At 42.2% G+C, this 142985-nt stretch overlaps 8 protein-coding genes and 3 long non-coding RNA genes across 18 annotated transcripts in view; 4 read left to right on the forward strand and 7 right to left on the reverse strand.

The window, feature by feature from the left end:
- Positions 1-41736: 41736 nt before the first annotated feature.
- On the reverse strand, positions 41737-51729 carry LOC307032420 (transmembrane protein 272-like). Its single transcript, XM_079670388.1, has 5 exons — positions 51610-51729; positions 50086-50166; positions 49938-49988; positions 49629-49835; positions 41737-42840 (listed from the first exon to the last, which is right to left on the reverse strand). Exons 2-5 carry the CDS (start codon positions 50147-50149, stop codon positions 42632-42634), a joined length of 531 nt encoding a protein of 176 aa, XP_079526514.1. The 5' UTR covers positions 50150-50166; positions 51610-51729; the 3' UTR covers positions 41737-42631.
- Positions 51730-52644: 915 nt separating this feature from the next.
- Positions 52645-78814, reverse strand: LOC307033445 (calpain-5). Of its 4 annotated transcripts, XM_079671923.1 has the most exons (14): positions 78617-78812; positions 77704-77947; positions 75703-75886; positions 68494-68625; positions 68202-68413; positions 67040-67232; positions 66776-66957; positions 66324-66401; positions 65337-65748; positions 65144-65266; positions 64875-65071; positions 54961-55079; positions 53517-53653; positions 52645-53440 (listed from the first exon to the last, which is right to left on the reverse strand). In XM_079671923.1, exons 3-14 carry the CDS (start codon positions 75865-75867, stop codon positions 53264-53266), a joined length of 2127 nt encoding a protein of 708 aa, XP_079528049.1. In that variant the 5' UTR covers positions 75868-75886; positions 77704-77947; positions 78617-78812; the 3' UTR covers positions 52645-53263. The 4 variants fall into 4 exon arrangements, 3 of the variants coding, with proteins under 3 accessions (XP_079528049.1, XP_079528050.1, XP_079528051.1); XR_013806509.1 differs by lacking the exon at positions 54961-55079 and having other exon boundaries at positions 53301-53440; positions 78617-78813; XM_079671924.1 differs by lacking the exons at positions 75703-75886; positions 77704-77947; positions 78617-78812 and adding an exon at positions 68771-69108.
- LOC307033447 lies at positions 55075-62737 on the forward strand. The gene is made up of 2 exons (XR_013806511.1): positions 55075-56670; positions 56808-62737. It is a non-coding gene; the product is annotated as an uncharacterized lncRNA (long non-coding RNA).
- A 779-nt stretch (positions 78815-79593) lies between the features above and the next one.
- On the forward strand, positions 79594-82250 carry cnpy4 (canopy FGF signaling regulator 4). The gene is made up of 6 exons (XM_079672059.1): positions 79594-79786; positions 79947-80073; positions 80850-80946; positions 81110-81232; positions 81426-81543; positions 81728-82250. Exons 1-6 carry the CDS (start codon positions 79702-79704, stop codon positions 81838-81840), a joined length of 663 nt encoding a protein of 220 aa, XP_079528185.1. The 5' UTR covers positions 79594-79701; the 3' UTR covers positions 81841-82250.
- A 5137-nt stretch (positions 82251-87387) lies between these two features.
- On the forward strand, positions 87388-103936 carry ntn5 (netrin 5). 3 transcript variants are annotated; one of them, XM_079673285.1, is made up of 9 exons: positions 87388-87547; positions 88694-88812; positions 90364-90448; positions 94627-96089; positions 96609-96797; positions 98705-98854; positions 101883-101933; positions 102471-102551; positions 102790-103936. In XM_079673285.1, the coding sequence occupies exons 2-9, from the start codon at positions 88767-88769 to the stop codon at positions 103371-103373; spliced, it is 2649 nt and encodes an 882-aa protein (XP_079529411.1). In that variant the 5' UTR covers positions 87388-87547; positions 88694-88766; the 3' UTR covers positions 103374-103936. The 3 variants fall into 3 exon arrangements, with proteins under 3 accessions (XP_079529411.1, XP_079529412.1, XP_079529413.1); XM_079673286.1 differs by lacking the exon at positions 87388-87547 and having other exon boundaries at positions 88642-88812; XM_079673287.1 differs by lacking the exons at positions 87388-87547; positions 90364-90448 and having other exon boundaries at positions 88675-88812.
- Positions 103217-105629, reverse strand: LOC307034453. Its single transcript, XR_013806920.1, has 4 exons — positions 105076-105629; positions 104485-104598; positions 104264-104407; positions 103217-103353 (listed from the first exon to the last, which is right to left on the reverse strand). It is a non-coding gene; the product is annotated as an uncharacterized lncRNA (long non-coding RNA).
- A 418-nt stretch (positions 105630-106047) lies between these two features.
- LOC307034452 (active breakpoint cluster region-related protein) lies at positions 106048-118544 on the reverse strand. Of its 3 annotated transcripts, none has more exons than XM_079673290.1 (20): positions 118513-118544; positions 117949-118182; positions 115674-115781; positions 115531-115585; positions 115401-115453; positions 115120-115257; positions 114901-115022; positions 113997-114153; positions 113797-113913; positions 113632-113707; positions 112663-112758; positions 112366-112443; positions 112156-112253; positions 111753-111854; positions 111009-111172; positions 110652-110791; positions 109761-109895; positions 109205-109310; positions 108985-109126; positions 106048-108082 (listed from the first exon to the last, which is right to left on the reverse strand). In XM_079673290.1, exons 2-20 carry the CDS (start codon positions 118177-118179, stop codon positions 107981-107983), a joined length of 2220 nt encoding a protein of 739 aa, XP_079529416.1. In that variant the 5' UTR covers positions 118180-118182; positions 118513-118544; the 3' UTR covers positions 106048-107980. The 3 variants fall into 3 exon arrangements, with proteins under 3 accessions (XP_079529416.1, XP_079529414.1, XP_079529415.1); XM_079673288.1 differs by having other exon boundaries at positions 113797-113916; positions 118513-118543; XM_079673289.1 differs by having other exon boundaries at positions 112366-112440; positions 113797-113916; positions 118513-118542.
- Positions 118545-119564: 1020 nt separating this feature from the next.
- LOC307034454 lies at positions 119565-120894 on the reverse strand. The gene is made up of 3 exons (XR_013806921.1): positions 120763-120894; positions 120383-120495; positions 119565-119661 (listed from the first exon to the last, which is right to left on the reverse strand). It is a non-coding gene; the product is annotated as an uncharacterized lncRNA (long non-coding RNA).
- Positions 120895-125990: 5096 nt separating this feature from the next.
- On the reverse strand, positions 125991-130441 carry ponzr1 (plac8 onzin related protein 1). Its single transcript, XM_079672518.1, has 4 exons — positions 130283-130441; positions 128456-128566; positions 128171-128316; positions 125991-126448 (listed from the first exon to the last, which is right to left on the reverse strand). Exons 2-4 carry the CDS (start codon positions 128562-128564, stop codon positions 126311-126313), a joined length of 393 nt encoding a protein of 130 aa, XP_079528644.1. The 5' UTR covers positions 128565-128566; positions 130283-130441; the 3' UTR covers positions 125991-126310.
- A 3695-nt stretch (positions 130442-134136) lies between these two features.
- Positions 134137-136705, forward strand: LOC307033755 (olfactory receptor 14A16). The gene is made up of 2 exons (XM_079672337.1): positions 134137-135194; positions 136099-136705. The coding sequence occupies exons 1-2, from the start codon at positions 134257-134259 to the stop codon at positions 136235-136237; spliced, it is 1077 nt and encodes a 358-aa protein (XP_079528463.1). The 5' UTR covers positions 134137-134256; the 3' UTR covers positions 136238-136705.
- A 1421-nt stretch (positions 136706-138126) lies between these two features.
- acadvl (acyl-CoA dehydrogenase very long chain) overlaps positions 138127-142985 on the reverse strand; it is a 12830-nt gene continuing 7971 nt past the window's right edge. The window contains exons 14-20 of the mRNA XM_079672338.1: positions 142115-142216; positions 141390-141487; positions 140704-140776; positions 140516-140588; positions 139928-140000; positions 139718-139793; positions 138127-139453 (exon numbers count right to left, since the gene is read on the reverse strand). Of these exons, the coding sequence (XP_079528464.1) occupies positions 139316-139453; positions 139718-139793; positions 139928-140000; positions 140516-140588; positions 140704-140776; positions 141390-141487; positions 142115-142216 (633 nt within the window). The 3' untranslated portion in view covers positions 138127-139315. The remainder of the gene's footprint in view (positions 139454-139717; positions 139794-139927; positions 140001-140515; positions 140589-140703; positions 140777-141389; positions 141488-142114; positions 142217-142985) is intronic.

The raw sequence follows: 142985 nt of genomic DNA on the forward strand, positions 1-142985 counted from the left end.
ATCTGGCAGAAAAGGTGGGAGGAAGACCAGAAAGGCAAGGACTATCACAAAGTACAAAATACAATTACAATTAATATTCATAAAGAAAGAAACAGAAGGGAGGAAATCATGATGGCTAGACTCCGAATAAATCACACGGCTTTGAACAGTACGCTGTATATCATGGGGAAAAGTGACAGTAACAAGTGTGGGAACTGTGCAGTAAAAGAAGATATAGAACATATATTGTTACATTGTGACATCTATAAAGCGGAAAGAGAACAATTAAAGGCTAAAGTCTTAGAGGCAGAGAGGGAGAGGAGTGTGGTTGGTGTTTTGGGAACAAAAGGAGAGGGAGTAAAAGCTACCAGAAAGGCACTGTTTAAATTTTTGAGTGAAACTGGGGTAGGAAAAATAATTTAACATTAGGTAAGGAAAGAACATAGATTTGTTTTGTTTTGTTTTATTTATTTAATGGTTTTATTAATTAATTTTAATTTTATTTTCATTAGAACATAGGTTAATGAGTTGGAATGATGTGATGATGCATACTCATGTACAGTAGGTGGCGGTATGCACCTTTTAAGTTGTTTGCAATCCGCCAAAAGCCAGAGAAGAAGAAGAAACCGTCTGTATTACTTTACGCTTACCACGACATGGTGTCAGAACGTGGGCAGCGGTAATGAGCTAGGTTGGACTTGGAAAGAGAGTGGTGGAAAGTTAACGTCTGCAAGCGGCGAGATGTTAGACGACGACGGAGCTGCAGCCGCACCGGCTGCACAGCCTCCACAACCTCCCCAGCTACAGGCTAATGCTAACGCTCCTCCGAGCGCTACGTTCACCATCCAACCACCTGAAGCATTCGACTTTGCAAAGCCTCAGGACTGGGAGCGATGGATACGCAGGTTCGAGAGATAATTTCCTTGTCCAGCGGGAACTCACGACTGTACTGTCTACTCCTGACTGTACTATTCGTTCGGAATGTTTGAAGTGAACTAGACGAACACACGTTAAAGACTCGGGAGAGCTAGCTGCTGCTGTCTGCATCTTGGTTAGCCTGCTGTGAGGAGCATGAAGCAGCTAACAGCAGATAAGGACCCGGATTTAGAGGTGGAATTGTTCTAAAGCTCCTCTCGTCTCTTCTTCTCGTGAGAGAAACTGGTTATATTCTAATATATGACCACGCCGCATCAACCGCTACTGCCTATTGGCGCTGACGAGCCTTATGATGATACACCTACTCTTTGGAGGTGAACCGGGACACTGAAGATGGAGGGAATAACACCATCTCTGAGTCGGACAATCTGTCCTGTCCTGTCAAACTCGTCCTGCTTAAAATGCTCACTGCAAATCACGGATGACTCGCTTGCAGTGAACCCTTCCCTCCTCAAAGCAACTTCCCACTTCTTCCTCATATCTTGGTCTTTGGGAAACCTTCAAAAATAAAAACGGGAGATTTGAGAGAGTCAACACAAAAAATGTTTAAGAAGGAGGTCAAGCTTATTTTCTTCCTTCTTCTTCCTAGATAGATTAGATTAGATTTTACTTTATTCATCCCACAACAGGGAAATTCACTTGTTACAGCAGCATATGATTTATAAAGTCTCACTTGGCCATAAACATAATGTTTGCTGGCTACGATTTCGCTTGCGGACATCAATACAGTACAATAATATTCTATTTACAAAATACAACCAATAATAATGTTTAATCTTACTTGGGAAAAGTAATCCCCCGACCCCTGTTCGCAATCGTCCGCCGATTTGCACAGCAATACGCCGCACAGTGCTCTGGCATCTTGAAACCTCTGCTGTCTATGGGTATAATGTCTGTACAATATGGGTAGGATCAGGGTAGGATGACCGTTCCAAGATGGCGGCCGTATTTCTTGCGCCCCAGCAGCCAATGCGGCGTCTACTCTATATGTCTATGTATATGACAGTTATATATTAATGAGAGCTGATAGACTCCAACTGATGGAAGCTTTACAGCAACTGGATCCTGCCTGAGAGCATGGTCGAGAGCCCGGATGTGGGCCCCACAAAGCATGCGCAGTAGAGTTTTCCCTTAAGCCCTGCCTCCCATCTCCTGTTAGGCTTGTTTGAGACAAGCGAGACCTGCGCAGACCTGCGCAATTTCGATCAACGTCTTGCTCTTGCGTTGCATGATGGTTAGTCAGTAGGCTTGTTTGAGACAAGCGAGACCTGCGCAATTTCGATCAACGTCTTGCTAGTGCGTTGCATGATTGTTAGTAATTTTGTCCGACTTGCTCTGGAGGCTCGCTCACATGAGACGTTGAAATCTCGCGGGACAAAGACGCCCGCAGCCTTGAAAGCAAGGCGCGGCGAGGCGGCGCAGTTCCTCTCCACGGGCTGCGGAAGCGAAATGCTTGATGGGAAACGACTCGCTGGTATCTCGAGCTGAGCGCTCATTGGTGGTTTTTACCACGTGCTGCTGATGAAACATTCCAATTTTCTGACTTCTGACTGCTTTGGATATATAATTACACCACAATAAGGTTTTACTATCACAGTGCACTGAGATTTGTGACAAACTGTAAAGCACTTACGCATCACTGTAAAGTGTAAACCAGGCCTATTCAACTGGCGGCCCGCGGGCCAGATGCGGCCCAGAACCAACTCCTGAGTGGCCCAGCCTCCCGTAGCCAAATTCCTACACTAGTACAGACCATGAACGCAACACTCCGCGTTGCATAGAAACCACCAAACCACAACGCAGCACGTTTTTTTAAAGTGCATCTAGTGGTGCTAGTAACGGTGGTACTATGATAGCAACTCTAAAACATGTCTCTCTCAACTCTGAAGCGTAAACAGAGACAAAACGGTCATTGATCTTGTGGAGCAGATCCAAGTCAAGCTGGACCTTTTCGCGACCGACTTGAGCACGGGTCGGACACTGCATTTTCCTACGCTCCCCAAACACATCACATCTCCGGCACAAATCACGGATGTAATGACAGATTTCATTGCGAGGTTGAAAGAGAACTTTGCCGGTCGATTGGATGGACTTGCTCTGCCCACAGAGGTGATGATGGCTTTGCCAGAGACCCCTTCACTGTTGCAATAGAGGGGGACGTATCAACCAGACCAAAGGAAGTGGTCCCCTGCATCGACAATGGGAAATATACACTGGAACTTATTGACATGCAGCGCACTAACGGGCCAGCTAAGTTTTGGAGTGATGTCAAAAAACAGCAGTTCCCTAACGTTCAGAAAGTAGCGATCTGTGTGCTCAGTATGTTTGGATCAACATACACATGTGAATCAAGCTTTTCACACATGAACTCAATCAAAAGTAGCACTCGCTGCTCCCTGACTGACAGCACTCTTCACCATTGTCTTAGGATTGCATTGACATCCTATGAGCCAAAAATTACTGCTCTTGTTCAAAACAAAAAATGTCCCTTCTCCCATTGAGAAAGTCAGCGATGACAAATCACAAATGAGGTGATAGTAAGCACCTAGTTTACTATAGTAGACGCAGGGCCGGCCCTTCCCACTGGCGAACTAGGCGGTCGCCTAGGGCGCCAGATCTGGAGGGGCGCTGCCGCGCTGCGCTGGGAGAAAAAAAAAATTAATAAAAAAAAATAAAAATTATTTTTATTCTGCCTAATTTTCTTCCCTTGATGTAATACATTTACAATAATTGAACAAAGTAAACACCCTTTGCACCCCGGGCCGGCGGCAACATTTTGCATTTGCCCTGTACGATGGGCGCTGTAACTGTAAGTGATGAAAGGGGGGGATGGTCGCTTATTATCAGGCACCCACAGGCCGTGGCTCACAGCCAAAGTGACGCGGCAGCTCCTGCTGAAAGTGTCGGAGATCGCAACGATCGCAACAGCAAGAGGCAAAACATTAGCATTATGAAAAGGTCCAAGCCTTCTGGGGCAACGGGAAGGAAACGGAAAAAAGAACAGGAGGAATCGAAAGTCAAAGACAGAGGTAAGTCGGCTTGTGTAAAAAAAAAATTCAGTATGTACTGTACCGTTAGACATTTGATTTTAAGCTAGCTAGCTAGCTAAGGAGGTAGCCATGATACAGCTTTGATGCCATGCTAGCAGCGAGCCTCTGATACAGAATGATAGATACAAATGATTTTAAGTTTTTATTTATGTGTTATTATTCCTATATAATCTTTTTGTAAATAATATCCTACTTTTATATTGTGATAGCTGTAAATTGATCCTCCAATAGTGTTTAATTTGTCAGATAGTTTATTTTCACGGTCAACTTGTGTGTATATATACAGGACTGTCTCAGAAAATTAGAATATTGTGATAAAGTTCTTTATTTTCTGTAATGCAATTAAAAAAACAAAAATGTCATACATTCTGGATTCATTACAAATCAACTGAAATATTGCAAGCCTTTTATTATTTTAATATTGCTGATTATGGCATACAGCTTAAGAAAACTCAAATATCCTATCTCTAAATATTAGAATATCATGAAAAAGTATACTAGTAGGGTGTTCAACGAATCACTTGAATCGTCTAATTAACTCGAAACACCTGCAAGGGTTTCCTGAGCCTTGAAAAACACTCAGCTTGGTTCAGTAAACTAAATCACAAGTATGGGGAAGACTGCTGATCTGACTGCTGTCCAGAGGACCTTCATTGACACCCTCCATCAGGAGGGTAAGACACAAAAAGAAATTTCTCAAAGAGCAAGCTGTTCACAGAGTGCAGTTTCAAAGCACATCCACAAAAAGTCTGTTGGAAGGGGGAAATGTGGCAGGAAACGCTGCACAACCAAGAGAGATGACCGCAGCCTTAACAGCATTGTGAAGAAGAGTCGCTTCCAGAATTTGGGGGAGCTTCAAAGACAGTGGACTGAAGCTGGAGTCCAGGTATCAAAAGTCACTGTTCACAGACGTGTCCGGGAAATGGGCTACAATAGCCGTATTCCCATGGTCAAGCCACTTCTGAACTCAAGACAACGGAAGAGGCGTCTGACTTGGGCTAAGGAAAAGAAGCACTGGACAGTTGCACAGTGGTCCAAAGTCCTCTTTTCAGACGAAAGCAAGTTTTGTATTTCATTTGGAAGTCAAGGCGCCAGAGTCTGGAGAAAGGCTGGAGAGGAGCAAAATCCAAGTTGCTTGAAATCCAGTGTGAAGTTCCCACAGTCAGCGATGGTTTGGGGAGCCATGTCAGCTGCTGGTGTTGGTCCACTGTGTTTCATCAAGCCCAGAGTAAATGCAGCTGTGTACCAAGAGATTTTAGAGCACTACATGCTTCCGTCTGCTGAAAAGCTCTATGGAGATGAGGAATTCATTTTCCAGCATGATCTGGCACCTGCCCACAGTGCCAAAACCACCAGTAACTGGTGTACTGACCATGGCATTACTGTCCTCGATTGGCCTGCAAATTCCCCTGACCTGAACCCCATAGAGAATATGTGGGGTATTGTGAAGAAGAAGCTGAAAGACACCAGACCCAACAATGCTAATGAGCTAAAGGCCACTATTGAAGCATCCTGGGCATCCATAACACCTCAGCAATGCCACAGGCTGATTGCCTCCATGCCACGCCGCATTGATGCAGTAATCCGTGCAAAAGGATTCCCAACCAAGTACTGAGTGCATTAATGGACATTTTCAAATGTTTCATTGTGTTTTGCTGTTATAAATCTTTTTTTTTTACTTGGTCTGAGGAACTATTCTAATTTTTTGAGATAGGATTTTTGAGTTTTCTTAAGCTGTATGCCATAATCAGCAATATTAAAATAATAAAAGGCTTGCAATATTTCAGTTGATTTGTAATGAATCCAGAATGTATGACATTTTTGTTTTTTTAATTGCATTACAGAAAATAAAGAACTTTATCACAATATTCTAATTTTCTGAGACAGTCCTGTATATATTTATTTTTCTGTTTATTTTCTATTATATATTTTTTATTTTCTGCACTTTTTAATGTCTAATTATTGTGCAATGCTTTGTTTTATATGCTGATGTAACGAAATAATGTTAATGTTAGCCAGAAGAAAGCTATCTGGATAACTGCTCCTTTGTATAAAGTGAGGCTGACCAACCAATATGGGCATGTGTTATTATTTAGTTGTTACTTATGTTTGCAAATGATCTCCTGGGGCAGCAGAACCTCACTTTTATATAGGCCAGTTGTGAACTTGCATACAGCTGAGGCAGATTGCAGCAGTTATTTTTGCCTGACTGTATATAAATGTTTTTGCTTGTAATGTGCTAATATCTACCCTATAAATGTCCAGCTGCACTTGAGAAATACCTCAAAAAGCCCCCAGTTGCTGGAGAAGGAACATCTGATCTCCCATGTACATCACACTCTGAAGAATGTAAGTTTTGCCAAACATTTATGGTCTCTGTGTAATCGTTCATACACTACTTTTTTGTCATTATTATTATTGTTATTTTTATGATAAATAATGAAAACTGAAGCATGAATAACTTCTTTGCATGTTTGGATTGCCTGCCTGCAGGTGAAGGAATAACGAGCATAGTATGTGAGTCCACCATTGCAGCCCCCTCAGATCCTGCTGACTACCCAGGCCCATCTGAGTCCACCATTGCAGTCCCCTCAGATCCTGCTGACTGCCCAGGCCCATCTGCAGTCCCCTCAGATCCTGCTGACTGCCCAGGCCCATCTGAGTCCACCATTGCAGTCCCCTCAGATCCTGCTGACTGCCCAGGCCCACCTGAGTCCACCATTGCAGTCCCCTCAGATCCTGCTGACTGCCCAGGCCCACCTGAGTCCACCATTGCAGTCCCCTCAGATCCTGCTGACTGGCCAGCACTGAGTGATACAGTGAGGATGGAGTTAGTCAGACGTGGGCCATATCATTTAAAATCCGACTTCACTTTTCCTAAAAAGGAGGGAGGGAGAAGTTGCCATCATCACTACTTTTACAGAAGATTAGTGAATGGAGAGACAATCAAGAGGAGCTGGGTTGTGTATTCCAAGAAAAACAAAAGTATTTACTGCTTTTGCTGCAAGCTGTTCTCCCAAAAAGAGTACCAACTAATCAGCAGTGGACTAAATGACTGGAAAAATTGCACTGACAAACTAAAAACACATGAGAACAGCCCAGAACACTCTAGGCACATGACGTTGTGGAAGGAACTGGAGACTCGACTTGAAAAGGGCCTAACTATAGACAAGGTAGAAATGGCACTTATGGAGGCTGAAAAGAGGAAGTGGCGTGAAGTCCTGACCAGGTTGGTGGCAATAATTCAGTCGTTGGCAGAGCGAAATATTGCCTTTAGAGGGACGACAGAAACACTTAACCAGCCAAATAATAGCAACTTCCTGAAGGAGGTAGAGCTCATGGCGAAGTTCGACCCAGTCCTCAAACAGCATGTTGCTGAGGTCCAAAGAGGAACCACCAATATTTCCTATTTGGGAAAAAGAATTCAAAATGAACTGATAGATTGCATCAGTGGGAAGATTGGGGACCATATGGTCAAGGAAATCAAACAATCCAAATACTTTTCAATTATTTTGGATTGCACCCCAGATTTGAGCCATACAGAGCAACTATCAGTCATTATTCGACTAGTTACAACCCAGGACACGCCCCAAATAAAAGAACATTTTATGGGGTTCCTTGAGGTAGAACAGTCCACTGGAGAAAGCCTTTCAACCCTGATTCTAAAGAGATTAGAACAGCTTGATATCCCTTTTGAAGACTGTAGAGGGCAGTCTTATGACAACGGTGCAAATATGAAAGGAAAGAGGAAAGGAGTCCAAGCCAGACTTGTTCAAATCAATCCAAGGGCTTTATTTGTGCCATGCGGAGCACATACATTGAACCTGGTGGTAGCTGATGCAGCAAAAAGCTCTGCAGAAGCCACTAGCTACTTTGGCTACCTGCAGAAGCTTTTCACACTCTTCTCTGCCTCCACTCAGAGATGGTCCATCCTAAAAAGCCATGTGAACATCACATTGAAATCATGGTCTGATACCAGATGGGAGAGTCGGATCAACAGCATAGAGGCTGTAAGGTATCAGGCTGCAGAAGTCAGAGATGCACTTCTAGAGGTGAGGGATAAAGCCACAGATGGAGTCGTAAAAATTGAGGCACAATCTTTGGCTGAAGAGGTTGGATCATACCGCTTTGCAATATGCACTGTGGTATGGTATGACATCCTGACCAACATCAAACATGTCAGCAAAATGTTGCAATCAGTGTCAATGCAGCTGGATATTGCTGTTGACCTCCTGAGAAAAACAGAAGTTTCTTTGGTCAGCTACAGAGGCAATGGATTTGCTTCTGCCCAAGCATCTGCCAAAGACATCTGTGGCCAAATGAATGTGGAAGCTGTTCTCAAGCAGAAGAGGCTGAGATCAACCAAGAGACAGTTCTCCTATGAGTCCCAGGAGGAGCAAGTGAGTGATGCACTAAAGAAACTTGAAGTTTCTTTTTTCAATATGGTGGTGGATGTTTCCATTGCATCACTGCAGGAGCGATTCAAGGCCTTAGGTGAAGTAGAGAAAAAGTTTGGGGTGCTACTCAACTTCCCTGACTTGCCAAAGGAAGATCTGACGAAGCAGTGTGAAACACTCAGCAACACCCTGAGCTGGGGTGGGCAGTCAGACCTGGATAAGAGGGAACTTGCACTGGAGATGCAGAATTTCCCAGCTTTGCCAAAAGCCAACATGACTACCCTGGAACTTCTGACTTTCCTACAGGAGAAGAAAATGAACGAAGTGTATCCAAATATGTGGGTGGCCCTCAGGATCGCTGTCACTATTCCAGTGACAGTTGCTGCTGGGGAGAGGAGCTTCTCCAAATTGAAGCTCATTAAAACATACCTGAGGTCGTCAAAGGCTCAAGAACGCCTCAATGGATTAGCTTTAATAAGCATCAATCGCAAGGTTTCGGGGCAAATATCATTTGACGACACAATAAATGAATTTGCAGCAAGGAAGTCCAGACGTGTCCGACTTTAAGGATGTGGACTGATTAAAGGACACAATAACATAGCAGAGACTTGTTGTTCTGATTGCCTGTTTCATTTGATTTATAGTGTGTGTAATGTTGTTCATTATCTTAATTTATTTGCAATAACCTCAGTTGTAAAAGCTCCGTTGGCTATATTTTTGTCCACGTTTGCACTTTCTTTTCTTGAAGTTTTAAGAGAAGCTACTTTTGTTTGATGAGTGATTTTCATTTAATAACTACAATAATAATAATAAGGATAAAATAAATAAAAAATATGTTACATTTATTTGTTATTGGCTGTGGGTTATTGGTTATGTTCACATACTTATTTGGTTATTAAAATGTAAACCGATCTTTTTCATATGGGTGTTTAGAGTTGTACCCCTAGATCTAGTCTCTAGTAATTCTGCTCAAAGTGCACCAGATTGAAGCATTTTACTTTAAAATGTTAAAACAAATCTTTCCGAAGGGGGCATACCCCCGGACCCCCCTAGAGGATGTGACATCCACCCCCCAATTAAAACATGTTCATACAATAATGAATACATTTGAAACCTTCTTTATGTATATTACCTATGTCAATAAGTTTCAGTTTTTGTAGTGTATTGGTCTTTTGTAGAGATTTTTCATTTATTCTTTATATATTCTATTGTGTATTGCTTGGAGGCGGGGGGGGCACCAAATCATAATCTCGCCTAGGGCACCAAAATGTCTAGGGCCGGCCCTGAGTAGACGTGTAGTGTGGTATTCATTCATATGTTACCCGTATCCCTTGTTATGGGTTTGTGCACTGAAGGGTTTGACAGTTCTTTCTGTATTCATTTAAATGCACTTTGTAATGTGTCTGGGTCAAATGTGACCAAAACGTATGATTTTTTTTGTTATTACTTGAAAAGTGAAAAAATAGTATTGCTATACTACCTCTTTGTGTTGCATTGGAGCTCTTTAGCTGTGTTTTTTGTATGTGAGGACATTTATTAAGACTGCTATTATTGTATTCAGTAAATGCACTTTGTGATGTGCCTGGTTAAAAAAACATAACCTGAATATTTGACTTCTAAAACAAAAAAATGTAATGCTACAACTGTGCACTTTTTTTTCAGATTCTGTTAAATTAATGCTAATTTGTTGTGTTTTTATGCACTTTTTGACCTACCTTTGTTAGATGAACAATGAATAAAAATTGCATGTTTTTCATCGCAGTAATATGTGTTGGTTTAAAATCTGTCACTACCCGCTTTTTACAGGCCGCTGAATGTCTGGCCCAGCTGAATTTTGTAGTTATAAAATATGGCCCAACTAAATGTGTAGTTGAATGGCCCTGGTGTAAACCAAGGCGGTTTTGCCATCACTTACTGTACTGAGGCTCATTCACTGGTACATTTTCATTTACAAAGCCATGTTGGATAAAGTACCATCTTATATCTGCTCCCTGATCTCTCTGCAAATTGAAAGTACTTATTGCCTGAGATCTCATGCTGTGGTTTTATTAAATGTGCCAAGTGCTAGGACTGTCTTAGGGAAGAAAGCTTTTAGATGTGCAGCTCCACTAACTTGGAACAGTCTGCAAAAAGAATGTAAAATTACCAAGCTGGTACCACTACATGTTTTTAAAGCTCGGTTGGATGCTCCACAGTCAGATGCTGTTGGTACCTGTACATGTGGATAGATATGTCAATTGTAATCCCTGTAATTTTTGCTGTATGATGTCCTTTTGTTGTTCTGTTTATGTTTTTATGTCTTCATGTGGAACCTACTGCTGCAGGTCTCCCTTGAAAAATAGATCATTGATCTCAATGGGATTTTACCTGGATAAATAAAGGTTTTGAATTGAATGTCGAGCATTAACTGCAAGTCACTCAAATGCATAAACTGGAGAATAATTATGTTACAAGTGTTACAGAAAACATATCCAAGTGTAACAAACATCCAGTATTAACCTTACTGTTTTTTACTAACAGTAACCAACTAATAATTTTCATAATTTGCATATTTATTCCAAACTCACAAGATATATATGTATATATGTGTATATGTGTATATATATATGTGTATATATATATATATGTATATATGTGTATATATGTGTGTATATATGTATATATATGTGTATATATGTATATACATGTATGTATGTGTATATATATATATGTATATGTATATATATATGTATATATATGTATATATGTATGTATGTGTATATATATATGTATGTATGTATGTGTATATATATATGTATATATGTATGTGTATATATGTATGTATGTGTATGTATATACAGGACTGTCTCAGAAAATTTGAATATTGTGATAAAGTTCTTTATTTTCTGTAATGCAATTAAAAAAACAAAAAAGTCATACATTCTGGATTCATTACAAATCAACTGAAATATTGCAAGCCTTTTATTATTTTAATATTGCTGATTATGGCATACAGCTTAAGAAAACTCAAAAATCCTATCTCAAAAATGTAGAATAGTTCCTCAGACCAAGTAAAAAAAAAAGATTTATAACAGCAAAACACAATCAAACATTTGAAAATGTCCATTAATGCACTCAGTACTTGGTTGGGAATCCTTTTGCACGGATTACTGCATCAATGCGGCGTGGCATGGAGGCAATCAGCCTGTGGCATTGCTGAGGTGTTATGGATGCCCAGGATGCTTCAATAGCGGCCTTTAGCTCATTAGCATTGTTGGGTCTGGTGTCTTTCAGCTTCTTCTTCACAATACCCCACATATTCTCTATGGGGTTCAGGTCAGGGGAATTTGCAGGCCAATCGAGGACAGTAATGCCATGGTCAGTACACCAGTTACTGGTGGTTTTGGCACTGTGGGCAGGTGCCAGATCATGCTGGAAAATGAATTCCTCATCTCCATAGAGCTTTTCAGCAGACGGAAGCATGTAGTGCTCTAAAATCTCTTGGTACACAGCTGCATTTACTCTGGGCTTGATGAAACACAGTGGACCAACACCAGCAGCTGACATGGCTCCCCAAACCATCGCTGACTGTGGGAACTTCACACTGGATTTCAAGCAACTTGGATTTTGCTCCTCTCCAGCCTTTCTCCAGACTCTGGCGCCTTGACTTCCAAATGAAATACAAAACTTGCTTTCGTCTGAAAAGAGGACTTTGGACCACTGTGCAACTGTCCAGTGCTTCTTTTCCTTAGCCCAAGTCAGACGCCTCTTCCGTTGTCTTGAGTTCAGAAGTGGCTTGACCATGGGAATACGGCTATTGTAGCCCATTTCCCGGACACGTCTGTGAACAGTGACTTTTGATACCTGGACTCCAGCTTCAGTCCACTGTCTTTGAAGCTCCCCCAAATTCTGGAAGCGACTCTTCTTCACAATGCTGTTAAGGCTGCGGTCATCTCTCTTGGTTGTGCAGCGTTTCCTGCCACATTTCCCCCTTCCAACAGACTTTTTGTGGATGTGCTTTGAAACTGCACTCTGTGAACAGCTTGCTCTTTGAGAAATTTCTTTTTGTGTCTTACCCTCCTGATGGAGGGTGTCAATGACGGTCCTCTGGACAGCAGTCAGATCAGCAGTCTTCCCCATACTTGGGATTTAGTTTACTGAACCAAGCTGAGTGTTTTTCAAGGCTCAGGAAACCCTTGCAGGTGTTTCGAGTTAATTAGACGATTCAAGTGATTCGTTGAACACCCTACTAGTATACTTTTTCATGATATTCTAATATTTAGAGATAGGATATTTGAGTTTTCTTAAGCTGTATGCCATAATCAGCAATATTAAAATAATAAAAGGCTTGCAATATTTCAGTTGATTTGTAATGAATCCAGAATGTATGACATTTTTGTTTTTTTAATTGCATTACAGAAAATAAAGAACTTTATCACAATATTCTAATTTTCTGAGACAGTCCTGTCTATGTATGTCTATATATATATGTATGTATATATATGTATGTATATATATATGTATGTATATATATATATATGTGTGTATATATATATACACATATACATACATATATGTGTATGTATATATATATATATATATATGTATGTATGTATATATATGTATGTATATATATGTGTGTATATATATATACACATATACATACATATATGTGTATGTATATATATATATGTATGTATGTATGTATGTATGTATATATATATATATATATATATATATATATATATATATATATATATATATATATATATATATATATATATATATATATATATATATGTATTTACAGATTTACTTTGTCTTTATGGATTCGATTGTGGACTTGATTGTGATTGCTGCACATTATCCCTTACTTAATAAATACTTTTTTTGATAATCTATTATATAGAAAAGTATATCATATTGATATATAATATATGATTTATTGATAATATATCATATAATCAAATATAACAATCAAAACGAGATAAGTAGTATTAAGTATTAGGGCTAAGAAAATATTGTACATGTGAAATTGTTGCATGTATTGATTTAAATTGACATGCATACGCTAAGAAAAATAGTCCGTTGTTACTGTTTGAACGAGAAGCCCCTCACTGCAGTGCGCAGTACCACACGCCCCTCCTTCTCAACCTCAAGATCGCCCCTCCTTCTCAACCTTTGAGACACGTGACGGGACGGCCCCTCCTTCTCAACCTCTGAGGCACGTGACGAGCTTCACTGATGACGCGTTGCATCCTGTTTCCGGGGTAGCAGTTCTCTTCCCTCCCTTCAATCTAACCCTTCCCTTCCCCCCATCCTAATCCTAACCACTCCCTACCTTTTTACCTAATCCTAATCTTCCTTCCTCCCTCCCAAACCTAAACCCCAAAACCTCTCCTACTGTAAGAAATTAAAATCAATGTTGATATGACGTAATTTAAATTAAATACAGGATTTTAATATAAAGCAGTTTTATTCTGAAAAAACCGGAAGTTCACACTAACTATTAATTTAACACTTTTATTCTGAAAATTCTTCATTTCCGGTTAGCATTAGCATGTGGCTAACGTTTTGAAAACCGTGAATTGAAGGTGAAATGACATGTGATGTTGCACACTAAACACACTGGGATTAACACTCATTTATTGACGCTGAAATAACGTTTATCAGGGAATGTTTAAATAACGACAGACATCAGAATTATATATATATTAATAATTAGGGCCGGGACTCGATTAAAAAAATGTATCTAATTAATTACAGGTTTTGTAATTAATTAATCGAAATTAATCGCATTTTTAATCACATATAAATATTTGACCTGAGAACAGTGAGAAGCAATTTTTTTCAAATGGATTTTAGTATACCATTGAATAATGACTGAATACATAAGCTTAAGCAACAAAACATTGTTTATTTTTTTCAAGGTGGTACTTAACCAGGACCAACAGAAAAGTGCAATTTTTGCCATAAAGTGTAGCAATAGCATATTTAGGAATATAGTACATTTCAGAGATTCAGGTAGCCTATAGGTAGGTAGACCTTCTGTAAACTATAACACTTTGTTTTTTTAAGTAAAACACAATACTTTCAAGTACATTCAGAACATTGGAAACCCTGACTATTAGAAAGCATCTCTCTGATGCTTCAGAGGCCATAACAGACTTTGTTGATTTACCAACAGTTGATTTAAAAATGGGTGTGGGTCCTTGTACTCCGAGTCGGGCTAACGTCCACGCTAGCTTCCACGCTAGCTGCTATATGTTTTGCATTGAGGTGATACTTGAGGCTTGATGTGCTGCGGTGATATGCGAATTCCTTTTTGCATAATTTGCAAACAACCGTGCTCTTATTGATGCTTCCATCCGTCCGTTTTTTAAAACAAAATATCCCATCCACGGGGCCAACCAAAGCGGTCTCATCAGCTTCTTCGTTCACGTTTGACTATTGTTCACTGTGGTTTGTTGTTGTCTGAAGTCATGAACGTTAGTTGGTGCTCCAGTATAATCGGTACCCCTGAAACTCATCCAGTGAGAAACGTTCCGCGGTGCAAAAATAAGTGCGATTAAAATGCGTTAATTTTTGTGTAATTAATTAATCTTAATTAACGCGTTAAAGTAACGGCCCTATTAATAATATAAGATATAATATGTTACTTTTGTGACTTGGTAAGTACACAACACGGGAGTCGGGACGTCACTTGCCTCCAAAGGTGCTCAAAGGTTGAGAAGGGGGGGCGATCTTAAGGTTGAGAAGGAGGGGCCTTTGGTGCTGCGCACTGCAGTGAGGGGTACTACGTTTGAACTAACGTACCAACGGCACTGAACATATTACATATTACCTACCATATTACGTTATATACTTCTTACCTTCGATTTCTCTTGTTCTTCTCCTCATTCGTCTTTGTTTTTCTTCAAGTTTTATTGTATTTCTTCAAGTTTTTATCTTGTTGGTCGAATGCACTTAAGCGTCAGCTAAATGCAATGTAATATAATGATCAAAAAACCCCTCTATACTCTAGACAGCGTGGGTAAATTCCCGTACAGCCAATCACAATGCGTGACGTCATTGACGTCATTACGTTGTGACGTCACTGGTAAGAGACGGACCCCGAACACATATGGTACCCCGAACACATCTGGTACCGACACCGGGACTACTCAGTGCCGGGAACTCTTTTGGCCAATTTCAGTCCCTGCTAGAGAGGTGGTACGAACCTGGTGATAAAAGAGTGCCAATTTCTATTCTATTTCTATTGGCTGGGTGAATTGCAAACCACGCCCCGTTAGACTCTGAATTTTTTTTGTTAGGCAGCCATTTATTTCCTCGCTACAAAACCACATCCACAGTAGTTTTTTTGTACTTTAAAGAAGTTATGACCACACGTACTACAACACCGGAGTGGTGGAATGATGAGGAAGTGTCGGCGCTTCTGGCAATTTACTCTGAGGACGGGATGCAGCAGCTTCTACAGAAAGCAGTTCCCAACTCCAAATGTTTTGAGCGATGTTCGCAAAAGCTACTTGAGCGGCTTGATGCCGTTATTGTTATGTCTTGACTGTGCAATAAAACAAACAAACTGGCGAAGCTTTATTTATTGTGTCCCACCCCAAATTTGCAGAATAGAAGAATGTGAGAGCAGACAGGTGTTGGTGGTTGAATTTATCTACAATGTTGCAACCTTGTGCAGCAATGGCAGGGGCAGAAACACAAGTCTTACACACATAAACACAAGTAATTTATCATGTCATTTGTTTTAGATAAATAAGGGAAAAACAGCAAACAACGGTTAATGTCCTTTTCCAAAATCAGCCTGAGGGGGTATATATAATAAATACATAGAGATAAAGTCCATTGTTATAATGGGGTATTTTATTTGTAAATTACCCTTATAACCCAGCCTCATGGTGCACATGATTCTTTGCTTGGACATTTTGTTGGTTTGAGTCATTTGAGCTCGGATTCTAGTAGGGACATAAAGTAACACGTATCTTAGGAAGATATGAACTTCATCTTGGTGAAGTTGATGCTGAATTCACTATTTAGTAGATAATCATGTGACACTTTATCTTTGCACTACGGTCTGTCTGCTGAGCCTACCTATTAATATATATATATATATATATATATATATATATATATATATATATATATCAGTGGCGGGCCGTGCATTTCACACCTAGGCCTTCAGTGATGTCCTACACAGTCCTACCTGAATTATTCCACCTCTTAATACCATCATTATGACGCCATGGCTCTAGAAACTATACATTTAGACAGAAACGCAGTATAACCGGGCGTTGCATCACCTTAACATAGTCAAGTACAACAGAGTTATATTAATATTTCCGAAGCATTTATAATCAATATATCCGCATTTACAATTAAGAGTGTTAAACTACCAGCTTTAAGATCGCTTGGATACGGTCAAAACTTAAAAATAAAAGGGGCTTTTAAGGCATTAGTCTACAAAGTTTTATTAAGTCCACCAAACCAAGTTTGTTCACTAAACAGCGCATTGTCGCACCCAAAGCAGTTTCATTTAAGAAACGTGACGATAAAGACACAAACTATTCACTGAAAATAAAAGAAAACAAACAAATAATTTGCATTTGTTCATGAGGATATATTTGCGACAGTGGTGTAAGTGTATTCCTAGCACTGAATGTCCACTTTGATAAAGGTTAAACCAAAACAATTCAACAAGTCTCCTTGAGTACTTTTACTGCACAGCTGAGCCAGTGCGCCACACACATCTCTATATCTCTTGCAGAAGCATCAAACATTTATTTTTTATATATTTGTCATTTTAATTACATATATATTAATTCGTTAATATTGATTTAATATTAACGACATAAAATGACAAAAATATATTAAAATAAAATAAAAAATAAAATGCTTTGTACTCACCAAAACAACTGATTATTTGAATACAAAATCCATCCTCCTTTCTTTCCTCAAGAAGACTTCAATGACTCTGTTGTACAGTTTATCTGTGCGTTTCAGTTCCACCAATAAGTCATTTTCTATAGACATGAAGGCTAATGATGAAAGCCTAGTCTGTCCAGTAGAATTTCTGGCATAAGTTTTAATTCGCTTTAAGGCCGAGAATGACCGCTCGACAGAAGCAGTGGACACAGGGTTAGTCACTGCCACACATGCCAATGTGTAAAGCTGCCCCATGCTCTCACTCAGATTTTTCTGCTTAAGGAAATCAAGGAGATCAATGGGACTTTTCCCTTCAAAATCAGTCATGGCATACATTACAGTCAGTTCTGTTTTTAGCCGGGACAGATCGAACAGTGTTCCGTGACTCTGTGTTAATTTGGCTAAGGCTGTATGCGGGAATTTTTTCCGGTAGGTCTGAAAGTGCTGGGGGTCCAGGAGGGAGAGAAACATTAATTTTTCGTGGTCTTGAAACCTACTCCGTATCTGGCAAAGAATGTTGTCCAGAATATTGCTGTGGAGTTGTTGGTAGTATGCGCAAAGGTCTCCTTGTGCTGTACGTGGGCCTCTGCGTGCGCTCGGACCACTTGAGATGCGCGCTGTTTCCTCGTAGATCTGACGAAACTGGCACCTCTCTCGCTCAATTGTGTCACAAAACTCGTTCACCCTTGTCAGACAGAATTGTACATCCAATGTTTGTTTCTGTAGTATTCCAAAGAGCACATCTGAATGCTTAAAAATCCCATTGAATGTTTCAAGCAAAAAACAAAACTCAAAATCATCCAGACGTGCATTAAATCCATCAGCGCTAAGCATAGTATCCCCATCATACTCCTCATGATGTTCCAGTATGTGGTCAAACACCTCCTTTAGGGAAACTCTCTTCTCAAAGACTGCATTGACCAATCTCGATGTATATTGCCACCGCGTTGGTGCAACATTAGGAAGACGACGCTTGCAAATGTCATCCAGCAGTTGCGTGCGCTTAGGGGATCTGGAGAAAAATGCTGCAAGGCCATTGAGGCTGGCAAAAAAGACCTTGCATTCTTTAAGCTTTGAGGCCCCTTGAGTCAGTACTAAATTTAGTCGATGTGCATAGCAGTGAATGAATAAGGCCATAGGTGCCCTCTCCTTAACTTTAGCCTGCACCCCGTTTAGTCCAGATGCCATGACCGCTGCGCCATCATAACACTGTGCCACAACTTTATCCAGACTACATTCATATTCCTCCATGAAACGGAAAATAAGAGCGGCAATGTCATCAGCTCGCTTGCCGCTTGTAACATCTTCAAATCTGACAAACCGCTCCTTGACACCTGTGTCCGTCACATAACGCAGGACAAGTGCCAGTTGTGCTACATTACGCACGTCTGTCGTTTCGTCCACCATAACAGCGACAAAGGGTGCTTTTTTAATCTCCATTTTGATCTCTTCTCCCATCACTTCAGCAATAGCATAAATCAGGTCGTTTTGTATTTTGCCTGACGTCCCAGTAAACACTTTGTTTGTGGACAGGTGGTAATGCAAGTCTGTGTTGTTCTCAGCAAGCAAAGAAAGAAGCTCCACGTAGTTTCCTCTGTTTCTGGACTCGGCGCTTTCATCGTGTCCCCTAAATGAAAGTTCCTGTTTACCCAAAAACAGGACACAATCAATCAGTCTTTTCAATATTTCCCTATTTTTGTTCACACTTTCGTTGTGGAGCTCCGTTTCCCGGCGCACTCGTTCGTTGAGCTGTAGATCCACTCGGGTGTCCCCAAAGGTTTTCAAAAGCACCATTGCTTGTAAGTGCCCAGCCGTGCTTTGGTGTCTCGTTGCTGCCTTGGTTAGACAACTCAAGTTTGCAAATCCAGTGGGGCTCCAAACACCAAATCGATCAGTTGCAAATAGCAGGCATTCCCAGCAGTACAATTTGCAGTGCCTCTCGGAGGCTGTGAGCCAGGGGTACCGCTCGTAGTTAGTGATTTGAAAGTGGCGGACAAACCCTTTCCCCCGCTGTGATAGGCTCGCTAGCGTCGGGGTTGGCCGTTCTCTTCTCACGATGTCTAGCTTTTCTTGAAAAGTTCGTCTTGAAAATGGCGTTGTAATTATATCTGCAACCAAATTGATCTCTTCTCCTCCTTCAGCCATTGTGGGTTGAAAAAAAACAGCTTGTAGAAATCTACACAAATTAGCTCGTTCAAATTCAAGTTCAGTTTGCTAGCTCTACATAGCTCTGCCTCTCAATAGTGCGTATCCAATCAAAAGACGTGCACGTGCTAACGTCATCGTACGCCTGCTAGCTGGCCCGTTGTCGCCAACTCAAAATCTGATTGGTTAACGCCACAGTTTTGTTTCCGTTCACTTTAATCTACAGGCGCCCGCACTGTTGATTCTGAAGGCCTAAGGGCAGATTTATTGGACCCTGGCAACACATTATGGCTGAAATATGATTGGATAAAAGCTCTAACATAAAGGCCAACCCTCCAAATCTCGTTCTGAGGCTGGAAGCAGCGCAACCAAGAGGAAAGCTATGAAATGAAGAGAATAGACTACAGGGAATAATTTAATACATATTTGTGGAAAAAATATATCAACATTTAATTTATATTCTGATGATGTTTAGGCCAGCAGAGAAGGCCTTGCTGGCCCTGACGGCCCACCACTGATATATATATATATCGTGTACAGGGGGTGGGCTTTATATCCCCCTGCCCCGTGTAGTTCTTCTTCTCTCGTTTTCTTTTGTACTCGCCGTGAAGTGGTTTTGCGGCCTGCCAGTAAACCCAGAGAAGAAGAAGACGAAGTGACGTCAGCGTAATCTTGCCTCAGGGAAAGTACTGCGGTGTGAATGCGATTGGCACTAGCCCCCTGGCGGATTCAGTGCCGTGGTACTTTAGTGCCGGCATTAAAGTACGGCAAGTCCTGCAGTGTGAAAGTGGCCAATGAGCGCTCAGCTCGAGATACCAGCGAGTCGTTTCCCATCAAGCATTTCGCTTCCGCAGCCCGTGGAGAGCAACTGCGCCGCCTCGCCGCGCCTCGCTCTCAAGGCTGCGGGCGTCTTTGTCCCGCGAGATTTCAACGTCTCATGTAGGCGAGCCTCCAGAGCAAGTCGGACAAAATGACTAACCATCATGCAACGCACTAGCAAGACGTTGATCGAAATTACGCAGGTCTGCGCAGGTCTCGCTTGTCTCAAACAAGCCTAGTCTGTCATCAATTCTGCTGTCTACTCCTCAGAATCACGTAAACTACCTATTTTGGATTCAAAACGGCGAATTTCGCCGAAAGGTGACAAGTTTGCATCCCTGTATACACCTGAACATCAGCAAGAGAGGACTCTTTGAAGTAGAGACACTATACTGATATACGCCTGAACATCAGCAGGAGAGGACTCTTTAAAGTAGAGACACTACATACGGATATACACCTATATCTAAATATAAGAGTCTGTAAAATAAAACCCACAATGTTCAAGGTTCTTTATCCTAAAACAAAAGTACAGGTTTAAAGTCCTTAAATAACACAAATGTCAGCTCGGTTTCGAGGTGTTTCTGTTTCTGCTCGAGATACCAGCGAGTTGTTTCCCATCATGCATTAAAGGGAAACTGCGCCGCCTCGCTCTCAAGTCTGCGGGCGTCTTTGTCCCGCGAGATTTCAACGTCTCATGTAGGCGAGCCTCCAGAGTCGGACAAAATGACTAACCATCATGCAATGCACTAGCAAGACGGCGATCGCAATTGCGCAGGTCTGCGTCGGTCTCGCTCGTCTCAAACAAGTCTACTGGCTGTGTGAGGCTGTGTCACAGGCATATTGCATACCTGCCAACCCTACCGATTTGGGCGGAAGTCTACCGCTTTTGACATGTTTCTACCACCTACCGACTTAGCTGGCTTTCCCTACCGATTTTCAATCTTCCCAAACTATAACAAATAAAAATGACACTCCATCAGGGGCAGACTGGCCATCGGGATGTTCGGGATGAATCCCGATGGGCCGGTACTGAAGTGGGCCGGTCGGACAATTTGGGCCGGCCGGTAACCACCAGGGCTCGACATTATAAATGGCCCGCTGGCCCGGAAGCACTATTTAGACACCCCGGGCCAGCATAACGTAGGCTACTTTCCACTTGCCCGCTCGGGCCACTAAAAATATTGCTTTTTTAGATTGTCCTGTGGTATTGGTGTAATATCTTGGATATTAACAGACAACGGAACAGTTGGTTATTTAACAGCACGCTTTATTGCCTCCTCCGGTGGTTCATCAATCCCAACCTAGACTACCTCTCGCGCCACTCCCACTTACTGTAACTGTCGTAAACATGCCGTAACGTATATGACAACTCCCCTTGTAGTCAGTTAACAATACTATGACATCTCCCTTTTTCCTTTTAACAATATCAACACATATCAATAACTTAGATATATTTTCTTTAACAATTCAACACATATCAATAACTTAGATATATTTTCTTTAACAATATCAACACATCAATAACTATGACATATCCCCTTTTTCCCTCTTTTTTTTTCAATATCAACACCCTTTTTTTTTTTTATTGAACTGTCCCCTCATAGGTCAAGTCTCTGGACAGGTTTAACAGGTCTACCAGTCCTGGTTTGGATCAGTCCATCAGTGTTCCTTGTTGGACTAGGCGAGCCATGTTCTGGGCTCATCTGAATGTCTGGTGTGTTATTCCTGGGATTTGTGTCGTCGTTCGCTGGAGGCCCCGCTACGGGCACCGCTTGGAGATGTCGACGGTTACGTCTGTACAGAGCACCCTGCTCTGTCTCGATGAGATAAGACCTCTGTGTAACACTCTCACCTGCCACTACTGCAGGTGTGGACCAGGTCTTTTGATTGTCCAGTCTGGTGAGAACATGGTCTCCTCGCTTCAGTGGTGTGAGCTCTCTCACGCCATGGCGCTTGTTATAGTAGAAGGCCTGTTTGCTCTTCTCCGCACCATCTCGAGCTCTGATGTGATGTCTGCTCGACCACCTTGGTTGCAGGTTCTTGGCCAGAGTGGGCAGGGTCGTCCTGATTTTCCTGCCCATTAGGAGCTCTGCCGGACTGACACCCGTACTGCTGTGTGGAGAAGAACGGTAAACCAATAAAGCAAGTAGGGGGTCCTTTTGTCTCAGAATGCCCTTTGCCGTTTGAACTGCACGTTCAGCATAACCGTTTCCTTGTGGGTTGTGGGGACTAGAGGTTGTGTGCTTAAAGTCCATGTCACAGGCAAAGCCTCTGAAGACATCGCTGCTGAACTGCGTTCCGTTGTCACTGACAACCTCCTCCGGTATTCCGTGCCGGGCAAACGTGGCTCTCAGCTTCAAGATCACATGTGCACTAGTCGTGGTATGCATGTGGAGTATCTCCAGGTATCTAGAGTAGTAGTCAGCTATGACTAGGTAACTCTCTCTCTCATGTTCACATAAATCTATGCCAATTCTCTTCCAGGGCCTGTCTGGGAGAGGTGTTGACAGGAGAGGCTCTCTGTTCTGTGCTCTCCTCTGCTCACGACAGTACATGCAGTTCTCGACTTTGTGTGTGATCTGTGTGGCTATGCCAGGCCACCATACCGAAGTGTTGGCCCTGTCTTTTCACTTGTTAAGACCTTGATGGCCCTCATGTATGCGTTCTAGTATCTCTGACCTCAATCTCCCTGGTATCACTATTCTACTCCCTCTGGTCACTACCCCATCATGCATAGACAGTTCGTTCCTAACGGGAAAGTACTCCCTAACACAGGTGTTTATGTGTGCTAGGTGTTCAGGTCACCCGTCTTGTATGTACCTGATCACTTCTTGGAGCTGCTCGTCCGCTGCCGTCTCCGCGCGGATGCTGTCTATCTTTTTCGGCGATGCTGGAATGCTGCTCATCATAGCTGCTACGTAACACTCCACGTCTGTGTCTCTACTGAGCCCCTTGTCTTCCTGTGGGCTCCTGGACAGTGTGTCTTCCACCACCAGGGTTTTCCCCGGCGCATACTCAGCCTCTGGGTTGAACCTCATCAACCGCATCAGGAGTCGCTGGCAGCGGAGTGGCACATTGTCGAGATCCCTGGAGTTTATCAGTGGAATGAGGGGTTTGTGATCCGTAATCAGTTTGAATGCTGGTAGGCCGTAGAGATACATCTGAAACCTCTCACACGCCCACACGCTCGCCAGGCACTCCTTCTCTATCTGAGCGTACCTGGTTCCAGCGTCGCTCAGTCGCCTTGAGCAGTATGCTACCGGTCTCCAGTCCTCGCCATGGAGCTGCAGCAGGACACCGCCTATCCCATAACTGCTTGCGTCTGCTGAGACCACTGTGCTCCTGTTAACATCATAGTACACCAGGGTAGGTGACGTTGTGAGGAACATGCATATAGTGGCTGGCCCACTGTGGCGAGGTCTGGAATATATTTCCCCAGGTAGTTGATCATGCCGAGTGCTCTCTTTAGTTCCTGCACGTTTTCTGGTGGTTCAAGTTTGCTGAATGCAGACACTTTGGTTGGGTCGGGTCTTTGTTGATCACCTGACCCAGGAAGTGCAGCTCCTCCTTTCTCAGCACACACTTCTCATTGTTCAGCTTCAGGCCTGCAGACTCCAGCCGATCCAGAACCTTCTGCAGCCGCTCATCATGTTCGCTGGTGTTGCTGCCATGGATGATGATGTCGTCCATGTAGACGGCAACGCCATCCAGCCCTTCCAGCGTATCCACCATCTTCCTCTGAAATATTTCAGGTGCGCTGCTTATCCCAAAGGGAAGACATTTAAAACAGTACCTTCCGTACGGCGTGATGAAGGTGGTCAACCTCTGGCTGTTTTTGTCCAGTGGGATCTGCCAGAACCCTGACGCTGCGTCAAGTGATGAGAAGACTGTGGAGCCGCTGAGCTGAGCTATCATCCCCTCTGATGTCGGCAAGATGAATCTCTCCCTTTTTACAGCCTTATTAAGCTTCTTTAAGTCCACACAGATGCGTGCTTTTCCAGACTTTTTCTGGACTGGCAGCATGGGTGCGTACCACTCTGTTGGGTCAGTCACGGCTTCAATGATGTCGTTGGCTTCCATCCTCTCCAACTCTTCTTTCACTGCACCCAGGAGCGGTATGGGGACCCGGCGTGCTGTGCATACTGCATAGGGCTGGGTATTGTCCTTTAGAGCTATCTTCACAGGCTGTGTTTTCAGTAGGCCAAATTCCTGTTCACTGGTGTTGACCTCGCCCACTCGCTTTACTAAACCCATAGCTACAGCTACTGGCCTGCTGAGTAGGTTATTCACACTCTGCCCTCTAATGACATAGAGCCTGCATGTGTATGTTTTTCCCTTGTAGCTGGTCTGAGTTATAAACTGCCCTAAACAGTTCAATCCACCCCCGGGACCACTCAGCACCTTCTTTGGCCTCTGTAGAACCCTTTTTGGCTCCAGTGTTTTGTACACAGTTTCGCTTATGATACTACAATCGGCTCCGGTATCTATTTTAAATTCTACAGGTGAGCTGCCAATCTCTAATGTGACTGTCCATTCATTATCATTGTGAGGCATGCTATTAACTGAGCCCAGATAATAATACTGTCCATCTTCTGATCCCTCACCCTCAGTCACTTCTCTCACCTGCTTGCTCTTGCACACCCTTTCCCAGTGTCCACTTTTCCCACAATTATTGCAAGTAGACCTCCTTGCTGGGCAGTCCTCCTGCTGGCTGTGTGGCATTTTGCCGCACCGCCAGCACTTCCTGTGGTCATTCTCACTCTCTCTCTCCTGGCGCCTCTCTCTCTGTGGGTGCCGCCACTTCTGTGTTGCACCTCTGCTATGCCGTTGTGCTACTTCCTGCACGGCGTAAGCCCGCTCCCCTTGCTGGTTAACTTGAGCTTTTACCTCCTCTGATTGACGCGCCTCTTGTACCGTCATCTCCAGAGTGAGGTTAGGGATCAGCTGTAGCCTTTGAGACAGATCCTTGTCTAGAATTCCCACCACGATTCTGTCTCTTATATTTTCCTCACGAGCCGTTCCGAAGTTGCAATGTTCCGACAGCTCATATAGTGCGCGGATGAATGTCTCTTCGCGCTCTCCCGCGCGTTGCATTCTCTGGTTGAAACAGGCCCGTTCATGTATAACGTTGCGTCTCGGAATGAAATATGCGTCAAATTTCGCCAGTACAACATCATACTGCGACTAATTTTCCTCTTCCCCGTAGGTAAAAGAGCTGAGAATGTTCTCTGCTTCCTTCCCGAGCGCATACACCAGCGTGCTTACTTGAACTGGACCTTCTTCTTTGTCCAACTTAGTAGCTGTCCTGTACCGTGTAAACCGTTTCTTCCAGTCTGACCATTCGGCGGGTTTCTCGAAACAAAAACTCTCTGGTGGTTGAAACTTTGCCATCCCGACCACTTCTGACACCATGTAATATCTTGGATATTAACAGACAACGGAACAGTTGGTTATTTAACAGCACGCTTTATTGCCTCCTCCGGTGGTTCATCAATCCCAACCTAGACTACCTCTCCCGCCACTCCCACTTACTGTAACTGTCGTAAACATGCCGTAACGTATATATGACAACTCCCCTTGTAGTCAGTTAACAATACTATGACAATTGGTATTTTGACTAGCAATTAGGGCTGCAACGATTAGTCGACATAATCGACGACGTCGATCATAAAAATTCGTCGACGCGGAATTTTAGTGTCGACGCGTCGTATAAAAACAATCAGAGAGCCGGTAACGTTAATTCAAAACTGCGCAAATGTTCATTTGTAACTGCAATGCACTACAGGGAGTGCTGGGGGCAGTATACTCTCCATTGTCTGCCATGACTGCATTCTGTACTAACAACAAAGAAGAAAGAATACGAACGATGGCGGAAAGGAGAGAGAATGAGGGTGATGAAGAGCTCAAAAAAGCGAGACCGAGAGTTTCGAAAGTGTGGGAGTATTTCACAGACGACAAGCCAAAGAAGTCAGTGAAATGCAGAATTTGTAAAGGGGAATTGGCATTCCACGGCAGCACTACAGTGATGCACGAGCATTTAAAACGCAAGCACCCTGGAACCGTGAGGACTGCTACTTTGGATCATGGGTAAGTTTGAGCAAGTTAGCCATAGTCATGTGTACGTTAGCTTACATGTTGGAAAACAGAACGTCTCATGGTTAATGCTTGCTAAGCAAACGCTATTTCAGTTATGTTGAGGCTGCGTGTCCACCAACGAGCTGCTAAACAGCGCCAAGCTTACAGCGTAGTAGAGCACACTAGAGCTTTATGGACGCTGTAATTAATTCCAAACTTAAAATAATAATTAACAAGGGTCTGCGAAATGACAAGAATAAAATGCGATTGAATTTGTATTATTTATTTTGTTTTCATTATGATTTTTTTGTATTTATGTTATTCAAATACATTTGATTAAACAAGTTCAAAGTTCAAATTCAAATGTTTCATGAGTCATTATTTTAATTTTCTATGGGATCATGTTATGTTAAGGCAGAGGGACTGGACAACAGGGTGACATTCACAGGTGTGCAGACTTGAGGTAAAACATGCACTGGAGCCCGGAAAAGGAGCCGTGCCCACAGGAAGCAGAGATGGAGGGTGTGACAGAAATAATCGTTAGATTAGTCGACTAATCGAAAAAATAATCGACCGATTAGTCGACTACCAAAATAATCGTTAGTTGCAGCCCTACTAGCAATTTAGTTAAATTGTTTCGTTTATTAACGCTACAACTAGCGTTCCGTGAGTCGGTTGTCGTTGTTGGGTGAAAAGCAAACAGCTGTTTGCTGCGGAGCGCGAGCAGGCTCTCGTGAACCGGAGGGCGCTCCTTCACTACAGACTATCGCGCCACCTAAGCATTCGCCAAAATGTTTTTAATACTAGCGGTAACCGGCCCATCGCCGGGCAAAAAACAATCTTCAAATAAAAGAAAGTCACCGGAGGAGTTAAAGGAGCGTGACAGGGAGCATGAGAAAAAGAGGGAGAGAAAGTTTCAGCCAGCTTGATCGATGGAGTTGGCTTCCAGTGGTGCAGTGACGCGTCCTAAAACCCTTTTATAATCTATCGATTAGATTTATGATTCGAAAATGATAAAAGTAGGGTAGACATGTGGAGATTATCCGGCTGAACAAAACATGCATTTATCAAACAGGTTCGTTTTTTCCACAGACCTTATTTCCAGCTATGTTCCAAAACCCTGTGGAGAGATCCCATTGCTTTTTGTCGAGGGAACCAGCAGCTTACTTCCTGGTTTTGGGACGCGTCACTGCACCTCTCAATATGATGCCAATATAAACAAGGTCTTCTGTCGGCTCTGTACATAAATGCCGACCTATGCTGACAAGTAAGTGAAGAGTAGAAAATATAAAGGTATTGGCAAAATGTCCCAGCAGTTTAGGATAATGAAGGTTCTAATCAAATCAATTACATAGCCATTACATCTCTAACTCCTAATGACAGGAAGGCAGAAAGTGCATTATATAATAGCTGATTTTTTTTAACAATGACCACAATATCATTATTTTAACAAACCAAATATGAACAATTGAGGAAAATTAGGAAGAACTGATGATTCAAATGTTGTAGTACAAGTAGTAATGTAGTGAATAAATTACTATTGCAACAAATGTGTTAATTTTCTTCATGTTAGTCGACAATTTACTAGCGGTATTTACTTGCGGTACCGCGGTGGGCCGGCGGTACCGAAGTGGGCCGGTCGAGAGTCCCGGGCTGATTTGTAGTCCCAGTCCACCCCTGCACTCCATAGACACTGGACTTGACTTTTGGTGGACACCGTTTGCAGCGTTTTTTGATCGCATCATACAAACAGTCCTCTGTTTCTGAAAGAGAAACAACGTGCAGACCGGGGGTAACGCTGCGGGAAAGGCAGCGTTACCCCCGACGAGGCATGAGTCCTGCAGGATTTCCCCGTTAATATCAGTGTCTCGAAAAACACATGTTGGCGACTGAAAGACATCCAGTGTTTGGTCTTTTCCGGAAGCATCCTACAGTGTCTCAACTGAAAGAGGACCACAAACACACACAAAATATAATACAATTTTGAGATTTGGGGATATTTATCTCCCGTTCTTTCATTTTTTCTGACATTTTCAACACTAAACATGTCGTTAATGTCTCTGTTTAGTGAACTACAGCAATCTGAAAGCCTGTACATTATTTATATCACACTTTATCAGTAGAAAAATGCAGGAAATGACTTTTTTAATGCAGTATTTTCTGATATATCGCGCAACACAAAGATACTTCGCTCTGTGCAAACCTTTGACTCTAATATATCAACAACATGAAACAAGAATATGAACCTGGCTTTATCCAATGTTCACACAAATGTTCTACATCCTGACACATCCTTCATCTACACTGTCTCAACTGAAAGAGGACCAGAAACACATAAAAAAAAAAAAAAAATGTGGAGACTTTGGGATATTTATCTCCCATTCTTTTACTTTTCAGACATTTTACAGACCAGACATGTCGTTGATACCAAACTACCACTTTTTCTGAAAAATGCACAAAATGATGCAATTAAATACAATATATACATAAATACATATATATATATATATATATATATATATATATATATATATACATATAAATACATGATTTATACATGTAATTACTGGGGTTCCATTTATTCTGATTACCTAATTTGGGCGTGCACATTTGTCGTGCCTAAACCTACCTCTTTTGGATTTGGAAAGGTTGGCATGTATGCATATGTCTCCTCTGGGTTGGATCCCCCGGAGAACATCAGTGCGCACTCCACCAGGGGAATTTCCTCCTCCACGGCTTTGCACGGAGGAATGTCAGTGGAAGACATTTGCACTGCTGCATCTTGGTCTTCCCCCTGTTCATTTATTCAAATGTATTTGAGGGATGTCTCCCATTCCTCTCTGACACACCCTATACTGAGTGTCTTGTCAGAGTGAGTGAAGCCACAAGGCTTAAAAGCAAACGGGATGGTACACTCAAAAAAACATTATGAGTTCTCATTCAGTTTGAAAGAACCTTACCTAAGGCAGTACAAATGGGATATTTGAACTTCATTGTTAGGGAGTACATTCCCAAACCTCTCAGGTGCTACGCATGTCAACGAATGGGGCACACAGCGCAGCCGTAAAGGACAGCTAAGGTGTGCGAGATGCGGAGGACAACATGAGTATGGAAAATGTGAAAAGGATGCAAAGGTTAAATGTTGTATCTGCGGAGGAGATCACAGTGCTGCGTTTGGAGGATGTGAAGTGCAGAGAGAGGCCAGAGAGGTGCAGAGAGTTAAGATTACAAACAAAGTTTCATACGCAGAAGCAATACATAAAGTAAGGGGAACAGTCACAATCAATAAGAACCCTAGTGGAATGGAGCAGAGCATTACAATACAAAATGGCAGGAACACATAAAAAAGTAATCTTCAAATCCAACCCCACAGCGCCACCAAGAGTAAAGAGGATGATGATGTTCTAGGAGTGAAAAAGGTGAATTTTATGGTATTCACATGCCATACTGTTAATGTTGCATTACAGTTAAAAAAGAAAAGTGATAGAATCAAAGCCATTGTGGAGGCAGCTGGAAAATTCCTTGACATGAAAGATATTAAAGCAGATCAGATACATGCAATGCTAGCTCTAAATGGAGCTTGGGAAAATGAAAATCAGGATGAGGGTTAGATCCTTAATCATGGTTCTGCACATACTACAGTGGAACACAAGAAGCCTCATAGCTAATGGTCAAGAATTCAAGAAATATATATATGAGCTAGAGGTGGTCCCTGAGGTAATATGTGTGCAAGAAACCTGGTTACGACCTCAATTAGACTTTGTCATTCCTGGATTTAGCTGTATAAGGCATGATAGAGATAATAATCAAAATGGTGGAGGGTGTGCCACGTTTCTCAAAGATGGTGTGGCATATAGGGAGGTGCAATCTCCTATATTATAGTGGAAATCTGCAACCCTAACAAGATAGCATTAGGATAATCAATGTATACAACCCATGTAAAAATCTGATATATTTAAAGAAATAGCAGGCAATAAACATAGGAAGGAAGTTTGGTGTGGTGATTTCAATGCAGACAACAGTCTATGGGGCAGCAACCATACAGACAGTAATGGAAATATAGTGGAAGAAATGCTGGAGGAAAGAACACTAGTATGCCTTAATGATGGACATGGAACAAGAGTAAATGTACACAGGGGGAAAGTCTCATGCCTGGATCTGACATTAGTGTCAAACTGTTTGGTGCATACATGCGAATGGTTTGTTTTGAATAGCTCCACTGTAGGAAGTGACCATTATCCAGTGCTTACTAAAATGAATACTAATGTATATATGCAGGAAGGAGGTGCTTTGCTAAAGCTGATTGGGGGAAATTTTGTGAGGAGTCGGTACACCTGCTAACATCAGAGGGAAGCATAGAGGTCATTACAAGCCAAATAACGCAACATATACTAAATGCAGCAGAGAACAGTATATCCAAAACAACAACCAAGGGTAGGAAGAAAGTGGTGCCATGGTGGAATGAGGAATGCAGCAGGGCTATTAAAGAGCGAAATAGTGCATTTTGAGAATTAAAGAAAAACGTGACACAAAATAATGTTATAGAGTATCAAAGGAAAAGGGCAGCTGCTCGAAGGACAATAAAATATACAAAAAAGAGAACATGGAGAGAATTTTGTTCTATCATTGGCAGAGGAGTTAAATTAGGTGATATCTGGTCCATGTTTAAGCGGATGAGTGGGAAAAGGAAATCCATTAAAATTCCAGCTTTGGTTGATGGGGAGAGGCTGGCAGTGATAGATAAAGAGAAGACAGATATGTTAGGAAGGACACTTGCAGCAGTACATAGTGGGGAGCGTCTCAGTGATATTCATAGGCAACAAAAACAGCAGTTACTAGCAGAGAATGAAAACGTGAAGGAGAAGAGACAGGATAATAGGTCAGCTCTTGATGTGGAATTTACAATGTCAAAACTAAAAATAGCCTTACAAGGTACAGGATATACAGCCCCAAGACAAGACCACACTGTAAAAATATTCACCGTGAATTCACAATAAATACCTGGCCAAATTTTGCATGACTTTCACAGTAAGATTCACAGCAAATTACTGTGAATGTCTTCACAGTAATGTATTATAATTTCACACCCGTGATATTACAATACATTGTTGTAAAGGTAAAACTGTATACTGTAACTTCACAGCTTCAATGACTAAGGAATTACTGTGATATTACAGTATGTTACTGGGGAATTACATCATTTTGAGGGCCTGTACTTTGACATTTCTATTGTGAAAGCAATGTAGGAGTTGCCAGTAATTTACTGTGAATTTACAATGTGTACTGTGAAAGTAATGCAAAAGAGTTACCAGTAATTTACTGTGAATTTACAATGATAGATGTGCATAACTGTAGTCCCCAGCTCCGGTACTTCCTGGAGGAAGCTCATACAATGGTTTGCTGTCAAATACTATTGGATGATGTGACTAATCACGTCATCCACATACAGCAAGCAAAAATGCACAAAAAGCATTACACCCGTGAGTCCAGTTGGGTCAAATTAAATAGTATACACTGTAAAAAATAAAACTCGTAAAAAAACGGTCAAAGTACTGGCAGCAGCGGCTGCCAAACAAAAACCCTTAAATTAAAGTAAAATACTTTCACTGAAATAAAGTGCAAAAGCAATTAATAAACAGGAATTGTCCTTAAAGATTTTACAGGAAAACACTGTAGTGTTACAGATGTTTCCTCTCTTTTCAAAATCCATTGTCTTAAAATTTTACATTCAAATACCTTAAATAAAGTTCTGATGAGAAAAACTATTTTTTACATTTTTTTTTATTAGATTTTTATGATCAAACAGAAAAATAAATACAGAACCTAAAGTTCTACAGGTAGAATACTGTTATTTTACAGCTTTTTTCAAACATTTTCCAATCAAAGACATTAAATAAAAAGACAGCACAAAATGTTCTGTAGGGAACAATTACTATAAAAATGTTAAAACTTAAAATATAAAAATATTTGTAGAATTATACAACCATTAATGAATGAATTAATCTACTTATAAACAGTATAAACAAAAAGTAAGTTTAATTTTTTAAGATTACTTTGAAACATTCTCAACTGAAAATAACAGAAATTACAAAATGGCGACACATGTTCACATTGTCAATTTGAAGGAGCAGTGTGCAGGATTTAGTACGTCTAACAATGGTAGGTTCCAAACTAGATATAATAGATAACTTGTTCACTCACCCTCCTATCCCAAGTTTGTAGGAGAATGTATTGGCTGCAAAAAACTTGAGGCCCAATCATGTTTCCTCTGTCCATTCTGTGCTACTGTAGATCTGGCAGTGCAACCTAGAGGACAAAAAGACAACAATTAGTAAACCATAAGGATGAATGTTATTATCAGCAGCTGCCAATAGATCCCCCATCTTGTATGAAGGACCTTTGAAGCACGGTTGGAAACGTAAACACACTATTGATTGTAAAACAGCTCTTGATAGCATCCCAAGGGAATTGATCCTATGCTAAACCCCTTCCAGAAAAAACAACTTTCTAATACCTTAGAAACTACAACTAGGCGCTGGCACGAATGCAATGCTTCAGTTTGCTACAACTTTAAAGCTGTGTGGATGTGGCCAGGGCTGCCAACACTCACGCATTGAGCGTGAGAGTCACGCAATTAACCCATATCTCACGCACTCACGCCACACTTGCCTTTCCTCACGCTAAGTTGTCGTCCAAAATAAATGTATATAAATATACAAATAAAGTGAAGGAACAGCAAAACGAGCGGTCTACGAAATGAGAAATGAGGTCTTCTGGCTTAGTTCAGTAAAGTTTGAACGATATTGGGAGATTCTGATTTCACGGATCAATAACTCATGAACAAAACGTTATTCAGACACAAATGACGTCTCCTAATTACCGCGGTAAGGTTGACAACGAACTATAATCATATTTGGATAAAAAAAAGCCAATACGGGCCGTCCTCCGAGCTGGACACATTACATTGGTCTCTATCCGCAGCCGGAGAAGAAACGAGTGCCCAGGGACCGTCTGCAAAGTGCAAATCCGAAAAAAGAGAATACAATAATATTCAATCCCTATTATACAGCTTATTACTACCAAACTCACTACACACATCAATAGTCTCCTGTGTGTCATACTACAGCAAGGAGTTTGGAAGAATATGCTTTTGAATAATTTTGGGGAATATTTATAATGTAAAACTTTACTATTATACAGTACATTTCTACCAAACTCACTATTTGCATTGTTGTTGTTAGCATCTGGTTAGCTAGCTGCGCTAACGGATAGAAGCTGTTTCTAAAACAAGGAAAGGGAGAGCTCTGTCCTGTCAGACTGAGAGAACTACAGCTCAGTGAGGTAAGGGACTCTCTGTTTAGATAGTTAACTTTAGTCTAGTTATCTCAGTGGGTCTCAAACGTTTTGGTCACCATTTATGGGAGTAAATGAAAAACAGTTATACTATATGACAGTAAAACAAGAATACAGTTTAAAAGGTGAGTAATTTATTTGTAAAATATCCATAAAGAAAAAGAAAATCTGTTTACAGTTCTGTTTCATATGGTTGTTGAGAGATGTATGCTTAAATTCATGTTGCTCTCAAAGTGCAACAGGTTAATACATTTAACCTCAATATTTAAAAAAAAATCTTCTCGGAGGAGCATGCCCCCGGACCCCCTATTTTCGGTTCACCAAAAAAAATCTCACTCCAAGCTGAACTCAAATGTTGGCAGCCCTGATGTGGCTCTATGAAGAGTTGTTCATATTTTTCGCATTAATTTCATAAGTTTACAGTTGCAGGACTCACCAGATCTCAAGTCTTCTGTTCTTTGTTGACGTCCCGATGCTTATATTTAATGTGTAGATGGAAAATGATCCCGATATTAATCCATAAACTCCTGCAGTAGACATACAGACAGCTGTAGCTCCGCAGGAGAAGACCCGCTCAAACTGACGTAGATGTTCCAAATTTGAACGACAGGCGCGGACAGTTCTCATTGGCAGGTTTCTTCGATGACGTTTAACCAATCAGGAGTGTTGTGGACTCATTCCAAACATGCCTGACTTGTCTGCCGTGTTATGGCTGAATTCTATTTCAAGTGCTGTAGCTCTGGCTGTCGGCCAGAATCCGAAAACCATACATTATACTGCATGTAAGACTATAAGGCTTATTACTGTGTATTAACGAATGGGGGGAAAAAAACACAGCAGCAGAACACATAAATAAAACAAGAATAACTGTGACTTATTGACTAAATAACAGTGTTTTTTTTAAACCTTGGTCCTCCCTGCAGAGATTTCTCCACTTTCTATGATTTTTTTTTTTTTTATGATATTGTCAACTGTAGATGTTTACAATATAGTAAGTTAGGAACACATATTTATTTACTTTAGTTTCAACATTGGATATTTTGTGTTTGCGGTGGATTCAATCGAATATTGAGAAAATGATTTATGTAAAAATGTTTCACTCACATTCTTTTTTATTTGACGCTTTTTTTACAGTTTTGTTTACCTTAAAATTACAAAGAAGTATCTTAAAGTCTTATAATAGTCATACACTTTTATATTACGAGTTACATATTTAATTCCAGGTAATGCTTTTTATTTTACGTATATCTGCATGTATTTTCTGAAAGTGCAAAAATACTGTAAATATTATATAGTACATTTACTGTAAAAATGAAATAAACGTTATTTATTGTTATTGTCAAAATACTTAAAATAATGTTTTGGGTTTTTAACTTATAGTTAATATCTGTCATTTTACAGGATTTTGCAAGTTATTTAAAAAAACATGGAAATGACTATAAAAATGTACAGTTATTTCCTGTAAAATGTTGATCTTTTTTTACAGTGTATGCTATCTTAATAATTGGCAAACAAGTTATACATGTGGAACTCATGTGGTAGTTTGAGCTGCATTAAGATAAATCATAGTAGAAATTCTGATGGAAAGGTTGTGATTAGATTAGCTTGCACTGCAGGATACCACAGAATATAGCAGCTGAAGCATGGTGTATTTCCCCAATACTGGGTTTACAAGATAAATCAAATCAAATCAAAATGTATCAAGCCCCAAATCACAAGAAATGCCTCAAAGGGCTGTACAAAGCAAACAAAAGCAAAGACAAAAACAAAATACAAAAGTAATAGCATAACAATTATAAAAACATTGTACAAAATTATACCTCAACATTCGTATTGCCATGGGATAAGAGCAAGTGATTGAAGTGATGTAAGTGTGACCAAATATTTATCTACCTATTATCTGTATGTGTGAAGACAATATGGATCAAACCAGAAAACATCCTTACCAATCAAAAGTCACGTTGTAGATATTTTGGGTGACTTGCTGTCTATTCTACGGGAAGACGTTAAGTGGAATATGCCATTATGTAAAACAAAGTGCCAACATAAATGCTGGTTCCCCCTGAAAACAAACCACTGCATGAGGAAACTTAAAGTATTTAGTGTAGGCTTAGTTACTAACTGTAATAAAGAACTGAGGTTACCTACTGTAACCCCAGCTTCTATGAGTAAATGGCGCAGCCCTCTAAGGCTATCGCTATTGGGTAATCCCCCTGCGCCCCCGCGCAGCACTGAAACACTTGTAGTCCACGCCCACCCGCAAGGTGGGCCCCACCCTCGGGCCTCCTTCCGGTATAAATAGGAAGGTGGCCCGGCAATCTGCTCCCATACAACATAACTTTTCTTCAGCTATTCGTAGAGCCAGTGGGGCCCCGCACTTAGAGGGCTGCGCCATTTACTCATAGAAGCTGGGGTTACAGTAGGTAACCTCAGTTCTATTTCGTATATGGCTTCGCCCTCTAAGGCTATCGCTATTGGGTTAAGGGCGAAGCATGATGTAGTCTGCGCCCCACTGGGTCCGCCCGGCACTAGAAGCACAGACATACCTGCTCAATAACACCCCCCTGCCTGATGTGCCATGCGTAATGGCTCATCACCGTACCTGGAACATAGCAAACATGCCTATCTTCCCGACGGGGTGAAGGCTGGGAACAATACATACCGGCCGCTGTGAGAAAGTAGAGACGAAAGTCCCACCTCGTCCTGCGATCGTAGTGGGGGAACAGCAGCTCTCTGCGTGCAGACAGGCAGGAGAGCGCACAGCTGGATCCCTGATGTCACTCACTCTGACCAGGCACTCCGTACAAAGTGTGTTAGAGGAAAAAGGAACATCCCTCAGGGGAAATGGGCCGCTCTCCGCGTGCCAAAAGGCAGGACAGAGAGAGGCGCACAGCCGGCTCCCTGACATCACTCACCCCGACAGGACACCCAGTACAGGGTGTGTCGGAGAGGAATGGGAGACATCCCTCAAATAAAAATGAATAAATGAACAGGGGGAAGACCAAGATGCAGCCGTGCAAATATCTTCCACTGACATTCCTCCGTGCAAAGCCGTGGAGGAGGAAATTCCTCTGGTGGAGTGCGCCTTGATGTTCTCCGGGGGCTCCACCTCAGAGGAGACATATGCCTGTGACACAGCCTCACACAGCCAGTGTGACAGCCGTTGTGCAGACAGAGGTTGCCCGATTGAGCGCTCTCTATAGTGCACGAACAGGCGCTGAGAACGGCGCCAGGCCGCCGTGCGCGCCACATAGCAGGACAGCGCGCGCACCGGGCAGAGGAGATGAGATGTGGCTTCTTCCTCCGATTTATGAGGAGGCAGAAAAAACCCATCCAGGGTGATCACTCTTGACCTAAAAGTGCTTGTGATGACCTTTGGCATAAAGGCTGGGTTAGGCCGTAGCACAGCCGAACTGCCATCTCCTTGGATCCGGAGGCATGACGGGGCCACCGAGAGAGCGGATAGATCACTCACCCTTTTTGCTGATGTTAGAGCCAAAAGCAGTACTACTTTGGCTGATAACATTTTAAGGGGAACCTGCTCTAACGGTTCAAATGGGGCTTTGCTTAGTGCTCGTAACACCAAAGCCAGATCCCACTGAGGCGCCAGTGCGCGTGACACCGGTCTGAGTCTTCGTACCCCTTGCAGAAAGCGTTTCATCAGGGGGTGACTGAACAACGTCCCGGCTCCGAAACCCACGTGACAAGATGATATGGCAGCCGCATATACCTTGATTGTGCTGAAAGCCAAATTCCTGTCCAACAACAGCTGGAGGAATGACAGCACGTGAGGCAGGGGGCACGTAGTGGGGTCCAGGCTTCTTTCTACACACCAGCGCTGGAACGCTGCCCACTTGGCTGTGTAGGTCGCTCTGGTAGACGCGGCCCTGGCGCCCTGAATGGTGCGTACAACATCTTGAGAGAGACCCAACCTCTCTAAGTGTCCCCGTTCAGGGGCCATGCCCATAGGCGCTGGCCTATCACTGGGTGACTGTAAATCGCTCCCTCCACCTGCGAGAGAGCGTCCCCGCGCCACGGAATTTCCCACGGTCTGCCTGACAGCGTACGCTGTAGGCATGGAAACCAGGAAGCGCCCGTGCGCGCCGGGGCAATCAGGATCACTGACAGCCCCTCCTCCTGCACTCGGTCCAGAAACCGGGGAATCAGCGGGACTGGGGGGAAGGCGTACAGCAGTCCCCTGGGCCATGGACGATGTGCGAACGCGTCCACCCCTAGGGGGGGAAGGTCCCGCGCTGACAGGGAGAACCAGAGGGCGCATTGCGCGTTCCCGCGTGCGGCGAACAGATCCGCCTCCGCCCTCACGAACCGGCTCCAAACCTGGGCGATCAGCTCGGGGTGTAGGCTCCAGTCCTCCTGGCGAGGGCCTCCTCTGGACATGAGGTCTGCCCCTTTGTTCAACTCGCCGCGCACATACAGTGCTCTGATGGAGAGTAGGTGCGCGCGCGCCCAGATCAACAGCCGTCTGGCTGTGTTCAGAAGCTGCGCTGAGCGTACCCCGCCCTGGCGATTGATGTAGGCTGCCGCGGCTCTGTTGTCTGTGCGAATCAATACATGTTGATTCTGCAGCAGCGAGGCAAAATGCTGAATTACTCTCCGTACGGAGATCAATTCCAGCACGTTTATGTGGAAGGACATGTGAGCCGGCCACTGTCCCCCCACTGCCTGCGACATGCACGTTCCTCCCCACCCTGAGAGAGATGCGTCTGTGAACACCGAGATGTGTGACGTAACTCTGCCCAGGGCCACACCCTCTGACAGGACGTGGGGACTTTTCCAATAGGTTAAGTCTGAACCCACGGACAGAGGGATGACCACCATGCGCCTCCTCTGTCGCACGGGGTCGATGCGTAGGCGAATAAACCACCTCTGGAGTCTTCTCATGTGAAGGAGACCCAGGGGAATCACCCCGTGGTCGGCTGCCATCATGCCGAGCAGCCGCATCACGGAGAGGGCTGTCACCACGCTGCCGGGTGTGACGCGTCGAAGGAGAGCTGTCAGCGTCTCCACTCTCTGCCGTGAGAGTCGCGCTCTCATGCGGGCTGAGTTCAATTCCACACCCAGGTAAACAATACTCTGGGAGGGAAGAGGACAGCTCTTTTTCCAGTTTATCATGAAACCCAGCTTTGACAGATGCGATATGAGCTGTACCGTCTGTAAAGCCACTTCCTCCCTGGAGCGAGCCATCAGCAGCAGGTCGTCCAGGTAAAATAGTACTCTCATCCCTCCTCTGTGTAGCGGCTGCAATGCCGTCTCTACACACTTCGAAAAGGTGCGAGGAGCCAGGGAATAACCGAACGGCAGACGGTTGTACTGGTACGATACTCCCTGGAATGAAAACCGCAGGACTTTCCTGTGTTGTGGGATGATGGGTACGTGGAAGTATGCATCCTTTAGGTCTATAGAGGTGAACCAGTCTCCCTGGTGAACACACTCTAGCACCCTTTTGACCGTCAGCATGTGAAACGGCCTTTTCATTATTGCCTCGTTGAACGCTGACAGGTCGAGGATGGGTCTCATTCCCCCCGTCTTTTTCGGGATAAGGAAGTAGCGGGAGTAATATCCCTGATTTTCTTCCCCTCGGGGAACCCTGGAAATAGCCTCTTTCAACAGGAGTTCCCGTAGCTCTGCTTGGAGCGCCCGACACTGTTCCCGGGATGACAGGCGTGTCTCCTTTATCCCGTTGAACTGTGGGGGGGGGGAGGCGAACTGCAGGGTGTACCCTCTGCTGATCAGCCTGCTCATCCATCTGTCCATCAGACACACGCGCTGCCACTCCGAGAAACACTCTGAGAGCGGGCGCACATGCTCGAGATGTGTTGTGGTTGTCATGACGACGAGCCACGCCAGAGCCCTCGCCGCCGCTGCCCGTGAGGCAACCCAAGGTGGGCCTAGAGCGAAAGGGCTGTGAGGGGGCCTCCACACGCTGCGTTTCACTCCGACTCTCATCGTGAGGCGCGTACACGCTCAGAGGATGAGTAGAGGTGTGTGCAGTAATATCCACATGAGGCGTTACCACGGCGCTCATGGGCTTATTGTGACCTTGTGTAGGTGGCAGATCTCGGACAGAGGAATGCCGCGCGGTCTGTGGTTTAATAACCAAAAAGTTATAACCATCAGGCCCCCGCAGCGAACCCCGCTGCCTACTAATCAACAGATTGGAGGCAGCTGGCGTAGTTACTGCGCTCTGTAACTTATTAACCGATAGATTAAAATGTGCAGGCTTTTGTAACGAACCCTGCTGGCTATTAACCGATAGGTCATAGGCAGCTGGTTCACCCAGAGTGGGGGATATGTGAAACCCATTTGAAACTGACGACAAAAGGTTGGAAATTAAGCTTCTTTTATTTCCTTCACACTCCCCCCCCAAACCGTCAGGGCCGGCTCTGCTTCCTCGGCGGCTCTCGTGGAGCAGACGACGAACGGGAGTACTTTTCTTTTTTATTTTCTGGTGGGGGGGCGGAGGCTCGGGACGGTGCCCCTGCCGCCGCCGACGGGCGAGTCTGCCGCCTCGGCTGTCTCTCTGCCTGCCGCTGTGGCCGGGTTGGCCGCTGCTGCTGCTGCTGCTGCCGCTGGTGCCGCTGCGGCTTCGCCACAGGCTGGAGCCAGCCAACGTGCTGGCGGATATCATCCGCCTGCTCCGCTGCCGCTTTCATGGCCTCTACCATGGCCAAAAACTGGGGTCCGAACAGCCCTTCCGAGCTGATCGGAGCGTCCAGCAAGACCTTCCTGGCCGGCTCTGTAACAGCCGCCTGTTGCAGCCAGAGGTGGCGCTGGATCTGCGTCATCCACGCTTCGATCCTCGCCTGGGAGACAGCCACGGACGCGCACAGCGTGAGCGCCGTGCTGGCCGCCTTGCCGATCTCCTCCGCCTCCTCTGGAGCCACGGTGGTGGACCGCTCCACCAGCGTAACCACCGAGTTTGCCAGCAACGCGATGTTGTTCGCCGCCGCAGACGCCTGAACCGCACACTGGTGCGCCCGGTCAGCCTGGCGGGCGACATACTGATCCTTGGGGGAGGCCAACACAGGGCGCCGTCCGGCGACCAAGTTGGCCTGCTTAACCCCAAAGAACGCTGTCAAGTTCTGCTCCAGAGCGGGGGTGGTTGCGAAACCCTCGTCAGTGAATCCCTCCACCTTAGTGAAGGGAACAAAGGTGGCCACCGGAGCCCTCAGGGTCCTCGGGTTTGCCGCAGCCCCCTCCTGGTACCTCCTAATGGCTGGGAAGCGCGGCCAGATCGGGTCACTCCTGCCCGTCTGAACGCGGGAAAAAACTCCGGCCATGTCATCCAGAGCTACCTTTTCCCGTCCTAGGGGAACGAGGAGACCCTTGCAGGCTGCCGCCTTGCCGATGATCTCCGGCAGCTCCAGCATGATGCCCCCCAACGCCGGCAGTGCCGTGGCAACGGAGAAGGGGACCGCGTGCTCGGCCGCCATACCCTTACCTCGCTCCGACCCCGTTTCCCCCGTCCGGGGGAGAGGGGGGAGGGGAGAGCCGCATGGCGAGCCATGGAGGGAAACGGGGTAGGAGTCGTCCGACTCCTGCCCACCACTCGGCTCCAGAAACAGGCTGTCGTCCCTGTGCTCCTGGACTGGCCAGACGTCCTCCTCAGCCGCGGCAGCTAGAGCGTCCGCTCTTCGCTGCCTGTCGGCTGATGGGAGACGGGCACAATGCGAACACGCGACCTGCTGGTTGAGAGCCGCGTACGCGTGCTCTGGCCCCAGACAGGATTCGCATATCGCGTGTAGATCATAGCTCATGATGTACCCCGTTTTACATGAGGGACAATCACGTATACAATTGTTGCTCATGACTCTAATTCCTTTCCTGTGCTTCAGTACTCTGACGGTTGCTGAAGAAAAGAGGGAGCAGATTGCCGGGCCACCCTCCTATTTATACCGGAAGGAGGCCCGAGGGTGGGGCCCACCTTGCGGGTGGGCGTGGACTACAAGTGTTTCAGTGCTGCGCGGGGGCGCAGGGGGATTACCCAATAGCGATAGCCTTAGAGGGCGAAGCCATATACGAAATAGAACCAGATGAGGAAGATATAGAGTATTGGTTATCCAGGTTTTATTGAGGGCCTTCTTGCCACAAATGATCAACAAACACAAGCTTTATAGTACAAAAAATCAACTCAAAGATCCGACATTTTATCTTATTATCCTGGACAGTTTAAGCCCAGTTTCTGGATCAACGTGTAAAAAAAAGCATCTCAGTTATACTTCAAACAGCATGTGAGTAAAGATTCCTAGAAAGCAGAATCAGCCCTAAGTAGAAAAAGCTCAGCATAGAGAAAACACTTACAGGCATTATTAGTGATCAGTGATCAAATCGACAGCATCTCAGATTTAAGAATGTATAATATGGTTGTCAAAACAAAGGCTGTGCCACTGAGACAGAGAGAAGTGCAGGGCTGAACATTCCTGTGGGATGTTGTCATTGGATTCTCGTGAATTGTAGAAAATGTACTCCCTGGCAAACATGAAGCTTACCCATTTTTTAAGAAGCATAATAAGTGATATCGTTAGTCTTAAACAAACTAGACCGCTGTCACATGACTTCATGTCACAAAAAACAAGCTATAGACGGGCTCTGGTGTGATGACGTTTGGTAGTTCAGTTAGCCACACTGCTGATTTTAAGACACAAGCTGAAGCCCGTTTGACTGGGGTATTTACTGATATATATTTGAACAAAATTATCAAATCTATTACGCTTGTCATAACCACAGTATTACTTCAGGTATCTAACAAAAAACCTTTGAACAAAAACCTAATGAATTTGAGACGAGGGAACCAAAAGTGTAAAAATGCAAACCAATTTCCGGGTTTTAAGACTCATTCCTGCACCGCTCTACTGGTCTCTTGTTGCAATGTATGATTTGTTAACGTTAATAGAGTCAGCAGCAAAATCTCCTCCTGTCTCCTTATTGGTTGGTTTGTCTCTAGGGATTGTCATCTGCGTCTGCATGGCCACACAGGGACAGACAGATGCAGACAAAGCAGCCGCCCAACATGAACACCCCCAGGAGGATGTAGACTAGGGTGGTGGTCCAGAAAGCAAACAGGTACAGTGTCCTGTCGCAGTACGGATCCACATCTGTTGAATTCTTGTTGTAGTTTGGCTGATAAATAGAGTATATCCACACATTACCTAGAGAAAGAAAAAGGATAAGTAAAATGTATATAACTATTAACCTTTGTATTGTCTTTCTGGTCACTGTGCACATTTAGTCCTCCCAGTTTACCTGTATTAACTGTTGTAAGAAGAGCATTAAACGTAATAGGCACTCTCACTATCTAGCAGCATCAACACACATGTAGGGAGTGGTTAAGTAGTAAAGCCCGCCTCTCGCTTGATGCAATTGCCTACTTCTGCCAAGTGTGAATTTCAAAGCTGTATGACTTTGAACCTTACGCTAAAAAGTTGTAAATATCAAACTATATATACAATTGTATGCATGTGGAAAACCCTCTGTGGGTCTTACTTTTTAGTTTCAACTTTTAGCAATTTTAGTTTTTAAGAAGAGTAGTGTAATTTATTTAATGTAAGGTAGAAAGTAAAGTGAATATCAGACCATAATATGTAACATAAGCATACTCAACCTCAGCTGACTGGCTACCTAAACTGTGACATTAAGGACTGTAGGACAATAGGCTGAACCTGTTTGCATGTGCAATTTAAAAAAGGGAGGGGATATCTGCGACATCTAGTGGCCAATATATGTTACTACAGCAGGTGCAACTAAGGAGAATTTAGACAGGCGAACCTCAAAGTAGCAGGAGATAATGGCAACTAGTCAAAGAAAAAATGAGGCTGTGTGAAAAGCCATGTATATTGTTTTAAAGTTAGATGAGCTTAACCAGAGATACTTAACATAACAAGTTGTAGTGCAATGGTTACCTGCAGTTTTATACATCGTTTTTATTAGGTACACATATCCACTTGTCCAGCAACCCCTGGGGTTAAGGCTAAGGCTGTCAGTAAGCCGCGAGCAGTTGCTCTCTTTTTGTAGTAACTAGGATTTAGATTGTGGTTGCTTTTAGTAGTGAATTATGCATTTCATTTTTTTTTATTAACGTAATTTGTTGTGTTTGCATTGTTGTATGGAATGTTTGTAACCTGAAATTCAATTATGTAAAAGTAGCATATTCACCCGGCATCGTTTAAGCTTGTTTTCCTGGAGCCTACTTAGCTATTTGTTGTTGTTTGGTTGGGTCAAATTCATTAGCTCAGCTATGAACATCCAGCCCTCTGTCACACCCCATGTACAAAAAGGATGCTGAGCTCATCGAGAAAATACAGAGAAGGGCAACGAAGCTGGTCCCAGAACTAAAAGACCTACCATATCAAGAACAACTGCAAAGTCTTAAGATCCCGAGTATGTATTGTAGAAGGGCGAGGGGAGATATGATCGAAGTTTTCAAATATCTCCACAACATCTTCAAAACATCATGCCCACTACAACGGGATTATAACACCAGGACTCGTGGACACTGCCTCAAGTTGAAGAAACAGTACTCAAGACTCATGATATATTCTTAGAAACTCTTCAGTTCCCTTTTAATATAATAAGGCTGCTTGATGCTGAACAACCACAGATCCATGTATGGCTGAGAAGAACATATTTTATTTTATTTTATTTACTCTGGTTTCTACACGGACCACTATTGCGGTAAGCATGTTGTAACTTCCGGTTGTTGTTGTCATCTCCGGGTATCCCGTGTGCCTGTTCTGTTGCTGATAGCTTATTATCTTAACTTAATCGATCGTTTTAAAACTCTTGATCACGGCAACTGCCTGATGTTGTAATCACACGTTACTACAGCTTAAGCACTCACAAACTCTCCTTCTCTTAGCGACTATAACTCCACAGTTGCCTACACTCTTTTCGGGTTTGCTAACGGTAGCTACTTTAGCTTGATAGCTAGCCATGGCTCTTTCCCCACCCTCGGGTGCTATTTCCTGCTCTAACTGTCTCATGTTTGGTTACTCCCCTACCTCCTTTACTGGTACCGATACATGTGTTAAATGTAGTATAGTTGTTAGGTTGGAGGCGGGAATCATAGCCATAGAAGCCCGGCTCCGCATCTTAGAAAATAACTCAGCTACAGTAAAGCCCATGTTAGCCGGTGCGGACCGGCAAAAGGTAGCTCCTCTTAGCCGTCCCCCGGCAACTCCCGAGCAGCAGGGAGAATGGGTGACTGTTCAGAAGGGGCATAACGCGAAACCCGCAGGTCCCCACCAACCCGTTCACGTATCTAACAGATATTCCCCACTCAGCGAGACACCCGCTGAGAAACCAACTCTGGTTATTGGTAGCTCTATTATGAGACACGTGAATTTAGAGACCGAAGCGTCCACAGTCACATGCATTCCGGGGGCCAGAGCGGGCGACGTTGAGGCGCATCTTAAACTGCTGGCTAAAAATAAACGTAAATACAGTAGGATTGTTATTCACGTCGGTGGTAATGATGTTCGTTTACGCCAATCAGAATGCACCAAACTTAATGTGGCGTCGGTGTGTAGTTATGCTAAAACAATGTCGGACACCGTAATCTTCTCTGGTCCCCTCCCCAATCTGATCAATGATGACATGTATAGCCGCATGTCATCATTTCAGCGCTGGTTGTCTTGGTGGTGCCCAGCAAACAATGTGGGCTTCGTGAATAATTGGACAGCCTTCTGGGGAAAACCTGGTCTGATTAAGAGAGACGGCATTCATCCTACTTTGGAAGGTGCAAATCTCATTTCGGCAAACATTTCAGGGCTCTGTGGACTTAATCCATGACAAACTGGAGTTGAGACCAGGAGGCAGAGTCGCAGTCTTACACGCTTCTCTGCGCTCTCTCCTAGGCAGTCATCCATAGGAATCCCGAACCCAATAAAATACCCAATATTAACGGTGTGTGTCTCTGCCCAAGGACAATTTAAGGTAAAACCTAATAGAGGTGTCATACATAATAACCTAATAAAAGTAAATGTAACAACTACTACAGTGCAACAAAACAGGAAGATTAAATGTGGTCTCTTAAACATAAGATCTCTAGCATCTAAAGCAATACTGGTAAATGATTTAATATCCGATTATAATATTGATATATGCTGTCTCACTGAAACTTGGTTGAGACATGAAGAATATGTCAGCATAAATGAGGCCACTCCACCCAGCCATATCAATACTCATATTGCCCGAGGCACGGGCCGAGGAGGTGGAGTTGCAGCAATCTTTGACTCAAGTTTACTTATCAATACTAAACAAAAATTAAATTATACCTCCTTTGAAAGCCTCATTTTCAGTCTTACGCATCCGACCTGGAAAACTTTGCAGCCAATCTTATTTGTTACAGTGTACCGTGCACCAGGTCCTTATTCAGAATTCTTATCAGAATTCTCTGAGTTTTTATCAGCTTTGGTTCTTAAAACAGATAAAGTAATTATCGTAGGTGACTTTAATATTCATGTTGACGATGATAAAAATAGCCTTACTGTTGCATTTAACTCTATATTAGATTCTGTTGGTTTCTGTCAGAGTGTAAATAAACCAACCCACTGCTATAATCACACTCTTGACCTTGTTCTGACTTATGGTATTGAAATTGAGCAACTATTAGTCGAACCGCATAATCCTGCTTTATCCGACCATTTCTTAGTAACTTTTGAAGTACTGTTAATAGACTACAAAGCATTAGCCAAAAGCTCCTGCAGCAGAAACCTATCTGTTAGTGCTATAGCCAAATTTAAGGAAGAGATTCCACCAATACTTAACTCGATAGCATATCTGCATGTAGGGGAGGAAACTTATACAAAATGTACACCACCCCAAATTGATCATGTTGTTGATAGTGCTACAGATGCGCTGCGAATAAAATTAGACTCTGTTGCTCCTTTGAAAAAGAAGAAAATAAAACAACATAGATTAGCTCCATGGCATAATGCCGAAACCCGCAAAATAAAGCAAAAGTCGAGACAACTTGAAAGGATATGGCGTTCCACTAAACTTGAAGAATCTCGTTTAATTTGGCATATTACACTCAATGAATATAAGAAAGCACTGCGTAAAGCGAGAGCAGCCTACTACTCTTCATTAATAGATGAGAATAAGAATAATGCAAGATTTCTTTTCAGCACTGTAGCCAGGCTGACAGAGAGCCACAGCTCGACTGAGCCTTCTATTCCCATAGCACTCAGTAGTAATTATTTTATGTGCTTTTTTAACGATAAAATTGTTACTCTTAGAAACAAAATCAATGACCTCTTGCCTTTAACCAGTATAGCGTTATCAACAGCTCCCGGAAACGTAAGTTCTAATATTACACTAGATAGTAAACTAGAATGCTTTTCAGCCATAAACCTTGAACAATTAAATTCAATGATTCTCTCTTCTAAACCATCAACGTGTATCTTAGACCCGATTCCAACTAAGCTGTTAAAAGAAGTTTTTCCATTAATTAGCACTTCTTCATTAAATATTATGAATATGTCTTTATTATCAGGCTATGTTCCACAATCATTCAAAGTAGCAGTGATAAAACCGCTTCTTAAAAAGCACAACCTCGATCCAGAGGTTTTAGCCAACTATAGACCTATTTCTAATCTTCCGTTCCTCTCAAAGATTCTTGAGAAAGCAGTCGCAAAACAGCTGTGTGATACTTAAAAAACTATGATTTATTTGAAGATTTTCAGTCTGGCTTTAGAACACAACATAGCACAGAGACAGCTCTGGTTAAAGTCACAAATGACATTCTAATAGCCTCTGACAAGGGAATTGTCTCTATTCTTGTCTTGCTCGATCTTAGTGCTGCATTTGATACTATCGACCATGATATCCTATTGCAAAGACTAGAGCACTTAGTTGGCATACAGGGAACTGCATTAGGCTGGTTTAGGTCCTATCTATCTGAACGCTCTCAGTTTGTACGTGTCAACGATGAATCTTCCTTGCAAACCAAAGTTTTGGGCTCAGTGCTTGGACCTATTTTGTTCACCCTATATATGCTTCCGTTAGGCAATATTATAAGGAATCATTCTGTAAACTTTCATTGTTATGCGGATGATACTCAACTATATTTATCAATCAAGCCTGATGAAATTAATCATCTAAATAAAATTCAAGACTGCCTCAAGGACTTAAAAACGTGGATGACCTTACATTTTTTGATGTTAAACACGACCAAAACTGAAGTTATTGTACTTGGCCCGAAGAATCTACGAAACAAATTATCTAAAGATATATTAACTATGGATGGCATTAATTTGGCCTCCAGTGAGACTGTAAGGAATCTTGGTGTTATATTTGATCAGGATTTATCCTTTAACGCCCACATAAAATTAATTTCAAGGACCGCCTACTTCCATCTACGTAACATTGCAAAAATCAGGCATATCTTGCCTCAAAACGATGCAGAGAAACTAGTCCATGCATTTGTTACTTCAAGGCTGGATTATTGTAACTCCTTATTATCAGGGTGTACCAAGAAGTCAGTCAAGTCGCTTCAGCTGATTCAAAATGCTGCAGCTCGTGTACTAACCAGAGTTAGGAAAAGGGACCACATTACTCCTGTTCTGGCTGCCTTACACTGGCTCCCTATAGAACACAGGATAGAATTTAAAATTCTTCTTCTCGCCTACAAAGCCCTTAATGGGCAGGCGCCATCTTACCTTAAAGAACTCATTATACCCTATTGTCCTACTAGGGCATTGCGTTCCAAGAATGCAGGGTTGTTGGTTGTTCCTAGAGTCTCTAAAAGTACAATGGGAGCCAGAGCCTTTTCTTATCAAGCTCCACTTTTGTGGAATCAGCTTCCAGTTTGTGTTCGGACGGCAGACACCCTATCCGTTTTTAAGAGTGCGCTTAAGACCTTCCTTTTTGATAAAGCTTATAGTTAGGGCTGATTAGATTCAGCCCCTAGTTTTGCTGATATAGGCTTAGTTTGTCGGGGGACATCTTACTTCTTCCTTCTCTCTGTCTATACCTGTGTACTCTCATGTTCCGATAAACCCAGCTTCCCCAAATTTCTTTCTTTTTGGTGTCTATATACGCCGGGATCCGGAGTCATGGATGATCCTGCGGTCCTGTGTCATGGATTGCGAGTCCTGGATCTTGAGTCGTGGCTGTGGTCCTGGATCATAAGTCCTGGATGGATATACTCATGGATTCATCTTCCTATTATACACACATGCATTTCCAAACATTTGGACTACCTATGTTGCAAATGTATTATCTTTTCAATTTACACACGGCATCTATTGCACGTCTTTCCGTCCTGGGAGAGGGATCCCTCCTCTGTTGCTCTCCCTGAGGTTTCTCCCATTTTTCCCTTTAAACTGTGGGTTTTCTCTGGAAGTTTTTCCTTGTACGATGTGAGGGTCTAAGGACAGAGGGTGTCGTATTGTCATACTGATATTCTGTACAAACTGTGAAGTCCACTGAGACAAATGTAACATTTGTGATATTGGGCTATATAAATAAACATTGATTGAAGACTGGCTATCCGCCGCAACTTTTTCAGCCTGCGTGTGGTTGACTTGTGGAATGATCTGCCAGAAAGCGTTGTCACATCCAAGACGGTTAACTGTCTCAAGTCCCGCCTCGACCATGGTCAAACATCACCTTCACTTTGGACTATGTGACTGTTGCCAGCATCCATAGTACTGTATATAACGAACAGTAATCTTCTTATTTATGAGCGACTAAAAGGCCTTAGGCCTATTAGAGCCGTATCCTATTGATTGATTGACACCTCTGCTTTATTGTTTTCCAGGGTTTTCAGGGCTGTTATCAACATTGATGTCTTTTGTGGTAAAACAAGTATGATAGTTGGTCAAATATTAGCTTCCCTATCTCGAGCCTCACCCTATGGGACGGTGATATGATGCTAATTTTGGCTGGATGTCACTATATGTCACTCATTTGTCCGTGCAAGGCTATTTAAACTCACCTGCAATAAACCAACAGAAGAGAAATAAAGATGTTAAGGAGTTCCACGTCGCGCAGATTCGATTGAGTGGGCTGGTGTCTCCATCTTCGGGGGTTTTGGCGCAGGGCAGGCAGGAGAGCAGCGAGAGCACCAGGCCAAAGACCCCCCCCACTATCAGATAGATGGGGATGTAGTGTTCCCTCGGACAGTCATGCAGATGAACAGCACCTGGAGGACACATGGGTGGCATTGCATTTATCCACATTCTTAACAGACAATACAAATATAATATCAGTTAAACAAAATCTGTAAAATGAATCGCTCACTTACCAATTGCAATCTGAGCAATGGGTATGACACAGAAAAACAACTTTGAAAAAGCTGCAAAAGAAAGAATAGATTAAAAAACACTTAAAGCGTCTTCACTGTACACAATCAGAGTCAAATGAACCGATGACAGGCGTGCACGTGGTCTCACCTAGCACGGGGGTTGGAGGTTGAGGAGTGCTGCGGATGCGACTAATAAGGCCTATGTTCGACATGTTCAGTGTTGAGGGTTCTGAAATAAAGAAGAAAGGATCAAAACTGAGCAGACAGTTGTTGATTGTTAAAAAGTAGAAGTCTAGACGCTGACAGTGATATTCTATTAGCCAGCCCAAAAAAAAAGAAGCTGAAACCAGGGAACATTCTGCATTTTTGTTTGACAAATATAATATATATACCTCATTAATATATAATTTCTAGTCTTAACGATGTAGAAAATTGGTTTTGAAAAAGAAGAATGCATTGAATTAAGGAAATATATATATTTTGTACTTTCCATTGTCACTGACATTGTTAAAGAGTTCCAATGTCGGTTTGAGGACTACTTTCTTAATGAATACGTTATGGTAAGAAGTCAATATGTCCTTTTCACATTACAATTAATTTCCCACAATGCAACTAAGCGTCTTCAATTAGACCATGATGCCTCTTGATGGTCTGTTTCTTTGTAAATGCCACACCTGAAACATGATAAGGTTTTTTTCAATGGCTCCTGTTTGAGTCATATACAACCTTATCTCTTTTCACAATCCCGAGTTAACTATTTAGGATGTAAAATCAGTGGCATCCCTTTAGGCATTCAGGGAAATTACTCATGAAAGGATCCTAGATTTAAATGGTATTTCTGTTACACATAAGTTAAAGAAATGGTGAGTTCTTAGGGTAGGAGAATACATTATACATGCATGTTGCTGCTCATTACAGTGATTTAATCAGGTCAGTTGATTTATCCTAGAATAAATTCAATTTAGTTTTCCTAAGCTATCCTAGTTTTCCTAAATAAAAGGTGATGACATGAATTGCAAACAGTCTTGTTTGTTGTTGATGTCCACAAACGTACAATATATGTGTTCAGGAAGAGTAAGCCAAATGACAGCTAAGTGGTTTGACTAGATTCATATGAAAGCCGGTTTGACCAGCAACAAGAGACAACCTGTGCACAAAAACTACAACATTAAATCAGACAACGAAAAAGAAATTTAGTATGACAATTAGACAAAATATGTGAAGCTGAAATATAACTTTGGTCCAATTTAGGATAGTTAACTGATATTAAATTAGATTTAGTATGTGATGTCAACATTGCCTCTACAACATTTATGTAGACTCTGAAACACTTTCTATTTTGGTTTCACTTCACATGTGACAGTTTTGGACATGTGACATGTCCAAAACTTTGGCAAAGGTTACGCAGCCTGATAAATAAATGCTGTCAAAGCCGGAAATATAACGTCTATCTGTGACCTCACCTTTTATTTCTCAGTCAAAGTTAAATGTAACCTGCCACACCCCGCTAACACACCGGCATAAAGTTAACTTCTAACACCAGATAATGGGTTTCAACTGCGGAACAACCGCGTAAAGTGTCAACGTAATATTGTAATACCTGGATAAATAAAGGTTTGAAATTAAATGTAATGCACAAAAGTGACGAATTGTTTTGTTATAGGACACTTACCCTGCTGTTAGTCAGTCTGCCTCTTTCCCGCAAACTGCAGCTGTGAGTCTGACATCGCCTCGTGAGCTGCAGTAGCTCCACCTCTCGGGAGCGCGCATGCCCATCAGCTGACTGTAGACCTAAAAACGATAGGCCTGTTTCTCAGTAGAGGGATAATAATGTATGTAATAATGTATGTATATCCTCTAATTCAGTAAAAGCAGCAATATCACAGTGTAAAAAACACACTAGTTGAAATAAAAAACACAATTAGTAAAAGCATTATGCAGCAGAATGGCAACAGGCTAGTGATTATTCTTACAATAAAATTACTCCTATTGTTGTCAGGATGGAGCTAATTATGAACACCATACCTAATATACTATTTGGTAGTTCATCACTTAATTATCATTTTAGAAACTCATGATTTTCTGTTCAAAAGTTGCAATCTAAAAAGAGTAGAAAGTCAAAGCTATGAAACTTATATAATATATAGTGTATAGTATCACAGCATAGAATGTAAAAAATGAACACTTGAAAGTCAACTTAGAGCAACATAAAACAAACCACATTTCAACACTTCAAACAGGCTCCGGATATACAAATACTGTCAAATGAGTATAGTTAAAGGTTGACCAAGCCTTAGCATTTTATCTTAGATTTGGATAGTTTGCATTTGGAACAGAGGTGTGGCCACATTCAGTATCACACAGTCGTTTTCCTAGGCGATATAAGCTCCAGTAGGCTAATGCTGCAGTTTATCTCAGCCATTTACATGTAATCAAAATGGAGGAAAATAGGAAAAACATTTAATAAATGTTCATGCTTAGTCTCACACAGTGTGTTGTTTCCGATTCTGTTTGCAGTCCTGCAAAAGTGCACCCTGGTGAGAGTGAATGTTAAAACATTCACTCTCACCAGGGTGCACTTTAATTGTTCCTATTGTCCGGCTACTGGTTTAAGTCCTCTGGGCTAAAAGCTGAAGTGAAAGTTTTCCCCCAAAACATTACTTCAATAATTTGAATGCTGCAACAAATGAAATAAACTGACTCTGAAAAGTGTTAATTATTTAATCATAGGAAAAAAAATCAAAACACAAATGCAAATATAGTTTTGTACATTGACATTCAAACATATTAACAACATAATTAATTGTAAAAAATACAACCACAACAGCAACAAAACAACAGTTCTTACGATTAATTAAATATAATACCACACAGAGGAAATATTTTGGCCGCAGTTCATTCTTTTGCATGGACTGCTTGAGTCGTGAAAGATGGTCACCCTAACATCCGACCTGCAGATCACCACAGAGTACAGAATACACCCCTGGTGCAAATAGCATTTTTGACTATAGTCACCCGGGTGTAAATAGCATTCTTCACTATAGTTACCCGGGTACAAATAGCATTGCTCACTATAGTCACCCAGGTACAAATAGCATTGTTCACTATAGTCACCCAGGTACAAATAGCATTACTGACTATATACACCCAGGTGCAACTAGCATCTGCCTTAAATACATCTTTAATTACAAAATGTATCAGCGGTTTAGTTGTTTAACACAGTCTAACTTTAGTTCATCAAAACTTCTGTTTGTCCATCCACTTCCACCAGAGAGGAAGACACTTGCCATGTCAGGGAATAGTAACCAGGGCAACGCATGATGCTGTCACAAGTCTGTGAGGCAGACGCTGGAGGAGGTCTCGACGTAGACGCACCCTCGGGACCCGGGCCGGGATTGGCCGCCTCGCAGATCGATCACATGACTCCGACTTCTCTCTGACTCGGCCGTCTGGAGCCGAGCCTCTCCCAGCATGGAGTCCCACAGCCACCCTCTGCTCCACAACTGCACACAGCAAGACAGGATTGACTGTGTGTGCAAACGCTGTGTGTGTGAGAAAGAATATATAAATAAGTCAAACCTCGATAGAGATGTGTGTGCTGGGGTATCTCCTGTAGAAGATGGCTCTGAGGTTGAACTCTGGGTTTCCCTCCGCCTTGAAAACATGTGTCCTGATGGTGTCGTTCTCACACCGCACTATGGCATAAACATCTGGAGCTGTGGAACATAATGGACAATACAACAAAAATGTTAAGAAACATTTTATATTTTCCTCTGCTATCTCTTAGGACAGGGGTGGGGAACCTCTGGCCTCCGGGCCGTATACGGCCCGCGAGACCATTTGGTACGGCCCTCGTGGTAATTTATAAACACACGCAAAAAAGAAAAAAATTGAAGAAATATAGACCGCAAAAAAAGAAAAAAAGCGAATGCCTGTTTTTCCTGGCCAAGATTAGGGTCCTTGAACACAACACGAGCCTGACGTGTCTGACAGGGGTGCAGTTTTGACAGAGAGCACCGGAACGCCAGAACGCCGCTCCGGCACTTGAGAAATTGCAGTACCCATAAGGAGCCGTACACAATACATGCCGCAGTTTTTGCGTGGCCGTGTCTTTAGTTGAAAGCCCAGTGGGCGATCTGTTCATCTGTCATACTGATCATACAGTCAATAACGTTGTTGTTATTAGCATCTGGTTAGCTAGCTATGCTAACGAATATAAGAAGCTTTTTCTCCAACCAGTGAGGACTGTGAGGTAAAGGCACATCTTTATCATCATCTTTATTTATTTTATCTTTATTTATCTGTTGTTATTTTGTTTTACTTGCTTGTAAGCGCTTTGAGCACCAGGAAAAGCGCTTTATAAATGTAATCATTATTATTATTATTGATATGATCATTATAGTTATAAAGAAATAAGAGAATAAAGTAAACAGGTATAAAATACTGTATGACAGTAAAACAAAGTTGTTATTAATAAACAAGAATACAGTTTAAAAGGGGAGTGATTTGTAAAATATCCATAAAGAAAAATAAAATCTGCTTACAGTTTCATATGGATGTTGAGAGATGTATCCATAGATCTCTTCATGTTGCCCTCAAAGTGCACCAGATTGATGCTTTTAACTTAAACATTTAAAAACAAATCTTCCCGGGGGAGCATGCCCCCCGGACCCCCCTAGAGGGTGTGAGGTACCCCCCCACTTAAATCGTTTCCACATGGATATGAAACTACATTTGCACACATCTTGTGTCCATATCTTTCTGTTGTGGTGGTCATGCCACACCGTGCACGTGCATGCATGCGCGAGTCATGGTGAGATATCTGGATTAAGAGGTTGCTTTTTCTTTGCACAGCATGAAAGAAAGGCCAAATGAATGGGCTGTGTTTTTTTTGTTTTTTTTAAACGGAGGTCAATAATTTGTATGGCCCTCGGAGGATGTTGAAAAAATTGAAATGGCCCTTGAGAGGAAAAAGGTTCCCCACCCCTGTCTTAGGAGATGCAGTGGTTCTGTGGTACGGAACCTTTTTGTTTGGGGGGGCGAAGTCCTGATGCCCTTCGGAGGTAGACAGTGGTCACCAATGTTGGTTGAGGTAGAAAACAGTGGAAGACAGAGGGGGACAGCAAATCCTCCTTCAATTTCCTATACAAAAAATAAAGATATAACAGATTAAATCCACCGAAGACAGAGAAAACTGAGTTAACCCTGTAAGGCCCACGGTTGTAATTTTACAACATTACTTTAAGCTATCCTAAAAAAGTCACTAAATGTTTTGTTTTTTAAAAGACCACATTTACATAGTCAAAAGGTCCTTTTGTTCAGCCTCACACTACTATTGGGTAATACATGTGTTTATAGGTCCTGCCCTCTGGCCATACACTCACACAACTTCCAAATCTTCAAACGAGCAACATCTCTTTGTTTTATTGGACTGGATTTGTAAGGTTCAAGTAAAATGCCTCAAATATTTTTTGTGATTATCACAATGTCTAGAACATGTACATATTTAGTTATTGTGGAATACATTCAGTGTTTCCCACATAATTTGATTCTATTTGTGGGGGCACCGCACCCCCCGGTAAGAAAAGCCAAAGGCCCCTTAACCTATTCGGGTGGCACACGCATCCACCCTGCCTCAAATAAGAAAATACATGTGAGTTCATGGCTACTGTAGACAACGTTCTTGTTGCTCTGTGTTGCGTTGTTAATGAGTGAGACACACCGGAGTTGAGGATCTGCTGGGTTTATTCTCCCAAAAATATCATTTAGCAGACGCCTTTCTCCAAAGCGACTTACAATGACCAATTACAGGGACGTTCTCCCTGGAGTAACTGAGGGCTAAGTGCCTTACTAAGGGCACACTAGTAGTGGTGTTCCAGGCGGGATTTGAACTCGCAACCTTCCGATCATTAGCCCACCTCACTATCCATTAGACCACCAAAATAAAAATAACAATGTTTTTGTTCTTTTATCAGATCCATTTAAATCAATGTATGGGAAACGTCAATCATCAAATTTAATTTTGAGCAGCTTATGTCTTTGTTGTAATATTACAACACTGGGTCATTGTGGTAGTCAAAATAGCACGAGGACCTGTCATGGAGATTGCCCTTCTTATATGTTCACATATGGAAATAAAACACTAATAGAAATATAATGTCTTTGATAATTCACTATAACTAAGTTCTAAATGTGTCCTCTGTTAAGATTTTGAATTAAGACCAGAATTGAATAAATTAATACATAAACACAGAAACAGTTATTTCTGAAATATGTTGGGACACTTGGATGTATCCCTTTTAGTATGACAATTAGCCTATTATCATTAGCCAGACATCATTGTGTGACTTGTTGAACTGGTTTGCCTGCATGTATGGGTGTAGGTATTGCTTTTAGTATGGTAATAGGCTAAGCCAGACAGAATGAACACTTGTCCCACCACCCTATTACTTCAGGGAATCTATAACAATATAATAAGCATATGTATTATTGATACATATTTATTCATTACTTTTTCCATTTCAGAATGCCACCAGCAAAGAGAGGTCCTCGATTCAGTGTGCAGGATGTGATTGCTGCCATCCAAAACGGAGAAAGTGGGTGAGAACTGGAATCTCTGGAATGATCTGTGACTTGGATGTGTACCAAGGCAGTGTCAATGGGATACGAGTCAAGTCTGAACTTGGATTGTTAGGAGATGTTGTGATGAAGCTTGCCTCCACGCTTCCAGAAGGTCAGAACTAAAAGATCTACGCAGACAACTGTTGTGTCTCGGCAGATCTGTTAATATTATTTCTCTGTGAGTCTTTATTGTCAAATTCCGTGTCTGCCATTTCCTGTTTTACTTTGTCATTTCCCTTCTCATATCAGGTAGTTCGACTCCTACCTTGCCTGTTTGCCCACTGACCTGATTATCTGCCCCGCCCTTCTTGTTTGCACCTGTGGAGTCCCTTGCTTTTGTATATATTCTGTGTGTTCCCTGTGCTCAGTGCCAGATCGTTTTTGAACCCTGTGAATGGCTTACCTTGTGAATGGCTTACCTTGTTTAACACCTTAGTAAAAACCTTTTTATTGAATAGTCTTTTGTCTGGAGTCGTGCATTTGGGTCCTATCAGTTTTGTGTGCCCCAGTCGTAACATTACGATCTGGCCAACAAATGGACTCAGCCGACTCTCAAACCCTGAGGGCAGCGCTCTGCTCTCAGGCTCAACGTCTGCGGCAGCAGGAGGAAGAAATGAAGGACATAAACGGGGGAGTAATGACCCTGACTAACAGCCAGAGTGAGTTTCGTGGCGCAGTTACAACGCAAATTAATCACCTGGCTGAACAGCTCCATAATGTACTCACACGGTTGGATAGTGTGCCCGCCGCTCCTTCCAACGTCGCTGCCCCATTCCCAGAGCCTACAGCTGTTGTTTCCATGCCAGCTTCCATGAGTCGTAACTGCAGTCCTTTCCTAACGCAGTGTGACCTACATTTTACCTGCCAGCCTGCTGCCTTTCCCAGTGATCTAGCCAAGGTGGCGTTCATTGTGTCCCACCTCACAGGAAGAGCAGAAGCCTGGGCTACGGCGGAGTGGGCACGGAAGTCTCCGGTGTGTAATTCTCTCCAACTATTCACTGAGACTTTAAAGAAGATCTTTGACCGAACCACACCGGGGAGAGAAGCTGCCAGAGCCCTGACACATATCTCCCAGCAGAATCAGTGTGTCTGACTACGCCATTGATTTTTGTACTTTGGCCACGGACAGTGGTTGGCAAGGACGTGCACAGGTAGGGGCTAATGTTGCCCGGGCAACGGCCCATTTGGACTTTTTGGCTGACCTGCCCCTCTGGAGAGAGCGAGAGTTTGTTTTTCTTTTATCTGTTGTGGCCGAATCAACATGATGAGCCCGCAATTAGTATCGTAGTGTCTCGCTGCGGGAAACACTCTTTGTCAGCTCTGTCAGCTGCCGGTGCGTTAACTCAGTGTCGGATTTTGGAAACTTGATTTTGAGGTGTCTCATGGTTGTTAGGGTATAAGGGACAAACAAGGGGACTTTACTTCCTCTTGATACCGTCGGTTATTTACAGGAGAACACCTAAATAAAGCCTACTTGTTGTTATTGTGCTTCTGTCTTTCTGTGTCTTTTCATCTGTAAACTCCCTCAACGGGGCCGCTCGCTCTCTTTTCTTGATCGCCCTCTCACGGGTGAAAAGTTCACTGTCCTGCTTCATTGAAGGATTTCTGACATGTCTCTACCGCTTTAGTTTGACCATCTCTGTTATTAAGTTATGGAATACTAAATAAATAAGTAATTAGATACCTTACCGTTACTGCGCTCATAAAGAATGATAAGAATAAGAATAATGCGTAACTGGTTTAATTAATGAGTGAGTTTATTTAAGGTAATTAGTTAGAGGCCCTATTTTATCAGTATGTCTGCACAGCAGTTACAATGGTCAAACTACATTAGAACAGAATTTTCCCCATTTTGTCTTTAATAGTTACTAACATTACATATTTTAATGAGATATGGACCGCAAAACAAAACATGTCCCTGGTTTTCATTTTTAAAATCAAGTTACCAAATGCAAGTAGTCGCCTTAGATTATTTTGTTATGAGATGTGAATTAATGTTCAATTTAGTTGATGTAATAATCGTTTGGTTTCTTTTACATTAAAAATAAGTTACAATCTTCAAAAGGTCTTATGTTTTTTTTCGGGGGGAGGCCCTTTTTCCAGTTTAGAGCAATAGCCCCTCCAAATGTCTGTGCACGTCCCTGGTGGTTGGAATGAAGACGCACTATATGACATGTTTTTCAGCGGACTCAGTGACTGTGTGCAGGATCTTCTTATTCCTCTTGATCTTCTGCCGGATTTGGACAGTATGATCGCCTTGGCTATACGCACAGACACTCGGCTTTAAGAGCGACGGAGGGAGAAAGCCAGGAAAGCGTCACCTCCTGCACGATCTCCACTACGACCCGGATTTCAGACCCACAATCCCTCCTCGACCGTGAAACCTGCTTTGTGGAACACAGAAGAGGAACCCATGCAGCTCGGAAGGGCCAGGCTGTCTCCCGAGGAAAAGCAGCGGCGTCTCCGGGAGCGTTTATGTTTCTACTGTGGGAAGCAGGGACATTTCCTGGGAGCCTGCCCGTTAAAAGACGGGGCTCACCAGTAAGACGGAGGGTGCTGGTGAGCCGATTGACAACCGCATATTTCCCTTCACGATCCATGACCCAGTTGAGTTTAGTAATAATGAGCACAGCATAGCATTGAAAGTACTTGTAGATTCAGGGGCTGACGCTAATCTTATGGACTGGGGGTTAGTTAAACGTTTGAAAATTGCCTCCGTGCCATTGACTCAGACACTTGAAGCTAGCGCTCTGGACGGTACTCTCATGTGCAAAGTAACTCATAAAACCATGCCTCTTAAAATAACCATTGATCATGAACACACGGAGCATATTACTTTTCATCTGTTTGATTCTGCACAGCATGCAGTAATTCTGGGCTATCCCTGGTTGTGCAAACATAACCCTCACATTGATTGGCGGACTGGTAAAGTGTTGGGGTGGGGAAGCGAATGCTCTCATTCGTGTTTCAGGGGCAAAACTGCTGAAATTATTAGAGAGCCCATTATAGACAATGACAGGGAAGATAAAAGCAATCAAGACTCAGACTTCCCTGACCTTTCAAACGTGCCCAGCTGCTACCGAGATCTCAAGGAGGTGTTCAATAAAACTAAAGCGACATCCCTTCCTCCTCATCGCACCTATGACTGCGCCATCGATCTCCTGCCTGGGTCCCCCTTGCCCAAGGGAAGACTGTACTCTCTCTCAGCTCCAGAGAGAGAGTCTATGAGAGAGTACATAGATGGCTCTCTCAAAACGGGTCTCATTTGTCCCTCGTCATCTCCCGCCGGAGCTGGTTTTTTCTTTGTTGAGAAGAAAGATGGATCCCTGAGACACTGCATCGACTACAGCCCCCTAAATGACATAACTATCAAGAACAGGTACCCCCTCCCACTTATGACCTCAGCGTTTGAACTGTTGAAAGGTGCTAAAGTTTTTTCAAAACTGGACCTACGTAACGCTTACCACTTGGTAAGGATACGGGAGGGGGACGAGTGGAAGACTGGTTTCAACACTCCAAGCAGACATTATGAATACCTGGTAATGCCTTTTGGTTTAACAAACGCACCTGCCGTTTTTCAGGCCCTCATAAATAATGTGTTGAGGGAGTTTTTGAATCATTTTGTTTTTGTCTATCTTGATGATATTTTGATTTTTTTCCCATGATGAAGATTCACACGTTTCACATGTTCGCCAAGTATTAAAAAGGTTGTTGGACAATCAATTTATGTTAAAGCAGAAAAATGTGAGTTCCACGTCAGTTCCACTGCATTTCTGGGTTTCATCCTGGGTCCTGACCAAATAATGATGGATCCTGCTAAAGTGAGCGCTGTGGCTGATTGGCCCACACCCTCTTCCAGCAAAAAAGTCCAACAGTTCCTTGGATTTGTTAACTTCTACAGGAAGTTTGTTAGGAATTTTAGTACTATTGGCGCCCCTATGCATGTACTCACATCTCCTTCTGTTCAGTTTGTGTGGACCCCACAGGCAGACCAAGCTTTCCAGAAGCTAAAGAAAGTGTTCACTACAGCTCCAATACTTACCATCCCGGATTCCCAACGGCAGTTCACGGTGGAGGTGGATGCCTCCAACGAGGGCATCGGGGCGGTCCTTTCTCAGAGGGCAGAGAAAGACAGTAAGCTCCATCCATGTGCCTACCTTTCACGTAAATTGTCTGCTGCTGAAAGAAACTACGATGTAGGCAATAGAGAGTTATTAGCCGTGAAGGTAGCACTGGATGAGTGGAGGCACTGGCTAGAAGGGGCAAAACAGCCATTTATTGTGTGGAAAAACCACAACAATTTAGAGTACATACGCAAGGCTAAGAGGTTAAACTCCAGGCAGACATGATGGACCTTATTCTTCAATAGGTTTAACTTCATTCTCTCCTACCGCCCTGGCTCACAGAACGCCAAACCAGACGCGTTATCCAGGCTTTTTGACCCAGAGGCTCTTTCCAAGGAGACAGAGTCCATTCTACCGCCCACTCAGGTGATAGGAGGGGTGACATGGCCAATTGAGGCCAAGGTAAATCAAGCTATATAGGGAAAAACCATACCCAGTGGTGGCCCCCCTAACCGTCTCTTTGTTCCCTCATCTGTCCGCTCTGAAGTGATTCACTGGGCTCACACATCTGTATTAGCACGTCATCCAGGCATCAAACGGACTATGTACATGATAAAACAGAGGTTTTGGTGGCCTAAAATGGAGAAGGAGGTTACTGAGTATGTGGCAGCCTGCACTACCTGTGCTCGGAATAAGACCTCTACCCAGTCTCCTATGGTTCTACTGCAACCTTTGTCCGTTCCCAGCCGCTGGATTTTGTCACTGGACTGCCGCCCTCTGCAGGTAACACCACCATCTGCACTGTTGTGGACAGATTTACTAAAATGACTCACTTTATCCCCATGCCCAAATCTCCCTCTGCTAAAGAGAAAGCAGAAGCGCTCTTGTCTCATGTTTTCAGGTTGCATGGATTTCCTCGAGACGTGGTGTCAGACCGTGGGCCGCAGTTTGTTTCCCAGTTTTGGAAGGAGTTCTGTAGCTTGATAGGAGCCACCCCAAGCCTCACATCTGGTTATCACCCACAGGCTAATGGTCAATAAGAAAGGATCAACCAGGAACTGGAGACGTGTTTACGGTGTCTGGTGTCCCAGAATCCCACAACTTGGAGCAAGCAGCTGATATGGGTGGAGTATGCCCACAACACCCAACCCACATCTGCCATGGGTCTCTCCCCTTTTCACTGCGCCTGTGGTTACCAACCTCCTCTTTTCCCAGAGGTAGAGAAGGAAGTGACTGTACCGTCAGCACATGCCCTGGTGAGGCGGTGTCGCAGAGTCTGGGCAGGAGCTCGCCAGGTTCTCCTGAAGAGTGCTGCTCGCATGAAGAGGGCAGCAGATCGACATCGTCGTCCGGCACCTGCCTACAAACCCGGGCAGAAGGTCTGGTTATCTACAAGAGACCTGCCCCTATGTGTGGCCTCCAGGAAGCTGGCTCCGAGGTTTGTGGGTCCATTTCCCATAACTAAAGTCATTAACCCGGTGGCTGTTTGCCTGCGCCTGCCCAGGTCCTTGAGAGTCCACCCTACCTTTCATGTGGCCAAAATCAAACCGGTTCGGGAGAGTCGTTTGGTTCCTCCATCCAAGCCCCCTCCTCCCCCACGGATGTTAGACGGCGGTCTGATATACAACGTCAAGAAACTGCTAGCAGTCAGGAAGAGAGAACGCGGCCGACAATTTATTGTGGACTGGAAAGGTTACGGTCCAGAACATCGGTCATGGGTACCAGCAAGTTTTGTTGTGGATCAGAAGCTGATAAAGGACTTTTTCAGGCTTAATCCAGAGGAACCTGGGCCGTCTGGAGTCGGCCGTAGAGGGGGGGGTACTGTTGTGCCTCGGCAGATCTGTTAGTATTATTTCTCTGTGAGTCTTTATTGTCAAATTCCGTGTTTGCCATTTCCTGTTTTACTAATTTCCCTTTTCATTTCAGGTAGTTCGACTCCTACCTTGCCTGTTTGCCCACTGACCTGATTATCTGCCCCGCCCTTATTGTTTGCACCTGTGGAGTCCCTTGCTTTTGTATATATTCTGTGTGTTCCCTGTGCTCAGTGCAAGATCGTTTTTGAACCCTGTGAATGGCTTACCTTGTTTAACACCTCAGTAAAAACCTTTTTATTGAATCATCTTTTGTCTGGAGTCGTGCATTTGGGTCCTATCAGTTTTGTGTGCCCCACTCGTAACAACAACCTGTGTCCCATTGGTAGTGAAGCTCCTTGATCGTGGGATTCATTATGTGGTAACAGGCAGGTGCGCTTACCCAACTGTAACCTTGAAGAGGAGAAGAGCTTGAAGAAAAAAGGGAGAGGAAGCTTTGACATCCGAGTGGAGGCCAACCACAACAACTGTAAAGGATGTTGTGGTTGGCCTGCTGTCATTCCATTGTGTCCTCCTTTCCTGGACCAGACCCTGTGCAGAGAATTCAACGCTGGGACAAAGCCAACAAAACCTACGTAGAAGTTGAGAGGCCTTACATTGTGGGTACTTACAACAAGTACATGGGAGGTGTGGATTTGTTCGACTCGTTTACGGACAAATACAAGTTCCCATGAAGTCCCGACGCAGGTACGTGTACATCTTCTGGCACACCATCATCCTTGCTGTGATCAACGCCTGGCTCCTCTACAAGCAGGAGTGCAAAGCTCCAAAGATCCCAAAGCAGGAGATCCTGACCAGGAGACAGTTTCAGGCAGATCTAGCATCCTCTCTCATCCTGGTAAGAATGCATTTCTGCTATTTGCCGTTCGTTGTAATATCTCTTTATATTTCACTGTAATATTTTTGACTTGTATCCTAATGTATTTTTGACATGTATCTTGATTGATTCTGTTCTAATCAGGTCAACACAACTCCTCTGAAAACACCAAAGAGAGGACGGCCATCTTCAGGCAACGGGAGCTAGGGCTGCTCAATTAATCGTATTTTAATCGCAATTACGATTTTGGCTTGGAACGATTATGAAAACAACATAATCGAAATAAAACTATTATTATTTTTTATTTTTTTATTTTTTTATTATTGGTTTTTCAGTTGAATTATACATCAATGGATGTTTTCAAAGTAAATGGATAATCGTTTTTAATAATCGTGATATCAATTGTTGACCCAAATAATTGAGATTATGATCTTTGCCATAATCGAGCAGCCCTAACGGGAGCCCAGCAGCGACAGTGACATCAAGGAGCCCGTTGAATGCTCAGAAGAGACCATCCTCAGGTGATGGGAGTCCACCAAACGGGGCCCCATCCAAGAGATCACAGCCTCCACTGGATGTACGCAAGGACCTAATGGCACATTTTCCAGTAAAGACAAAGAGAGGACGCTGCAGACACTGCAGTAAAGGGTACACAAACACACAATGCACCAAATGTGACGTCCGTCTTTTCTTTTCCGACGATAGGAACTGTTTTTGGGACTACCATTGTCTTCATATTTAATAAATGACTATTCATAAAAAATATGACTGCTGTGTGATTATTATTCATGCTATATACTGATATAGGGCTAAGTAAGCAATCAATCAATCCTGCAAATCAACCCTTAGTTGTTCAATATATTTATTCAGACAATGCGAGTAGAAATACAGGAATTCTGCTCCCACCTAAGCCCAACGTTGCAATATTACAACATTTCCCTAAAACGTACCAAAATGGCTCCCTACAACAACATCTGAAAGGTCAAATACATTCTAATGTTTTTCTATATTTGGGCTTTACAGGGTTAAATATGAGAGCAAACAAAGTCCTCACTAAACTGCATTCACTTGTTATCTAAGCTTGCATTGAAAAATAATACACCAAAGATTACTTATTTAAAACGATTTTTGCACCAACTTTTGGGTGTCAACACTACCTTATTTTGGAGTTTATTTGTTTGTGGGGATTTGTTTTATTTTCTGTGTATTTGTTTCATTTTTCTTTTACTTTCCTAGCCATTTAGTTTATTAACGTTCTTTCCTGGATTTCTTTTTCACAGAAAAAAATCAACCCTAATGCACATCGAAATCCATTTACTACGCAAACTCATATTACACAATAAATGATTTATTCTACTTTAAATCTATCAATGGTTTACTTTTTTAGCTTCATTTGAGCTCAAATCCTGGGAGGCTCACAAAGCACTTTCAGTTGGAACAGGTAAAAACAAACAAACAAAAGCAACGATCGAAGTTGGGTTCACCCAATATTTTCCAAATGTTCTGATACAGTATGAAACAATTTGTGATTATCCCATGCACACACACATTTCCTGTCACAGACCTGAGAGGGATGTGGGAGTGGGAGAAGAGGCGTAGCAGGAAGCGTCCTGTTGCTCCTGGCAGGAAGGTGGTGGGCAGCACTACGTAGCGCCCCGGGGTCAGAGCCCCCCTGAGGGTCACACTGCGGGAGTCCATGTAGACGGAGCTGGCCGCCTGCTCCACCACACACTGCACCCGGCTGCCGCGGTTCACCTCCACCTGGGCCACGGTAAGGCAGCGTTATTTGTTTTTGTGAGACCTGAACACACTTTTGGTCCCTGAACTGCTCACCTTCAGCACTTCAAAGCCAATAGGCAGGTTTTCTCCTCCTCCATCCTTCCTCTGTATCCTCCTGTCCTCCTGCTGCAGACAGATTAACATCTCCTCCTCTTTGCCTCTCACCTCAAACATGAACTAGAAACAGAAATTAAAGTTAAGAATTTCACGCATCTTTGAAAATACTTAGTATCCTTCTCAGTTTTACCTGTGGATTGTGCAGGAAAGTGTCTCTGTGGTTGATGCACCCTCCACACCGACTCCTCTTGTCCATCTGTGCCTCCCATCCTCCCACCTCTGCACCATCCTCTTCCTTTTTCTTTTTTTTCACAGCCTTAACTTGCTCACGCTTCCCTCCTTTGCCTCCCTTCGGCTCCCCAAGTCTGGCCTCCTTCCTGTTACCTCGCTGCTTAGTCTCTCTAGGTTTGGCGTTGGTCTTTCCCAAGCTCAGCGTGTTGTTGCTGGGATAGATGGTGGACGGAGGGGAATTAGGAGCTGACGCCCACTCCCCATAGCAGCGTACTTCCTTCCAGTGAGAGCTGGGCCACAACAGAGAGCTCTCCACCATCCGGCACACCACCACGTCTGTGAAGTACTGACAGAAATCCTCAAAATCTATCCTGGGGAACAGGAAAGGAAATACATTAGCAGGAGAAGACCTGGACATTCTCCATTGTTTTTTCTTTGCTCTGGAAACCAAACTAATAATACAAAATGTAAAAATATTGTAATATTAAAGTTTTCAAGACTTACTTTAAACCCCTGAAAACCCCCACTGTCAGTCAGTGGCTAAAAAACTACTTCAATGTCTTGCCTTATAGAAATTAACCTTTGCTATTAAGGAATAGAATAGAAATGTATAGAATTTGATGGAAATTCCTAAATTAAAACAAATATATTGTCGAGTTAGTATGAAATATATAACTGGATAGTAGCTTCTTGTTTACTAGCTTTGTAATCTATTAACACGTTCACATGTCCATTCCAATCTTTTATTTTATTTAAATATTTGTTTTGAATTCTCTTGAATTAGTTTTCATTATATTTTACTACTAATATTTGCATATTTTTGTATATGTGATGTTTACGTTTCACTTGGTTTACTATAACAATGTCTGTTAAATTCATAAATGTGATTTCTTTTTTTTGTCCAAATCAAAATGCCAATAAATAAACTTGAAACCCTGAAAATTACCAGAACTCCCCAACGTCTCGAACAATCAGGCCCATCTTTTCCCTCTCTGCACGACTCATCTGATGCCACTCCTGCGACCTGCAGGGGGCGTTCAAGGACAATCGTAAACAAAACAAAATAAAATCCATGGCTGCAAGGTTCAACACACTGGAAATGACATGTGAAAAGTACAAGTAGCGTTTCAACTTCTGGAAACCTTTATAGGTCCATTTTGGCCATTTACAGAGATTCTCAGACCTCCATAATGTGAACGGCAGATGTCCCCTTGTAAAACATGTCCAACACTATTGTAAAATGTAGGAAATTGTGATTATGAAATGTTGTAAAGCAGCCTGACACTGTTAAATGTCAGCGGAGGTTTTTTATTCCCGCAGCTCCAGCAAAGTGTGTGATGTACTCAGCAGTCGGACATGTGGTAGATGAAGTCAGTGTGGAGTTCAGAAGACCCTCACCCTTGACTCCAGGCACCCGTCCAGTCCGTGGTCCCCCATGGGTTCCTCATGCGCACCATGAAGAGTCGGGACATCCAACCCATCTCCGCCAGCCTCATCTTCCTCACTGCTGTGATCCCATAAGCGTGTCCTCGCACCAGGCCACAGTCCAACACCGACTCCACTGTCTCCCCCTCTGCTGGCTGATGAATAAGAATACCGTTTTTTTGTCTTTTTGCCTGAGTTCTCTTTTGTTCAAAGATACTCAGAGGTGCTAAGCCCTACCCGTATGGAGCAGGTGATGAGGGCTTTACGTTCATGAGCTTTAGCCAATGTCTGGAAGAAGGCCCTCCTCTGGTCGCTGTGCTGGCTGAGGGCCTCACGATCCAGGCTTAGGGGCTCCGAAACCCCTCCAGTGAAGTCGATCAGGGCCTCCGTGGTGTTTCCTCCCTCCAGGGCCTCATAGCAGCCGTTTAGCCTACAGAGTAACCAGATATATTCACTGAATGATTAATGGCTGAGCCCCTCTTCTTCCTTTCAATTTTCCACTCACAGGTTTTTCTGTTTGTAGAACTACATCATGTTTTACATTGGTGCATCTATGAGTTGTTGCACATAGGGTAATGAAGATTTTTTTATTGGAAGTTTCAGACATGTTAGAATGTGTATACTAGGTGTTTATGAAGAGAGTGTGCTAGCAGGTTGCTACTGTATGGTGGTTGCTTGTGTGCTTCTTTGTGGTTCCTTTGCTGGATGATGATAGTTATAATGGCAACTCAAGGTGCATAGGTGTTTTTCTTTTACTATAAGGACATCAATCTGACGACAGCTAAACCTCTAATGGACTCGTTATTTTACATCCATTTGGTTATATCTACAACTACAGTATGGTTAACGTTAGATAGCGTTTGTGATTATGGCAAAAAGATTTGCATTCTTCCGTACATACACTTGGTAGTTTTAGTGCAAAACCCCGAAAAAATATGGCAAAATGCAGTGCGTTTTGATGAACTCAAAACCATCAAATGGTTGAGTTTGAAACATTGGACCCCGTTAACTCTCAATGGTCTCCATCTTGGCAATGTCATGGATACAGCAATATCCATGACATGACATCCATGACAGCTGTTGCGTTAGCTCTGGATTACAATTTGTATAATTGTCAAGTGAGCAAATGTTGGCAGGGGGACCAATACCGAATGTTGCCGTTAATGCTTGGTCCAGAGATTAATTTCTTTAAAAAGATAAGGAAGAATCTGTCAAATGTTGTGATCTGGACATAAATGAGGTACAGAATAATGTTGATGAATGAAGTTGGGAGACTGTTTTATTTTTGCCAGGATGTACTTTATATTTGTAGATGTTATAGTAGTAGATAACAATAGGGTAAGTGAGGGTAGACTGGATCCTGAAGAAGGGAGAAAAACTACAAGACCCTGGTCCTTACTTGGCGTAGGCCTTCTCCAACAGAGCGCTCCAAAACTCCCGTGGAGTGGCCGAGCGACAGAAGAGCAGCACTCCATCACTGCTGACCGGCAAACGGTCGTCAACGACAACGTCCGTCCAACGACCGAGTCTCCAGAACCGGAAATGGAAGATGCCGGCGTACAGGTTGGGACGCTTTGGGTTCCACTCCTGGTCCACATGGTCTGGGATCACCTGTGAGGAGGAGTTATGAGATGAAGCCATGGAGGTAGGGAAAGTGGAAGGAAGCAATAAACAAAGGTAGACACAAATACCTTCTTCCACAGAGATGGCTCAGATGCTAAGCAGGAAATGGCAGCCACCATCCAGCAGTTACCCAGACTGCCTTGGTGCAAGTCACGAGTACTGATGCCGTCAACAAACAGACGAGGGTCTTTACATATCTCCTGGTGTTTGATTGGAAAAAAAGAGATGTCAAGCTAGAAGAGACACATTAAATCTGCATTCATTGCATGTTTGGCCACTTGGGGCAGCAACGGTTCCTTTTGTAATCAGACACATAGCAACATTAGCATTTATGTGAAACCATACCCTTGATATTCACTTTCCTTTTAGCTATGTTTTGTTCGCCACCCCAAATGCCGCAGCTCATTTGCAAGCTATTCACTAACTTGTTCTAGCAGGTAACACAATGTTAATCCTGTTGAAAAAGTTACTGTAACTAGCGCTGATTGAAAAATAAGTTAAATGAAGCCTGTGAGTGTCGGAGCACTGCGGAGGAGACAGATCCTGTCCTGATCCGTGTGTGTGTGTGTGTGTGTGTGTGTGTGTGTGTGTGTGTGTGTGTGTGTGTGTGTGTGTGTGTGTGTGTGTGTGTGTGTGTGTGTGTCAGCAGAGAGAGGGGACAGATGTCTTCCTATCATCCGACTGTCAGTGGTACACGCTTAAAATACATGAGCCGAGCATTAGGAACACCATACCATTAACCCTTTATCTTCTGCCGTGGATCAGTAAAATCATTTATTTTCTTTAAGAATTCCATAGAAAGTATTTTTTTGAATAATGTTATTCAGGTCCATTTTTTGATAGTAATTGTTATTAACAATGTGTGGTTCTTAAGTGTGACATGTATGACTTTGAAAACAATTATTTTAAATGAAATTTTAAATTAAAAAATCTTATAATTAACTCAATGAACAATGCAGACACTAGTATTTCATTTTGTTTTGTTCCAGTTGTAAGTGGAAAAGCTTTGGGGGGGGGTGATTTGACATCTTTCATTTACATATTAAATTCTGTTATCAAAAAATACCCTTCCCAAACAAAAAAAATGTCAAGCAACCAAAATATATTTTTCCATTTCTTTTGACAAAAAGGCTTACATTGATAACTTGTGTGGTCTCTATTATGCATCTTTAATAAAAGACTACTACAAATGTATTCTCTAAAACTAAGGACTGAATCATCGTCGCATCATTATTTTGTTTACAGTCTGTCATGTCCAAGAAACTTATTGTGAAAGTTTATTCTTTATGTTAGAGTTGTCATGTCCCTTTGTCTTGTGCTTTATGTCTATACCCTTAATTATTTCTTCCTCTCATTTCAGGCCTCCACGCTCCCCGCCCCTTTTCTGTCTCCTGCGTCCTTGATTATTTTCCCCGCCCTGATTGTTTCCAACTGTGTCCCCTTTACCTGTGTATATATTGTGTTAGCTCCCTCCTGTTAATTGTCAGTTCGTTGTCTCTCGAAGACCACGTATCGGCTTACCTCACGGACCTTTTCACGGACCTATGCTATAGATCGCATTATAGTTTTCCTCGAAAGAGTGGTTTTGTTTTCCTTGTTTTTATTACTGTGCAAATTCCAGTAAAGTCTTTATTTTGAAACGCTATCTGAGTCTGAGTTTTGAGTCGTGCAATTGAGTTCATGCCTCAGTGTTCTCCCCTTGACAGTACGAACTGACCATCAAAATGAACTCAGCCGACTCAGATCAGATTAAGAACGCTATCCGTTCTCAGGGCCAACGTCTTGGGCAACAAGAGGAGCGTATGGCCACCATGCAGCAGGGAGTGCAGGATCTAACCAGCAGCCAGGGGGAACTACAAACATCGTTGACGACCCAAGTTAATCTACTGGCAGCAGAGGTTCAGCGTGTGCTCACTCACCTGCAGGCTGTTTCTCCTCCTACGACTCCTCCGGTTCCAGCGGTGACCGGATTCGATCCCAACCGGGTTACTGAGCCGCACAGTGCTTCCATGCGTCTGGCTCCACCCGAAAGGTACTCCGGGGACTCAGAAGGCTGCCGGCCGTTCATCGTGCAGTGTGAGTTACACTATCACCACCAACCGGCTGCTTTTCCCACGGACATTTCCAAAGTGGCTTTTATGATCTCTCATCTCTCCGGCCGAGCAGCAGCGTGGGCCACGGCAGAATGGTCCCGAGGCTCGCCTATCTGCGGGTCTCTGGAAAACTTCATAGACACTATGAGGAAGACCTTCGATCAAACCACGCCGGGCAGGGAAGCAGCTCGGGCTCTGATCAAGCTGCGACAACATCAGCGGAGTGTGGCTGACTACGCCATCGAGTTCCGGACTAAGGCAGCCGACAGCGGCTGGAACTCCGCTGCATTGTTTGACGCTTTCGTCAGCGGTCTCTCGGATTCTTTACAAGACCAGCTGGCGCCTCTCGATCTGCCCGCTGATTTGGACTCTGTCATATCCATGGCTTTACGTATAGACAATCGTTTGACGGAGAGGAGAAGGAATAAATCCAAGGATGCGGTTGATCCACCTCTCCAGAGGAGACGCTCGCCGCTGGATATTACTTCTTCTTGGAGGCCCCGTCACCCCTCACCACCTGCGTTCCGGACAACAGCGCCCCCTGGCTCCGTGGAGGAGCCAATGCAGTTGGGCCGCGCCAAGCTGTCGCTGGCAGAACGTCAGCGTCGATTCAAGGAAGGTCTGTGTTTCTACTGCGGGCAGCGCGGACACCCACAAGCGGCTTGTCCGGTAAAAGAGGAGGCTCACCAATGAAGAGGAGTACGTTGGTGAGCCGGATCTCTTCCTCTGACTTTCCTCCTCGCACCCTGACCCGGATCCAGGTAAAAATCAGAGACAATGTAGTTACTCATGGTGTTCTCATTGACTCAGGGGCGGACGAAAGTCTTATGGATTGGGGTTTAGTTAAAAAATGGGACATAAAAACTAAACCTCTACCCCAGCCTCTTGAAGCGAGTGCTCTCGATGGGCGGCTGTTGTTTAAAGTGACTCACCAAACGGAGCCTTTAGAAGTAAGATGTAATGATAACCACCATGAGACTATGTCTTTTCACTTATTTAACTCAGCCCAACATCCACTCATTTTGGGGTTTCCCTGGTTGAAACTTCATAACCCTCACATAGATTGGCAATCTGGGAGGGTGGAGGGGTGGGGAAAGAATTGCATTGATCTCTGTTTTAAGCAGGTAGCAGAGATTGACAGGGGATGTAACACTGGGAGTGTTAGGCAGGATACAGTCCCAAAAATATATCTTCCGGATGTACTTTCAGTTCCTTCCTGCTACCACGACCTTAGTGAAGTTTTTAGTAAGTCCAAAGCTCTGGCTCTTCCTCCTCACCGCTCCTATGACTGTGCTATTGACTTAATTGCCGGGTCTCCCATTCCTAAGGGTCGACTTTATGCAATTTCAGGACCTGAGAAAGAGGCCATGAAGGACTATATTGATGCCTCCCTCAAGACAGGGCTTATTCGTCATTCCTCATCCCCAGCAGGGGCAGGTTTTTTTTTCGTGGGCAAAAAGGATGGGTCTCTTAGGCCCTGTATCGACTACTCACCTCTCAATGACATTACGGTTAAAAACCGGTACCCCCTCCCTCTCATCTCGTCCGCTTTCGAGCAGCTTCAGGAAGCCAAGGTTTTCACCAAATTAGACCTGCGGAACGCCTATCATTTGGTCAGGATCAGGGAGGGCGATGAATGGAAGACGGGTTTTAACACCCCTTCAGGACATTATGAATACCTGGTCATGCCGTTTGGATTGTCAAACGCTCCTGCAGTCTTCCAGGCTATGATCAACGACGTGTTGAGGGAGTTTCTGAACCGTTTCGTTTTTGTTTATCTGGACGACATTCTGATCTACTCCCCTGACCTTCACACCCACAAACAACATGTCCGCCTGGTTCTACAGAAACTGCTCCAAAATAAGTTGTTTGTCAAAGCTGAAAAGTGTGAATTTCATGTGGAAACAGTCACTTTTTTGGGCTTCATCATTTCCCCAGGTCAGGTTATGATGGACCCAGAGAAGGTTAGCGCAGTAGCCTGTTGGCCTACCCCTGACTCTCGCAAAAAAGTGCAGCAGTTTTTAGGCTTTGCTAATTTTTACAGACGTTTTGTGCGGAGCTTCAGCGCTATTGCAGCCCCTCTTCATGTCCTCACGTCCCCTCAGGTGCCTTTTGTGTGGTCTCCTCAGGCTGAGGAGGCTTTTTCTCGACTGAAAAAGATGTTCACCACTGCCCCCATACTTACCATGCCGGATCCCACTCGCCAGTTCGTGGTGGAAGTGGATGCCTCCAACGAGGGGGTGGGAGCGGTCCTCTCCCAGCAACAACAGAAGGACAACAAACTTCACCCCTGCGCCTTCCTGTCCAGGAAGCTCTCCCCGGCAGAGAGAAATTATGACGTGGGAAACCGTGAGTTGCTGGCCGTGAAGTTAGCGTTGGAAGAGTGGAGGCATTGGTTGGAGGGAGCCGAGCATCCTTTTGTGGTCTGGACCGATCACAAGAACCTGGAGTACATCAGAAAGGCCAAAAGACTGAACTCCCGCCAGGCTAGGTGGACCTTGTTTTTCAACCGTTTTGACTTTGTTCTTTCCTACAGGCCGGGGTCTCAGAATGTCAAGCCTGACGCTCTGTCCCGTCTGTTTGACCCTGTGCCTGCAGCCAAGGAGCCGGAACCCATCATCCCATTGAACCGGGTGGTAGGAGCGCTGACTTGGCCAGTAGAGAAGGAGGTCATACGTGCCAATGCTGGAGCTCCTGCACCAAGGGGTTGCCCGCCTAACCGGATTTTTGTTCAGGAGGCCGAGCGACCACAGGTGATCCACTGGGCTCACACTTCGCTGCTCACCTGTCACCCCGGAGTCAAGAGAACTATGTTCATTGTTAAACAACGTTTCTGGTGGACATCCATGGAGAAGGAGGTGAAGGAGTATGTGGAGGCGTGCCCTATCTGCGCTCGAAACAAGACCTCTTCCAGGTCGCGAATAGGGTTATTACAACCACTCCCTATTCCCAACAGGCCCTGGTCAGAGATCTCCATGGACTTCGTCACTGGCCTGCCCCTCTCTAGAGGTAAAACCACAGTTCTCACGGTAGTGGACAGATTTTCCAAAATGACACATTTCATTGCTCTGCCAAAGATGCCCTCAGCTAAGGAAACGGCGGAGGTCATGATGCAGAATGTGTTTCGGCTTCATGGTTTCCCTAAGGATATTGTCTCCGACCGGGGCCCCCAGTTTGTGTCACGCTTCTGGAAGGAGTTCTGCAGCCTCATCGGTGCCACGGTCAGTCTCTCGTCTGGATATCATCCGGAGTCTAACGGCCAGACAGAGCGCCTAAATCAAGAACTGGAGACCTGCCTGCGCTGCCTGGTGTCCCAGAAACCATCCTCCTGGAGCGAGCACCTCAGCTGGGTTGAGTATGCACACAACATCCTCCCTACTTCTGCCACGGGCCTGTCCCAGTTTCACTGTGTTTATGGCTACCAGCCGCCACTGTTCCCAGCCACGGAGAGGGAGGTCACGGTCCCGTCTGCCCACGCTCTGGTCAGGCGTTGTCGGCGCGTGTGGGCTGCGGCTAGGAAGATACTCTGCAGGAATTCACAACTGGTTAAAAGAGCAGCAGACCGAAAACGCCGACCAGCCCCTGTATACCAGCCAGGCCAAAAAGTCTGGCTCTCTACACGAGACCTTCCCCTCCACGTACTCTCCCGAAAACTGGCTCCCCGGTTTGTGGGTCCTTTTCCCATCACCAAGGTCATAAACCCAGTCTCAGTGAGACTACGGCTTCCCAGGGCCATGAAGGTACATCCCACCTTCCATGTAGGGAAATTAAAACCATTGAAGGAGAGCGCTATGGTTCCCACCGGCAAACCCCCCCCGCCCCCCCGGATGATCGATGGAGGTCCGGTTTACACGGTCAAGTCACTATTGGCTAGTCGGAAAAGGGGTAGAGGGCGACAGTTACTGGTTGACTGGAAGGGTTATGGTCCTGAGGAGCGGCAATGGATTCCTTCCCGCTTCATCGTGGACAAAAGCCTCATTGAGGATTTTGACCGCCTCAACTCAGAGGAGCCTGGGCCGTCAGGAGCCGTCCCTAGAAGGGGGGGTACTGTCATGTCCAAGAAACTTATTGTGAAAGTTTATTCTTTATGTTAGAGTTGTCATGTCCCTTTGTCTTGTGCTTTATGTCTATACCCTTAATTATTTCTTCCTCTCATTTCAGGCCTCCAAGCTCCCCGCCCCTTTTCTGTCTCCTGCGTCCTTGATTATTTTCCCCGCCCTGATTGTTTCCAACTGTGTCCCCTTTACCTGTGTATATATTGTGTTAGCTCCCTCCTGTTAATTGTCAGTTCGTTGTCTCTCGAAGACCACGTATCGGCTTACCTCACGGACCTTTTCACGGACCTTTCACGGACCTATGCTATAGATCGCATTATAGTTTTCCTCGAAAGAGTGGTTTTGTTTTCCTTGTTTTTATTACTGTGCAAATTCCAGTAAAGTCTTTATTTTGAAACGCTATCTGAGTCTGAGTTTTGAGTCGTGCAATTGAGTTCATGCCTCAGTGTTCTCCCCTTGACACAGTCGAGAACAAATACTGTTTTGTATACACGTCTAATCCATTCCATTAAAAGACCTTGCATAATGTATTAAATTGGTGTTTGGACCATTGACTCTGGACAATAAATAATTGAACCTTGACTCTAACCTCCCATTTCCAACGACCATTAAACGCTGCTTGTCTTGCTTTAGCCACAATAAACACCTACGCTTATACACTGCTGCACCCATGTCAACACTGAGCTAAAAACACCTGGGCTATGTCTTTATCTAAACTTAACTGTATATACACACACACACACACACCAATAGATCAGTCCATCGACAGAATGCGCCACTCGCTCCCTGAAGGCTTGGGTTTCTCTGCCTGACGCCTCTCCTATAATAGCAGGTGCTTTAATTAACTTATCTGACGGAAATGTGACGTGCTGATCATTTTAGATTAGGGAGGGGAGGAGATATATTTGTCAAATAACTCTTTGTTGTTGTTCGAACTGGTTTAAACTAGTCGCAATGACCGATTTGGAGCTTCTCAGATTCAGAATACTTTATTGTCCATTAAATACCCATATCATGAAAATGTGTGTCTGGCACTGGCAAATAAGTTGCAACAACTCTCACCATACACAGTATAACATGCAGTTCACACATACTCGTTCTTCCACTTCTCAATGCTCTTCACACTCACCCTCGGCCTCTTCCAGGTCAGTCCCGGGGGGGGCTTCCTCCTGTAGAATAAGGACTGGGGGGTGGCGGGGAACAGAGGGTCCTGAAAGAGGGCCCCTCGCCTCAGGCAGGCTCGCCTCAGCTTGTGGAAGCTCTGACCCTGGAAATGGTTCACTTGTTCGGGCATTGTGGCCGGAGAGGAAGGGCTTTGGACCAGAAGAAGAGACGTGGGACGGATGAAGGGTTCATATAGAACTTTCCATGCAGCAGTATTGGGTTACACTTTCAGAATAATAAATGGATTGTATTTATAAGACATCCCTACTGGTTTGAACCTTGAGTGTGTATTTATATACATTTCAAAATAAAACAGCAATGCCAAACATCTGTCAGTTAGTTTCCCTTTACTCAAGGAAATAGAGACTCATTCTTAAAAAAAAAGAACTTAAAAAAAATCGTGATTACTTTAACATATCTAGTTTATCAGAACATTTACATATAATGATGCTGATGATATGTCATATAATATATATAAACATTGTAAATCAACTTGCAACATTGACATATAATAAACCTCCAAATGATGTAATTAAGTTTTTTAAATATCTTATATTAAATGAGTTGGTCCAGGTAAAGTTCCATAAATGTTTGAGATGTGAGATCCTACACAAAAATACATAAATTAAAAGTATATTTTTTAAAGACTACTGCAAATATGAAAGTCTGTTGACTTCTCAAAAGTGACATCGCTCTTGCCAGTTAGCAGGGGGTCCAGCAGGGTCAGTGTGTGTGTGTGTGTGTGTGTGTGTGTGTGTGTGTGTGTGTGTGTATGTATGTGTGCGTGCGCGTGCGTGCGTGTGTGTGTGTGTGTGTGTGTGTGTGTGTGTGTGTGTGTGTGTGTGTGTGCGTGTGTGTGTGTTTGTCTCTTGGGGGGGTTAGGACAGCGCTAAGGTATTAGTACCGTTTTAGTCGTCAGTGATATGAACTGCTGGGGTCCCTGAGTCAGCAGCATGTGTGTGTCATCGAGAGTATGCCAGGTGTGTGTGTGTGTGTGTGTGTGTGTGTGTGTGTGTGTGTGTGTGTGTGTGTGTGTGTGCGTGTGTGTGTGTGTGTGTGTGTGTGTGTGTGTGTGTGTGTGTGTGTGTGTGTGTGTGTGTGTGTGTGTGTATGTGTGTTTGTACGTATGTGTGTTGGGGGTCAGCTCGGGGTCTTGCTGTACGGAGAAGAGCGAGGTGATCGGGTACACCACACCAGTTAATGTCATTAATTATCAGTGAGGTTTTGTTTTTCCTGTATCAGATTAATGCAGATAGACACAAAAACACGAGAAAAACATATAACGGTAACACTTATGCACTGTCCATGAACATTTTGCACATAACAAATGTCTGACTTATCATGTTTTAATGAAGGCAGATACACATCAGGAACTCCTGTGCCTCTGTATTATTATTTAATCACATAAAACCTAATATATAAACCTTCATAGACAACGATCAATCAATTATGAACAATAAATAATAGTTGTCAAATAAAAAAATATATATGCAATTACATTTGTTGTGAACATATGAGGCGAAAAGTGTCACGGGTTGGTTTGTTTTGGTTCAAATAAAGAAGTTATTTGCGTGTGTGTTCATTCAAGTAGTTTATTTTTCTGTTTGCATGTCATGTTTTGTCTCTTTTTACTTTGCTGCCAGCACACTTTTCATACAGGACAAGAAAGACTAAACTATGTCAATATATTCATTTGAATATGTATATATGTATATAATTGTGTTTGTTGTTGCAAAGTGCTCAGGAACTAATACTTAGATAATTTATAATAAATTAAGCATAGTCTGTATTCAATGTAATCCTATGCTTTATAATAAAAGCTTTTCAGATTCTTTACGTACAATGAGTTATATTATTATCTAGTAATAAATTGTCGTATTCTATAGTCATTTTGGGTCATTCCACAATCTACATGCATCAGATTAGATCAGTGTTAACAGTATGAACTGCAGGTACATTGTTTTACCTTTAAGACGTTTCTCCCGCTGATTTCCTGATCTCAGGCAGAGGATCCAGGAATATGACCTCCTTTGGTCATTTAGGGAACGGTAATTCTTCAGAGGCAATCATGTGTTGCGACGTGTATCCAGCAATGGTCATCTCTTGCCTCTTCCCTGTCCCACTGTCAGCTGACACTTTCTTATTCCTTCCTCTGAAAGTGTTGGGAGAGTTTGACTCATCTCCAGATACTCAACTCAGTGTCATTGGACCTAGTTGGAAAAAACATCAGAAAATGAAATGCAAAAACCAAAAGTATGATGCTGCAGTTTTAGAGAACAGCGTGTTGTGAGTACTGCAAGTTCCCTGACACCATGTCTTATGAGTGTGTGTAACAGCCTGACGAGCTGATGCGAGTGTGTGTGTGTGTGTGTGTGTGTGTGTGTGTGTGTGTGTGTGTGTGTGTGTGTGTGTGTGTGTGTGTGTGTGTGTGTGTGTGTGTGTGTGTGTGTGTGTGTGTGTGTGTGTGCATATGGCCGTGACATACAGGGCAGGGTGACACTGCTGGAGCCGGGTGTCTGTGTAACTCTATCTCTCTCAACACAGACAATACACACACATTCATCCCCCTTGGTGACATAACACACAGTTATAGCCATAGAAGCTTCACTTCACACCAGTAAAACGTAGAACATTACATTCACTATTGAGTTTCAGATATTCAAGATGCACACTTGATCCTCTGCTGCAAACTGTTCTGCAGCTGGAGAACATAAACATACTTTTTTTTCTCGGAGTGTGTGTGTGTGTGTGTATATGTGCGTGTGTGTGTGTGTGTGTGTGTGTGTGTGTGTGTGTGTGTGTGTGTGTGTGTGTGTGTGTGTGTGTGTGTGTGTGTGTGTGTGTGTGTGTGTGTGTGTGTGTGTGTGTGTGTTACTCACTTCTGGTTGGTGACTAAGCACATTCTGTCTTCTTCTCTTCCTCCACTCGATAAGTTTCACTGCTTTTCTTTTCCATCGTCTTATTAATACAGTTCTCGGTTCACTCTCTTCTCGTTTTCCGCCTTATCTGTTTGCTCTCTTCTCCTCTTCCCTTCTCTTCTCTCTATCTTCTCCCTCACACACTCTTGGGGTATCTGTTGCTGTCGAGTGTGTTGCCCCTGACACCTGAGATACCAAGAGGCGAGCACCTTCTATTTTAACCACCTCACTGCCAAATAACAGGCTAATTATCCCCCATGACCCTGGAGCATCAACTCAGAGCTCATAACAGATATAATGCCTTTTAATAATTGGGAAACTGTTCACATAGCAGCACATACATTCAGGTAAATAGCACCATTTGCACTAAAACCTTACCTGCCTTATTTTCCAATTAGAAAATAGGGTTGTTGTTTTTTTGTTGATAAATTCGTTTTTGGACACTACAAAATATGCTTTAAACTGCATACCATTGATTTTATACTTTTAATAAGTAAGTACATTGAAGACCTATCTTTTTAATTTGGCTTTTAGTTATAGTTGTATCACTGTTCATGGTTGTTTCTGTAAAGCACTTTGGGCTGCATCTTAATGCAGTCCTATATAAATAAAGTGTATTATTATATAAATACAGTTTAATATACATCATAAATCAGATTTCCATAATCAAAAACTGTGTATTCAAGAAATGTTTCTTTATAAATGTAGATTTCAACGTGTGCAAATATTAAAGAAATAGCAGACGAAAAAATAAATACAAATAGTCAAATTAAAAATAAAATTATATATGCTCAAACAAAAACAATTATGATATGTTAGAAATAAGTGAAGAGCGGCGGTAGAAAATATAATGTGATTAAATAAATAATTACATTTCTTGTGATGCGAGTTTCTTTTTTCTTCTATCGACTAACTTCCTTGAAATCTTACCATCAGGCATCTGCTAGTCGTGTCTGTTAGGATGTACTACGCATGCGGAGATCGGAAAAACTGCCGATGTGGCTGCTGAACTTTTTATTAAGCCGTAAGAACCGAAAACTGTTGACATGAAACTTTTTGTACTGACTTTCTTTGTCCTCTGCCGCTCTGTTACAGCAGAGCAAGACGAAAGACTGCCGAACAAATGCGAAGGTAGGATTTTCAAAAAGTGACACTAGCTTTTTATGCTATGTATGTGGCTTAATAACAGCAGTATGACTTGTGTTTACATAGTTGATGTCCAGGAGTGTGTGCCTTTGACATGAACATGCATATAAAACGTTTTTAAATATCTGTTTCTCCCGTCTGTCAGTGTGTAAGTTTCTGTCAGTAGAGCTGCAGGATGCTCTGGAGAAAAGCAGTCGCTCCAAAGAAGTCCTGGAGCTGGGAGAGGTGCTGGACTCAGGCAGGAGGAGAAGGAAGATCAAATACAACACCTCGTGAGTAAACTCTGGGGAATGTCACTTTAAATATACCTGAGAGTGCAGACAGTATACGCTAATACTACTTTACTTTGACTTGCTCCTATCTTAATTACAAGCTACTGTACAACTAACTATGTGTATGTGTTCAGCAGGTTTATTATAGGGTATTCTATTTAATTCTGTATATTTTATAATGCTTAGATACTCCTCTCAATATAGATTTTTTTTACTGAGAATATGAATATATTGGGTTATTTTTACATTTTTATTTTATGTATTTTATGCAACTTATAGGTCATTTTGTTATTCTTGTATATTGACAATTGTCAAAATGCTGCTGTGACAAAATAATTTCTAGTCTTGGGATGAATAAAGTATCTATTATCGATCTATTTTTTAGTTAGACAATTAAACTACTGTAACACAATCTGTAGTAACTTTGACACAAACACTTTTATTTCCACCTCTGTTATCTGGATGCTATCACACTACTTCTACACGCTACATTCATTTTATTTTTGAAAAATGCAATTACTGTACTTTTTGTTTTCCACCTGGATGGGTACTGTAGATTGTAATTTGTGTAATTTCCTTCTCTAATGTTTAATGCATGCCTATAAAAAAACGTCATCTTTCCTTTTGCTGTAACAATGTTAACTTCCCCTCTGAGGGATTAATATGTGTATTCTGATTCTAATACTTCACACATTGCATTGTTAGACTGCTGGAAAACCTGTATCTTTGTATGTTTGTGTGTAACACCACCATCTAACCCTGTATTCTGACAATAGGGAAACCCGTCTGACAGAGGCTCTGGACAACATATGTGAGCGCGTCCTGCAGTATAATGTTCACGCAGAGAGGCCAGGCAGCCTCCGATACGCCAAGGTCAGGTTTACTATTCTGCTTTTAACCTCTCATCTGTTGCATTACACAGATTTAAGGTCCGTCTTGACATGTTTCCCAGCAGTTTGTTCCACATGAAAAGACAAATGAAAAGTGTAAACTTGTGTATGAATCTGTGTATCTAGCTGTTTTGTATATTATGCAGGGGGCCAGTCAGACCATGACAACTCTGAAGAACCTGGTCCACAAAGGGGTCAAAGTAGATTTGGGTCTGCCATTTGAGCTGTGGGACGAACCCTCCGTAGAGGTGTCAGACATGAAGAAACAGGTAGGAGGATGCGTGGGTGTAAAACTTCAAAGTTTTTGGATTTTAAATGCTTTTTAGAACCCTCTACTTATATTTGAAAGTATAAGGAAAGCAGCTGTTCCAGAAAAACAGCATTTCCCTTTGTTAACACAGTACATACAAAAAAATGGTATAGTCATATTTTTGCCAACCTAAATGTGTGTGTGTTGTTCAGTGTGAGACGATGCTGGAGCAGTATGAGGAGGTCGTGGAGGACTGGTACTTCAATCATCAGGAGAAGAGGCTGGAGAGCTTCCTCTGTCAGAACCAAGTCCTCAAGACATCAGAGCAAGGTGATTAAGTGATGCCGTCGGGTTCGGAATAGTTATTTAATATTCACCATTTATTTATAGAGAGTAATAAGGTGTACGCAAACTCACTGAACATAACACAAGTGAGCTAACTCTTCTCTCTGCAGATAACAAAGTATGTAGCTTAAAGCTCCTTGTGTATTTTGTTTTTTCTCTCCCTCCTCAGAGTGCATAAAGGAGATGTGGAAAGGAGACATGAGAATCAAAAGTGAGGCCAAGGAGGCAGAAAGCCACGGCGCAGAAGAGGAGAAGAAATCGCATGATGCTGGAGAGCTATGAGGGGAAAAATATATAAAAGTCAAACAGAAAGACAACGGAGTAACCTCAAATGTCCCTGCCAATAGTAAAACAATATATATGTTTTTAGCTACACAAACATTTTTAAATTATATTTCTACTGCCAAATCTTGGTTGCAGAGTCTTGGGAGTCATAATCATGTGTGCTTTTGGACTTTAACACTACGTTTCTCACGTTGTTTTTATATTAACTGTCGCACATTTTAGTTGAATGAGGTTCCAAGCTTTTGCCATTCATATTTTAGACCTCAGTGTTATACGATGTTTACACGCTGTTACATCTCCTAATGCCGACACCATATGGTACGAAGCAGCATGTTTACATCCCAATTACAGACTTATAATGCAATATGTACAGTTTTTTCAGTGTGAATAAAATGCCTTTTATAACACTTTTGGATATTTTTGTTTTTTCTGCATTTCTATCAGTTTTCAATGAAACACCACAATGTCTTTTACTTCTCTATAGTTTCTTTGTATGTACCCTTTCTAAATTACAAACAATAGTAGCTAAACTGGTGAGCCTTTTAAGAATCTAAATATAACCTTGTTTTTCTTTTACCGTAGAACTTGTTTATTTTATAAGAATATAAAAGAGCAAGAAAACCACATTTGAGTACAACTCATTCCCCCTATGCAACCAGCTGGATCGTTGCTAAATGCTGCCCCCTAGTGGTTTTATATTGACACTGACACATTTGGCAGTGTCCTGTTGTGTTGAGGGATGTTCCTATTTCATACCAGTGTGAATATGGAAGGTGCATTTACAGACACAATATTCATGTCTGTGTATAATAGTATTTCAACTTCATTGTCTATAATTCCACACTTAATATTTATACTTTTTTGTTACTGTTGTCACTTCTCCTCTTGTCCAGCCCTGAAGTGATGCTATTTAACCCTCCTATTGTCTTCGTTTTCCTCCCCTTAATTTGGTGTTCGCGGTCAAATTTGACCGGTCCGGTTTTAACTGCTATCACATTAACATAAAAACCATTAATCATCACCAAATTTCATTTAACACCCTTTCGAACTGTAAACATTGTATCAGACTACTGGTATACATGAAAAACTGCAGTAAATGTACAAAGAATAGACACTGAACATGTATTGCTTGTGCCAGGTGTGATCCATGTGGGGGGATGGGCACATAAGAGCGGGAAATGTGTCAAATTGTTGTGGTGTGTGTGTGTGTGTGTGTGTGTGTGTGTGTGTGTGTGTGTGTGTGTGTGTGTGTGTGTGTGTGTGTGTGTGTGTGTGTGTGTGTGTGTGTGTGTTTTATCTGATCCGTATGGTTACTAATTCCTTTTCTTTATGGCGGTCATTTTTGACCGGGAACACCATGGGTGTCATCCACAATTCAATGAAAGTGGTGATCAGCAATTTGATATGTTCAAATGTCTACTGTGAAGGATATCATAAAGCCTGCAATTGAATGTAAAACAAAAAATGTATGATTGATGAAAGTTGTAAATTGGTCAGATTTGACCCGAAGACAACAGGAGGGTTAAAGGTGACCATGTAATGCCTTGTATATTTAGAATTCATACAAAAACATTTATATTGTTTTCACATTGAACGTGAAAGAATTCAGAGCACATCATACTTTTCGAAACAAATGTGAACTTACTTTGACTTGCAGTTTTTTTGTTGCTCCAATCAAGTCATTTGCTTTGAATTAGGCACTCTATTTGGGATAACTCACCCTTTACTTTTAATCTGATAAATACATGTTCTATGTTCATGGAAAACTATAGATTTCCCCATGTCTTATCACTCCTTTGATGACTGGAGCATCGAGAGAAAGTCCTCATTTAACTTCCTCTGTGAAGGATGTGAACTCTCACCCCAGAGTCCCCTTCATAGACCACCAGGGCCTTTGCATCCTTTGAATGTCTACAATGGTTCCTGCAATTAATTTACAAATTAAAACGACTTCCTTTGATTGCATTTTGGTGGCCTGTAATAATACTGTATCCCATTGTTATAATATGCACCCTAATTACTGATTGAATCTGATAAGGATATGTTCTTTGCAGATGTTTCACAGACTCACAGCTGGACGGCTCCAGTTTCCTGCCCAGAGACCTCCTGCAGATTCAACTCGAACCTTTCCTCTCCAGCAGCACCGCAGACAGCTGTCAGCGCTGCTTTCACATGTTTGTTTAATACCTACAGTGTAAAGAAAAATGCCTATGCGTGTGTCATATTGTTGTCTTTGGAAATATACAACATGTTACTTGGAAGCAGAGCCCACTTTAAACAAGGATCCAGTTAGAAAGGCTTCGTTTCACGAGCAGGAGGTCCGTTTTGCTCACTGTTGCATCCATCTTTATTGTGTCGACCATTAAAAAATAAATGCTGAACTTATTAACATTTAAAGGATATACTCACATATATTTCCTAGCGTCAGGTGGAGGTCAGTGGATGGTGATGAGGTCTGAAGGATTAAAGAGACTGGATGCAAAATCCAACCACAAGAGGGCCCTGAGGAGCAGAACAAAGCACAGGCACACTGGTAATGCTTTGAATACTTGTACTACTCAAACTGTATTGAATAAACCTTTATTGTCCATGTTGGGTCTTATTATGTTTCTCCTCTGAACCAAACATAAATATGTGTATTGAACTGATTTAATACAAATATTTAAGTGCCTGTGATCTTTTATGTGTTAATGTGCAAACCAGTGAGGGGCACAATTTAAACCTCTTTTACAATACATAATAATACACTATGTTTACAAAGCATTATCAAAGAAAGTGCTTCTCGTGGTTTCAGCCATGTTTAAAACGGTTCAAGATGAGGCAATCAAATAATAGAAAATAAAAAATAGTTTTATATAGTGTTGCTGGAGCTTTTATCCTCTTGTTATTTGCTGACCCGATGATGCCTGTCAATGTGCTATCGTCATTTATTTTTAATATAGTGTTGTAATGAAACACAGCTGAATACTGGAGTATTTGCCCGATTAGATCTTCCATATAATAATTGAATAAAGTGTTTCCAGGTGTAATGATAACAGTCTCGGAATAACATTTTCTACGCTTTTATTTTGCATTTGCTTGTTAATTTAAACTGCTTTGCTTCTCTTTGATGCTTTTACCAGTATGTCTATGCCATTACATATCCAATATTTAAGACCATACTACTTGTGTTGTCGTTGGTAGCCCTCACGTTACCATTATCTATTGGAAAAATATTTGTTCATTCTATTAAAGAAACTGCAGTTGCTCCATTTGTTTCTGAGACAACTGAAAAACAACAAAAGGAACTGGGAACATTTTTGCAATCAGAGGACTTAAGCGGCTTAGATGTGTGTGCTATTACTGAATGTGTAAAGGTGGAACAAACAGGTGGTTGTTCTTGGCTAACATAGAAGAAGCTCAGACCTTTAGGCAACCAGGATGCTCCACCACGATAAATGTGTGACCTGATAAATGCTTCTTGGAATTTCTGGACTTGTAGCTTCTTCACACTGATCTTTTCTCCTGAACTCTGATCCTCAAACGCAACAGGTTAATTAGCAGTTTATTGCAGAACAACAGTCTCCATCCAGCACTTTCCAACTCTCGTGTCAAAGACGAAATGGGGGAAGCTTGGAAAAACAAAAACATTGCATTTGGTTCATGGCAACAGGGATAATTTTCCAATCAGCTTTTTTTGCCAACCATGTTTTAGAGCCAAAGCCTGAGATGTATCTTGTTGCGTTGAAACAAAATCATCATAGTTACCACCGCGAAAATGCTACGTGCAGATATTTGAAGAAGATTGGCATTTCTGTGTGTTTTTATTGCTAAATGTCAGAGTTGATAACCTGGATAAAAGTCGAAAAGAGAAGCCTGTTGCAAACGTCTGTCCATTATTTCCTCCCTCTCCATGCGTCTGCATACATCGGAGAATGTCAGAGGGGAGGCAACATGATCTGCGTAGATGACGGGGGGCGACCCCTGAAATGGACAGGATATTTGAGACACATCTCCATGTTAATAGAAGATCTTCTTACAGCCTCTGAACCTTGATATCCAGAAGTAAGACACACTGTGAATTGTACTAATTTATTTACACTATTAACCTCTGACATGGATGGCATGCTTTTGGTTCGGTTGGTTGGACTACCCTAACCCTAACCCTGTTTTTTTAGCAGGTCTGATTTTCATTAACCGAGGTGAAAGGGTGTAGCCTGGGCCGAGGCATAACTCATTCATCTTTGGAGTAGATCCGAACACGGGGTGAATACACGACTTATTTTTCACTTATGGAAACAGACTTGGTCTTTTATCCACTATCATGCAATCACATATTGTATTACCCTTTTACCCATAATTTAGCTTTATTTGTAGAAGGTTTTTTCAAATGTTTAAACAGTGTCATCAGCATACATTCAATTATTACTGTAACATATATATAGGGAGTAAATTGTAGGGGGGCAAACACTGTTCTTTGTGGAACACCAGTTGAGCATTTGGGCCGATCCTTTATGTTCTTCAAAATAAATGTACTGTCAAACAGATTTTTCCAAACACAGGTTTCAATAACATTCTTTCTTAAGCCTTTTTAAAATCCACATTTGTATCTATGTCGTTGTTTTTCAGAGGGTAGATCACTTTGCACTTGTCTGCCTTATTTTACTTTACATGTTTCCCTCACAGAAGGCAATTGACTTAGTAATAGTTATATTTCAGATCATAAGATAGCACATAATCACATTTGAGCTACCAAAACAAGCATTTAAGGTTTTTTTCCTCTGTAAATGTTAAATAAAACTACAGTGTGTGCAATAAACAGCTTTTCAATGTTTTGCCTGTGAACATTCGTATCTGATTATTAAACCATAAAGCACAATGCCATTATTGTTGCATTTTAACAGATAATCCATCAACTCGACACCTATGTATTGGGAAATCTGCTCTTATTCGGTCACGGTGGCTTAATGTTGACTTTTATAATTACACCTCCATGGTATTTTGTGTATTATGATATGACTGTTACCACACTCTTAGCTGCAGGGTGCAAAGTTTGGCAGCGCAAGGCACCTGTCAAGGACCACCTGAAGTGTTGTATTAAGATGTCAAACATTTTCATCCTTTTTAGTGATGATTTCTGTTATCAATTTGCGTATTTTTGAATGTTCCCATCAATGGTACCAATGTATTCCACCTCCATCCTCTCTGAAATCTCTTGTGCCCTTGTGTTTACGTGACCAAAGTGCAATATCTGATGCAAAAACGTGCTATTTCACCCCTCAATTTACTTTATTGCTCTTGTCCTGCGTCCAAGGATAGCATTTCTTAACTGCACTGTAACTATTCGACACACACACACACTCACACACACAAATCACACCTGGGGAAACATTCCTCGGGGGAAGTCATCAATCAGTTTTATGGCTTTCTCTGGGAAAGTTTCCTCCTCTCCAATCAAGCGTCTTCCCTCCCTCCACCCTCCGTCTGGATTCTCTTTCTTATATTTCCATCTGTATCAGTTTTGGTTCACATCTGAGAACGATCCTCTCCAGCCAATTAACTTCAACCGTTTTTCTTAGTCCACCGAGGGATAATCGGAGCAAACTGCAGAGTGAGGTCTTTGCCTGGACGATATACAAGATAAGACTATTACAACTGGATTTCCTCTGTGTACTCAATTTGCCCGCCAGTGGGAATAAATGTAAATTTAGAGGATCTCCAGAAGGTAAATAAAAGAAGTTCACAACAAGACTTTAAATGTTGAACAAAGTCTTACAATTCTAGTTTTATTTCAAAGAGCAATAACTGCCTTTAAAGTAGCAAAATCCACTTGTCTCTAAATCAGAGGAACCTGTTTGAGGAACTGTTTCCGCTCAAGTGTGTTGAAACAACAAATACAGATAAATGATAGAATTGTTTATTTTCAAATGAACTACTAAGGTTGCCATCAATGGATTTGAATGTGGAAGGAGTATTTTTTGGTAGTTAAAGACCCTGAAAACCAATTAACTTCTCATCATGTGTAACAGGATCCTACAAGAACATAACATTTTCAGCCAAAGATTTATTTTCTTAATTGAGAGCTCTTGATTTAGTCAAATATATTTCTGTCTGAACTCTTCTAGCTAATTTTAGATGCATCAGTGCCTTTAAGGTCATTGGAATTGTATTACATTTCAGATAAAGCTGCGTTTCTCCAAACATTAAATTATTTATATTAGTTAAATATTGTATATACTTCAAGCAAAAGCAGCTATTAAACAGACTGCAATACTAGTACTGTGAAAATGTATGGAAGTATTTAAAGAAAAAGTAGTCTTCATGCAAAAATAATTTACTTCAGATTGATACATGATTATTGTTTTATTATGTTGACTATTATTGTTATTTATATGTTTTAATCATTAGAGCAAAAGTAGAAAATGTTGGCTGAGGATAATTTAGCCTGTTGCGATATTCAACATGGAGTGGTCAAAGTGACATTATTAATACAAAATAACCTGGCAAAGAAATTAAAATGCTTAATACTTAACAATGGCCTGTAATCGTTTTTCTTATTTTTCTCTTATATTTTAATATTATTTTTTGTAAGCCATAAAATCACCATAGAGTAACTTTTTAGCCTAGACTCAGTTTGAAAAAAAACCCTCCTTGTTTGAGTTTGATACATTTTGCCATGTTTGGCAGAGGTGCTCTGCAGGATGTGACTTCTCTGGAGGTGGGAGCACTTGGCTCACTTCAGTTATACTTTCAGCTACTATAAGAAGAGACGCACCTCCCAGCTGATCCCGTTCATTTATCTTCCTCCTCCCTCCCCCTCCTCCTCCTCCCCCACTGCCCGGTGTGTTGCCCCCTCTCTCTCTCTCGGTAGTTTCTGTCTTCAGCTCTTCTCCGCAGACGCGCTGGAGCTGGATGTTCGGACACTTGCTGCTGCGCTTCTCTAAATGATCCGGAGAAGTGAGGAGAAGGAGAATCACTGCAACGCACATGGTAAGCTCATTTAGTCCTTCCTCTTTCGACAAAAGTGTAATTGCTTTTGCAGTTTTGGGTACTTCAGGGGTTTGTAAAGTTTGATCTGACGTTAAAGTCGCGCGTAATGAGTCATGCGTAAAATGTGACCTTCCGTTTTTTGACACCGAGGTAAAATACAAGGCATGAATAACAGAAATGTATTTGCAAAACCTTAATATATTTACATTTATCAGCATACAAATATATCATTTGTATTTGTATTCTGACGTATCAATACTTTTCAAAAGGGACCAAGTAGCCTGATGTTTGTTTTCTTAAATGAACAAAGAAATTCAGCCGATATGCATCCGTCTTTTTTTATTCTACGTTATTGTATATTATGAAAAAAACACAATTATTTGGTTGTTTACATTTATACTACTTTAATAGCCTCTTTAAGTGCTAAGCCATAGTAGAAAAAGAGGATATTGATACGTTTCCTGTACTTATATTTTATGCATTGTAATAGTACATTTAAAGATGATCCTTTACTTTAAAAATAAGGACTGAATTTCCTTTGAACTCCTTTATTTTAATAACTTTCCTGTACACGTTGTTAATTCACGTGGCCTTAGCACAATAAATCAATTTTAAAAAGCAATTATCAACCAAATAGTTTGACGTTTTTTTACTGTTGCGAAATGAATAAAGAAAGTCACGTGAACAACATAAAAGAATAATAGTATTGTTATTTTAAACAAGTTAGACTTTATCTTTGCAAATAAAGCCCTAACACCAAACAAATACAAGCCTATCAAGATGTAAAAAATAACATCTGCTAGAAGCTTTCAGATCAAACGATAGCGTAACTCTGTAAATATTAGTGTTCCTCTCTGCGAGATAAAGCTAAATTGACTGCAGCCAATTTGTGGCTAACAAGTGCAATTAGCTGCAGAATGAAAGCAATTACACTGCGGGCTGCACTGTTAGCTCTTGCCAAAGTCATCAGCCTAAATATGATAAACATTCATGTCTAATGAACCGCAAGTGAATAATTATTCTCAGGTCTAATAAATGAAGCGCCCGCAAAGTGCGTGTGACTGCGGGCTGTTTTTCTTCTGAGGTCCGGCTGTAGTTGATTAACTTTCCTAAAATCCCTCTGCATCACTTGTATCAAGAGGAATATATTTGCTTTAATAGACCCCGTTCTCCTTTTTTAATCTCTTTTTTTTTCTCAGGCGTTTCTAATGCAGTTTTATAGTTGGGCCTGGGTGGTTATAATTTAACATTTAATTCAAAGCAGGCATTTCCTCTTTCTAATGTTTCAATGATAAATTAGCCAAGAAAAAATCATGGGTGCTTTTTATTTGTTTTTGTGCTCATAAAGGGGGCAGCCCTTGAGTATTTTGGTTTTTCCTTTTTTCTCTTTATTAACCCCCTGTATGACATTTTGTAGATTTAATTGCCACACAATTACAGCCAGGGGCCTTACTTTTATTTCTATCATGCCCGGGGTTGTCTTTGGCGTGACTGCAACATGAAATCACAGTGATTTCATTTCCATCTGTTTTTCAATATCAACATGTGAAGCTGGATCTGCCGGAGAGCGTCTTGCCAACTTGTATGAGGCCGTAAAGGGGAGGGGGAGGATTGACAGGAAACTTTTCAATATCAAGTGGGTAACATGTGTTTTTTTATTCAAAAATAAAGTGAGCAGTGGCTTATGGGTCGATGAAGAGGTAGAGACACCCTGTATGTGTGTGTGGAGTTGGCTCCTGGGGGCCTCACACATCCACTGGGTGTTTCGTTGGAGGTGCAAACGTGAACGACAGAGGCTTTTAGCTAAAGATACAAGCAGTGATAATCCATTTTGTGCTGTCTGTCGCTTTCAACTCCTGGGCTGCCCCACTAAAATTAGATTATTACACCTAAAACAGAACTCGTGGAATCCGTTCTGTGTGGAATAACACACAGATGGGCTTCAACTGTGCAGGCAGGAATGCAGTTTGAGAATACAGACCGCATACGTAGCCTTTCTCTTCTCACCCCGAAAGCCCAGTGTTGTATTTCTGACCGGCTGAGGACAATTGCAAATTAACAAAGGTGTCAGTTTGGTAACATGCCCCGACAGGTGCCTCGGTTCAGCTTCAAACATGTAGGCTATAAGAGAGAGGGCTTATATAATTGATCATATTTATTTAAAGGATGTGTGTCTTAGAGCATAAATCCAATGAAGAACCCTGGGTAATCTTCCTGGTGACTCCATCAGTCAGATGAAACTGTCTCTGTGTTTATTTGTGGAAACGACAATTAGGCGTTTGAAACTCACCACAGAGCAGGAAAGCGATTTGAATCGAACATATTTGCCTCCGTCCTGCTGGCCAGTGCTGCTTGCCCATGACGAGGAATGTTAAATTGTGTGAGACAGGCCAAATGCAGCTCATCTGCGCACCAGAGCAGCTCCAGACCCAGACAGGCCCACAGCTCCAAAGTGTGAACAGGCCAAAGAGTTAACAGGTAGCACGAGAGAATACCACACACACAACAGGTTTCCTCACTTTATTTTCATAATTTAGCTAAATCCCAAAAGATGAAAAGGATTGAGAAAGTGAAAATGTATTCCAAACACAAAAAAAAAGTCTATATTTTCTCTTTTCTGATGTTCCAATTAGAAAAAGACTTATCCCATAACAACAGCAATTATCAATTAACCCTAAGTTGAAGGCCATAGGGTAACACAGACACACACAGCCAAATACAAATCTTTCTCCAAGTTCCGTTCATTCTTATCTCCACCCAGGACGTTAGAGAACGTTTTCTGTTGGTTTGTTTGTTGGCAGAAAGATAAGGGAAAAACTACTGGCCAGATTTTTTTAATAAAACTTTGTGGAAGGTTTTAGCATCGGTCAAGAAAGAGGCCATAAAATGTTGAAGCGGGGTGGATACACGCTCCATTTTTCTCCGAAGGAAACGGCCTTGGTGGAAGTATATGCTCTCTGATTGCCCTTCTAGTTCTCATGGGAATCAAATTTCCATCCAACAACCCCACCATAAAAATATAGTACAAGTAGTATAGTATCGACTCCAACAAGTATTTTATATCTGCAATTAATCTAGATCACTTTGCGACGGTATGGTGTCACTTTGATATCCACACAAAAATCTGTGTCAAAAAAGCTCCATAAAATCAAATTTGATCCAAGCTGTAATTCAATAAATCATGTCGACTTCCAATAGGTTGAATATTTATGGCCACTTTATATGCATACATATATTTTGATTTCAGCCTTTACCAATCCATAAAAGATGAGTTTCTCCTCCTGACATTTATCTCAGCTTCATAAAGAATAGAAATAGAGTGGTATTAGGAAATGGGGACTGGAGAGCACGAACATGAGCGCCGCTCTCTCAGCTCTCCTCTGTTCGACTATGCTGTAAACATGCCCTCAGGTTGTCAGCAAGTATTTTTCCAGCCCCTTGCCAGCCAAGCATAGCTACTTCTAAAGATCACCCGCCGGAGATGTTGATCTCATCTTACCACTATTTTGGCTGTTTAAGCTTTTTTTTAAACATAGAGATTGCTGCCAAGTCACTTCAAAACGTAATGTTATTTTCAAATGGAAGCATGTATGTTTTGTAAATTAGACCTCAATTTGAGTTCTTGAGAAAAGAAAAAGGGGTTGATGGCCTCTTTCAAACACGTGCTAATTGTAGTCAATATGCGAAAGAATAGGTGGGAAATATCAAACAGCTCTTTGCAAGTAATAAAGCAGTTCTTCAACATGTTCTTCCGACACCCTGGCCGTGTGAATTTATTGAAAGCGGCAGAGAAAAAAATGTTGAAACCATATCCGGTGGGTTACAGTGCCGTTCCAGACAGATGATCTAGTTACGGCAGAAGAGAAAGTCCTAGCCTGAAGGGGCGCATTAAAAAACCTCAGGGGCCTCTCTAGGATGAGCATCCATTTATCAAAGTGGTTGTAATGGGCCTATGTTTAATTAGTCATGTAATGTGGCAAAGACAAGAGCAAGTGCATGTCATGGGAATGTTAAACAACCACCCCCTTTCTACACGTCCAAACCCTGAACCCCGCCTACGCCCTGTCATCATTCCTCATCCAGAGCGAATCCTTCCACCACGTCCCAGAATCCTCTCATAACCTATACCCTGCTCATAATCTTTGACACTGTCTTGTCTTAGTATACAGCCAGAGCATTGACACTGAGTGAAACCAGAGACCTAATTAATCATCAGATCAACTGATCCCTAAGTCCTGCTTTTTATCAGTGCGTTCAGGTTCCCATGGGGCATGTCTTGACACGCCAGGAATGACCGGCCGAGGCATTTCGGACCCCAGGAATGTGGCCCGTTGGCACCAAGGTCACAGTCAGACAGCTCATCACGGCGTTCGTAGCTTGTAGCGTTTCCTGTAGCAACACCACAAAAAAGGGTCGCCCGATATGCCTGATCTTGGCTTTTGTCCTCACTGGGTTTGGCAGATCGACTTTCTAGCAAGTCTTTGCTTCGGGAGGTCAGGAGCGGAGGAGTTTGTCCAAAGCAGCTGAGGGAGTGCCACGGCCTTCTCGCAGGCCCCTCAGAGCTGTGTGGTCCCTGAGGGAAGCCTCATATTTCGGTCGTTGGCTAATTGAGCGGGATGACGAGGCCGGAGAGGCTCTCAGCCCCGTCCTCTCCTATGGGTTTGGTTTATGCAGCCCTGCTGACTTTGCTGTCAGTGTCAAACGGTTGTTAGGACATCATCAATCTCACAGCAGTTAAGAATATTCCCAGAGCAGAATGAAGGGGCCAGGTGATAAACTGACAGGAAGACGTAAGAGCAGAAGTAAAATAGTTTGGAACCCTAACCCTAACCCTAACCCTAACCCTAGTTATCGATGAGAAAATGACAGTCCTCTCAAGAGAGAAAATAAACAAGGGTTATCAAATGAGTAAAAAGCAGCAGGTGTTGAACTTTCTTTGCAAGAAACAAATAGAAGAAGCCCTTGTTGGGAATGTGCCTCAGGGCTTCATGTGAGCGGTAAAAACAATGAATCACTTGTTCCAGAGAAAGCTAATGCATTGTTCGTTTTGTCATGCCAAAATTAACGCTCTAGGGTATCAAATCTTGACAGAGCAATAAATTACACTCATCACCAGTTGTAAGAGACGGGAAGGGTTTTGTTCTACGATTGGACGTATACAAGTCCGTGTTTGTCTTAACCACGGAAGTATCCATGTAGGGGCTTAAGCCGAACACACATTTCAAATCTATAAATCATTTCTTACCATCCTCAGGACTAATCTCCAGCTCCTCTTCTTCCCTCTTTTCTACCCTTCACACAGCTCATGCTCAGGCCCCTTACTCGCCTGCAGCACTGACCGACGGTAAAATGATTTGAAAAGGAGAGCCATAAACGTGATGGATGTGGTCCAGCTCAGGGTTTAGCCCCAGCTGTCGGGCATGTTTTTTGTCATTTCAGACAGACCCGCTGGGTGTGCGTCCTTCTTCAACCACTCTTCTCCGGGGTTGAGGGGAGTTTAAAGACAAATATGTTGTTAAAAGTTGTCATGGTCACGGGTTCAAACCAGTGGCCCACACTACTGTGAAGATGAGAGATTACATTTTTATGGGATGAGGTCTTTACTGGCATCTACCGAAAGCCTATAAGGTGCGGTTGAAGTGGTGCAGTGAGCTGGTATCGTGTGTTTTCAATAAAGGCACAGGTGGTCTATCTTAAATTTCCCTCTTTGGATTTAAAGCAATTTATATAAATCAATCAGTGTGCATTTTTTTCTTTTATGATCTAGCTCCCATGGGTTCCTCCTAAAATATATATTTTTCAAATCTTCCACAGGCTCGATGACATGATGTTCCTGTCCTTTTCCCCTCCCCCTTCTACTTCCACTCCTTTCTTCCCTGTTTTCCTTCTGCTCCTTCTTTTCCTTCCTTCGTCCCTCGTCTCCTCTTCCCTTTCCCACACCCCGTTGAGCTGGACCTCGCCTCATGACCCCTGCTACTACCTTGACGGTCGACCGCGACACTGCCTGTCTGAGTTCATCAACGCCGCCTATGGAATCCCCGCCGATGCTAGCCACTCGCTACAAGCACATGACCATGACAGCAACATCTCCAGCTTAACGGACCTCCACAACCCCCACAACCTCACCTGCTGGATGGCTCACGGAGGACCTGACACCGGAGAATGGGCCATCACGCTACCTCTGGGCCGCCGCTTTGAGATTACCTACATAAGTTTGCAGTTTTGCCAACACGGGGAGCCATCGGACCCAATCTCTATCTCGATCCTGAAGTCCATGGACCACGGGCGCTCCTGGAGGCCGATGCAGCACTACTCCAACGACTGTCTTGGGAACTTTGGGTTGCCCTCCCAGACAGTGGCCCAGACGAGGCAGCAAGAGACGGAGCCCCTCTGCTCAGACCCTCGTCCTTTACAAAAGCAGAGGGGTGGCATGGTGTTAGCCTTCTCCACCCTGGACGGACGGCCATCTTCTTCTGACTTTGACTACAGCCACACCCTCCAGGACTGGGTGACGGCCACAGACATCCGAGTGGTCTTCCACCAGGTGTCCAAAGCACCCAAGATAGTCAACTCTGATAAGAAAGGGGAAGTGAGATGGTGGGATAGTGTAGAAGATGAAAGAGGGACTGGGCTTCTGAGGTGGAGACCGGGCTACAAGGGGCGCACTAGAGATCAGGTGGACAAGTTAAGCACAGACAATACACTGGGAATTTTCGACAGAGCTATAAGGGGGAGGAACAAAGAGGAGAAAGTGGACAAACACCCAAGGAGGGGTCATTATAAAGAATCAGGGCAAGACGAAGATGGACACAATGTGACCAGCAAAGAAGGTGAGGACAGTTTCAGCACGGACACGCTCACTTCTTCAAAGAAAGGCGGGAAAGCCAGAGGGCGTGGCCGCAAGAAGGAAAACAATCCTTGGCTACCTTGCCCCAATGGAGGTTGTACTTGGACAGTTGAGGGGCGGAGCAGGAACAACAGGGGGAGGGAACTGAGGAAGAGGAGGAACAATAACCTCAACGCAAAACAAAGCTCCAGGAATCTGCAGTTGGCCCCACCCTCTGCTCTCCGGCCTACTCTGGCGCTTTCGGACCTGCAAGTTGGCGGCAGGTGTAAATGCAACGGACACGCTTCCAAGTGTCGCCGTGACGACACCGGAAAGGCAGTGTGTGTGTGCGAGCATCACACAGCAGGACCCGACTGTGATGTGTGTGAGGATTTCTACTGCGACCGACCGTGGCATCGAGCTACACCCACGCACCCAAACCCCTGCGTTGGTGAGTCCTGCACCCTGTTGCTAAACTATGAAAAATTCTGACAAATAAACATCTGAAACATAACCAAGGCTACAAGAAAAACAACCAAAAAGCATAGGGTAGTATAAATATGATGATGTAAGTGTGACATGTAGTTTATACTTCTTATTTTTTTCCTTTTCCCAAATACTTAAAAGGTAGAACAATAGAAATATCCAGAAACATATTGAAAAAACAGATCTCATATTTCCCATAATTCAACTGGATAGTGTCTTCAGGTGGACCCTCACTTGGAGTTAAACACTCATGTCGGTCAATCTCAACTCTGACAATTTGTAACGCAAGCTTTCTGTTTTATATGAGCCCTCTCTAAATTCAAGGTTAGATGACATCATTGGGGTTATAGTACTCCTCATGACAAATATGATTGAATTCTGATTATGTATGCTTGCATTTTTTTTCTGTTTTAAAACCCTTGAACTTAAAAGTTATCACTCCAAACAGTGGATGTGATACCTTGTGATTTCATTCCTTTTCCAGCCTGTGAGTGTAACGGCCACTCAACCAAGTGCCGCTTCAGCATGGAGGTGTTTCAGCAGTCGGGCCGGCACAGTGGAGGTGTGTGTCAGAAGTGTCGGCACCACACGGCCGGACGACACTGCCAATACTGCCAGAACGGATACACCCGCGACCAGAGCGTACCAATGAAACACCGCAAGGCCTGCCAACGTAAGTCACCAAGTGTGTGTGAGTGTGTGTTTACTGGCTTAATGGGAAGAAGAGAGTGCATTCTTGTTTGTGCATCTGTGCACATCCATGGGGTGAATAACTTAAATTACTAACTGCATTCCTGGTAGATCGCAGTGTGAGCGACAGTGTTTATGTCCGACTGTCTGAATGCATGTAGCTGTGTGTGTGTGTGTGTGTGTGTGTGTGTGTGTGTGTGTGTGTGTGTGTGTGTGTGTGTGTGTGTGTGTGTGTGTGTGTGTGTGTGTGTGTGTGTGTGTGTGTGTGTGTGTGTGTGTGTGTGTGTGTGTGTGTGTGTGTGTGTGTGTGTGTGTGTGTGTGTGTGTGTGTGTATTTACATGCACACTGTCTGTGTCCGAGTGTACAGAAGTGTTTATGGGGTGGTTACATTGTGAGAGCCTGCAGCTATTCCTGGGGATGTACGAAAAAAAACACAAACCCCGCTGAGCTGCCACCTGTATCCCCATCGTTACCACTGATTGGCATCTGCTGTGAACCCTGACCTTTGACTGGTCACATGTTCGAAGTGACTGTGACACTCTGGCATGCTGCATTGACCACAAGCCCAATATATCCAAAGTTAATGGGCTCTCTTTGAGCTTGACACACGAACAGGGACGAAGAAAAATATGAGCTATGATTGAATATCAACATATTCTAGCACTTTGTATGCATGAAACAATAGCAAATTCATATCCTCCCACTCACAGGCTTACATCTCAGCTTTAATTTATCGAAGATATGTTTCACCGAGTTACCCTTCAGGGGCCTATTACTCATTTTCCCCAGTCAGGTTGTTTGGACTCATTGTAAGGATTTGTGTAAATATTACCAGAGCGTGAACAGATCTGCTGAAGTGTGGCTTCCTCTCTCTCATCTGTCTTGTCTCATTGGGCCTTATCCCATGATAGTGGTGGTAAATAAAAAGCTTTGCAATGTGAACCACGGCAAATCGAGGCAGAAATCATTATACAGCATCACATAAGCCAACATTAGGAGACACAAATATGACAAAATATTAAGACAAAGGATATTGGTATTCATCTATATGCTAAAATAACCAGGGATAATAATTGAATTAATTCTAGAACCCCTATTTTTCTTTCTCTGACAAATGAAGACAAATAAGCATAACGAAACAAATCATGCCGTTGTGGGACATCCATGATGAAAGCTCTATGGAGAAGGAATTAGCATGTGTTTACCCAACAAGAAAGCTACAAAATGGCTTTATGGTGTTAGTTAAGGTCTTTGCTCAAGGACATTCCCTTAGGACAGATGCTGTCAAGCAGGATTAAACTCGGGTCCTGTCACTGATGGATGGTCTTCTTAATCCTGTTTACTGTCCTTTGTGCAACAGTCACAGATGTGTTAGCTTAATATATCTTTAACTTGCTTCCTTGTTGTTACAACCTGATGCACAATGCTCTACAATGCCAGGGCAACCTAACCAAAAAGCTTGCTTATATCCTTGCCTACTTCAAATGCCTACAAATGAAACGTATTCACATGTGGAAACTCCCCAGTACAATTTCATTCCTTTATGATTAGCCTCTGAAAGCCTTTACTTGGTGTCTGAAGCAACCACAAAATTACTTCTAAAAATCTGCACTAAACAATATTCAAAAATATCAAAAATGGCTTGAATCACAAGGTAAAATGTGAGAGGCATTCCTCGTAACGAGTCAACAAATGCTTATATTGCTGCATGTCGGTTAATGCTTGATAAAACTTATTTTTGATAACATATCACCTCCATTTTTAGTATGTTTTGCTGTGCCAAAGTGGCCAAAAAAAACTAACAATTGGTGTTGTACCCACCTTCAGAATACTCTTTTACTTTACTTCCTATTTTTGTAATTCTCTAATCACCTTGTTCTGCCTTTCAGCATGTGAGTGCCATCCTTTGGGAGCAGTGGGTCGATGGTGTAACCAGACATCAGGTCAATGTCTATGTCGAGAAGGGGTGACCGGCCCCCGGTGTAACCGCTGTGCTCCGGGATACAAACAGGGCAAGTCCCCTCTGCGGCCCTGCATACGTAAGTCACCTGTCAGTAATAATACAGTATATGATAATCATATGGTTGTTGTCTCTGTGAAGTACCAAAAGCTTTTGGAGAAGAGGGCCCCGGAATTCTCAACAGCAATCATATCGTCATAGGAATACCGAGTACTTTTATTATATATGGATTTTGAGTTAACTTCTCTACAAACAATGCTGTCTCTGCCATTGATGCATGCCACCCTGCTCAAATGAATCACAGACTTTTAATAGCTTGATGTCACTCATAATTAAGTGACCTCTTTAATTTCTCCTTCAAACTCATTTGCTTGTGGCCTAAATGGATTAAACCTCCTATCAAGCTCTCTAAACCTTTATCGAGTGGTAGCTCAATATAAAAGGGGCCGCTGCTGTCCAGACTAATTTGGCCCAATCCCCCAGCATGTCCCCTTGTCATCATCCCTAGAGACGGTCTCTATAGCAGCGTTAAATTGAGCTGACCGCTACAGGGAAACCTCATCTCCAGCTGATGTGGGATCAGCGTCAGATCAAGTGGATTGTTTCATATCTCTGTGCTTGGCTAGCACCGAACTTCAGCCATGAGCCCTAATCCACGTGTACTTCCCTGGCTAATCGCGCGAGTGCCGACAACTACACAGGCACTGCGGTGTGTAAGCCCCAATCAGGTGACATAGGAAGCCAGCAGGGCGAGCTTCACACCTGTTGTGCAGCTCAAAAAGCCCCCCATCACAGGGCCCAGACTCATAACTCTCCCAGTGAAAGGAGTGTGTGAAAGAAAACCTTGTTTGTTTTTACTGCCAGACCATCTCAGGCTATGTATAGCATCCCTTACCCCCTACTACCACCTCTAACACCCTGCCTCTCATCAGACAGACCAAAAGGCACGCAATCAGCAGGCCAAACTGTAAAGTTAGCCCCCTCTGAACCAAGTCTGCACATTGTGGCAGCATGGACATTATTGCGATATGACCAATGTTGGCAAATTAACTCAAACACGTTTTGCAACAACTTTCTTGCTGCTTGGTACAAGAGAAATGCTTGCTTTCCATGAGAGCATTTCATTTACCGTACTATGTGGGTCTGAATAGGCTGCAGTCAATATCATTGATATCACTTCAACCAATAAGTACAAATGAATTGAGCACAACATCTGTTATTGTATTTTTTTCCCCAAGTTCCAATATGAATAAATATCACAATGTCAGATTTTCCAATATGGCAAAGCCCAACACTGAACCTGTCATTAGGGGCAAGTAAGGCAATGCAGTATAAAGGGAAGGAGGCATGTTTAAGCTTCAATAAACTAAAGCTGTTACTAACAAAAACAAAAAATCTTAAAGAGCAGGCCTGGTCAAACAAATGGAAAGTAGTAGCAAACAAAAGTGAGGAACAAACCAGGATGACACAACAAAACACAAAGAGCTAAATCCAAAGCTAGGAGATCACACACAGGTGGAAAGAATCAGGGTGGGGCTGCTAAAACAAGAAATTACATTTAAAACTAAAACAGGAAACCTTTAACACAAAAACCAAGATCATGACAGAACATCTTTATCCATACATAAAGGTGGGGTGTGTAATTTTGGAGAAACCAGCTCGAGTGCGCTAGAACTACGCAACCGGAAAAAAAATTTGCCACTTCCTTACAGAGCCCCTCCTCCAATACACACAAACGCGCACATGATCAATGACGGCACGAGATAAATTTGTGCACAGATGGAGCTGGAAGGCCATCCAGTTATTTTAGCTGGGCCAGCTAAAATGATTGGTCGTTCTTTTTACAGTACTACGGCTTCCACAGATTTTTGTTATGTATTTATTGTCAAAGCAGATATTCATTGCTATCGGGATGTTAAGAGCATTCCATGGAATATAACAAAAAGTGTTTCTGAAATAAATTACATACCCCACCTTTTAAGAAGCTTACAGAATAATATATATGATCAAGATGAAGAAAAAAGAAAGGCAAACTAGCCAGCTAAGGAGAGGGAATTAATGAAGGTAAAGCCAGCTGGTGAGATAGCCATTGCTAGCTTTAGCTGAAGCTAAAACGAAATGTGCTTTTTACTTACTGTTATCTGGAAAACTAAAATATCAGTTTTGATCTTGATGATTCAGCCATTTATTTTACATAAAAACATTAATGGATATCTATATAAAACAATGAAGGAAGTAAACCCCAGGTAAAGGTACTAAACATAATGTTAGCTAGCTAAGGTTAGTTTAGCATTCCAGGCAAGCTGAAATAGATAGCAAAACACTCATATTTAATTCCTATCACTCAAAATGACATTTATTTGATGAATCAAAGTAATTACCATGGGTAATATTGAAGCTGTATTAACACATTTAAAAAACACTGGATTTTTCTCTGATGATGACGTCTGAGTGCAGTTTTCACATTTGGTCTTGTTGTCTTGTATACAGATATTTCCTAGATGTATCATAATTTTTACATTTTTATACTGTATTTTTAAGGCAATAATTAAACAATTCAAACCGCGCTGCTCACACATTCATTCTGCTACCTAATAATGACCCTTCACATACCGTAGGCCTGTACTTAGACATACAAACACACAGCAGCTTCCTGTCTTTTAAAAGTGGGGGTGTAGGGTGTCACTGTCCCAGTTGTGTCAGAGAGGACAGGACGTGGACTGGGGAACGGAGTGTGAGCTTTTACAAGAGGCCTGGATAATACACGGTCCAGTTCAGCGTCAAACGCACAGTCAAAGCCACACTCTGTTTAACGTTTGAGACAAAACCATGCAAAAAGTGATGGCTTGACCTTATTAAAATACATAAAGTAAAGCTTGTGGCTGTGTTTAAGTGTGTTCTCCTTGGCCGTAAAAGGACCACACACACTCGTTTTTGACACTTGCTTATCTTCTGTGCAGACATGCCCCACGTACCGAGAGGCATTCAAGCATAGCACACATTACACACACTCGCTCTGCAACAACCTGACAGCTCATGTGGGAATGCTGAAGCTTCTCTGTGTATCTTTTCCTGTCACCTGTCTGAAGCTTTGTTTATGTTCGCAGGAATTCAAGAGGTCGCTCCGACACCAGTGTTTCAACCTCAGTACAGCATAGGTGAGCAGATCTACAGGCTGAAATTACATAATCCTCTGGTTGTATTTGGTGTTGTATTCTGATTGTCAATTTTTTATTATTATTATTTTAGTCATGCTTTGGGTTATTTTACATTTATGCTTTTATCTCCTATTTTCCTTTTTTTGTGAATCACCTTGGAACAACTACTTTAAAAGGTGCTAAAATAAATGTTTCACCTTCCACTGTCATAATAACAAATGTATTCAATGTCCAATCTTTCTTTTTAACACATTTGATGTCACCTCATGTACAGCATACACATTTTTCATACATCAAAAACAAATCCCCCCCGCTCTAACTCTTTATGCAGCAGCTTACCACTCCCTCCTAGCGGCGGCTTGAGGAATGTCCCACCTGCTGCAGTGGGGGTCATCTGTTAGTCACAGGATACTGTGATGACAAATAGAAGCAGCCATATTGTAATTAGGGGGAAAAGACATGTGCTGATATGCTTGCTATGAAATGATACCCTTTCATTTGATGCATTCTCCCTCTCTCCCCCCCTCTCTGTTGTAGCGGAGGAGTGTGTTTCATACTGCCAGCCTTCCCAGGTCAAAGTCAGGATGAACTTGGAGACTTATTGTCTGAAGGACTTCGGTTGGTGTCATGTTTTTTTATTTGTTAACGTGTCAAAAATGAACAATAATGTACTCACACTGTTTTTCCTTCTTCACTTTGCTTCCTTTTTTTAACCCACTGTAAATCGCATGAGTGAAACCACATTTGGGTCACAACCCACCACGATAATATTAAAAGTAAAAGACTAAAAACAAAAGATTAAAAAGGAAAAATTATACTTTTTTTTAAGTATAAATTGCATTTCTGTCTTTCTCAGTGCTGAAGGTGCAGGTGCGAGGGATGGAGCGTTCAGGTCCCTGGTGGCAGTTCTCCATCTCGGTCCAAACCGTCTTCCGGGCAGGGTCCAAATCCCGCATCCGAAAGGGCCAGCAGTCCCTCTGGGTCCCCGACCGAGACCTGGGCTGCGGCTGCCCCTCCCTCCACGTGGGCCGGACCTTCCTGCTGATCGGTGCGGAGGAGGGGGAGCGGGGCTTGGGCCCGGAGGAGAGTCGCCTGGTGGCGGACCGCTCCACCCTGGCCCTCCAGTGGCGGGAACACTGGAGCCCCAAACTCAGGGGCTTCCGGGGGCAGGACAAAAGGGGCCGCTGCCCGCCGAAATCCCCCCACGAGCACCACCATCACAGGGAGCGAACAAACCCCCAGTCTGGGTACATCCCCCCTCACCTGCTGACTGAGAAACAAAGCAAGGACACACACGTGGACACACACATAGAGGACACTCAAACATCAGTGGTGCCACACACACAGTCCCACACACAGGTGAAACCCACAGAGGAGACCCCATCGCCTAACCCCGCTCTGGTTTGCTCCACTCAAGGTCCTGTTAACAGAGAGACATAAAAACAAGAAATGCAAGGCTTCAGAGTTTTATATTTTTACAGAAAGTTTCAGGAGGCATGACTTTTGCTTCCTCAGCCTGGACAAACTCCCCTTCACACACACACACACACACACACACACACACACACACACACACACACACACACACACACACACACACACACACACACACACACACACACACACACACACACACACACACACACACACACACACACACACACACACACACACACACACACACACACACACACACACACACACACACACACACACACACACAGCTGTAATATGACGTTCAAATTAATATCTAAAGCTGTGAAGAAACACACGTTTCCTCATGTACAGTGGCTATCTGTATGTGGGTTTTATTGGAGGGTATTTGCCAACTTTCAACCAAATCGCTCACTGATGATCAAAATACACACAACTTGTGCCATGTGAAATATATATTGTAAGAATGTTCATATTTTATACAAAAATTATTATTGAAAATTAAAGACGGACACATTTTTCCGACTGTAATAGAGGGCTGTTTTCGTCTAATAAAGATTTTTTTTAAAGATTGTTTTAATCTTATTTATGCATCGTGAAGCACAAACACAAATAAGAGATAACTGAATAAATAAACAAAAGTGACAAATGCAGTCAATGCTGATTCATTACTGTGATGTTTTCTTTTTAAAATAAAATTATAAATGAAGAAAAGTCATATATATATAATTCACACTATTCATTATTTGAGAAATGTGACACTATCTACAATCTGCCCCTAATTGGACAGCTGACAAAGAGACCAAACAAACTTCAGCCTTATTTTCTTACCATGTAGGAATCCTCAGATAGGCCTTGAGGAGCCCAGATATGAATCTAAAAAGCATCAGACCAACCTGTCGTCATGACTTCTGTTGCCATTTGGGAGATATGGCGTCATAGCCCAGGGGGAATGGTGGTGGTGGTGTTGAGGGTATATTAAGACAGATGTTGTTTTGGTAGAAGCGGTGTCAGCGATTGGCTGTTCCACCGTGTTGAAGCTGTGAATGAAAATACAAAGTGAAAAATAGACTCACTGACTGATGAACGCTTAGCACTGAACACGCAGTACACTCACTGCCTGTGTTTACTTTTTATACCCATGAGGTCCAAACATCTTCACCATGTTCTTTCAGCAGCTTCTTGGGGCCAGCATAGGCCTACACCCCTACACCAAGGGAGTCCCTAGAAACTAAACAGAAAAACAATTGTTTTATGAATATTATTGTGATTATGTCATTTTGTTTCCTCAGGGCCCCCAAAATAAGTTACAGCTAGGGAAATCCTCCAATATTAACACATTTAGTTTGACCTGTGGTCCATTTAGCTTTACAACGTTTGTTAGCGTCTTTAAGCTAATTGTTTTGGTTCTCTCAGATAGACTAATCACTTTACTTTATATTAATCTGCTTTATGGGAAAAAATCTGGCTACTCAAAACATTTGATTATCATAAACTTGCTACGAAAATCCCAAATCCAAGGAAAATATCTTACTTTTTTCAAGGGAAAGTTATGCTAACTTCCACATCCGCACTTATATACAAATTGGTGTGTTGGAGGGAGTAATGGGGGGTAGGGACTGACAGAGTGTGTGTGTCAGTACATGCACAATCATGTCTTGGAGGCCCTTGGAGTGTGTGTTTGTGTGTGTGAGTGTGTACGAAGCACCTGCTGCGTTGCTGCAGGAAGCACCTGTCAGCGGTCGTCTCCTCAGCCTCAGTCGACATGTCGAGGGTTTGATCCTGAAACTCCCCAAACACACACACTTACACAGACACTAACAGACAACTTAAGCTAGCGGCGTGTTCTGCTGCGAAGCGCAATACACACTTTTCCAAGACACTGTGGACAAAGAAGCCAGGGCTTACTGTGTTGGGAGCCATATTGAAAAGGGGGATCTTCTTCTTCTCTTATGAGTGTATGGTATTATGTTTACAACCTGCTGAGGGTAGGTTTTACGAGAGGTGACTCCTCCCGCACCGCAGCCAGAGCCAAAGTTCAACTAGCCCTCTCGCAAACAAACAGTTGTATTTTTACCCTTTCATTTCCTTTTTTTTACTCACACACACACACACAGACTGCTAAATTCACTTCCCTCTCAAAACTCTTTCTTCATACACAATTCAAAGTTTCTCATCCAAGATCTCAAGTCCAAGTTCAGCCGGTTTCACCGTCACACCGTTTTTCACGAGACTCACACACACGCACACACACATAGGGCTTCTGTTAACCTGAGAGGCAGAGGGTCAATCCCTGTGATCCGCAGCCTGCATGCCTTCCATACAGACACGCCGCCGACACAGCAACCCGACTCCCAGCTAGATTAGTGCTAATCAAGCATGGCACAGCTCCGGGCAGCGACACAATCGCACACACATACGGTATACATGATGCAGTACAAACATGTGCACACCAGCGGTTCGACATTTTGCACGAATTATTGCTGTTTTTGCATCTACAAACAGTTTAAATGTAGATAATATACATCCCAAACAACCATTAAATGGGAACTCTGATCAGCTTGTGTGTACAAACTGTGAAAAGACTGTAACTATAGGAAACATTTCACTGAGAATTTCAAGATTATGAAAAAAAAACGTACTTACAGTCAACTCCATCTGAGATGGGGCCAGTATGATATACTGTAAACATTTTATTTATAGAGCGCTTTTCAAGATACTCAAAGACACTTTACAGGGTAAATATTAATAGAAATATAATTTAAAGGACACACTTAACATATATAAAACTCAATATGGTATATAGGCTTTACTTGTGCTTTATCTAAGCTAAATTCCAAACCATTTGGACAAGTATAGCCATGATAAACACAGGTCAAAAGTGTAAGTAAAATAGATGCTGAAAAGTGTCATTATTCTGGATAAAATTAAACATTGTTGAAGGCCTGTGAGTTTCTTTAATGGCATTGAAAAGTTCACAAATGTCTTGTTAGCTGAGGAAAGAGATTAAAAAAAGGCACATGGTCGGCTGAAAAACAATCCCAGTTTCTAAAAGAGAATAATTTTGGGTTCACCTGATCTTAAACCTAAAGAAATCTAGGTTTAATGTTAGTCTGTTAGGTCTATCTCCAAAATATGTGTATACAAATGACTCTACCACCATATGTTTCAAAGAATTTCCACATAAATAACATGGCTGTATAATCTCTATAGACGAGACAGTCAGTGTGTGTGACTGTATGGAACAAGTGCTGTCCAGAAACTGACGTCTCCTGTAAAAATGTTCCCTGCAGCCCCAGGTGTGGACCAGTCGTCTGGTCCCGTCGTTGGTCACAAACGTCTGGGACGTCTCAGGCCTTCCTGGGCTTTGTAGTCTGTAGCCTGAACCTAATTTTTTCTTTGTAGTCGCCGGGCGGAACTTTATTTTGGCAGCCAGCGTGTTTGAGGGGACAGGTGATTTATGACTCTGAGGGCAGCAAGGGTGAGCCACCATTTTCTTTCGGTTTGTTCTGGATGTTGTTATGGCGTCCAGGCAGAGTCTATTAGTGCTGGAGAGCCGGAGTCGGGCTGCAGGATTAGTGATCAAAAGAGCGAGGGGGGGTAAAAGGTTGAGGGGTAACACAAGCCCGGCCTGCCCAGGTGGTGCGGTTGAAAAGAGACGCCCCATCTGTGGTGTGGATGGGTCGAACATGGGCCGTGAACATGTGTGTGTTGGCTTCCAGCATGGTGTGTGTGTGTGTGTGTGTGTGTGTGTGTGTGTGTGTGTGTGTGTGTGTGTGTGTGTGTGTGTGTGTGTGTGTGTGTGTGTGTGTGTGTGTGTGTGAGTGACTTTTATGGGCCGTGCACTTCGTGGTGAACTCCGTCTAGTTGGATTTGAACCGTAACCGATTGGTTTTCAGGCTCGGGGAGGTGACCCCTGACCATTTTTTACAACATCTGCATCCCTGACTTTTCCTCCACCACATTTTAACTTCACGTTACTCCCCGAGCCACCTAGTCAATCTGCCGTATAATGAAAGTTACACCACAGTAACACAGAAGACATATTGGGATTCATTACCACGTTTTTTTTTACCTAATATGAACTTATTTTTAACTATTTATTTTATCCTTGCCAATTCTACATTTGACTGGTAAAATCCTCAAAATAAAGGTAAGAAAATCGACTTTATTTTTTCCAATTGTTTTGTTTTTGTAGTTTTTTTTCAAGTATGCGGTATTTAGAAATCATATTTATTCAATGAACTTCTATAGAAAATAATAACGCTTAAAATGTACATTATTGGACTTAGATCTTCAAAATGTATCTGACATAGGATTTTTGTATAATTAAATGTGATTTGGTGTAAATCAGTAAAACAGAGATTGAAAGCCTCTTACTAGCTGGTTTGTGAGAATGAATGCAGCATATAAAAGAAGTGTATATATACATATCTGTGACTAATGATACTGCACTAAATCAAAATGATTTAATTACATTTAAAATGGTCACCCTTCGGGTTTAAATCACTGACAAAATGGACACAGTGCATATTTCTATCAATAAATAATTGTATTGTGTTAAGAGTTTGCTGATATTTCTTCACACGCAGTATTTGACACTGGTGGAGGTCTCACATGTGGGTGGTCTCATCTTCAGAGTCTGTGTCATGTGGCAGAGAGGTCTGGGCTTCAGGGAGGTTGTTGCACTGCAGGTAGCAGAAAACCACTTGGACCTGACACACACACACACACACACACACACACACACACACACACACACACACACACACACACACACACACACACACACACACACACACACACACACACACACACACACACACACACACACAGAGAGGTTTTATAAAGTATTCTTCAACATGCACGCGGACACTTTTTCACGGGACTTGTGAAATAAAGAAATGTGTTTTTCCCAAACCCCTCTTTATCTAAATAAACAATTGTTTGAAATTCAATTCTATTTTTGAGTAAAGTCAATTATTTTACACATTCATTATAATGTATTTTCGAAGAGCTATTTTTTTTACCTTTAATGCCTTTAATTAGTTATTTTTCATATAGTTGTTTTTTTTAAGGCAAAATCCTAGTTAAACAGAATAAATATGTTCTATTTTATATCTGAAGGGTTTCCTTTTAATAGGTTATTGTTTGTAAATTATTCATCTAGATGTTCTAGTCTAGCTGTAGCAACCTGTAGTCATGTCCTTTATGAATCTATTCTAATAGTTTTAGCGATTGGTTGATATTTTATAGGTGACTCCAGTATTTCCGGTTAATTTAATTACATTTTGACTACTTTTTGGTCAACAAAAGACTATTCTGCATTTCTTTACGATTACTCTATTCTGTCGAGAAGCTTCAAAAATGGCATTCAAATCGTCATGGTACAAATTAAACATTACAACTAACTGATGAAATAAATATAAAATGACTCATTTGTGAACTATTTTTGACAGTATTTTTTCTAATACAAACAGAAAACTAAAAAATCCTCAAATGCAATTGTTTAGAAAACAAAAGCCCATATGCTGCTAGAGAATGTGTTGAGCTGTGTTTAGACCCAACATCAATCATCTCCTCTATTCAGCAGTCCTTCTCTCTGCTACATTCCCACCTGCAGCACCACCTCCACAGAGATATCCATGGAGCAGCCGATGTGTCCCAGTTCCGCCACAGGGAGGCGTAAGAGGCTGGGACCGAATATCGTAGCCAGGTTTATCAGAGTCATCTTGTTGGTGTCTTGCCTCTCAGAGACTCTGGAGAGAAAATGTTAGAAATAATTAAAGATATATTCAAGTCAGGAGTCTTTTGATGCTGTGTGATTGTTGTCAGACCTCTGGAGGTGGTGCAGGACGAACAGGAAGGTGTTGCGGTTGGGGGCGGGACAGGAGTGCAGCACGGCGAACAAGGAGACCAGCCGGGAGTCTACGTCCTGGATCTCTAAAGGACAGAGAAATCTGTGAAGTTCAGAGCTCTTCAAGTTTAGTTTACTTGGTTTAAACAACAACGGGGTTAGAGTTACTCGATGAAATAATAGCAGAATAATTTAAAGCCGTTGCAGTCAAGCTACAAATTGTAGCCTTCAACAAAAAACATGGATATTGCATTTTAATTTCTACCAATTCTTTTGTTGAGGGATTGCATTTCAGGCGATTGAATTACAGTGTTTACTAATCTATATGAAAATAAACATTTAAGAATCCCGTTTATGTGATGAATTATCTATCTATGAATAACAGCAAAAGGCCTCTGAATGCAGAGGAACACACTCTTTAACACATCCACTGAAGAATACAGGCTTAAAGGGGCAACCTGCAATATGTAATCGCCTCAAACTTCTTGAAGAATGAACCGGTTTAAATAGAGACATGTTTTTGTCACGTTTCCTACCCAGCGACCTGGCCAGGCTCTGAAACTTGTCGGCGGGGATGAGGGGCTCCGGCAGCTCTCTGAAGTACAGTTTGAGGACACCAGAGACCACGTTCACTTCCGCCGTCCTCAGCCTAGTTACAGCGTCACGCAGATCTGAGCATGCCAGACACATGATGATTGTTATCAATGTTATTGCAACTTCTCAAGTCACACACTTCCTTCTTTGTGACCTCAAGAGAAAACGTCTTGTCAGAGTGCTAAGAAACAGAAGCTGGTTATAGGCAGCACGGGTCAGAATGAGTTGTTTTTACAGGAGGATTTGAAATGTGTAGCAAACATGAGATATTTGAACATTTCCACATGATTGCCATTTGGTAAAGACTGCTGTAACAACTATAAATATGCTCATGGTCCCCAGAGGTTGATCCTTAAATGAATTTGTGTGATCCCCTGACTTTTCCTGCAGAGCCAATTGAAGGTGTTTGGTTAACAGTGGAAATATCTAGATTACTATTGAATGGATGCAGTGACATTTTGTGCATGGTCCCCAGAGGATAAACTCTCCAAATTATCCAGAGATCATTAATCCGTCATCAACATCACTAAATTATAATTTCATTACATTTGAGATATAAAAAAAAACTCACCAAACTTCTGACATTCAAACCAGCATCAGTTGTGATTTCTTATAACTAAATAAATGTTAGCATTTAACCGGCTAAACTCACATGGAAAACAATAAACCCACTAAACGTTAGCATATTAGCATACTGGTGTGAGTGAGTCAGAGCTGCTAGCAGGGTCTTCAAATCTGCAGGAAACTGAGGTCTGTGTGAACCAGTGCCAGGTTTACAAAAACAGAAGGACTGTCTGAATGACAACTGAAACTGAAACTTGAATGACTCTTACTGATGTTGAAGACATTCTTCAGCGTGTTGATGTCACTGGAGGATCCGGAAATCCTGTAGATCCCCACCTCCGCCAGGCCTCTCCTCTCCACCTCCTCGGCACAGCAGCGCACCACGTGGGGCACCATCACTCCTTCCTGTCTGTCAGGCAATAGAAGGTATAAGGACGAAAATCTCAATTCAGATATTTCATATGTAAGCGTCGCTTCATTTCAGATTGCTCTCTTGCCACACTTCTCTTCAGCCCACTCTACCACACAACAAACCACTCACTTCTTCAAAGTAGCTGAGCCTTTGAAACAACCACATTAGCCCAGACAGGTTCAGCAACAACCCATTTTGTATTTCAAGGACTTACTGAGTAACAATTTCAATGGGGACGCAGAAGACAGGATGTAGAGGAGCTGTAGCGCTGGGGGGTTCAAGAGGGTGGGGGGAGAACTTCAGCGAGACGGTCACATCCACCTGGCCGAGGTGTAGCGTCTGTCTCCTCCATCGCTCATTCAGTGTTTTAGATCTCAACTGAAAGTCCACATCAAAAATGAAGAAAAACAACATTTAGATATATCATTAGAGCATTAATGGTTTTTTCATGCACTTTTGGGAAGAAGAACAAGGACATATGTGTGAAATAAATGACAACAATTGTCTATAAATACATCCCGAAGTTATGTAGCAACATTCAGAGTCTTGATTTTGCTCGATGTAAGAGAAATATTTACTCTCTGTTTTGGCCTCCACCACCTATAAGGGAAATATCTTGCTCTTATAAACGCTCTTAAGGATTACCTAGCTAGTACCAACTTTAACTTTTACATTTGGTGCTGAGAGGTCAGTTTATCTGAGTGTTTTGTTGCTGATAAAAGTTGGAAACACTGATGGAATTGGTGAGAGTCTACTAGAACAGTAAAGATGTTGGCAGTAAAACCAAAAGAAAGAGCTGAAAGACACCAAAACATCCAAACGGAAACTGTCTGGGGGTAATTCATCTGCCACATTTTCTATATAAAACATTGATGAGATTATATAACTTCTGAGCTGTGTGTTAAATGCCTGATCTCAAGAGGATATACAAACGGTCAAAGCCCAGTGTACGTCATACCTTTACAGAAGTTTTTCCCAAGACAGTATCATTCTTTCCATCAGCCTGACTCACACAGAGCAGCCTCAGCTCCTGCGCCGCGTCCACCTGGAACTCCAGCTCCTGTGTGACAGACACAACGTGGTGTTAACACTACAGCCACAACAGGAGCATTCATGTCTTATTTTAAAGCCTTTTGATCCTGGCTACCAGTTGGATTTGGTGTAAATTTTACTGCCACTGATCATGTTCAAAGCGTAGCATGGTCTGAACGTACTTCGACTTTTAAATCCTCCCGAAGACATCATGTCAGATGCTGTCTAGACATGAAGAAGCCTTATCCCACCCTGGTCTGGCGGTCGAATCATCTGCATTTCATATCAGTTCTTTTTTCATGTGAATAAACATTGTACTTTGAACTCACCTGGTCCCAATGTGGGTTGAGGCTGTGGATTGATGAGTGTGTCGTGGCTTGTTTATCATAGAACTCATATCCATCCACTTCCACACACACGTATACAGCTAAAAGGAAAAGAGAACCGATAACTAAGTGACCTGTGATTCACCTTTTGACATAATCTCTTCAACTGGGGGCACATTTATATATTTATCATTGTAATAAAAGTTCCCATACAGGCTGGTTGCTGCAGGCCACAGGCAGAGTGCACGGCCACACTCAGAGTCCCACACAGAGACATCTCGTCCTCTACTGCTGAGAGACAAAGACATAAATAACCAGAAGCTCTTTGGATTTAATCGTCCCGACGAGAAAGACATACAGAAAGTGTTGAAAAGGTTTGAAAGCCAGCACTAAAAGATCAAAAGCGTCGAGCTCACAGTCGGCGTATTGCGTTTCAGATACAGGATGTGAGTCTGAGGAGAGGGGACGAGGAAGGGGGGGATGTTGGGGGGACAGAGATGGTGGTCGTACCGGCGTTGGTGCTGTGAAGTGGCGGCTGCTGCGTCATTCTCAGTTTCACACATGCACTGGTGAGGGTGAGCAGGTCGGGGGGGACGGTCTCTATGTCTGAGGAACACACAGCAAATATAGGCTCCAGTCAGCTGACTGAACACACACATGAGCTAGGAGAATAATGCGAGTGAGGCTTTGGTTACTTCACAATTTATAGGCTGAAACGCTTACAATGTAATCACATTTTCATTGTTCCCATTCGAATGCAATTTAATGCATTTGATAGAATGTGTTTGAACTGGTTTATAGAGTTATTATTTCCATTAAAAATGTAATTATACAAAAGAAAGTATGTATTTTATCATTGCGAATTATCTTTAATAGTCATTGGCAAGGATGATAAAACACAAACATATTTTCGATGACAAACAGTATTTTTAAACCCATTAACCCGAATAAAGCCTATTGTTCACGCTAGCTTCGTTAAGACTGAGGCTGTTGTTTATTGTCACTACTTTTTATATGGCGCTTGTTTCCTTATTAAATGGTAATAAAACCACATTTTGCCATCTTAAGAAAAATCCTTTAAACTGCTTGCTTTGTCCATCCAACAATCAAAAACAAAAAACATTTGGTAAACAACGCTTTGATAAACTTCAAAGTTAAGTTGATGCTGATTTGGTGATGGTGCACTACGCAGACTTGTGTTTCTTAGCGTATGTAGTAAGAACCCATGCAATGACACTGGTGTGTGTGTGTGTGTGTGTGACCTTAGAGAACGGTGTTTGGGTCCACGGGATTTTTCAAATGTGTTTCTCCCCTATGCACACTGACTCGAAGCACCTTCTCCCTTAACTCACACTTCGTACTTCTCAATAACCACCACAGTGTTGACACGTCTCCAGTACTGCTGTTAGTAAGCTCTAGACCCCAAAAAACGTTAAATAAAATCTTGTGGCAGATTGGTGTGAAAGAAACTGGACTTACTGTCTGTAGTGAGTTTGTGAATGGCTTCCCTCCATTCTTCAAGCTCATACAGCGAGGAGAGGAGGAGAGTGTGACTCTGTCGGGAGGTAAAACAGATTTTTTAAATTGTACTTTGAATGATTATTATATAAAACTGCGATGTGAGTGATAATGTGTGATGTATACCTTGCCGCTGGGGCTGTGCAGCTCCAGTGTGTAAACCGGGGAGTGTGTGAGCAGCATCAGCTCCATCTGCTCCAGTTTCTTTCTGCTACGAGCTGCAAAAGCCAAACTCTTGGACCCCTGCTTTACACAAACACATACAATAAATTAACCAGCTGTTAAAAAACACTGCCCATACTCTTTCTCTCTGTGTCAAAACATACTGCGTGTTGTCGTAGCTGCTGACATAGGAGGTGCATCTTTGTTCTCGTGTTGTGTAGGCGAAGCTGTGCGTCTGGAGAACGATGTTGATCTGCGACCCAGCGAAGTTTGAGGCCAGCGAGGGGCAGAAACCAGCCGAACCTGTACTGGTCCTGCTTCCTGGAAGATTACATGCAGTGTTGTAAGCTGCTGGTCTCTTTAAAGGTCCCCTATTATACTGTTTTTCATCAATATATTACAGGTCTCATATATATATATATATATAAAAACATGTCTCTGGAGTGTTTGGCTCCAAACACCAAACAGATCATTGCAGCATCCCATAAACCCCTCTGTTTCAGCCCTGTTTCCAAAGTGCTGATTCTCTGTCTGTTACTTTAGATGAAAATAAGGAGCCCCTCCCCACGCCCCTCTGAGAGATATTTGGTTAAAAAGAACACAATGGTGATCTAGGAGGAGATTCAGATGATACGGGGGGGGGGGGGGGGGGGGGGGCGGGGTTACCTTGGTTGGTGATTGGCTAATGGTTACAAGAGGCAAAAAATCGTTATGACCCGAACGGTTTCTCTTTCTGCGCTCACCCTAGGGCTGCTCAATTAATCGTATTTTAATCGCAATTACGATTATGGCTTTCAACGATGACGAAAACAACGAAATCGAAATAAAATGATTATTTTTTTATTATTACGTTTTGTTTTTTGTTTTTTGATTTATTGGTTTTTCAGGTGAATTATCCTTAAAGTTCAGGGTAATCAACTGTTAAAAACATACTGTTCAAAAAAAATTCTCCAATAAATTCATATTTTCAAAGTAAATGGATAATTGTTTTTAATAATTGTGATATCAATCATTGACCCAAATAATCGAGATTATGATTTTTGCCATAATCGAGCAGCCCTAGCTCACCCTCTGGTTGCATGTTTGAATCTGGTGCACAGCAGGAGGTCGGTGTAGAGGAAGAGGTGACGCATGTGGCGTTCCCCCTCGCTCGCATCCACCACAAAGCCGTCACGCATCAGCTTACGTCTCTGTTGAGTCACACACAAACACAATATGTTCTGGGGTAAAGTATCAACAACTTTTTCATAACCATCTTGCCTAGATCTTGCCCAGTGTATGCCTCACCATGCCGTGACTGAGCGTGACCCCTCGTTTGCTCTGTGAACTCTCGTTGACACCAGACAGGAAGCTGCGGGACAATCTGAGAGCTTCCTGTAACAGTGCGAAGTCTTGGTGGGTTTCTGGAGTCGTCTTCAGGAGGTCCTACAGGATCACAGAGAGGATGCCGAGTCAGAAAGTGTGGGGAAAAGGTAGGATAAGGCTATTTCCTGGTACTGGAGTTGGTTGGAAAGCATAATCAGAACAGTAGAAGCTATGGGAGGTTTGGGAATTAATGATTATCTCACAAGCAGCACAAGTGTGGTCTTGGTGACTCTGTCCAAAGGCTTGTAAAGTAGCGCTGCAATGACAAAAACAGCAATCAGACACCGTGTCCGCCAATAAGTCATACAAAAACCACACATTTAGATTCTGTACCTTCAAATGTGTATTTGGTACGAGTTTTGTCTGAGCCGATGTTGGACATCATGCTCTGGAGAGACGGAAGAAAAAGGTGAGGTTAGGATACGTTTTAACATGTAACGAGACCCAGTACGTGCTCCTCTGGAGGTTTGTGGTACCTGGGCCAGGGTCCGGAAGCAAGGGTCCGACTGTGTGCACTTGCGAACGACTTCAACAGCTTCCTCATAGTTTCCAATGAAACCACCGTACAGACCAAGCTGGTTAACCTGCAGACGCAGAATATCAGATAGATGAGTGGGGGAGGTGGGACGAGGAGGGGGTGGGGGGAAACACCATTAACATGTGGGTTTCTAAAACATCGTTTTTGATCTAATGTTCAAAATGCAAATCATTGTTCTAATATTGTCTTCCAGAATATAAAGACGTCAAATACTTCGCCCTCAGCCAAGCGCAAATATTTGCAATATTTCCCTTTTGTTTTTGGTGTTACACATCGTTTGTGGACACTTCAGATCATGAGTCATGCTGAGTCTGCATGGATTGGGACTCTGATTCCAGTGTTTTCAAACTCATTCACACCAGATTCAAAACACAGGTTTGTTTTCTGGTCATCTGTATTCATTCATTGCTTTCATCTTAGCTCCAATAATGTTACTATCAGCCTCAGTAGCGTTCATAATAAGAGAGGTTAGCATAGCAACATGTGCCTGATGATGAGCTCTGATTTAAGCCGCTTGACAAACACACACATTGCCACACACCCTCATTTAGAGAACTATCAAGGACAGTATGCAAGCACAGGTGTTTTACAGGCTTTGATCAAGGTGAGGCCAGGTTAACAGGTGTGTACCCTGGCCCTCCCCAAAGCAGGAGAGACACAGGTGGAACAGATCGCACTAAGGAGGGCTGCACACGGCTGGCTCTCTGAGAGGCTTCACTGTGGAGCCCTCGTTAGCGTCATTAGTTACAGCTGTGCTAAGGCAGGCAAACATGTATGTTTTTTTAAATGTTGGTTTGGTTTTATTCTTATTAAAACAATACATACCATTTTGTTCTTGTAAAAATGAACACAATCCAAAAAGGTTATATGGATGTGTGAATACTAAAAACTGTATTAAAATTAAACTAAATAATATTAACTGTAAATTATTGACAGCAAGAAAAAAAACTGGATATTGTTTTTGGGATTTAATGGGAGCAGTATTGATTGACTGTTTAGCCACTTGGAGCAACAGAAAGTGTTTTAACCAAAACAATGACAATGGCTTACAGTTAAACGTAAAAAAAAAAACAGTTTGCATGATGTTCAGTAAAGGACCAGTCAAAATCGAAGGATCCAACGTGTTTTAAACGGAGCAGAAATAGAACTAGTATCTTCAAGTATCTTGGAGTCATACTGGACTCGAACTTGACTTTTAAGAAACACATTAAGAAAGTATCCAATACTGTTAAATTCAACTTGCAACATTTTAAACAAATTAGACCCTTCTTAACTGTCAATGCTGCAAAGTCATACCTCCACTGTATGATGCTATCCCACATTGAATACTTTTTGACAAACTGGTCGTTTGCTTGTGCCACAAACCTGAAACCCATAGAACAGCTGTACAAGAGAGCTATCAAGGTGTTTGGCAGAAAGCCAAATTCATCCCACCACTGTACCATCCTTGAAAAACTCAATTTCTTGAGTTTTGACCATTTTAAGTCTTTTAAAAGTATGTGCTTTATTTATAAATAAAGCACATTTATTAGGGGAATTCATCCACAAAAAACACACTGGACGCTGCACTAGGTCAGAAACCAGAGGAGACTGTGAGGTCCACCGTAGACGGACCACTTTTGGACAAAATCGTGGAATAGCCTCCCAACTGAGATACGGGATTGTCCCACTCTCAATAGTTTTAAAGGTCAACTCAAAGAATGGTTGAGAAACAAACATCCGTGCAATCACCGCTAAACGAAATTTAACACAGGGGTATCTTATCTTGCACTTTATATGTCGTTGCTGCTAGATTGTATTGCCACGTGTATGCATGCTCTTGCTCTTTTGCACCTTTTGCATATCATGTATTTGTTTTTGCTACGTGTATAATTGTCATGTTCTTAAATGTTTTATGTGAGGTACTGCGGATGGAAATTAGCTCCAAGCTCAAATCCGGCATATTTACACTATTTGCATTTGTTTTGTTTGAAGTGTTCATTAATGTGCATTGTCCCTGCTAAATAAACGATATTTTAGCACATTACTGCTCTCGGACTTCCTGATAACATGACCTTAACCCTAACCCTCTCTCTAATTGGATTCCTACCCTAATTCTACCCACGACTCATGTCTAAACCTAACCCAACCAACAAAGGAAAACGAGTTGTAGCCTTTTTATTTCTTAGGTAACTTACTACTTTTTATTCATGACACAATAGACGACTCCTCACCATTTTCAGGAAAAGGTCCCCCACCACCAGCTCGAAGCCGGTGTAGCTCATCTGCCCGTCCTCCCCGGGGCCGGGCTCAGAGCGGCAGTGTGCGCTTAGACGCTCCTTCAGGCCCGAGAAGAAGTTCTGGTGCATGTCACTGATCTCAGGCACCTGGTAGAACACAGTCTGGACCTGCTGACTGGACAGAACCGGCTTGGACGTCCCAGCTGAGGCGCGCAGGGCCTTCATGGGCTGCAGGGAAATAAAAAGAAGGGGAATAATTGAGCCGTACAAGCAGAGATGCAAAGTGTGAACATACTAAATCAAGAGTTCAGCCCCCAAAGCTTCATTTAGGTGCGTTTGAGCAGCCTCTCAACTTTAGCACTGCTGAATAACAGCAAACACACACACATTATGTTGTAAGAAATATACACACCCACAACTCTGAGCACGTTTTTTTGGGTCAAATGAGTCACGTTGTGTAAGAATGCAGACAGGTTGCTTTAAATAGCAGACAAAAAGAAGAAATGTGGTGTATTTGCTCTTGCACCATCATGTCCTGCTTCTTGCAGAAGTGCTCACCTATTATGCTAAATCCACTTGTTCATGTCTCTTCTACATCAACATGTGTCCCCTCTGTGGAAAGAGATTCTGAAAGTTTCAGGAAAAAGATTCTCTCTCTTTTTGTCCTGATCCCATTTCTATAAAAACCTGTCTGAAATGAGCTGATCAGATTTTGGCCACTTTATGATGTCATAATGATTTTTTGGCTTGTGTAACCATTAGCCAATCACCACCCAAGGTAAACCCCCCCCCCCCCCCCCCCCCCCCCCCCACCTTATCACCTGAATCTCCTCCTAGAGCACCATTGTGTTCTTTTTAACCAAATATCTCTCAGAGGGGCGTGGGGAGGGGCTCCTTATTTTCATCTAAAGTAACAGACAGAGAATCAGCACTTTTGAAACAGGGCTGAAACAGACGGGATTATGGGATGCTACAATGATCTGTTTGGTGTTTGGAGACAAACACTTTCAGAGACATGTTTTGTGACCTATAATATATTGATGAAAAACAGTATAATAGGGGACCTTTAAATAGATAATTGATACTTCTCTCAAATGTGTTCATAAGCTAAAGTAAGCATGTTGTTATCTAAGCTAGCCACCTGCTAGCTGTAGCTTCATATTAACTTTATGCATGAGAGGGGTATCACTCTTTTAAGAGAAATAAAAGGGGAACCTCGTCTCTGGTGGGGAACAAAGTGTTGTTAAACAAGGAAGCTAACAGTCAGGACACTCATAATGTTGTATGACACAACGCTAACCGCACCCTACAGCAGCTCATACTCAGATACAGTATACACACAGAAAACAAACCAACCTTACATTCATGTAATGTCAAACTGGACTCAAAATAAAAGTGATTTGCTGATTCTCCTGCAGGCTACATGATATAAAGAGTTGTTTTATTTTATTTGCTGACAGCAGAATAACAATGGGGAATTTTAACTGTAATTTAAACGGGGTTATTCCGCTTTTTTGCAAAATAGAATAGACCCGAGAATAGCGTGAGTTGACAGCATGTTTTGATGCTAAAATAAGATAATTATTTGAATGTGTTTGTTACCATCAGCAGGCCTCCAGCTCTCTGAGATAAACCTCCTCACTCTCCCAACGATGCATTTCAGGACCATGAGCTCTTCTCTAGCATTTCCTCGGGGCTGGATAACGTCTGGAATCACAGGCATCCAACAAATATTACCAAAGTCAGTGTTGGGACATTTGAAATACAAGTAAATACAATTAGGCTGAATCAGATTGATAATTGATAGTCATAAAACAGGAAATATGCCTTTTGTTCGATGTAGTAAAACTCCAAATTTCTCTAAGTTAACAGTTACTTCTTCAATACTTTTCTACACACTGAGGTTGGAAAAAGGAAGTAAATCCAACAAAACACAACGATAACATTTAATGATTATTGTTTTCACTTCCCGGATTTTTTAAATAAATGTTCTGATAGGGACAGAGGTCTGAAGTCAGTTGGACGTGGAGGCAAACATGAATTCACGTATTGTTTTTGTATTAACAAATACGGTAATGAAATGTACATAAAGTCTTCCCCCACTTAAACCTCATGTTTTCCCCTTCCTTAACAACTGGTACAATAAAAACAAACTATAAAAAGCAGCTCCAAGTTGTCGCGAGTTTACATTTGTTTGTACTGAAAAAGTCAATCACTTCATTCAAGACATTGTGTGCAAAATCCAAAATGTGCAAATTCATTCTTGAGTTTTGTGAGGTAAAAATGATCTTGAATCTTTTCTACGTAACAAAAGATTTTGCCAAATATTAAGAAATACCTCGGATGAAGATATCACGTTCAGAATAATAGGACGGACAACCTGTACAAATAACTAAAAGGTTTTGAATCTTCAAACATAAAAACGTACCGGGGTGTCGGGGAAGTCCACGCTCTCGGGATGAAGAGGAGAGAGAGGACAGGAATCGGCTTCCTCCTGGAACACATCCTCCTCCATGACCTCAGTCTCCGTTTGGACTAGAGCTGACACACAAACACACACAATGCATAACAAGTAATGTAGCATGTGGGATGCATATTTAGTAAGTTCCCTTATCTGCTTCCCCTCTTCGTGAAGTTGTTCCTTAAAAGATCAATGATGAGATTGTGCTGTAGACACATGCATTCTCAACAACTAATGAGTGCATGAATACATTTCGGGGTTGGGTTATTTCAGTGTTGTCGTTAAAACAGAAGGTATAATACATTATAAATGAAGTATTTCTGATAAAACACGCCTTCCTGTCTCACCTGGTACATGCTGTGACTTGAGATATCCCACAGCCTCCTGGTAGACGTCCATCGGAGATCTTCTCGTCGCGGTACAGTCGCAGCATGTGAACAGACGCAGTGGGAGGCACTAAACTTCCTCATTCGGGTAAGTGTGCTCAACAAAGTTAAAAAAAACACCGCTTCCGGTCCATCTGGTGAATAAACGATGAGAACCTGTTTGTAAAGCATTCAGTTGCACTTAACTTCCTGACAATTTGTTGATTTCACCATACTCGCTGCACAGTATTTATTAATCAAATCTTCAGAGTTCCTTGATTAGTTACTGAAATGTTAACTAATTGTTTTTATCTGTACCTAGTTGCTATAGTATTACAGCACATTCAAGTGACACAGTTTACACACATATCTGTTGATACAAAGGTAAAACATAACGCTAAATAAAATGCCATCTTGGTTTAGAATTGTAATGGAGTAACAACCAGTCATTAATAGGTTACTAACAGGAGCTTATTAACAAATGAACCATAAGTAGTATCAAGTTCCTTTCAAATGTCTTCATAAAAAGCAAATAAAACGTTGTTTTCTAGCATAGTATACAACATTAACCATTAAAAAATTAAGCATTCAACCCTAGTAAGAACAAATATACTATCAGCCCCTTTTATAAATGATATTATTATGAACTAACAGAGAGGGAAAATACATGTTATGTGATATTTTCTTGCAGTAGTGTCCAATAATAGTCTCCTTTGATGGTGCAACACTGCCCTCTACAGGTAAACAGATGTTAACAAAGCTGCTGCTTTTACTCTAGTGTTTGAATGTGTTGTTGATAGAGTTCATATCTCTATTGTCTTTCTTTTCTCTCTGACTGGACTGACGATAAATGTAACACCACCACACCACTGAGCCATTCTGATATTTCCTGTTTGGGTGTTTAAACACTGGTGGCGATCATTTGCTGCTGCTCGTGGTGGTTTGTAGTTTCATATCTTCGTGTTCACCGTTTTGCAGTAAAGTTAAGATTGTTTACCGTTGATTTACAGTTTAAGCCAACCAATATGTTATTCCTGACAACAAACATTTAAGATTTATTCACATATTTGTGTAATATGTATTTTTTGCTTCATCCATTATGAATACAAAGACACCTTTTTACTAAATGTTCCCTGACAAGCTTCATCTGTAACTTGATTTTGTGTGTTTGGTGTTTATATTTTTGGTGATGGGTTTAAGATTTAAAGGTAGGCCGATTGTCGAACCTCAGATTGAGGAGGAACCATGCGGATTCCGTCCCGGTCGTGGAACGACGGATCAGCTTTATACTCTCGCAAGGATCCTGGAGGGGGCCTGGGAGTACGCTAATCCGGTCTACATGTGTTTTGTAGACTTGGAGAAGGCGTATGACCGAGTTCCCAGGGATTTACTGTTGGAGGTGCTGCGGCAGTATGGGGTGAGGGGGTCTCTACTCAGGGCCATCCAATCTCAGTACCTGCAAAGCGAGAGCTGTGTCCGGGTCCTCGGCAGTAAATCGGACCCATTTCCGGTGAGGGTTGGCCTCCGCCAGAGCTGCGCTTTGTCACCAATCCTGTTTGTAATATACATTGATCGGATATCGAGGCAGTCGTGGGGGAGGGGGTTTGCAGTTCGGGGGACTAAGGATTGCACCATTGCTTTTTGCAGATGATGTGGTTCTAATGGCTTCATCGGTCTGCGACCTTCAGCACTCACTGGATCGGTTCGCAACCGAGTGTGAAGTGGCTGGGACGAGGATCAGCACCTCCAAATCTGAGGCCATAGTTCTCAGCAGGAAACCGATGGACTGTCCACTCCAAGTAGGGAATGAGTCCTTACCCCAAGTGAAGAAGTTCAAGTATCTCGGGGTCTTGTTCTCGAGTGAGGGAACAATGGAGCGTGAGTTGAGTCGGAGAATCGGAGCAGCGGGAGCGGTACTGCAGTCGCTTTACCGCACGGTTGTAACGAAAAGAGAGCTGAGCCAGAAGGCAGAGCTCTTTGTCTACCGGGCCATTTTCGTTCCTACCCTCACCTATGGTCATGAAGGATGGGTCATGACCGAAAGAACGAGATCGCGGATACAAGCGGCCGAGATGGGTTTTCTCCGCAGGGTGGCTGGTGTCTCCCTTAGGGATAAGGTGAGAAGTTCAGTCATCCGGGAGGGGCTCGGAGTTGAACCGCTCCTCCTTCGCGTCGAAAGGAGCCAGTTGAGGTGGTTCGGGCACCTAGTTAGGATGCCACCTAGGCGCCTCCCTAGGGAGGTGTTCCAGACACGTCCAGCTGGGAAGAGACCGAGGGGTAGACCTAGGACCAGGTGGAGGGATTATATCTCTTCGCTGGCCTGTGAGCGCCTTGGGATCCCCCAGTCAGAGCTGGTTGATGTGGCCAGGGAAAGGAAAGTTTGGGGCTCTTCGCTGGAACTGCTACCTCCGCTACCCGACCACGGATAAGCGGGAGAAGATGGATGGGTTTAAGATTTAGTTTAATATATTTATGGCCACTGGGGGGCAGCAAAAACAAACAAAACATATCATCACCATTTCAGTTGTGTTTAACTCGTTTGAAATACTTTTCTATTTATACAGCTTGTGTAAACACTTCTCGTAAACACAAAATACGTCCTGATCCAGTTCCACTTTGTTATACTTTGGTATGTTTCTGAGAACAGGTAACATGAATATGACCAGCATCAATGAGTACGTTTACTGTCTACTACAGAGTGTGTGTTTCTTCTCCTCTGCAGTCCTGTCACTACACACACCCTTTCCTCCTCCCCCTGCCCTGTCTGTGACTCCCAACTTATACAAAAATGAAACCTAGACTTCACAGGATCCTGGGAGAGAAGAAAAGGGGAGTTTGCTGAGCTCAAGGCCACGTCCTCAATACAACTGAAACTCAAAGATCTTGGTTGCGCAGATATCCTAATCAAGGCCAAAGTCTGTGATAAGCACACCTTCAGAAAAGACGAGCTGTCCCGACCACGGATAAGCGGGAGAAGATGGATGGGTTTAAGATTTAGTTTAATATATTTATGGCCACTGGGGGGCAGCTAAAACAAACAAAACATATCATCACCATTTCAGTTGTGTTTAACTCGTTTGAAATACTTTTCTATTTATACAGCTTGTGTAAATAAGAAACATGTGTACCAAAATACACAAAATACGTCCTGATCCAGTTCCACTTTGTTATATTTTGGTATATTTCTGAGAACAGGTAACATGAATATGACCAGCATCAATGAGTACGTTTACTGTCTACTACAGAGTGTGTGTTTCTTCTCCTCTGCAGTCCTGTCACTACACACACCCTTTCCTCCTCTCCCTGCCCTGTCTGTGACTCCCAACTTATACAAAAATGAAACCTAGACTTCACAGGATCCTGGGAGAGAAGAAAAGGGGAGTTTGCTGAGCTCAAGGCCACGTCCTCAATACAACTGAAACTCAAAGATCTTGGTTGCGCAGATATCCTAATCAAGGCCAAAGTCTGTGATAAGCACACCTTCAGAAAAGACGAGCTGTCCCGACCACGGATAAGCGGGAGAAGATGGATGGGTTTAAGATTTAGTTTAATATATTTATGGCCACTGGGGGGCAGCAAAAACAAACAAAACATATCATCACCATTTCAGTTGTGTTTAACTCGTTTGAAATACTTTTCTATTTATACAGCTTGTGTAAATAAGAAACATGTGTACCAAAATACACAAAATACGTCCTGATCCAGTTCCACTTTGTTATATTTTGGTATATTTCTGAGAACAGGTAACATGAATATGACCAGCATCAATGAGTACGTTTACTGTCTACTACAGAGTGTGTGTTTCTTCTCCTCTGCAGTCCTGTCACTACACGCACCCTTTCCCCTTCCCCCTGCGCTGTCTGTGACTCCCGACTTATACAAAAATGAAACCTAGACTTCACAGGATCCTGGGAGAGAAGAAAAGGGGAGTTTGCTGAGCTCAAGGCCACGTCCTCAATACAACTGAAACTCAAAGGTCTTGGTTACGCAGATATCCTAATCAAGGCCAAAGTCTGTGATGAGCACACCTTCAGAAAAGACGAGCTGTCCGGAAACGGAGAGACTAACTGGGAAAAAATAACTAATTCAAAGATACTGAATAAAAACTCAAGTGCTCTACGAGAAAATGAAGTAGAGTTGACATTCCGAGCAATCACACGTGGTGGTATTGAGAAATGAAGCGCTATTTCACAATATCATAAAAACTGTGACAGGATGTAATTATTATTCAATCATAAAGGAACTAATGAACTCGTGTTTCAGTTTGATCCAAATGTGATGTAAACAAATATGTTTTTATTAATCAATGCTCGGTAATAAGGACATTACAGTAACTTGGAGAAGTTTCTCGAATGAATAACACAAGATTGGGGAACAGAGTGGTCAGAATAAACACATCCAGATTTTTTTATGACTATTTCTACATTTGCTGCCAGAAGTTTTCCTTACGGAACTGAGGACAATTTGCGCAACAGGACACGATAAGTAGAATCTGGCATTATGAGCTGAAATGAACCAAAACATAATTTTTTTGTTTGTCATTTGTAATACTTATATTGAAGGATAATCAATGAACTTCCTTAAAAAAACTGCTCAATTTAAACTCAAATACAGATTTATACTGTTTAATCTTTTTTAATCTTTTCACTCCATTTGTTTTTAATTGTATGCTTACAAATATCACATTTTTGTCAGTTTTATTTGTAATCTTTTAGCATTAAGTTTGATGCTTTCTGGTGCTTTGATTCTATTTCTGTGCAAAAGCAGACCTAACTACCTTTTGGGTATATTTCAAAAGTAATCATGAAACAACGAATGATGATCACACATCATTATCAGCGATGTATAAAGACTGTGCACCATCTCTGGTAAAAAATATGTTATACTTAACAGCCAATTGAATCCATTATTAAAGTGATCTGCTCTCAAACTGAAACTGGTAATCTCACTTACATGTATAAACAAAAATAATGTAGGCAGTTTTGATAAAAAAAATCTTAAACGTCTCCTGTGCAGTGAACCTAAGCGTCAAACCAGGAAATGACACAATATGTAAATTAAAATACTCTCACTTCATGATAAAAAAGAGAAGTGGGAAACTGTCAAAACGCTTCAGATCCAGATATGATCTTAAAAACGGAACTGGAGAGTTTTACCTATAGCTGAAAAAATATGTGATTGTGTTGGGGGAAAAAAGTTGCTAGATGTAGTTTGTTAACTGAAATAGCAATACTTTATTGGAAAGATGGAATAGAAGCTCATACAGGAACCACATTATACAGTATCAGAACATCCAACGTGCTAACATGCTAACTCCTGCTTCAAAAGTGAATCTCAAGTTAAATCTACAATCTAGGCATTACAAACAACACATCACTACCAAAATGTTTACTAGCTTCAGTGCTAAATTCTAAAAGCTTCATTATATGTCATTGTAAAAGAGTATATAAAAGGAGTTGTAGGCAGAACTAGCAGGCTATATGTTGAACATGGGCAAAACCTTAGCCCACAAACTAAAAAAGGTTGTGTCCTATCTTGGATAAACCTGCGTGGTGACCACTGAGCTGTTGGTCGGTCGGTTGTTCCTGATCTTCACCTCACGATGCATCTGGCACCAGACGCACGGGTAGCACCACATCAACTTGCAGCAGTCGTCACAGCACGAGCCCTGCAGGAGGAGGAAGAGACGGGATAAATCCAACAGTCAAAACTATGCCGTTCAGAGACGTATTGAAACAGACAATTTGGTGAACTTACTCGAATACTGGAATAAAATGAAGAGTTGCTGCCAAAATGTTTTATTACCTGGATATTTAATGACACTACGAGTATAAATTGAGGTTGCAAGTTGAGCAGTATAATTAAAACTTGGAGGCAAGGAGAACAAACTCAAACAGCCAACAATTTGGAGTCATCTTTGTGTCCAACTGGTGAATGCAAATTAAATATTTGTTTTAATTTAGCTCTGCTTTGGTCTCCTGCCTTTCTTTTTCTTGAACTGCTTAATGCTTCACTATATTCTTCAGCAACTCCCTGACTGAGTCCGTCTGCAGGGAGTGTACAAACTTTTTCGTCTCCTAAAATAACATTATTTACGTCCAACACCATGTTAGGTCAAAACTTCTTGAGGTGCTCCTGATCATTTGTTTTGATCTCTTCCTGTGCTCTGAAACATGCAATATTGCAGGCAGCTGCATTTCCTCCCTAACCATAACTTCACATATCTTCTTTGGCCTTCCTGTTACACACACACATTTCTGCCTACACTCTGATCTTCTTCACTTATCTTCAACAATCTCTGTTGCTTTTTAAAATCAACTCTTCCACCTTGGAATCTCCGCTGTCTTGCCTCTCATTTGAGCATAATTATGTCTTCTTTTTGTATTGAAAACAATTTGTGTGTGTTGTCATAGCATTGATATATCCTGCTGAACAGGACAATGTTATTTGAATATGTAATACCAGTCGTACTTCAGTGTTTTGGTGGCTTGAATGCTCTGAATGAAAAGCACACAGAACACACCTGAGCTATAGTTATATAACATTATGTGCCTCACAAATGACTTTGCAGATGTTGTCCCAACAACCAACCTGAGTGTATCAGTCCACCATGTAATATATCTATGATGATAATGATTAGATTTGAATATAAATAAATAATAATTGTTAATCTCTCCTCAATATTCAGTATTTAGTACAAAATCTATTACCTCTGACACACTTCTCTTTATGAGTACATTTCTAAATTATTGAACAGATATTGCAACTTTAAGTTCCTCTGGTTTGCTAAACAGTGTGTACTGGCTATTCCAATTGTTTAAAATATGTAGGTATTTATTTTTCATTACACTTTGGAATTCCTTATTATGTTATCAAATTCAGCTCTTTTTTAAACTCATCTCACATTATCTACTTATGATTTATATTTTGGTTGAGTTTTTATTTTTATGTGTTGCTCTTGTTTGCTTCTATCTTCTCTTTTTGATAATGTTTATTTTGTTTGATGCTTTTCTTGTTTGGAATATATTAATACATCTTTATGTATCCCTTTACAATGGCCTCAATATGACACAACAGCTTCAAAGTATGCAATAACTAGGGTGTGGTTGTGAAAATATGCAGAGTGAACATTGTTCAGGTAGAATAGATTCAGGAAGTGTTGCAACTCACAGCTGCACCTTGTCACAAAGGCTATCACAACAACAGGTCACTTCCTGGACTGGAACTTTCCTACTTAAGTTTGCATTTTACATTAAACTAGATCCCAATATCAATGGGATAATACTAGCGGCAATGCCAAATCATGCAAAGTGCAGCTCAGACAATCTTTTTAACCGAGCTGTAAAATGTAGTGACTGCATCTTAGACAATTGTGCCGTTTTGCTCTTACCGGAATATCATGGCGCTCTCGGATGGAGGAGCGGAGTAAGCAGGACACCACACAACAGAAGTCCAACAGCGGCATGCAGCAGCACCATCCATGATCTCCAGCAGTCTGACACTGCATGCAGGGAAAGCACCACCAACCACAGCAACCTTTACGGCAGAAAAGAAGGAAAATAAAATGATGTGAACCCTGACTAGAGACACATTGTTTTGGGTTTCTTCGAGCACGGTTTTGTGTTGAAATCTTGAATTTGGAGCGCAATATATTTGGTTTGTTGGGTTGACTTACAGCTGCTCATATCCATACAGCAGTCACAGAGGCCGGTGCTCCATGCCCCGGGGCCCTGGGTTGTGCGCATCACCGTCACCACCTGGGTCGGCTGCTGGTGGACGGCCATGTCTGAAAAATAGAACAAAATAAAGAAACAGTTCAACAGAAATTGCTGGCTTTCTATCCATTGGTAAAGCCAAGAAGAATTTAGCAGACTACTTAAAACAATACCATCCGCAGTGTTGCTGATTAAACCTGTAATTCAGGTGCTGGTATTAAAGGTATCATTATTACAGACTGGCAATATCTGCCTCTATTTTCAGTCAATCTTGGGACAAGTCACATCACCCTCACACTTATTCCCCTGTGATATGATGAGTCATCTTAATTTGTTTTGCATGACTTTTATTTGGCCAAATTAAAGACACAATTATTTGGAAACACATGAACTTAACTCCAACCTTAAGCATTAACAGGAAAGCAGAAAATGTACACTATTTCTGCCTCAAGGTGCTGTAGTGAATTGATTTGTTGGTCTAGTACTTACCTTTATTCATAAGCATTTTAAATCAAATGGGTTAGTTTTCAATAAATATGTAACCTCGATAAAAAGCTTTATCTATGCCGCAAATGTGCAACCAATACATATTATATTACATTTTATAAATCCTATATCCTGAAATACAGTCAAATAAAGCTTACCTGTGAACACAATTTCAATTTAACTTCTTTAATGCAACATCAATTCAAATGATGATAGTGTTCCTACAAATAGCTATGCTATTTGTTTCTCTCATGTCTGTGTAGCATAAACCTAGCTTAACTGTCATTTTAGACTAGCATGTCAAGTGCAGCACTAGCTTGATGTTATAAGATACCACCTTTGAGCACTACAATTTATATTTTAAGTCATAAAGGCAGCTTAGTACGATGTTAGTAGGTTGTTTCTCGTACTTTATATCATCATAAAGAAATAACAAACCCACAGAGCTTCAGATAGTTAGCTAGCTAACTTTCGAGCTAATTTCGGACGTCGTAGCTTCACTAGCTCGTGACATTTGCTGAGATTATTAGTCTACAGTTTGGAAATAAATGCTTTTAAAAAGCCATTTTCATTATGAAGACATGTTTATTATTCACCACTTTACTTAACCAAATGCATTATTCTTCAGTTTTAAAAGTCTTTTTTTTTAAAAACGACTTTTGCATAATGTAGCCTAGAGATATGCTCAAGCTAGACAATTGGCTAACTAGCTTTGATTAGAGGTTGCTTATTCGTTTAAATTCTAAATCAGGGGAAATTATAAACATTTATGGTGAAAATATAACTCATCTTAATTGCCATGATGCAGGGAATATGAGTTATGTTTACCCATTGCTCTTTTGCAATAGTAATCTTGGATTTTAAATAGTTAAATAAAACCAAATATCAGTGTAAAATGATTAAATCCAACATTTTCATTACAACCTGACTGCTATCATCATCATCAGCTTTATTTAAAGAGACTCTTGGTCCATTTCCTAAAATACACACAATTATATCATAGTAGAGGCTGGAAGATATATGGGGTTTTATCATGGGTTTTATACATTAATGGTAAATGTGGCCATGGAAGCTTGCCATAACAAATTAGGAAAAACTCAAAGCATGGCATCTCCATCTATCATTCTGAGCAACACATGTTTAATCCTTTCTTACGCATTAACTGTAAAGTTATCTACAATATAATTAAACCAATCTCTGAAAGGTCAAATTATACCTAATCTTACATTTATTATAAATTGCCTCAGGCTCAGCATCAGCCAAAGACTGCGAAAAAGGCTTTTATACAAACGTTTTCTTACCTAATCACTGGTTTCTTGATCGGTAGAAAAGTCAAAAGAAAGATTGATCCATCCAGCACCCAAGCTTAAAATGAGTGATAAAAAAATCCGCTGCACCGCAAAGGGGTTGGCTCTCATAGTTTCTTTTTCCCTGGAAATTACACGCACGCACGCACGCACACACACACACACACACACACACACACACACACACACACACACACACACACACACACATACACACGCACGCACGCACGCACACACACACACACACACACACAGCTACAAACTAACTTACATTTTAGCATGACCGAGCTACTTATTGGTTAATAAATAACTTGGCTTTCTTAGTAGTATGTTTTTTATTGTCACTCTAAAGCAGTGGTTCTCAACCTTTTTACACCAAGTACCACCTGAGAAAATAGTTGGCTCTCCAATTACCACCATATGACCAATGTTAAAATACAGTCCATGCAGGACTCGGAAGCAAATGTTTTTGTTTTTCTCTCTCTCTCTCTCTCTCTCTCTCTCTCTCTCTCTCTCTCTCTCTCTCTCTCTCTCTCTCTCTCTCTCTCTCTCTCTCTCTCTCTCACTCTCTCTCACACTCACCACAAGTGAGAATATAAAGAACAAAATAATAACTTATTCTCACACAACAAATGTCAACTGTACACACATGTCATTTCCTGGACCTAAAGTGTGAATGTAGGCCTCATGCAACAACCTACATCGTAACAGAAAATGTCCTATTGGGAATTCAGTTCCACAATAATAATGAAAGCCTCCAGGAGCAGATGATCTTAAGGGCTAATACATCATCTTCAGTCTGCTGATGTTTGCTATTGCCATTTCTGTGGTGGCAAAGTAAAAAAGAAAAGAGATAAGAAAAAAGACAACAATTAAAGTGTGTGCTTTTTCAGCGTTTGACCTCGGTCACAGCCTTCTCTCCATTATTTGAGCAAATGCCTTCTTCCCGAGTCACTTCTGTCCTCCATCACAGCGGCTGTGCATATCACTTTTGCGTTGCTTGCGCTTGTGCTCGGTTGATGACTGTCCTCCTCCTCATTCACTTGTTCACTTTCGCTTCTAATATTCTCCTCTGTACCTCTCTTCCGAATACCTCCCGTTTTGAGCCACGTTTTTAACATCATTCAGCTTTCTTCTTTCTTTAGCTTGCTTGCAACGTTAGCAGGTAGTAAGGTCGTAATTAGCAACGCCGGAAATAAAATAAAAAAAATATTTTCGTTTCTAAATCTAAAAACAGCAATAGCCTATTAGAACTCATTTAAACCACAGTTTCAATTATCTCAAGCTTATTTTCATTCGTTGTAGTATTTTGATAGTATGATTTATTTTGTAATTAATGTTATTCAATCAAGCCTCAAAGTGATGGCACTTGTCCCTATAGCCTGTTTTAAATTGAAGTTGTCTGAGGTCCTTACCATCAGCTGCTCTTGCAGTAATAATAGTGTACCTTAATGTCCCAAATGTGCACAATGTAGTGACTGCTTTTCGTCTTTTTGTTTACTTAGTTCTGTTTCCTGTATTTTATATGTCTGTGTTATGTGTAAAGGTTAAAGGTGGGGTAGGTAAGTTTGAGAAACCGGCTCGAGATACACTTTTGTTATATTCCATGGAATGCTCTTAACATCCCGATAGCAATGAATATCTGAAGTGCTTTGACAAAAAATCCTTTAAAAAATGTCATCTGTGGAAGGCTCTGTAAGGAAGTGGCATATTTTTTCCGGTTGTGTATTTTCAAATTCTAGCTCACTCGAGCTGGTTTCTTCAAAATGACCTACCCCACCTTTGAATTAAAAAATTTTTTAAATTTTTTAATTAATTAATCTTTCTTTTTTTTTGTTGTTGTAGGCCTATATGTCAGATTCCTCCACGTACCACTAGCGGGAGCTGGCGTACCACCAGTGGTACGCGTACCACAGGTTGAGAACCACTGCTCTAGATCATAGAATAAGTTAAGGGAGAGGGCGTGATTTCAAGCATAAAGGGAAACCTTTGCCCATAGTTTGAATGCAAGATTTACAACAGGAAATACTTGTTTTTATTGTCCATTAGGGGACTTTGGAAATGGATATTGCACTTTGACATTCGAACCTTGATTTGTTTGTCTGCATTCAGTCGTTCTCAAGGTTATGAATAATATTTAGCATTTCTTTAGCAAATTTAGTCAATTTATTAAGTCCTACATCCATCGTTGGTGTGCCAATAGTGCAGATATTTGGCCCTATTTAACAATTGGTAGACAAATAGCCATACCTAATGAAGCTCAGTATTTAAGCCTTCAGCACATATTATAGATCATGTTATAAAAGATTATCTACTGGTGATCTTTGAAAGGTGGAATTACACAAACATTTCCAGGTGGAAACATACTGACATTATTAACTCTGCCTCTGCAAGTCTCTGATATGGCTACTATATTTCCATTTTGTTTTGCATATATATTGACAAACAAATATGAAGCTGAGGGCAGCATGACACCCCCTGCAGGTGTGTGGATTGTGAAAACAAAAATAGGACTGAAACTCAGGTCTAAACCACAAGAGCTGCACACGCTCTCTGAGGCTGTTAACGTTTCACCACAGAGGAGAAAAATTGCTTGACAAATGTAAAGATTAAGTAGGAACAAATGTAAAGTTTCGGCTGACAGCAGGGGGGGGGCTGCCATTTTTGCATGAAGATGAAGCTTAAGATATCAGTTAAACTGTATGCTCCTGAAAGAATGGGAAAAGGTTATCAATATATAGGGAGGAAAGTTCAATAAACAAACAGCTATAGGTAATTTGCTTACAATTCATGTCCTAAGACGGCATCCACAAATGCAGTATGATCTGTAACTGTATAAGGGCCAGTGAGGATGATGTGAAAGACCCTCTGCATGTATCTGAATATGGATGTGCATGATCCAGGATTTAAGAAACAGAGCCCCAAAAAAAAGGCACCGAGACCGAACTGGCAGGGAGATTTAGAAAGAGAGGTGACCAGTTCAAAGTGTATCCTCATGCGGAGGCTCCACCATGACTTTATAACCAAGAAGTTGAAAAGTGATCCCAAAGCAAAGGGATCTCCTACCTTGAGCTAAATTAAATCAAAGAGATACTAAATGACTACAAGAGATATAAAGATACCATGAAGAGACACAAAAATGACGGCATGCCTGTGCCCATCGGCATTGTCTCACAATCAGCCCGTGATTTCAATTATTGCCTGATTTGGACAGTGCCGTGTGCAGGGACACTCTTTGTGATGTCTCCTTCAGCTTGATGCAGCTGTTGGAGCAGGAGAAGTGAGACCTTTCCTATTTTTAACACACCTGAGATTCCCATTAATTTTACATGCAACCCATAAGGCAGTGACATCACTTCTGACTGGCCAGCTATTCCTGCTGTCAGCAGAAGGTGGCAGCATATTCTTAAACTATAACAGCCATCTATTGAGAATGAGATACTTGAATACTACCATACTTTGAAATGCATTGTGCAGAAAGACACTTGTCTTACCCTTTGTAGCTACACTACTCTACATCTCTGTGGGAAATATTATTATTTTACTTATTTATTTGATAGCTTTAGATGGCTTGAAGGGTCAGATTTAAATCAACAATATAATAATTTAATAAAGTATAATATATTATTATAGGTTAAATTCAAAAGCTATTCAGCAGCATATAAAGGTAAACATTATCAATTATCTTAATGGGAATCCTATAGTTTTACTTTTGGTAGCGAGAGAGAGACAGAGACAGAGAGAGAGAGAGAGAGAGAGAGAGAGAGAGAGAGAGAGAGAGAGCGAGAGAGAGAGAGAGAGAGAGAGAGAGAGGGAGGTGGATCGTCTTAACTCAGTAGTCAGTGAGAGAGCAGTGTCAGAGGATCATGCGGGGGATAAACTCTCCTTCCCATCAATTCCACTTCCATCCTCCTCCTCCTGCTCCTCCTCCTCATTCTGTGAATCCAACCGAACCGAGCTGAGGAATAATGCCTGCAAACAGCACCACAGCCCCAACACATGTGCCGGACTACACCTGCGTGCGTTTCTACGTGTCCACCGTGTCTTTCTCGGTGCTGCTCTTCTTCAACCTCATCATCAACTGGACCATACTTCGCGTCGAGCGTCTGCGGAGTCATGCGCGCTTCGTGCTGGTGTTCCACCTGCTGGTGTCCGCGCTGCTCTACCTGGGGATGAGCAGCGTCTTCTACTACCAGATCCACCTGCACGCGCGGCCGGTGCGCTCCGCCTGCTTGGCCATGATCACCGTGTTGATCAGCAGCGCCTGCAACATCCTCCTGACGCTCACGGTGATGGCTTTGGACCGCTACTGCGCGGTGTGCCATCCCATGCGCTACAGCTCCACCTGCACCGCGGGGCGCTGGCCCTGGATGCTGGGTGCGCTCACCTGGATTGTGGCTTTGGTCATTCCCCTCAGTCTGCTCCTCCAGCCGGACTCCCAGACCGAGTATAATGGGGTGTGTGACAGGGAACAGCTTAAAAAAGGCGAGCTGCAGAAGGTGCTGTTCATAGGTGTGTGCACGGTAATAATAATGTACAGCTACGTGAGGATTCTAGTAGAGGGAAGGAGATTGGGGGTGTTGAATCGGCGCAATAAGGCCGGGTGCAGTACGATCGCCCTGCATGGAAGCCAGTTGGCTGTTTACATCCTTCCTAACTTTGTGAACTTCGTGTTGACGGTGTTGTTCAAACAGAAGCTCATTCATCAGGAGACTAAAGAGCTGGCAGCCGTGGTTATCTTCGCTTTTTTCAGCTTGGCGCAGTGTGTTGCACCGATTGTTTATGGATTGCGTAAAGAGGAACTAATGGAGCAGGTGGGTCACACGTTCCCATGCTGTTCCTACTTGAAGAGGGTCCTCGGCTGGACAGTGCGAGCCAACTGGCCACACACCCAACACACACCACGGTATGTCCAACATAGATGCATTAGACTTGTATTGTGTCTTATAAACCTAAAATCCATAAGTGGGCGGAATTTACGACCCTTAAAAAGAGTGTACATTTGAAAGACTTATCAAAAAGTAAGTCCTTGCTGAGTCAATACATTCTCACGAGGTATCCCTTCTAACTCATCATATGCAATAACACAAGGCAATAAATAAAAACAAATCAGCTCCATAGAGTTTTTACAATCTGGTGATCCTAAATGTGTTATAACTTTTACTGATGATGAGTACAAATCAAGAAAATTACTCAAGTCAATACAACTTGTCAGAAAGTGGTGCTGCTTTATTTCTGTTAGTAGTTGTTAATCAACTATGGAAAAAGATAGTGGAGGAAATATTTATTTAAATTTCCACTCATGCAGTAATCACTGTCACACGAAGTCACATGAAATGACTAAACTGTGGGAAAAAAGTTCTCAGATGCTACCAAAATAAACTTATTTTATTGCTGAAAATAATTGTTTAACCATGATCTACAGAAATGTGTCACTTTCCTCTCACGCGTACTATATTCCATTACTGCTTGATAAACGCTTCTTCACACATTCTAAAGAACATCTAGAAAAGTGTGAAGTGCTGAAACGGAGCAAGACAAAAGTCAATCTAAAAGAGAAGGGGGATTTATAGCATGAAAAGGTGTCTTGTTTCCTAAAGTGGTGTGATACTTTTTGATTTGCATACAGTTCAATATCATATATGACTACTGGTATGACTTGTTGAAACGGTTATTTGTTGAATAATTAGTGGAAGAAACGACAGTGAAATACTTCCCTTCTTAATGTGTTACATGAGTATTCACCCACACAATATGTTCTTGAGCACATTGCTTTGTGTTATTTCAGCTTACCCTTATTTTCCCCACAGGGAGCGAACAATGACAGTACAGACGATCATCTCCCTACCGAACCCTACAGACCCAGAGGAAGAGGAAACACAGGCCATATCAATCAGGAGTTCCTCCCTGGACTTAGAGTCTTGTACCTGCGATACGGACAATGCCTGATGGGAAAAAGCAGGTACATTTCAGGATTATCTAAGAACAGGAACATTACCAAAAGTGGCTCAACTCAGGCCTGGATGGACCTTAAGAAACCGCCTTGGACATCATAGGATCTTTTTTCCTCCATAGAGAATGTTGAGACCTGATCAGCACGTTGCACTACACTGTTTTTGAACTTTTTCACCACAGAGCGAACATTGGAGCTGCTTGAAGAAGCAGAAGGAGACAATGTGGTTTCAGAAAAAGTGGGAAGTTCTCTTGTTGTAAAATGTTCTGGCTTGTCCAGACATTTAAGCCTTAAGTCTTCAGGTGACCAGCTCACTTGGCTGACCTCAAGGCCACAAAGAGCCTTCAACAATTTGGGATTCAAATGACTGGGAGAGACGATAAAGGATATTTCAATATTATCCTCTTGTGAATATTGTCTTCATGTGTTCATAACCCTGTGGGTATTAAAAAATGTGAATTTAATGGCAACTTGAATAATTACAGCAATCAGCACAAATCAAGATAGAAAAATTCGGATTAGAAGAGAAGAACAATACACCTCTCCTCTGAAGGGAAGGACACCAAAGCATCATAGAATTCAAACAAAAAACATGTAGTATTTAACATTAAAAGCTTGTTTCACCAGAATGTGAAAGGACAGTGAACAGAAAGTAGTTTAAAGAAATGCACATTTTTGACCTATTATTTGGTGGTAGGCCATGGTAATCTATTTATATATCTACAGAGGAAAACCAATCATGACACATTTTCTCCCCAATATGATATATTATTAGCTACTCACAAAAGACTGCATCAACATTGATATCAAAATCTGTGACCCTGGCTCAGCCTCAGTATAGAATCAAAACCAAGTTAATCACAAGGACGAGACGTTAGCTTGTTTTAACAAAGCTGGACACAGCTAGCAAAGACTAAAATAATGTCTTACTATAGCGTTTTCAGTTTAAAATGTATGTTTTATATGTTAATTTAACTTATTTCCAGTGGTTCTATTAACGAAACAAAATATATATTGGTGAGCTTTAAAATTGCTGTTTGGTGGATCTCATTAGCTATTGGTTAGCCTTCTAGCGTAGCTGGTTAGCTTTCCTTTTAATGTGCCAAGATGGGTGTGTGATTGATACCGTTATCCATCTTTTTATCTAGCTATCAGCATTCCAGTTAATAAACATATTTCCATCATTATATACAGTCTACATAAAGAAAATCTTGCTTTGCTTTAATCTTCCTCTGAACGCTTTACCACTCGAAATGTAGCCTACTATTGCTGAGAAAGGAATTTGCAGAATCAGCGGGGAGCTTTTACAAGAAAAGTAGGACATTTGATTTTGTAGACTCTTTGCACTGTGGCTGCTGAGCTCCTAGTTTTAAGTCAGACAAAGCCACACTTGCTGGGGAGTTTCTCAATGTTTGAACCACAGCCTTCCTTTATCTTTCAGTCTCGCACCAACAGCTGCAAAACTTTTCAAGTCAGTGTAAATATGAGCAGGAGGGGATTCCGGTCTTCTTTGCAAAGCGCAAATAAGCACCAGAAGCTAGCTGGTGGCGAAGCACTTACTGGCATTCTTGTAAAGTGTGAATACTCTGGAATAACTCGGGTTGCGGAAGTGAAAGCAAAGTTGAAGATTATTTGAACACAAGTGACAGGAAGGCTTTTTGGCAGGGGGGTAAAAATGCTATGGTGGAATTGATTTAACATTTTATATATATTTTTGAAGCTTGTAGCCTACAAGAAAAACAAAACAATATGAGAAGTCTCGCCTGTTGAAAGCCACATTCAACGTATTTAAACACTTGGGAATTTATATACGCAACACATTAAAAACAATTGACAATGTTTGCTCTCAGGGATGCAAATAAAGAAAGACAAGCAGTCTGGCAGATGAATTTCAATTGTATTTATTAATCTCATTAGGAAGGTGTGTTATTTTACCAAGAAACCTCAAAGAAAATCTGCACAAACACTGACTTCATCGAAGGAAATTGGACATTAATTTGAGATAACACAAAGAAGCATGTGATTATGTTATTATATCAACAAAACGAACATGTTTGATAGTTGTCTTTCTTTCTTAACAGCAGCATTGATGATCACAGTACGAGTGATAGGAGGGAAGAATGTGCAGATCTAATTTAAGTTTCATGAATGCTTGGACAGAAGATTAAAATTGAGAGCATTTATTGTACAAGAAATGGTTTATTTAAAGCACCAGGTATGCAGAGTAACAGTTCTACAATTAATGCTGTCTGCTATCTTTAGCTGTGAGTTAATGTGACCGTATTGGTAAAGAGTGAAGATTACCTTTTTGATTTAACATTTGAAGCTCTCTTTATGTGAAGTCACAACAGGAACTTGCAACAGCAGTTTCTAAGGCAAAGGGTTTGCTTCAGACATTAATGTTTCTGTGATGAGCAGTTAGCTTAACACGCCAAGGCATTCAAGTACATAAGCACCACACCATTATATCAATTTGAACACATTCTAGATAAGTGTATAAATCAAAGTGGAGGAAAAACTGTCATTACGTTAAAGTTGCTAAAAACAGATAAGTTCAAATCTCTCTGTTAACTGGCCTCTGCTCCTCAAAGTTACATTGACATGTAGTTTTCCATCAAACAAAAAAAACAAAACACCATAACTGAATGTTTTAACAGAATAAATGATGACATTATTCAAGCTCATGCACACATCGGAGAAATCTACTGCTTTAAATCCATGTGGTATACGGGCTAAAAGATTTCTCTCCTATCGACCCATTTTAAATAGCTAATTCATAATTTCATATAAATTAACGTGTTCACACAGACACAGAAACGCAATGAAGATATTACAGTACGAGATAATAAAAAAGTTAAACTGTGGTTTCTGCGCAAGTCGTTCAGCCCAAAACTGTAGGTGCAACAAAGCAGATAGAAAGGTACCGATGTGTGATGTGGGAGCAATTATGGCATAACAAAATGGTAAAGGTCATAAAGGACTTGATCTACACGGCCCCTTAACCTGGTTAGAGATGTGGAAGAGTCAAACGAAACAAAAACCAGACTGATTCCGATTCAGGGGGCGTGGTGCGTTTAGAAACCCAGAGGGTGAGGAGCGACCACCCCTCCAGTCTCCACCACAGCTGCAGAGATGGCTTTCATGTTCTTGAAGAGCTGTCTGGACTCACTGGAGCGCAGGGACTTGATGTCAGTCATGACCCTGTCATAGGCCTGAGGGATGGAAGGAGCATAACATATATTTAGACGGATAAAAATATCTCCAAATAATTGCGTGTAATTAAGAGCATTGAGAAATCGTTCAAAAACCAAAATGTGAATCTAGAACATTTTAAATAACAACAATCTCATCCTTATAACCAATTATTATATTATGTGACGGGGCGCTTACATTTCCCATAAGCAATATTGAATTAATTTAATTTGTATGATAATGTAGATATTGTTTTCAGTGTTTCTAGGCTTCTGTGATCTTACCTCCACACACCAGGTCTCACACAGCATCTTCTCGTGCTGAGCTGTGGGGCCGCCCTGACTCAGAGAGCGTGAGGCCCTGCAGAGAGGGAGGGAAAGTGAGTTTGTAGGTGGAATACAAGTATACCAGAGAGAAGGTGAGTGGGAGTTTGAAGCAGAGAGGAAGTGAAACGGGGACGGAGAGAGAGTCGTTTTTATTTCTTGTTTGCGTACCTGGACAGAACCACCACCATGGCGTAGAGGTCGATGGCACTGTCGGCCACTCTCTTCAGGACAAATTGTTCATCTGTAACAGAAAAAGAGTCAACGTCTGAAATGATTACACGTAGGAGAAAGAGATTTTTTTTTTTCTACATGTGGGCGTTTTTAAGTTGGATGTGTGAGGAAATATTTTCATTTGATAAACCACGAGCAACATAACATCGAGCCATCATCCGAAGCCGGACACAACATTATTATTATTTTTAATAAATGAACAGATAACGCATTAGAATTGTAAGTACACACACACACACACACACACACACACACACACACACACACACACACACACACACACACACACACACACACACACACACACACACACACACACACACACACACACACACACACACACACACACACACACACACACACACACACACACACACACACACACACACACACACACACACACACACACACACACACACACACACACACACACACACACACACAGACAGACAGACAGACAGACAGACAGACAGACAGACACAGACACACACACACAGACACACACACAGACACACACACACTCACCAATGATCTTCTTGCCGTGTTTGATCAGGAGCTCCTCGACGACAGCTCCGAACTGTTCGATGGCTTTGACGGTCTACAAATAAAATGTAACAAATAACATAAGTCAACGATGCAAAACGTATCATACCCATATCAAGAAAAGTGTGAAATAAATGCCTCAACTTTGAACAAAGAAAGGCTTAACCCACCAGTTCACCGCTGTGTGCCAGCTCAGGATGCACAGAGCCCTGCAGAGTCAGACCTGTGCTGAAACCCGCCTTTCTACAAACAATAGAACAAGAAGACAATGTTAGATCAGACATGGCTGAGCAAGTGCAGATCATCTGTGCTGCATCAGTGCCGCTGGGAAGTATTTAATAACGTTATTGTGCAATCGAGTTGAAGGAAAAATGAAAATACAAATGTAGTTTTAGCTGTAACATTTCTAGAAAGCGCAGTAAATGGTGATTGTGTGTGTGTGTCTGTTGGCTCTAACTTAAGGTGTCTACTTTCACTTCACAGTCAAGGAGGAAATGGAGACAAAAACACATTTAATTCCTTGAATTGTGACATCATTACTTGTAGACAGTAAAGCCACTATTAGCTAATGAGCTAACAATTGAGCCGTTTCTGCTCCTGCAGAGTCATGCAATGGAGGATGGAATTGAAACTTAAAGAAATTGCATCATGTATTGTGCATTATAGTGGAAGTCCCCATCTCCCCCTCATCAGCTACTGCAGTGTGAACCTTCATATCCCCCAGACAGAAGGATACAGACAGTGTGAAGTCTCTCTGTGTGTGTGTGTGTGTGTGTGTGTGTGTGTGTGTGTGTGTGTGTGTATGTGTGTGTGTGTGTGTGTGTGTGTGTGTGTGTGTGTGTGTGTGTGATGCAACCTTTTGGTTCTCTTGGTGATTTCTCCAGCGAGCAGCGCAGCGTTGCCGATGGGGTTCTTCATGGCCTTCTGTAAGCTCTTCAACTGGTTCCCAGCATTCTGGCGGGAAGCAGAGAGGGACACACATTATTTATTGATGATTATCGCTTAACTGGCTCCGTCAGAATCTCAGAAACAAGTGATGGGATCCTGCATGCCAAAGCAACAGTAGTTTTTCACGCGAAATTTGTGCATTTACTTCCTTGTCTGTGACCCTGTTACTTGGCTTAAGTGCATGACTGTGCATCAAACGGAATCTGACTCAAGGCTTTGGTGAAACCGGACAGTTGGTGGTTTTTAATGTTGAAACTAATCAAGGCCTACGCATCAGATTAACTGAGGTTTATTCTCTTATTCATGATATTACTGCTGAAATAACAACAATGACTTGTCTTGCATCAGACTCAGGAACATTCACATTAGTTTGGGTGAGATATTTCATGTGTACGGCACGCCACAATCTCCTCTAATACGACAGAAGCTACGGCCGAGGAACCCAGACTGCTTTGCTTTGAAAAAAAAAAAAAGAAATCGAGAAGGAAGTGTTTTTCCAACCAACACAGATCCTTGTGTTTAAGTGGTACAAGGAAGTTGCTTCACGATCAACTCACTTCCTCTTGACACAACGTCTGTTCTTTTTCACACCGACAGACAATGTCACATCACCAGAGCCGAGTGTGATGTTACCTGGAAGCCATTGAGGGCCACGAAGAGTCTCAGGATGTCGTTGGTGCCCTCGAAGATCCGGAAGATTCTCAGATCCCTCATCACCCTCTCCACTCCAGCGTCCTGAAAAGACAGCAAGAGGATGACCTTATAATCTAATAATATATATGAATAAGCTGAAACAATCCCATATAAAACATAATTGACTATTAAAAATGCACTAAATGTACATTTTCTCTTGAGGTCAGTCAAATATCACGTGTATTTCCATTTAACAGGACTGCTTTGTACTTCTTAATAAAGTTGCCTTTCGTCTGTTTTTATCCCCTCTCCTAAAAAAAGAAGTGATCTCAGATTCACGGCACAAGGCATGTTCTTTGTTTTGTTTATTTATACTGTTTAAAAACTGAGAGTGTAATTTGAACATAACACATTTGCATGATGAGGCGATGAGTTGTGTTTTAATATCATATGTTACATGTACGAGCCGTTTGGATGCCAGCTTACGGTTCAAACTAGGGAGGGAAAAAACAAGCTGCAACAGGAACAGGTCCTTCTATATTTATGTGTGTGTGTGTTTGAATTTCACAAGGTACTGTTGCAGACAATGCGTTTTTTGCACAGAAGAGCAGAAATGGTCATGAACAGGGAATACTTCTGACTTGACTTCCTGGGTAAAATGAAACCCAGAGTCCGAAATATCCTCCATTAGCAGAACTGATCAAAGTCTGGTGTTGATTGTGTTTCCCCTTTTACTTCTTAGACAGCTCATACCACACATCTAATTCTTGTACAGTTATTTGAGTTAACTGTAAAATAATTAGATGTGTGGCATGATGATACATGTGTGGTATGGTACACAATGAGTCCAAATTCAGTTCAGATTTGTAGG

The sequence above is a fragment of the Notothenia rossii genome (genome assembly GCF_949606895.1).
Source record: "Notothenia rossii genome assembly, chromosome: 3".
In the NCBI taxonomy this organism is placed as follows: Eukaryota; Metazoa; Chordata; class Actinopteri; order Perciformes; family Nototheniidae; genus Notothenia; species Notothenia rossii.

Bases quoted from the DNA above. Each gene is read 5' to 3' on its own strand.
- LOC307032420 (XM_079670388.1), bottom strand. From the start codon at position 50,149: ATGTCGAACATAGGCCTTATTAGTCGCATCCGCAGCACTCCTCAACCT. The intron at 49,989-50,085 runs GTGAGACCACGT...TTTCTTTTGCAG, and splicing joins ACCTCCAACCCCCGTGCTAG to CTTTTTCAAAGTTGTTTTTC. The intron at 42,841-49,628 runs GTGAGTTTAAAT...TTCTTTCTCTAG, and splicing joins CTTCTGTTGGTTTATTGCAG to GTAATGTGTGGATATACTCT.
- LOC307033445 (XM_079671923.1), bottom strand. From the start codon at position 75,867: ATGCCCGAACAAGTGAACCATTTCCAGGGTCAGAGCTTCCACAAGCTG. The intron at 68,414-68,493 runs GTATTTGTGTCT...TCCTCCTCACAG, and splicing joins AGCCATCTCTGTGGAAGAAG to GTGATCCCAGACCATGTGGA. The intron at 66,402-66,775 runs GTGAGGGTCTTC...CGCCCCCTGCAG, and splicing joins ACGGGTGCCTGGAGTCAAGG to GTCGCAGGAGTGGCATCAGA.
- cnpy4 (XM_079672059.1), top strand. From the start codon at position 79,702: ATGAAACTTTTTGTACTGACTTTCTTTGTCCTCTGCCGCTCTGTTACA. The intron at 79,787-79,946 runs GTAGGATTTTCA...CCCGTCTGTCAG, and splicing joins ACTGCCGAACAAATGCGAAG to TGTGTAAGTTTCTGTCAGTA. The intron at 80,074-80,849 runs GTGAGTAAACTC...TTCTGACAATAG, and splicing joins AAGATCAAATACAACACCTC to GGAAACCCGTCTGACAGAGG.
- ntn5 (XM_079673285.1), top strand. From the start codon at position 88,767: ATGATCCGGAGAAGTGAGGAGAAGGAGAATCACTGCAACGCACATG. The intron at 96,798-98,704 runs GTAAGTCACCAA...TCTGCCTTTCAG, and splicing joins ACACCGCAAGGCCTGCCAAC to CATGTGAGTGCCATCCTTTG. The intron at 98,855-101,882 runs GTAAGTCACCTG...TTATGTTCGCAG, and splicing joins CCCTCTGCGGCCCTGCATAC to GAATTCAAGAGGTCGCTCCG.
- LOC307034452 (XM_079673288.1), bottom strand. From the start codon at position 118,179: ATGAAGGCCCTGCGCGCCTCAGCTGGGACGTCCAAGCCGGTTCTGTCC. The intron at 111,855-112,155 runs GTGAGTTCAAAG...TCTGTCACACAG, and splicing joins TCAACCCACATTGGGACCAG to GAGCTGGAGTTCCAGGTGGA. The intron at 109,311-109,760 runs GTAGGAAACGTG...TCTGTCCTTTAG, and splicing joins GAGCCTGGCCAGGTCGCTGG to AGATCCAGGACGTAGACTCC.
- ponzr1 (XM_079672518.1), bottom strand. From the start codon at position 128,564: ATGGCCGTCCACCAGCAGCCGACCCAGGTGGTGACGGTGATGCGCACA. The intron at 128,317-128,455 runs GTAAGTCAACCC...TCTGCCGTAAAG, and splicing joins CTGTATGGATATGAGCAGCT to GTTGCTGTGGTTGGTGGTGC. The intron at 126,449-128,170 runs GTAAGAGCAAAA...CTCCTCCTGCAG, and splicing joins GAGAGCGCCATGATATTCCG to GGCTCGTGCTGTGACGACTG.
- LOC307033755 (XM_079672337.1), top strand. From the start codon at position 134,257: ATGCCTGCAAACAGCACCACAGCCCCAACACATGTGCCGGACTACACC. The intron at 135,195-136,098 runs GTATGTCCAACA...TTTTCCCCACAG, and splicing joins CACACCCAACACACACCACG to GGAGCGAACAATGACAGTAC.